This window comes from Coturnix japonica, chromosome 2 (assembly GCF_054131305.1).
Source record: "Coturnix japonica strain WE chromosome 2, WE-NBRP24, whole genome shotgun sequence".
Classification (NCBI taxonomy): domain Eukaryota; kingdom Metazoa; phylum Chordata; class Aves; order Galliformes; family Phasianidae; genus Coturnix; species Coturnix japonica.
In genome coordinates this window covers 40780415-40895621 of record NC_140664.1, presented here as the reverse complement: position 1 = coordinate 40895621, position 115207 = coordinate 40780415, and the positions used below count along the sequence as shown (strand labels likewise).

The 115207-nt window shown below is 39.4% G+C and overlaps 1 protein-coding gene across 5 annotated transcripts; it reads right to left on the bottom strand.

Moving 5' to 3' along the window:
- Positions 1 to 15365: 15365 nt before the first annotated feature.
- Positions 15366 to 98474, bottom strand: CHST9 (carbohydrate sulfotransferase 9). 5 transcript variants are annotated; one of them, XM_015855499.3, is made up of 5 exons: positions 98224 to 98474; positions 97317 to 97364; positions 91511 to 91717; positions 32438 to 32475; positions 15366 to 16894 (listed from the first exon to the last, which is right to left on the bottom strand). In XM_015855499.3, exons 3-5 carry the CDS (start codon positions 91608 to 91610, stop codon positions 15797 to 15799), a joined length of 1236 nt encoding a protein of 411 aa, XP_015710985.2. In that variant the 5' UTR covers positions 91611 to 91717; positions 97317 to 97364; positions 98224 to 98474; the 3' UTR covers positions 15366 to 15796. The 5 variants fall into 5 exon arrangements, with proteins under 5 accessions (XP_015710985.2, XP_015710984.2, XP_085393609.1 ...); XM_015855498.3 differs by lacking the exon at positions 98224 to 98474 and adding an exon at positions 98012 to 98155; XM_085537483.1 differs by lacking the exon at positions 32438 to 32475.
- Positions 98475 to 115207: the final 16733 nt, after the last annotated feature.

Sequence of the window (115207 nt, the reverse complement as noted above, 5' to 3'; positions counted from 1 at the left end):
GGCAGGGCTGTGCTCCATTCTTACATCCCCTAGCTTGCAATGACAGTAGGAGTTGTCAGGACCTATGTGCAAGACCTTGTACTTCTCATCCCGAGAGAAACCCAATGAATTTACAGCACAAAAATCTGACCAAAAAAAAAAAAAAAAAAAAAGAAAAAAAAAAAGAAAAAAGAAAAAAGAGCTCTTTAGGCAATAAGATCGAAAAAACAAAGTCACCAAAGTTCCCAGGCAGGGCAGGACTATAAGTAAAAACAACCATAATGTATAATACTATCAATTCAGGATGCTGTAAACAAATTTGCACACAAGACAATAAAGAAGTAATGCCTGTTAATTGCTTACTAATTGGAGTTTATGGTATGTACAAGGTGATCATAAAGTACAGATGTAGGTGTTCCTCTCACGTTTGCTTGCTTTTCTATTTAAATCATAGTCATATGGATACCAAAAGACATCCCAACATTACAATAGAAGACAAACAGCTGGCTGGATGCTCAGCATTCTTGTTTTCAGTCTTTGCTTCATTTGCTTATGTCTTGATCTCAGTCAGGAAGAGAGGGAATCACTGGTACACAACCCCACTCCTTCACTGGCTGCATTTAGTCTCTCAGCCTTTGCCCTTCACAACTCATTACTGTGATTCCAGAAACACTGGCTCCTAACACTGCCCTATGGGCACATAAGCCCATCATATACTTCATATACTCACAGACTAAGTTTTGACACAAGGGCTGTGGGAGGAGCTCCCCACAGTAAAAGGACATCAGTTGGGAAATTCCTCTGTGTGTTCTCTTTTCCACTCCCGTTCTCTTATCCTCTTCTTCCAGGCATTACTGTACAAGAAGCCACCTTCAGTGCTGTTTCACATACCTGCAGGTTCACTTGCTTGAATGAGCCATGTCTTTTCCCACCCGCATTTGATAAAGGCAGCCTGATCTGATGGGTGGCAGCTCTGCCCATGGCAGGAGCTTGCAACTGGGTGGGTATTGAGGTCTCCACTAACCCAAGCCATTCTGTGATTATTTCAGCCTTTTGCACCACAGCTGCTTCTGCCCAATACATCATTTTCTCTGTTACTTCAAAAAGTGCACACAGAGATCTCTATTTTCCCCCCAGTTTTGGAGCTGGCTGCCTCATGTCAGGACGGAGGCTGCTTTCACAGCTTTGCCCTGGCAACAAGTGTTCATTGGCACCTTGCAGTCTCGGCTCCCATTTGGTTAGTTGCAAACAACACTCTCTTAGTAAAACAAATAATTGCTTTTCCTTTCCTTGCAGATAGCACATATCTGCTCTTTGTGGTCTGCAAAGCAAATCAGTGCCACATGGTAAAGCAGGAACATGAACACCTTATGTCACTCCCACCATTCTCATTGCAACAGGGCTTCTGGGGGATCAGGAAAGGTTGCGGTCACAGAAACAGGCAAAGGCAATGCTTTGGGAGCAAAACTGGAGCAAATCGTTCTGTCCCAGCCCTGATTAAACAGCAGACTTTTCCACTGAGAACACAGGAGGCAATAAAGACATCCTTTGAGGTGGCACTGAAGCACAGAGGAAATAAAAACCAGTTTGAGGGTGAACTGGTTGTTTCTGGGATTTGGGAGCACATAGATTCTTTGCTATAAAACCCAACTTAACTCATTTTGGATCTCTGCTCGAGGATGAAATGTTCCTCCTGCTGCTGTGCTTCACACAGTTAAGGAAATACCTTAGAAAAGAACATACATGAAAAATTTAAAGGTGATGTTAATGCTCCATGCCTGTCTGAGGGGGTAAAATGTAGCACAATCTCACCATGCCTTTACTCCTCTTACACTTAACAGTGCAGCCAACTTTCTACAGTCGTTTTTAGGGCATCATGAATTAAAGATCTTCATAGCACAGCAAGCCATGGCGAGAAGATGCTGCAACACGTAAGGCACATCCACCTTCTGCACAAGGACTTCCAGACAACTGAAGCATGTTGGGTCTGGGGTTTTGGTTTGATCTGTTATGGAGGACAGGGCACTCTGCCAAAGTTGAATAGGAATGTACTAACAGCTAAATCCAGCTAACATAATGAGAGGGAGCGAGGCAGAAAATCTCCCAGGACTGAATTCTGTCACCTTGCTGAATCGCAGTGGGAAGAACTGCACCACTTTGCAGTGGTGCAGATGGCATAGAGAGGCATCAGGGCAATGCTGTCAGATCTGCCTTGTGGTCTGGTCAGTTTGGGCTGGGATGAAGAAAAGAAATACCAAAAAAAGAACAGATGATATAATTCAGAAGCATTGTGTGTTTTCTCAGTGGCCATAGTCTTTTTTCACTTGGACCCAGAAGATGAGGGCTGCTGTGTCTCCACACTTCTGCTATTAAGCTCCTCAGCTTGCCCTCTATTCTGTCAGTACCTCTTCAGGCTTTTAGTTTCCAAAATGAATGAGGTTTACTGACCGTACTCTATCTTCCTCCACCCTCTTTGAGTGTTTCTGCTCTTTCCAATGGGTTGCACAGCCCAGGCCTCCTTTGGCTACAGCTGGTAGAAGACTAGAGACTACTCAGGTTCATATCAGCCCTGCAACCGCAGTGGGCAGCAGGTAACTGCAGCAAAAGGTAACCAACCACAGCCAGTCTTAGGAGAGCCTCCAGAAGAATTTTCATAAGCACCCAAAAGTGATGGAGGCATTTGGCTTCTGTTTTAGTGATGGCATGGACTCCTGGGAGACCGAATTCCTTTGACCTTCTTTGGCTGCTGTCAACAAAAGACCATGAAAATAGGCTGCAAGCCTTTCAGAAACAATTGGCGCTGGCAGAAAAGGTCTGACTTTCTGTACTGCCTGGCAAAGCGTTTCATTCTGTTGCCAATAATGAACCATCCACCCCTCACCAGTGTATAGTTCATAATTTTTTACTAATCTTCGCCTACTAAAAGGATCTTAGATAAAACACCACTTACTGAAATGTGATCTTTGCACACTTCTGAAGTTTCAGTTTTCCTTCAGTGTAATCTTGTTACTTAGGTCATTCATTTTGTCACGCCCTGATATAAGTCTGGTCCAGATCTGGCTGTGGGGGCTGTGTTCTCCTGACATTTAGAGCAAGAATTCCCTGGGAAATCAGTCAAGAGATTTGACATTGCTTCTGGCCTGGCTCCAGAGGGTTTAGTTTTACTCTCCCTCTCTATTTATCGTGGAATCTGTGTGTCTACAGGCTGTACATTGAGTCCTGTCCTGGAGAAGGAGAACTGCAAGGGACAAAATGGCCATTCACTTGAGGGATCCATTCAGGCTGCTCATAATGGTTTTACAAGAATTCATGCACTTGGATGACTGCTGAGCTTCCTTAGTCCTGCTCCATTGCCTTCCTTATGAGACAATTTGGACCGACTACTTTTTCTTTGCTCTCCCCCCCAGCTCAAAAAACAGCAGTTATGTCTGGAAAAGCACAACTGTGATCCAGGTAGTATGGGAACTACCTGGAGGCTTCTCATCTTTAGAAATAGTTTAATTTCAGCATGGCATGGACAAGCCCCTTGCTGGGAATATGTGAAAATTAAAGCCTTTTTTTCTCCTCTCCTAACACAAACTGTTGCAAAAAGATGCATTGATGGCATATGTGGCCAGAGACTGACTGGAGAGGAGGGTCAGGAAGGAGCCCCAGGCACTGTATGAAGTCAGCAGTGGGGAAAGCATCCCAACAAGGAGAACTAAAGTGGGGGAGAAGGATTTGTCTAACTGCTAACTGTGTAACTGATCAGAGCTGCTCTTCTTAGCAGCTCCTCACCTCCAAATGCTCAGCTTCTTCCCTCAGCACCACTGAAAGTCCTTTGGTCCCCTTCAGAAATGAAGCCCATGTGACTGATCTGTCTGTCTTTCTCTGTGCACCTACTATCTTCAGTAATTTCTGATACTGTCATTAGTTGACTCATGACAGTGGTGATGTGCTTCATGTATTCAGCTCTTTTTCCACCTAGTGTTAAGAATGAAGAACATTACTTTAAAAACAAAAAGTTACACCTAACCAGAAGAACTATATGAAAAAGATTATATCATGAAGACCTGTATCACAAAGACATTTTATGACACTTAATTCCAATGTTTGTGCTGCAAGAAGTGCTCTCAAGCATGAACTTGGTTTCCAGGAGAGAAGTTTGCTCACCAACAGCAGAGGATGGCTTATCTGAATGTCCATTTTATCATGGTTCTTATATTATTTCCACCTTTACCTAATGATGCTGCAACTGAAAGGCTGTATTTGCGATGCTCAAAGAATCACAGAGTATAAAACCAGATTACAACATAAAATTTTCTAGTTAACTTACAGACTTTCCATGTCATTAGACACTTCATTGTTTCAATAATTTACGCTTGGTTAAGTATGATTTACAAAAAGCATCTTTGCTTAATTTGAAAACTCACAGGACAGAAAATCCACCCATTCCCTTGGTAGTTTATTCACCAGACTAATAATTTTTCATCACCAAAAATGGTCTTTCTCTCTAAAATGAGTCTGTATGAAGCTTGTTATGCTGTTCTCCCCCAGACTGAAAAGCCTCTTGTACTACTACTTTGTTCTCATGAGAATACTTACATAATGCAAGTAACTCATCTCTTCATCATCCTTTTGATAAGCTAAATATGCCAAGCTTTCAAAGTCTCTCACCCTAAAGAAATTCTTTTCAGCTCTTGTTTTTGCCTCTACCACTTTTCCAACATGCTTTTAAAAGTACCTTTTCAGTATTGAACTCCAGAAGGGATATCCTGAAGTGTGTCTTGCAGCACACCTAGGAATTATTCTAGTCAGTCTTACCACAGCACAGCATTGAGGAAGCATTCCTCCTTACCCCTCCTCAAGGCCCCTAAGTCCTTCTCAGGACATAGCCTCCATTCTGCAGATAAGGCTTGTTTCACTCGGAGAAATGAAACTTTGCATTTTCTGCTATCAGAAAATATCTTCTTGTGACAGGGATCACACCAGAGAACAATCCACCCTGCTTGCCCGTCCTTTTTTCAGCCTACTAATTATGGCATGTTCAAACTATATTGGCAATTATTCTATATTTACCTTCAGATTTACTTCCTGAGGAACCCCCAGAAGCACAAAAGGCCCTACAGCAAACCCTCAGATCCCCACCAACAGCTACCATTAATGGCCCATTAAGTACTTTCAGAGATCTGTTGCCCATGTGTTCACTCATTTAATGCTCCATGGCTAATGTTCCACAGTAATGTTTTAAACAAATGTCACTTAGTATTCTGGTAAAGCCTCTAGAAACACACAAACACACTGTTCAGTGCAGCAACCACTATCAACTGTTGTGTAATTTTAAAACCAAAGTCTGTCCTGTGTTGGCTTTTTTGGGAGGCAAGGCTGAGTCTCAGTGGCATTAGATAGTTGGCATGTGTCCCAGTGCTAGGAATTTGTTCTTTGTCCAAGCTACCTGCCATATGCAATGCAATGATAATATATAAAATATAAATTGAGCTTTGTAGTCCAGTACTTACATATATGTACTACACATACATACTACACATATATACATCTTCATACTCCAGTACTTGAAGGGAGAGTATAAGCAGGAGCGGGAACAGCTGTTTACAAGGTTGGATAGTGACAGGACAAGCAGGAATGGTCTTAAACTGAGACAGAGTAAGTTTAGGCTAGATATTAGCAGGATGTTTTTCACACAGAGGGTGGTGATGCACTGGAACAGGTTGCCCAAGGAGGCTGTGGATGCCCCATCCCTGGAGGCATTCAAGGCCAGGCTGGATGTGGCTCTGGGCAGCCTGGTCTGGTGGCTGGCGACCAGATGATCATTGTGGCCCTTTTAACTTAGGTCATTCTATGATTCCATGATATTCATGGGTTCTATACACACACTGGAATTACATGCCATGAATGGGTTTATGTAGCATATCCAGAAAAATATAATTTTGCCTTAGATTATTCAGGCTGTCTTTGTAGATTACAGTGGTAACTGTCTTCTTAATACTAAGTATTTTATATATTTTTTTCCTTCCCTCTCAACATTAATATCTTCTAAGAGCTACCCTTTGGGCCAAGTGAAGATGTTGATCTTTCCTCCATCCAAAGAACCCTTTTTCACTAAACAAAGTGAGAAGCAGGGTCAGACCATGAATATTTACAAGTTCAAGCTCTTCTGTCCATAAGCTTCTGAAGAAAATCTGACAGCATGTTCTTCTTGAAATCCTTTGTAGAACATAGTTTCATTTCTGACAGTTTTACACATTTACATCTCGAAAAAAAGGAGGTGAATTCTAATAACTTCTGACACAGATGCTGCATTTTGATCAGAGTAATAGAAAGGTTTTAAAACTCAGAAATAGCAACAAGAGTTATTCAGTCTCTTTTATGACTTAGCAGAGTGTTGTTAGAGTTAGGGTACAATGGTTAGGCTGCAGTTGGACTTGATGATCTTGGGGTCTTTTCCAACCTGAGTAATTCTATGATTCCATGATTCTATAAAGGAAGCAGTACTGCTTTTGAAGATCATTGTGTCTGGTTTGATTACCAACAAAGATATAGCTCAGCAAAATAAAAAAAAAACAACAACACAAATACTTCTTCCTGCTCCCTTAAGATTTACTGATATCAGTTTAGAGACTCTGACTGGATGGATAGTTGGATGGATGGATGGATAGATGGATGGCCAACATATGAAAATTGATGACTTAACAATATTCTGCCTTGAACTGCTGAATTGTAGTGAATGTGCTCTGGGAACACGTGCAGCTATAGGAAACTGTCTTTTAAGACCCACACCTCTACTCTCAGGGGGGTTGTGGGAGGAGAGTGGTGGATGCAGTCTACAAAAACTGGATTAAATCAAGCACAAGGAGGTGTTCCTTGCGTTTATTGGAAATAAATTCGTGTTTCTTTCTAAGCAACATTTTCCTGTGAAACCTTCACTACCACCTTCTGTGGGCACCTATAGAAGGACAAGCTTTTGCAAAGCCAGCTGAGGAATAAAAGCAGTGAATAGAAGAAGAAGAAGAGAATAGTTAAAAAAATATCATAATACATTTTTTTTTTCCAGTAGACTTTGTGGATAATAAATATTTTATTGACTTGTTTGGAGACATTGATACAGAGCAACTGGTCTGACACAGGTCCGCAAGGCTTACTTCTCTAGAATCATCAGCCTCCTCTTTTCTTGCATCCATACTTTAAGTAGCTTTTATAGCCCTGCTACAAACTGTTTACAGTGGACTTGGGTGAGTTTTGAGAAGACAATTGTTTTGGTGAAAGCATCTATTGTATTAAATCAGTGTTAAAAAAGGAGGCAGATAATGACTAACACACTTTTATAAGATTGAGTTCAGAGAAAGGGAAATTTCCCATTTATGGTTTCATTTTGTTTAAGCTTAACATCTCCAATACCCGTCGGATTTTCAGTTCCACCGTGCTTAACTGACCCAAGCAGATTGTTCTTCCAGCATCACAGTAGAATCAACACATCAGAGAGAGGGATTCTTTTCAGCTACACGCCTCATCAGCACTGGCATTGGTGAGACTCCTGTGCTGTACTTTCTAGGGGTGAAAAGGGGACAGACAGCTACTCATCCCATTCCTCAGTTCTGCAGGCTGGAGTTTGCAGAATGGCGTCTTGAATCATGGATTTAGACTTGTACACTGAACATAAAGACACAAAAGGCACTTCCAAGCACTCTCACCATGCAATTTTTGCTGTCCAGTTTCTGAAACTTGTAATTTATCCTTAAAAGGTTTGGCTCATCCTGATCCCAACTGCATTGTCTCAAAGTACTGATAGTGTCACTGTGAAATTGTAGATGACTCAGTTTCCAACATCATGAAGAGTTAGAAAATGCACATAGCCCGCAGCCAAGAAAGCTCTTTTATCTCTTATTCAAGTAAGGATGCTGAAATGGAAAATTACCAGGTCTTAGAAGGGAGAATAATCACTTGAGTTACACGTGAGTGTTATTAGTTGGAAAACACAAAGAACTTATACTGAAAACATACTGAAAGTAAGGCAATAAGGATCATAGTGTAACCCAAATATCAAGCAGGTAGATAGAAAATTCCATTAGAAAATATGTCAGAGATTTCTTCAGTGATAGAGAGCAAGGAATTTGTAGACAGGAGACCATTCTAAATAGATAATAAATAAAATACAGATATGCTCCCACTTTTCCTTTGTGTGTAGCAGATACAGAAAGTCCTCAGCCATATCAGAAGTTTGGGCACATCACTGGTTTCCTTGGGTTTTGTGATGAGGCCAGAAAGGAGGGGGAAAAAGAAGAAAAAAAGAAAAAAAAAAAGAAAAAAGAGCCTGGGAAACCCTCTAATTGTGCAGTCTCAGTGGTTTTGTTACTGCTCCAAAATAAGGGGTCAGGGCATAATAGCGCTAGAAAAGCCTGGTTACTGTAGATTTTACATAACAAGTTCCCAGCTTTTCTCACTTCTCCCATTCAGTGTGTGCCCAGTTTTGCAACCAAGACAGAACATAGAACAGATTTCAGCCATAAAGATGTCAGTGGGAGAGCTTGTTTTCCTTTGGTAAATTGCAATAAATTAAAGAAATGCCTTAGAACTTGCAGGAGGAGAAAAAAATAGGTGAAAAAAAAAAGGAAAGAAAAACTGAAAATGCTAAAAAGGATCTTTCAGAATGTCCTGAATTTTTCCCCTTCCTTTTCCAAGACTTACTTTGAAAGGTATGGCATTGGCAAACTGCCTCTACTGCTTCCTGGTAGCAACACCTTCATTAGAAGCCTCTGTGAGCACAGGTGGTGCAGGACCCTGGACTCACCATGGACACTTACCTGAAGGCAGTCACAAAGATTCAGGAAGAAACAGAAAAGCACCTGCTGGCAGCATAGCTGAGGCACAACAGTTTTGTCCAGCCTCAGTTCTGTGCTTGTGTTTCATGGTAGAAATGCCATCCTCCCTTGGAGCTCAGCTTTTGCTGTGCTGCAGTCTTAAAGTACTTTCATCAGAGATGCAGCAGTATGACAGCAATTCCTTATTGTGCACTGACACCTCCAGCCACAATTAACATCTCCCCTTATCATTAGAGGTTTTCCTTCTGTCCCTTTACTTTGCTTCTCTTTTTTTAAAACAATAGCAGAAGTCACAGAAAAGGTGACAGCTGCTGTCTGTTGCTTGGAGTGCATTATAGGTGGTAACTCCATAATGCTCCTGAAAGCAGAGATGCAGATACTACTGCCTAATTCCCCTCCTCCCAAGTCCCCTACCAAAGGACCTCCCCCCAAAATCTGACCCAGGATAAGAATCAGCTGCAGTTGCATTCACTATACCTACATAGCATCCAATACTGTTGCATATGCAGCGCTACCGTGTTCCTTTTCTGCTATAATCTTAGATGAGAATAGACTTAAGTTCTTAGGGACAGGGGCTAGTGGGCATGGTGGTGATGGGCTGACAATTGAACTGGATGTTCCTAGAGATTTTTTCCAACCTTAATGATTTCATGATTCTATAATTCTGACAGCACGTCTTGAGCCAATAGATGAGAACTCTTTCATTAGAGAGCCTATCTCTTAGCACAGGTCAAATGCAGGACTTAAACTAAGTAGCTCCCGCTACCATCAGTGAGCAGCATTTGACTAAATGTTCATGTACATATTTGAGCATTTATAAAAAGCACATATGCATTAATACATGTATGCATGCAAATTTGAAGGAAGGGCAGTTTTTAGTTACAGAACTCAGCTCTCTGAACACAGTGTTTCTCACATGAATGATAACTCATTCCCAAAGTTAAACAACTGTCTATGCATGTGTCTGCTTTCATCAAGAAAAATCTAATTCAATAGGCAGATGCCAGTCTGTAAACTCAGTTTTGCACCCAAGTAACTACTTGGGAAAATTAGACCTTCAACATTAATATACTACTGACATACATTTGGTTCTTCACTTAGAGGATGTTGGCACACTGAAACAGTTTGCCCAAGGAGGTTGTGGATGCCCCAACCCTGGAGGCATTCAAGGCCAGGCTGGATGTAGCTCTGGACAGCCTGGTCTAATGGTTGGTGACCCCACACATAGAAGGGGGTTGAAACTAGATGACCATTGTGGTTCCTTTCAACCCAGACCATTCCACGACTCCACAATTCTATGATTTACAGTCCACTGAGTGCTCTATGAGATGCATGGAAAAAAAAGTGCTCTGCTCCTTGAATGCAAATTATATGAGACACTTCAAATTTGGAAATCTTGGGAAATGAGTAGTATCAAGAGGTTCTGTAGAAACTTTGCTTCCTGGAAGGAATTTGAGAAAGTAGAAGGAATTTCTACATGAAAAGGCCAAGACAACTATGTGCGCACAGATGGTGACTGACAGTACCATACTCTAAGGCAGGCTGATTAGTGCAGCCTTGGTGCCATAATAACATAGATGTGCTGGGCTGGAGCTTGCTGACACTTGACAGCTGAGAGAGAATCAGCAATTGGTTGCACCCATTTGTGCTGACATACTTAAGAAGGCAGGAAATTGTGGGAAGGCAGATTAAAGGAAACGACAATGATATATACAAACATATATGTATGCATATATATATATAAGTAAGTGATGATAGTTATTTTTTTGTTTCTTTAGTAAGGAAAGAAGGCTGTTTCTTCTCCATCAGGTTTTTTAATCGCATCTCTATTTAAAGACAAATATACATACTCTGTATCTTATCAGTAGCCCCCATACAGCCATCAAGAAACAGTTAGTGGGAGCTACATCCTGAGAGCTGGGAAAGTGGAGATTATATCAAGGCTTGCCAGGATTTCAGAAGGAGCTGGACGAATGTGGACCTGGGCACCAGGTAATGCAGCTCTGCTGTCTCAGAGAAGGCAGAAGTTTGCCTTCATGAGTGGAATCCATTAATGTCACTTAGATCTCCTTCCTGATTCTGCAGAGTGTCCAAGTTGAGCATCACTTTATTTAGAGCTGTGGCACCAAAACTGGGCCTGGAATACAATGCAAAGGCAAGATTCTCAGCCTGTCTCTGTCTGCTCTCATCTGTACAAAGGAACCGGAGGGGCACTTTCCTCTGGTTAGACAACCTGGCACTGGTTTTATGCTGAGGCAATGCCTGGGCAGGCTTGACAGATGCACAGTGTTTTGAAACAGAGCTTGCATTCTTAAGGCTGCCAACTGCACAGAACAGAACTGAATGGAGCAGTTCTTGGCTGGAACAAAACTGGGAAGTCCCTGGCCTCTTCCATTCAATTGGAAAAAATATATGAAGAAAAGGCATGAACATCCTATGAGATAAGTTCCATACTAAGACCTTACTTCAAAACACAGCTATTTATGTGCAGAGTACAAAGCCTTTAGCAGAAAGCATGTGGTATAATTATCATCCATTTACAGGCCAATTTTGCCATTGGGGAAACTGAGGCAGAGAGCAGGGCATGTTGCTCAACAAGCATGTGAAGTTACAAAGCATAGAGGAGAATCCAGCTGTCTGAAGTCCACATCTGCTACTGCAGATATAAGCAGAGCTACACCTCAGCTATCTATGGAACTCCCTGCAATTAGCTATAGAGCAAAGAGCTTAGCCATTCTCTCCTCAATCAGATACGCTTATGAATGCCTAATTTCACTGAAAGCATTCTCAATAAACTAAATAGAATCATATGCTCATAGAATCATTAAGGTTGGAAAAGACCTCTAAGATCATCTAGTCCAACCACCAACCCATTCCCACCATGCCCACTAACCACGTCCCTCAATGCCACAATCACACAGTTTGTGAACACCTCCAGGTGTTCACAAACTCCACAGTGTTCACAGTGTTCACAGTGAACCACCACCTCCCTGAGCAGCCTGTTCCACTGCATCACCACCCTTTCTGAGAAGACATTGTTCATAATACCCAACATGAACCTCCTCCAGAGCAACTTCTATTGCTCATTCTGTTGCTGTTACCCGGAAGAAGAAGCCAACCCCCACCTCGCTACGACTTCCTTATAGGTAAGTGTAGAGAGCAACAAGGTCTCCCCTGAGCCTCCTGTTCCTCAGACTAACATTTCAGACAGCAGATCAGTTGCATGTATCTGGGGCTATGGGCAGCTTTCCTTTGCTGAGTCAGTTACATTTCCTATTACTTCATGTTCCTGCCCTTGCCTCTGGACTACAAATGAATTTCTAGATACAGGACAAGTACATCTGTATTTTTTATGAAGTGTAACAATTTATGGCTTGATTTCAGACATCAGTTTCCAAAGCCAGATTCATTTAGTTCTGAAAGCATCACAGCAGGTTACATGGCTGATAAACTGGTTTTAACATAACAGTTAAAAACACTTATCTGATGCATGGCTAGCCTGAAGGCATGTACAACAAAGACTTTTATATATAACCCACATAAGCAATACGGAGCTCTATTAAAATATTTTCCTCTCAGACTTCTGAAAAGTGTGATATTGTAATTTTCATTTAAATTTAAACTACATTTAAAATTAAAGTGATGATCTCCAGTGACCCATCACTGAGATAGACCAGCCTGAGGCAAGAGTAGCTCCAATAATTTCAGCCTTTTGGGAGATTTGCACCAGAGGACATTTCAGGGGGCTGTGCCCTATTTGATTGCACTGTGTCTGCACTCCTCTGACTGCCAGTGAGCAACAGCTTGGCTTTGAAAGAGGTAGGAATGATGGCTCTTGCAAGCCAAATCGTACATGGAGAGATGTGGTTACTTTATTTGGGGAAAAATAGCAAGAAAAGGAGAAGGTACATCTGTGAAATCTAGTTTATTTTTAAATCAATACTGGTTCAGTGATTCTGTGATTCTGTAAATGTTATCTTCCCCAGTTTTTTGCTTCAAAAGGGGAGCACAGTGGTGATGTTCAGAACAGACCAAACAGCCAACGTAGTGCTCTCTTCCCACTTGAGCCCTGTCACAGACTCTGATGGCTTTATGGGACACAGCTTATCCTTACAACTGATCTGCGTTACAGAAGACCTTCAAGATCTTCAAATGAAAAGATGCTTGTAACTAAAGAGCATTTACTATAATGGAGTCCCATAAAAGAGGGTTCTTTACTATATGTGCAATTGCACTGGATGTTGTGGAGTGCAATCTCATTCTTCTTCTGCATACGTTGTTTTTTTTCTGAACATCTGTGTGTAGTAGCGTAGATGGGATTTTACGTAGTTACAATGGATGACCTTCAGCTTTTGTTTTTTGCCTCGCGCTCTCACAAAATATAAGTTAAGCCACAATTCAGTCTCACACTTTGACCTTTTAAAATTTACTTTTAAAAACAGAGGTTATCTTTTATGCTGCAAATTATGCCTTCATCTCGTATAATCCCACAAGTCAGATATCGCAGTCCCACTTCAATTATGCTTAACACTTATGTTAATTTTAAATCATGTAACTCAATTCCTGGCAAAGCAGGCTGGTGATTTTCAAAATGTGGTTAATGAGGCAAAGTACAATCTAGATTCTGCTACTGAGATCATCCGAATCCCTTAGGTCACTGAAGATGACTGTGGAGAGGCTCTTCTTTGCAAAAGTCGGGATTAGATTTTCAAAAAATGAATTTTTAAGAGCAGTCAGGGGCTCTGAAATTTGAAGTTGAGCATACAAAGAAGTTGAATTACTTTCACCAGAGCCATAAGAACAACAGTGCAGCTAAAACAATTTCACTTCTGTGCCCATATGCACTTCAAAAGCCTTAAGTAGCGTCCTCCCTTTTTAAATCACAAATGCAAACCATACCAGATTTTCAAGATGACAGCCCAGGGACCTGGTGCCTATGTCCACAGATGCATGCAAATCAGTGTCATTTTCCGTCTCATCTGCAGAAATCAAACAATTGGTAATAACTTCTTTCACCCTCTCGACTCAAACAATGGCTTTATCTGAGAACAGCTAGTCGATGAAATCTTATGAGACTGTATAGCTTTTTCAATACAATTACATCCCACTCCACCCCCAAATCTCTTTCATTCTCTGGTCAGATAGGCTGAAAGCTTGTCACTGAAGCAAGCTCAACTTTAGGTCTCCAAAGAGCTTGAGCTTTGTAATATATTACTATGTATTTCTGTACATTAAAGAAATCAAAACATGCATTAATTCATCCCCACTCTTTATGAGCATGCTAAACTTTTCATTCACGTATGGTTTGGAGAACAAATTGGTATATAAGCCTTTCCTTTTTTGTCTGTAAATTAGTAATTAATTAATGAACACCTACATCAGGCAAGATAAAGCAAACATACAGAAATCAAAAGGTTGGTGTACATTCATTTATTATTCAGCTTCTCTCATGACCTGGAAGAAGTCACTTTATGGCAAGAGAGAAGCAACCAGAATTTGAGGCACTTACCTGAAGGAAGGCATCGTACAGTCCCATCCCAAACACTAGAGGTGTTAACACCCGTGGTCTATCTAGGCATGTTGATAACTCACAAAGTAGTAATGTGCTCACTTCCCTAAGGCATCCATGTACCTCCTTGTTGGTGCTAAACATCTGCACCCCTCCAAGACTCCTGCTGCTGATGGCTTGTAGGCTTTTTCTTTCCTGACTTTGTTCCACAGCCTTTGCCATGGGTGCCAGTAGCCATCTCTGCCTTTGGCTGACAAGTCTGCTCTTATCTCTTCTCAGAGCAGATCATCCTGCCTTAAGAAGAGATGGGAAGAGCCTTGTGGGCTATGCGCTAGCACCAGAGGCAGTAAATAAACTTTCTCCTCTTCTGAGGAGAAAAATAAGGGAAAAACAAGCAATGAGGGTATGTGAGGAAAATGGTCTCTTTCCCTGTGGGTCGCAGGAACCCACAATTACTCCTGTGGAAGGAAGGTCGTCATATATACGCACAAGATGAAGGAAAGGACAGCAACAGCTCTGGTCATGAACAGTTTTTGGGAACAAAGGAAAAGGACATTTCACTTGCTTGTCCCCTGATTTCCCTCTATCCATTTTGTAGAGATTTTTTCTCCTCCTGGGACATCCTGTGCCAACAAATCACTGCAATTGCAATGAAACTGCTTCTTGATATAGACGTTTCCATGTCCCATAGCCACCATTCTAAGACTTTACCTTATCGCTAAATATGAAGACTATCTTAAATACCGATACCACAGTATCCATCATTTGGTTGACTGCAGTATAAAATTAATATGTTAATTTTAATGCATGTGTCAGCTCTCTGAAAGGAGGGTCATGTGTCATCTACAGTACATCAGTCAAAATAGGGTAGTGGACTGTGACTTCAGGTTGCAGGCTTACCCAAACTTATTCTGCTAAACAGCTGAGTTGCTGCATCATTTGTAGTGTTAAGCATCTGTACTAATGACCATCCTCCAATGTAAAACGCTCAGGTCTAAAAGCAGCTGTAGTCTAATGGTAGTCAAACAACCAACTCATACAACTGAGAATCCGCAAACATCTTTAGAAAATTAGCCAATGTTTCTTTATTAATAAGAGACAGAAAGTAAAAAAATGCATTCAAAAATAGTTTCAAAACCAATTTATGAAGCAGACACATCAGAAAGAATCATGCTACTCTGAATGATTTTTTTCTTAAACCATTAAAAGAACTTTAGGTAAGCTAATGTAACATCTGGCTGTGCTACCTCTTCCACAATAACGGTAAAAGCAGCTTTTTCAGGCATTTTACTGCAATTTATGCTGTTTATGGGTCTTCCTTTTTTGGTGCAATTTCTTGTAACTTTATGTCACTTTAGTTTATAAAATCAGCACTAAGTCAACACAGCTCCACTTAGCAGCTACTTTGTTTCCTTTCAGGGGTAGTATCAAAGCAGTTGTTCTCAATCTCAACATGATAAATTTCTAATATAAGCCTGAAGCTATCCCGGTGCTATACAACTGGTGATGTATAATTGAACATTAAATAATCCAAGTAATAGAAGTCGTAGGTCAGCTGTCTCTCCTCCTTAGACAGTTCCTTTAAGTATTGCCTCACTACTTCTGCACTCGTTCTCTCATCAGAGGAATGTCTGTCTTTGAATCTAGGAAACTTTAGCTCAGCTGGAGCACCTACCAGCTGCAAAAAGTAATTGGCGTCTTCTTCCAGAGTTTCAAACTTTCCTATAAAATCATAGTTGATGAGGCAGGGATAGCAGAGCTTACTGACTTGCTCCCAGTGAATGTCCATTCCTACTGGACGATGGGAATCTAACAGATACTGGATAAACTCCTTGAACTTAACTCCTGATCCTGTTTCCAATGCCTCCTTATTTGCATTATGTCTATACTTCTTAATTATTGCCTTCCCAAACACTGGATGGTAATAGCTATTCGGATGTTCAAACTTATCCCTGAAGGCAGATACCAGTCTTTCCAAAGGATCACGTACAAATATAGTCTTGGTGTATGTGTTCAAACGTGTGTATATTCCTTTTAGGTCATAACTGTCCAGTTTCCTTAGGTGCTTTCCATAGTGCACATCATCATGGGAAATATTGCGTACCGAAGTGGCAAGTCCATTGAGGACCATAAGGACCCTTTTCCAGTTGGAGCAGCCTGCTTTTGGCACCTCGCAGTACAGGACCTTGTGCCTGTCCTCCACATAAATTCTTGACACTATGTGCACCAGGTGAGTTCTCAGCTTCTTCATACTGTTGTATTTCTTGCAGAACTCATATAGGAAGGACCTGCGCTTTTCCTGGATGCTATCGACATTCTTCCACTGGTCACCTGTCACCAAAGTCTTGTTCAAAGGGTGCAGCACAGGGGGTAAATACACCTCTTTGAACTGGCTGAAGGGCAACTTGCTGATCTTCTGGTGGTCAGACAGTCCAGGCACCAAGGAGACAGCTACTGCACCAAAAAGGTCAGCTTTACCCTGCCACTGCTGGCTGTCCATGATGGCCACCTCCTGCCTACCAAGTACAGGAGGAATATGCCCGCTCTGCGTCACTCTTCTCTGCGTCTCTGGAGGTGGGAGCATGAAATCCTGTAAACATGGAAAAAAGAAGACCTTAAAATGCAGCCACAGCACAGCTGAGCCCTATCACATTCCGACAGTGGCACAGACAGTGGTGTGCAAGCAAGGTGTCCTAAGTACTACAAACCCTATTTTGAACCAATTGATCAATACACCTAGTTTAGCAGCAGGCTGGGCTAATTACTGGAATTCATACATACCTGGCAGTGCACAGCAGGCCTTCCTGCAAAAGCAAATAGCTTATACCAAATTTTTTAAGACAGATGCAGATATTCCTAACAGGGGTGTTCAGCCTACTCAATGCCTATTACTTTTACACTCCATGAGAGCACTGGTTTAATTACACTGCTGCTAATAGCTTTCTAAACCGAGCCAACTGAGGACAGATGAACCAACTGCTGATGAACCTGCTTCTACCACTGTGAGCTGAAGTCCTTGCCCCCCAGTGGCTGCACAGCCAGTGCTGATATAGGGAACCAAATGAAGGCTACTGAGTAGGTGACATCAGTAGGTTTGAATAGGGTAGAGTGACAGCTGACCCCTCTCCAAAAAGTTTATCTTCCTGATCTCTATGGGTAGGTCACAGAAGCAGAAAGCATAGAACTGCATGCTGATAAAATGTTTGTCATACAGAACCTGAGCTAGCTGTGGTCACAGCCAATAGGGCAAAAATAAGTGTTTTCAAAGCTTATTCCATCTGACTTATTTAAACATCAACATTAATGTCGCCAACTAACTAAACATCAACTAGTGACCCTGCAAAGAATGTAAGAAGATGAGACTTTCCTCCCAAACATTTCTTCCAGCGCCGCCAGCTTCCATGAAATCCATGAGCTGCAGGAACAGCAAAGCTCAGGTCTGCGTTTTGCAGTCAATTTCTCCAAATTATCATGCAAAGACATTCTTGCATCTTAACTATTTCTGTTCTCTCATTCTTGAGTGGATTCTATTGTGTTTACAATAGCTTGCACATTTTTTACTCCTTCCAGCAGGCAAACCTGCAGCACTGGGACATCTGTAAAACTGCCTGTTTCTTTGCATTTCTGAAAGGAAGAATATTGGTCATATTGATGTTTTTAAATATCCCATGGCAAACACCAGATAGCCAGATGGACACCCATACACAGACCATCTGATTTCATACGTCTAACATTTTTGGAAACCCACACAGAAAGATTCTTCTGCCATAAAGTGATTAAACATTTACTGGAAAGTACTGGACTAGCAGACCCAAAGCGTGGCTTTCGGGGGATAGGAAAGTTCACAGACCAACTCAAATAGAGCTGTTAACAATTTAGAGGAACAATGTAAAAAATGGAAATGCATCGAACACAACTTAAATTCCAGTTTGATAAAAAGCCTACAGAAAAAACTGTCAGTTTGAAGGAAAGTTAGCCTATCATCTTGACATGTATTGATTTCCAATGAGACAAACTAATCTGGGGGGTAAGGCCATTGGGTACTGCCACAAGCCACTGACTTAGAAAACATTTGCTTTCATTGAATGGAATAAAATGATTTTTGTACTGGCGAAAGCAATAAAAGAAGAGAGCCATGAAGGACCTGCACACCTAAGAGACTATGTGTCAATGATTTCAGTCTTGCAGAAGGATAACAATTCTTTCAGTTTGGCCTGATCTGTTTTTCTCATATCATCTAATTTTAGTGATCTATTATTTCATGGTTGATGTGTAATAACAGAAGGTAGTGCTGGTACTGAGAGGGGATGACAACAGTGACTGTAGGTTACTGTAGAACCACAGACCTACAAACTATATGTTTTTTCTTTTTTTTTTTTTTTTTTTTTTTTTATTTTTAATCTTAAGAGTAACTTTAAAGGATGAAAATGAAAAATATGGGCTACAGAGCAATCAACACAATACCAGGCTCAGCAGAGACAGGAACAAAGCAATCAACGGTCCTAAATTCATCATTGCAGATCTGGGGTATTTTATAATACAGAAGACAGTCCCCCAAAACTGTGACTGGACTGGGGTACCCTAATGCTGAACAAATTCAGGAGAAGGTCAAGTACCTCATGAATTCCTATGCTACGTAACACTAGTTTAGCAGTCCATTTCTGAGCACACTTCAGTACAAAGACACTTAACCAGAATTTTAAACTAAAGCTGCTAAAATGAGCCCAACTCTTCAGAGGAAGAGTTCAGCTTCCTGAATGAAGCCTATCATCCAGAGCCATTGGAAGATGCTTTGGTTCCACTAGGCCAGAATGGAAGATGAAAGACTGAAAGGTAGGTGGTATGATTTTATCTCATTTCAAAGAGCCCACATGGGATGCAGGACCAACCTCAGAAAATAACCTGAGTTGATACCAGAAGAGCTGTTGATACCAGAAGGGCTGTAATTCAGCCTCAGAAACTGTGAATGCATCTGTATGAATCACTACTAAAGGATTTTTCAAAAGATTAGAAGACTTCGTAGAAAGACGGGCAGAACTATTCAGAGAAAATACAGGAAACACCCTAAAGGGACAACGTGCACAGTGGGAGTCACTTGAAAGGGGCTCCCTCTCAGCAAGACAAGGCAAAAGAAGAACTGGAGAAAAAAAAAAGTCTCCAAACAGAAGGAATAAAAAGACCTGGGGAAAAACAATGGAAGTTCTGAGGGGAAAAAAATATCTAAATAGGTAAAATGCTGCTATATGCTTCCCCTCTCCACTTTCCTTTCTCATTCAGATACACTTCCCAAAGTGAATGAAACAGTAGTGACTAATAAATGTTCTTATAAACTCCATGAGAGGTTGTGTGCTTTCAGTAAATGCCAACTCTAACTTGCTATATTTAAGGATGGGAACAGATAGCAGATAATGATAATTTTCAAAGGCACGTGTAGCTGTTCCACTGCCAACTGTTTCAACTGAAAAATAAAATTAAAAAAAACCCTGATTATACACTTGCCTAAGTATTTAGGCTAGTAGCCTGCAAGGGTAAGATGAACGAAGAGTTGGATCAGGCTTTGCATTTTATGAGAGACACTTAAATAGAAAGTTTTTTGGGAAACTACCTGTTCAGCTAGATGTCGAATAAGCACTGCGGTATTTCTTAAACAAAACTACTTAATTCTGGTATGTTTAACTATAACAACTCAAAATGCTGGGAAAGGATTTTAATGTTTTATAACACCAGGCTTACATGAAGTTAAGTGCTTTCTTTGTCTTTCTCATGGCACCAGTGGTTTTTCAGTGCTTATTTTCCAACACCTTAGAGAACTGAACTTCCACATGCTATGCTGACTTTATTTTGAAGAAGAAATATGAAAATAAGAAAATTAAAAACCAATAGCCATTAAAAAATAAAAATAAAAATAATAAAAAAAAAAAGTATGGTCATTACAATTATCTTCTTAACAGTGCAGCAGCTCACAAACTGATGGGCTTCATTACTTTAGAATACGCCTGAACCAACAGGAAACAAGCAGATAATTCTCTAGCAGTTACTAAATCTGGCTCCAGACCTTCCAATGCAAAGGGTCCTACCAAACTCTTCCAGACATGTGTCTAAGTGCAGGGATGGCCATTCATGGCTTTCTAAAGAAAAGTTAAGTTTGGGAACACAATGGCCACCTTGGATAGAAGCAAGTTTGACTTGAGACACTTGACAATCTGTGCAGCAGGCTGGGCATATTTCATCCAAGAATTAAAATCTGGTGCAGTGTTGCGCCCTCGCCAGTAATTATGTGGAGTGCCGCCACCTTCGTTTGCATTAACATGTTTGAAAGCAAGTTAAGAAATGGCCAGGAGCCTAATTTAGACGAGTGCACACATGACATCTGTATCGCTTTAGTTGGGCAGGAGCAGAAGATAGATTTAAGATTTGTATTCTTTTGAATACAAAGAAAAAAGGAATTTATAAAGAGTGTTAGTTTAATGCTTGACTACTGGAAGGCAATCTATTGAAGCTGCTGAAACATAAGGCTTTTTTATTTTTTTTAGGTCATTAATGGATTTCTTCTGTCATTTTTATTTCTGGAGATTCCTTTCTACTCCCTCATCCAAAAAATGATTTTCCTCACTGTAAAAATAAGTAGCCAATACCTTCTTTTACACACATTGAAATCGTCCTTTCCTTTAATACCTTCACAAGCCACTGGGGTAGAAAAGACTGACTATTGCCAAGAATGCTTAAGACTCATCCAATTACGCTTTGTGGTGGTTTTACAATGCACTTGTGGGATCTCATCTAGACAGTTTGCAATTAGAGCATCCTGCCATGCAAAAAAGATAATGATGTATTGAAAAGGATGATATTCCAGGGCTGATTTGCAAAGATTTAATGGCCTGCAGTGTAGACAGTGCAGTGTTTCCTAAATGTTTTAGTGCTGTTTCTTATTTTTACTAACAAGAGTAATAAAATGAAGTGATCCTAATAGAAAACATAGGACAGAGAACAAAGGAGGAAAGAAATACTCTATTCTATTGTGCTTCTATCTATGTACGAGTCAGATGCATGAAGAGTCTCTTCTGGGACATCTTCTCATTTTTTAAATGTACTCTGTGACTACCTGATAAGTGAGCACAGGGAGAACACCTTCTTGATCCAGGTCTTTAGACGCTGGCAGATTCAGTACCAAAGGACTTCAAAGAAATATCCTCTTACTTGGTTTGGAGATGGGTGTGAGTCTTTGAAAAGGTCATACATATTTTAAGTAAATTGGATTAAGGTTTAAACTAACAAATCTTCCACTGAATTGAACAGTTATGAAGGATTTTTCCAGAATTATAGTAGATGATTCAAATTCTAATTGAAATATGAGGAAAACACAAGGGTCTGTTCAGTATGGGGAAAAGAAGATTGAGAGGAGATCTGATAAATGTTTATAAATGTCTAAAGGGAGATGGGGGCCATCCCTTTAAATGGATGTAGCCAGGCTCTTCACAGTGTTGCACAGGTATAGGAGAAGGAGTAATGGCCTAAAACTTGAACTTAGGAATTTCAGTGCTAACATGTGGAAGACCTTTTTCACAGTAAGGATGACAGAGCACTGGAACAGGCTGCCCAGAGAGACTGTGGAGTCTCCTTCTATGGAGATATGCAAGACTCATTTGGACACCTACCTATGCAGCCTATTGTATGGTACCTCCTTTAGCAGGCAGGATGCCCTCAATGATTTCTTGAGGTCCCTTCTAACACCTGCAATTCTGTGATTCTGTGAAAATTTGTAATGACTCTATCTCCAGTATGCCAGTGAAGCCTGGAACAATTACTACTTTAAGTGTAAAAATGTGTCTAAGTATATATTTGCTATATCCATGTATGCCCACGTTTCCTTAAGCCTGCAAGAAGAATGGAACATCCTCAGCTTTTTTGTGTGTGTGTGCGTGTTAGGAAAGTGTTTGCAAAGCATAATTCAGAGCTATCAGAATCCTCAGCTGCAATGTTACCTCAGCTAATAAGTACATATGCCTACAACTTTCTCATATCACTGAAGCTGCATTGTTTAAAATGTGTAAAGGAAAATCCCCCAAGACCTCCCAATGAAGAGAGTGGCCACAAGTGACAGGCAATGCTGACGAGGTGCCTTGCCTTCTGTGCAATGCAGACAAACCCTAGGATTCATCACCTGTGTTTAAAACAGCTGCTCCAGAGACAGGCACCAGCAACTTCTGTCCTTGCAGTGGGGTAATGAAGTTTTTGCCCTACTTATTTCAGGCAGATCACCATTGCTATATTCCTCACAAGCCAGAGGTATTCCTTGTGACCAGTGCAAGTCCAGTGGAAGTACTTCTGTCAGAGATGTACAGTGTTGCCATGTGGTTTATATGCAATTCCATTATAGAATGAGACAACTGTACTTTGAATTTTTCACAGTTCTTTCTGCCCTGAAATTCTCAAAAGATTAAAAAATAGCAGCAGGCTTCATGTTTCCTCTGGATTAAGATCTAGGAATTTCTTACACAGGGCCACCAGTTGTAATCCCAACAGTTAATAACAATAGATAGAACATACTCCTATGAGATATATATTCCTAAACCTACTTGTACAAAACACCGGTAATATTACTAAATTAGCTTGGGGAAAAGTAAGCTAAATAAAATGAGTATATGAGGTGCTCAGAGTTTCCTACAGAGACTAATGAAGAGACAAACTTCGTATTTTGTAGTTGAAACACAATCAGGTCCAAGGGAGGTACCTGTGAACACAAAGACAGACACAAACAAAAAAAGCTTATAAAAGTAAGAAAAAAACAACACTGAAGATAAGTTTTCATTAACAGATACCAGACATTTTGAGTGCTGCTCTTCAGAACAGTTTTGTGAATCAGTGACTATTGCCCCTTGAATCTATCAGCAGAAAGCTAGGCATCTCACTGCAGCGTGACTGAGAGTTATGCCAAGGGCACAGACAAAGAAGCGTGTGATTCTTAAAAGGTAAGAGGGAAAAGAGGCCTTTTTTTTCTGTCTGTCTTAATTACTTTGTGTTTGGTTTTGTTTGTTTGTTTGTATTTTGTTACTGTTGTTTGTTTGTTTTGCTTTAGTTTTAAATGTAGTATGGCTCAATATCAGGAAATCACAGAATTGCTAAGGCTGGAAAAGACCTCTAAGATCATCTAGTTCATCCATCAGACAGTCACCACCATGACCAGTAACCATGTCTCTCAGTGTCACATCTATCCTGTTCTTGAACACCTCCAGCGACAGTAACTCCTTCTGCAGCCTGTTCCAATGCCTCACCACCCTTTCTGAGAAGAAATTTTTCCAAATATCCAACCGGAACCTCCCCTGGCACTATTTGAACTCACTCCCTCTCATCCTACTGCTGTTACATGGGAGAAGAGGCTGACCCTCATCACACTACAGCCTCATTTCAGGAAGCTGTAAAGAGTGATAAGGTCTCCCGAGTCTTCACTTCTCCAAACTGAACTATCCCAGTTCCTTCAGTTGCTCCTTATAAGACCTGTGCTGAGCTTCCTTGTCATTCTCTGGACACCATCCTGTGCCCTGACCATCTTTCTTATAGTGAGCTGGAGTGGAAAAAATGTGGAGAGCACCACTAGCCTAGAGCTAGTTTTGGAAAACAACCCAGATCCACGGGTCATTGGGAAAGAAGAGAGACCTAGAAAGACAAGATAAACCACAGTCCTGATAATCTTTCCCTTCTCAGTAAAGGGACAGGAAGAACTCATTTTTCTATGCCCAAGAAGTCTATGAGATACTGCTGGCTTGGCACTGGGCTCCCCTCCTCTCCCTGCCTCCAAAGCACAGTCACCCATGCTAATGAGGCAAGACAGTCTGCACCAGCCACTTCAACATGCTGATTCATATGGTCAGCAGCCTGGATGAAGGAAATTAATCTCTAATTTGACTTGTCAATTCTTGTTCAAATCTGGAATTAATTCCCCCCCAGTTTCCACCTTCACAGTCAAAACATGGTTTCTCCAAAACATGTTCAAAATGGGACAGATAATAAAGATCGAGGCACTGTTAATAGAAAAAGTCCCAGTTAAGATGCCATAGTTATCAGAAACTAACAGTTTGTGTGACAGATTAAAAATTCATCAGGACAGTTGCAAGGAAGTACTGAAAAAAAAACACAAATGCCCTCCCTTATTAATAACAAAGAAACCACTGTCAGGTTTGATCAATGGTAATGATAAATTGTTTTCTGGGTAGTGCAATGCCGATGCTACTCCAGAAGCTTTCTGACAATAGTTTAATGGGACTTGTCCTTCGCAGAGTAATTTACAGACTCGTAAATAAGTAGAGATGTTACAACCCAGACCGTCTGTGTTTAGACAGGTGCTGCACCCAGTTTACATGGAGTGCTTCTCTCTAGCTGCGTAGCTAAAATACACCACTGTGAAAGGACAAATTTCAGACTACAGACCATTTACATCACCATATTTAGCCTTACCACATTCCTATGCAGTCACATTCATTTTGGGAATAGGTTGTTCAGTATGTTCAACCAGTATTTAATTCTTAGCTCAGTCCTTCTCCTATGTGTCCACTTAATAAAACCTAAATCAGCCACTGCAGACAGTGACCAGAAAGAAAAATGTTGTGCTAAACCTGCTTAAATAACTTGAAATTCAGAACTGACTCAGACTAAAATGATACCTGTTCAATGAAGAAGAACATCATAAAATTATACTTCAGGGTTCCACTGACTGGTAGGTTTACTATAAGCATATAGAGAGTTTAAATTTGAAGACGACACTTTCAGGCAATCACAAAACATTATATATGGGTCTCTTATTTAAGTTCATTAAATAATGTTATGGTACCTAGTTTCTCATAATTTAAAGCACAGAAGCAAGTCAAGTAATCTAAATAGTATCCTGTGTTGACATGTAATTCTAAAATTCATTAATTCCAAGTGCAAGGTAATTCATATATACAGTCATTTTACAAAGAGGAAAATAAATAATGTCTCTTGCACATTCACAGCTCAAGCCAGATAGGCGTTTTTGAGTACATTTGATATTTTAAACATCTGTTGTTTAAAATAAAGGGGTTGTCACTGGAGGCAAGATACCAACATCTGTTCATCCAGAGGAATTAAGGTCCTTGTCCTGGCAGTTTATGACCAGCACCAACCCTGCATCAGGAAAACTGGATTTTCCTGGGCACTACCTCTATGAAGAGATTCACCGTGTATTTCTCTAGCAGGTGATCTTACTGCTGGCCAAAAGCTGTAGAGGTTTATTAGATCTACAAGATCAGACCAAAACATTGGCTCCAGGGAGTGCTGTAATCAGTGGGTAAACATCCCTCTATAGTTTAATTTTATCTACAGGAGAGATACAACATGGGTCTTAGAGGTAGAATTTCTGGGCTTTTAAAGAGAAGAAAGAGCACAGACTTCCTTATCTCCATCATCTCTGACTCAGTTTTCACAGATATCCCAACAGCATTTTAAGACCTCTCAATATACCCGTACCTCTTTCAGTCCAAACTGGCAGGTGCCAGTTTTCCCAACAAGTTGGTCATTTCTGGGTCCCCAACACACCAATATAAGTGAACAGGCTGGCTCAGTGCTGCTGACACTGGGGCACATCTGCACCCACAGAGCAACAATCCTATTGGGCTCAGCTAGCTCCACTGTAAGGTGATGAATGACCAGAGGTTACTGCAGACCTGGACTTCATGGTACAATTTCAGTACATCAGATTCCTTCCTAACCTGCCCACACAAGCTACAGTGAAGACAGCTACTTAAAGAGTTACTTAGATGTTTATTTTGAGTAGCCAAATGCAGAGTTTGGATGCCTGTTAAGATATCTGGAACAATAACGGGACAAAGATATACTGTGAAACAATGGATCATAAGCTCAAAAGGCTTTAAATAAACCAAATGGTTTCCACCAATTGCTTTAAGGTATTACTTTAGCTGCAGACATCAAGCTACATGCAAACTGTTCACCAAGCCGTTCTCACAAGCAGTGAGACAAGCGGTGGCATAGTTTTGCAGGGATTTCAGTCACATTTCCTTACCATCTCCCAGGTCAACATTTCCACTTTCTGCCTATACCTAACTGGTAGAAGTTGTCCATGTGAATGCAGTGGTTCACCAGCTGTATTCCCGCTTGCTGCCCAACCCCCTGCCCTCACCTGAAACGAGTAAGGGATACGATCTTCTGTCTTTCTTTCAGAAAGGACAATTTTTTCCCCTCTTCTTTTGCAACTGTGTCAAAGTTGGCTAAAATTGGCTTTGGTTTCAAGCCTTACTGCAGGAGGACTGACAAGGAGAGGGCCTGGCAGCGTGAGTGGAGAGGTCTCCTCATGGAACCAGGGCTGTTTACAAGCAGAGACATGTAAAAATGAAGATGAATAAACAAGTGAACTCCTTCCCCATAGAGAAAAAAAAAAAAAAAAAAAAAAAAAAAAAAAAGCCTGTAATTTAGTGCTGTGCTTCTGCATATATGGCAATATTTCTCTCATTAGTGGCTGTGTTAAGATCCACAGGGACTTTCTGCTGGTAAACAGAATCCATTTCCATCTTGTCTGCAGGTAAACACACTTATCTTCCAACATAAACAAGACATCGTGCTCTTTTAGAAACAGTAAGAAAGGTTTCAAATGAAACTAGGCTCAGTCAAAGAATATTAATGTATATTCAGGCATGAAGAATTCAATTTCCCCAAAATTGCTTTGGAAGAGGCGGTAAGATCTCCAGAGGTCTTAAAACACTTTCTATTCAATCACAATCAACATTATATTCAAATTAGATGACTTTATTGGTAAACAAAAAAAACAAAAAAACAAAAAAAAACAAATGTATACAGCCCTCTACGTTGACAGACACCTCAAATCTGTATTTGTCAACATTCATACACTTTTAAATAAATTCATGTGTTCAGTCTTACGAAAATAACCATTAATACTTGAGAATTGATTACAATAATAAATTACCGTGGAACAAAATAGGCTCTGAATTTACAAAGGGAATTATTTGCTGCATACTCCCTCTTGACACTAAATGGAAGGTAATATATCCTGTTTTCACAGGAGGGAACAAAGTCGCATTTATGACAGGTAAAAGAAAATACTCCTGTTTATTCTGTGGAAGTTTTTTGGTCTAGCTGTCCTCTTGGTATGCGTGTCAGTGGTGTTACAGATCATCAGTGCGCCACCCAAACACTAACTAGTTCAACCACTGTCCTTCTCTAAAGCAGAGGAATGATTAGAAAGGACTGTGCTGCAATTAAGGGCAGATGCATGGGCCAGAACCACAGTGTTTGGTGTGTAACTTGGAGAAAGTTTTTGACCTTCACACTTCATTTTTCAATGTCTGCAAAACAACAAAAGATAATAATTGCCTACCCCATGTGAATATTGTGATTTCCAATTTCTGATTAACACTGGTAAAAAAAAAACAAAAAAACAAAAACACACACACACAAAAAAAAACCAACCAAAAAAACAACATGACATTTTACAGAGTGAGAAGGGACTGCCAGAAAGCTGAGGGTCAGGACTGCAACCCAGCTTCTCAGCCATTCTGCCTTTCATTCCTCAAATCTCATGTCACCCCTTTCATCACCTATGCTCAGTGTTCAAACTTATTCTCAGCTTGTTGAATAGTCCAATTGTTGCTTTTACCACAAGAACAATTCTTAATAAAATATATTCTCATCTATGCACACTGAATATATATTCCTATTTATACAGTCCAAGAAACGGTTTAATAGAATCAAGAATGTCTTCCTCCAAAAGTATACTGAAAAGGTTCTCAAATAAAAGTGTCTGCTATTCCTTTTTGAGTAATATTCTTCCCTCATTTTTTTGAGATTCATCATCTCAGTACTATGCAATACTTCACAAGTGAATGAATATCATTTATCTAAACTTGTAGATACCAGTATTAGAATCAGATCCAGTCAGCATGGAAGACAAAAAAGCATTAAGTGCATAGCAAACCTGAACAAGTTTTCCTATTTATTTTTTGTATCTGATCACATATGAGATATCCCCAGAGTGTTGTGCTGTCATTCATGGAGACCTCCACATACTTGTGAAAGTGGTAAATAGAACCTCATGAAATTCAGCAGCAGGAAACACAAAGTGCACCTCCAGGGGAGAACAACCCCAGGGCTGTTAAGTCTAGGGAAGAGGAGGCTGAGGGGAGACCTCATTGCTCTCTTCAAATACCTGAAAGGTGATTACAGCGAGGGTGGAGCTGCTCTCTTCTCACTGGTGACAGGTGACAGGATGAGGGGAAATGGCCTCAAGTCGCAACAGGGTAAGTTTAGGTTGGATATCAGGAAAAACTTCCTTACTGAAAGGGTTGTTAAGCACTGGAATAGGCTCCCCAGGGAGGTAGTTGAGCTACCATCCTTGGATGTGTTTAAAAAACATTTGGATGTGGTGCTCAGGGACATGATTTAGAGGAGGGTTATTAGAGTTAAGATAGTATGGTTAGGTTGCGATTGGACTTGATGATCCTTAAAGGTCTTTTCCAACTGAGCAATTTTATGATTCTATGAACCCCATGCCCTCTTACAAGCTGGGGGCTGACTGTCTGGAAAAGGACCTGGGGGTTTTGGTCCTGATCATGAGCCAGCAGTGTGCCTTCATGGCAAAGGTATCTGGCAAAGCATTAGGCAGAGGCACTGGTGAGGAAGACACAAGGTGAACAGGAAACAAGTCAGTGGGCATTAATTATAACAGGAAATGTCACTTGCATATAAGAAAATGCTTTTCCTCTGCAAGGGTACTGAACACAGACAGATTCCTAAAGAGACTGTGGTGTCTCCATCCAGGAAGATACTCCAAAACCAGACATAGTCCTGGGCAACCTGCTCTTGCTGACTCTGCTTTGAATAAGGGGGAGTTGGACCAGATTACCTCCAGAGATACCATCCAGCCTCAACTATTATGGGACTCTATGAAGAATATGAAAGCATTCCCTTTGTTTAGTGGGATAAAATGCAGTAGCTCTTTTGATTGCTTTCAACATTCTAAGTTTGGGGGAACAAAGTAACACTGAAAAATATGACCTGAAAGCAAGAGAGACTGTACTTAAAAGCCACTATACACAGATTGAGCTTATCCTAGCTAGGTCATCTAACGGGATGAAAAGGAGAGGGGAGAGTACCACAGTAGACCTCAGCACTAATTAAGGAAAAGAAATTGGACTGGTCTGTTTTTTTCCATCTTGACATAAATTTATTATACCACACTGATACCTAATACCTGAAAAATGCATGAGTCACTCCCCAACATGGTCTGCACAATAATCTTACATTGACAGTTAAGAGGAGTTTGAGGTTTTTTTTTTTCACTTCTTTACTTTGGCAGATGTACAGTTACTCCTCATTCAAGCCTAGGTCTAAGAGGTATGTTGCTACATTACAGCACTTTCTGCGATATTGTACCTCCCCAACCCCATGTGCAGAATGGGAAATCCCCTGTGACAGAGACATTAAAAGAACGATACAACATTCAAGACAGTTCACCTTGAGGTAAGAACTCTAATGGGGCAAAAATGATAGGACATATTTTGAAGCACTTCCAACAGCCTCCTGACCCAACTAACAATTTCACCACAAAAGAGACAAACACCCGAAATTTTTACCCAGAAGTCTGACCACACAAACAACTTCAGCTTCAAAATGCAAGTATGGATAAAGATAGTGCCTCAGAGCTTCTAGGAAGCACTAGGCAAAACCACATGTAGAAGTATATATGAAGACCACGACGCAGACAGACCTGAGTGGCAAGGCTGAGCTGCCTTCAGACTCTGACTGGCAGTCTGCAATGTGTCTTATAGCTGATACGCTCACAGAGTTAAAAGCGCAATGTCTGTTTGTGCCTCCTTGCATTTCCTGTAGCAGTAGTTAACATTCTACAGCTAATCGCGCTGTAGATTGGTGCTAGGATTTACCCTGAAGTTGCAAAGGTAGTTACAAAGACTGGATGACCTGATGTTACACAAACATTTAACACTGAAACCACAAAAGGGTGCTTAAGGAAAACCAACAGATACCTTATGATGAAAGTGAACAAGAGACCATGAAAGTGATAACTGTGGACAGTGGGGTTGGGAAACAGATACTATCATCATCATATGTTTGTATAGTATTTTTCCAAATTTGTTTAGACTTTAGAAGGAGTTAAGAACCATGAAGAAAAATCAGTGGTGTTTAACATGTCTGAAGTCCCAAACTCCCATATTTATCCATTCGTCAACCCTACCCTGTTTCACTTGGTTCTCAACAAGACATCTCCTGCCACTTGCCCCTTTGCACTCCTGCTCCTGTTGAGTTTTCTGAGTACTGAGATTTCTGGCAGCCAGTTTAACTCAGTGCTGCTTCATTGGCATGAAAGACAACCACAAGACATTAAGCCACAAAAGTACCTCATCCTGCATATAAAATATCTGATTCAGTGCAGGGAAAAGAACCTTCTCAGGGGAGGTACTCCATTAAGATCAACTTTAATTTAAACCTTTTTACTGAAGTAGTATTGAATCATACATGCAGTGCCTCTGCAATAGCATTAGAAGTTAGATACTTGGAGATAAAATAATTTTCTAAAACTTTCTTCCATTTCCTGGAAGTCCAAAGGAAGTTAGTTTCGAATTGAGCATCACCAACTTCACTGGTATCCACTTTAAAATGACCATCCCCAAATCAACTTTTTATAGCTTTATCTGGGTGCAGTCTTCACATATGACAGTAATGGAATTTTACTGAAGAATTAGATGTTTGTTAGCTAACTGCATGGAGACAGAGCAGCTCAGCAGCTTGAGAAGTCAGTGGCATGCAGGAGAAGACTGAGATCAGGTACACAAAACATGGGACCCCGTCCACCTTTTGCAACTACAACAAACATCCTTTTTATCACAACCTACTCTTCCTCAGTGAAGGACAATGTCCTCTACTGAGCTGATTCTGTCACAGGGGAACAGTACAGAGTTATATCTCCAAAAAGCCATCCACAACCTTGTCAATGTCGTCTCAAGTTGTATTCCAAAAATACAACTGCCCCCCCTTCTGGCCAATAAGGACATCCCAAAATGTTTTGCCAGGCATTTCAAGCTAATTTTCAAATGCAATTTAGTTTATAAATGTTAATTAGTCTTCTTTTAGGATACAAACTCCCAATCAAAGCACAGAACTTCCATTAACTTTCAGAACATTTTAACATTTATTTAGGAAAAAACCCAAAGATTATTCTCTGCTTGATGGAATGATAAATTTAGGGGTAAATATGTTTACTCTTTAATTGTTTGAGATAACAGGGAGAACCCAACAGCTCTAATGGAACAAAGCTATGGTTATTAGTTGATTTCGCACAGGCGAAAGCTTCACACAGGCTTCCTGACTGGAAGGTCCCTACTTGGCAAGGAGATATGCCAGGTCAAGACACTGTATTTGAGTGACTTTTGTATAATGCTGTGCCATGGCAGAGGAAATGCTGTCAAAGCCAAGCTGTGCACAGCTACCTTGGGTGGTCAGTCACCTAATGGGCTAGTCCTCCACCTAGATCATCAGATAATGGCCAGGTATGATGCAGATGCCTCCACTTATGACTCAGAAGGAAGATTACTTAATGGAGGACTATTGCAGAAATATCAACATTTTAGCGATTGCTTCTTGAGCAACTTACAAATAAATCTCACAAACAGTACAAATACCCACTTATATAGCATTCAGGTAACAGCATTCAGTAAGAGAACGTGGACTTGTGAAACTCTAACACACCATTTCTTTACAAGTCAAGTCCTTTTAAGAGCATATTCTTTAGGAAAGCTATGTCTTTCCCCTTCTCAACATGGCTAAGGGAAATTTTACTTCAGTATAGTTTCTTGTATCCTTTTCATGATGCTAAGACACTAACAAAATGATACATAATGATGATCTTCAAAACAGTTACTCCCAGCTGATTCAGTAAGAAGGACAAGATAAAACCCACCTCCCCAATTACTTTCACAGTTTAGTGAGACCTCAGGAAAATTCACAGCAGAGATGAAACCCCAACATACCTATGTAGTTTGTATCAGCCTGTCCAGTAAAGTTCTCTTTGTAATTCCTACAATTCTTCTACACAAAAAGTTAAATAACAAAAAGTATGGAAGTGTCAAAATACCTGAATAGTTATCTGTTGCTGCAATTTTTCTCCAGACACTGAAAAACAAAGAAAATAATTAGTTTGACATATTTCAATGAATATGATAACATACACACACAAGAAACACCGCAGTCAGGAAAAACGAAGGAAAAAAGTTGAATGTTATAATTAAGAAACAGAGTTTAACATGTACAAACAACTTGTAACTTCTAAATGGAGATCCACATTAAGTAAAAGGAAAAAACAAGCTCCTCTTGATCAAAATGTCATAAAAATGAGACTGACACAGGTATTCAGTTTTGCTAATCCTGTACCCTACAAGGAATTACAACATACAAAGCGAAGACAATAAATTTCAAACACGTGCTTATGAAGTATCTTAATTAATGCTGTGAGATGCACTGCTGCACATACACATGCCTGAGAGACTGGCAGCATCCAGCTCAGGATTTGAGCATCTGAGGAGAAAAGCAGCTTCTGTTGTTACCTTAAGATAAAATGATGTGCCTGTGTCATGACTGGGGCTTGGCACCAGCTGGTTCAAGGTAAAAATTCTATTCTGATAATATCCACAAAGTGATGAGCTGAATTATGGTCTTGCTCCCTTATCCTGGCCTTCTGAAGCACTCTTCAGTGTGCTCCTAGAGATGTGAGCAAACTGAAGACAAAACATCGCTTTCCTACAGTCATCTGTGACCCCAGCAGCAATGATGTCTCAGACCTATTCTTTCAGATCAAAAGTGATTTTGCTTAATTTACTGTTTCCATGCACTAGTTGTCAAAAAGGCAGCTGGTATCAATTACTCTCTCTTTGGTACAGGAGACCATCCACACGTGTTGGGGAAATTCACAAATCTGGTAAAGTTACATGTACCCACCAGAGTGGTTTTTGGTTTTGTTTTATTTTTTAAGTAATAACGATAGAACACTATTTACAACATGTTAGTAACACAATTAACTGCCAGGGGAGCCTGTTTCTGCCTAACACAGATGGTTGCCTCCTTCAGCACAAGAAACGATGTTCCATTTCAACAGAATTTCTTTGTCCTGATGTGTGTGGCACAAGGCAGAAGCTTTGAAATGAAATGAAAATATTTAAAATAATAAAACACACTCACATCTAAAGGAAAATGTTCTTCCCTACTGGTTGCTGAGATTTCTCCTATTTTCAAGGAAAGCAATACAGATAACTCAGATAGAAACAATTACTTCAGGCTATGTTGTAAGATTGTCATGATAATTATTTCCTGCATGCTTCTGTTCTGCTTTTGTTTGCTAAATATAAAAACAATGCATTTTTTTCCCCCTCATCTAACAAAAAATACCACCCAAAAACCTACTGTTTTGGGAAGAATTCCCCAAATGTATTTCTTTATTCACTGACATCGTCTCTGGAAGTAACAGAATTGATTCCTGGAACTCATTTTTAACCAAATACATTGTTGGTAATAGAAGGAGTATTTGTTTTTAGCATTCTGTAATGATATACAAGTTGCTAGGAAAGCACAGTGCTTGAAATCTCTGGTTAGATCAACACTATTTTGCTCAAAGGTTTGTGGACTTTGAATACTGATGCTTTCCTGTTTCCCAGTACATTTGTTTTTAGGCTATTTTGATTCACTTTAAAGGAATTTTAATAACTTTCTATTGACAACATGGACAGCTGGTCTTGAGAATTAGTGAAAATTCACTTGCTGACTGAGGAAGGAAGTGACATCAATGAGTTTCTAAAGTCAGCCCAGAGGGAAAAGTGCACTCCGTGAAGAGTAGCCTTTCATGCCACTGCATTATTGCCAGTGATGTCTCAAGATGCAAATTGCATTTTCAATCAAACTTGTGACTTCTACCTCAAACAAATACAAAAATGAACAGGAAGACTGCGGAAGCCCTCTGTGGCCACTTTCAACACAGCTAAGCTAGAAGTGAAGAAGAATTTATGCAGTTCTTTATTCATCCTTAGTTCTCTTTTTCACCAATTTAAATACCACAGTAACAAGGAGAAGGAAGTTGCCAATATCGCTATATGATACAATAGCAATGATGACTTGGGATAAACAGGACAGAGATTGACTAGGCTGCTAAGGACAGCAGAGAGATCAAATTCAAGGTCACCGGCAAATTGAATATTGTGTTCCCCATTTATTCGTTAGATGATCCTTGTCATCATCATGGAACAACTATGTGAATTTGGCACAGTCAGCAGTTATGCTCAGAGGGGGCCAAGATTTGTAGTAACAGAGATGCTGCAAATGAGGGTGGAAATACATTGGCACCATTATTTCAGGAAGCTTGCAAAGTCTTGCTGTGTGCTGTACTTCTGTTTTAAGGAGAAAATCTAAAATAAAAAATAAAAAAACATGAATGCAATAAACACTATCTTCATTTTACTTAGCATGACTAGTCTCTTATATCCTTCTTAGCAAGAAGGATATAAGATATCAATCCTTCTTGATCACTGGTAACAGATGATCAGTAAGCTTAAGCCATATTCTTTAAAGACCAACAATTATTAAATAGAAAAGCCTGGCTTTTTTTTTTTTTTTTTTTTTTTTTAATAATTTTTTTGCAAAGCAAAAGAATGTCAGACCTACAGCTTTTAGCTGACAACTAACAGCATGACACGAGGAAGTTCTGCCATTGTGGTCACTTGGGGTGACAGCCATTATTCACCTGAATGACTCAACAAGTTCCATTAGGGAACAAGGTCCAAATTGAAAGGATGATGCAATGGGACACTGATAGAACTAGAACCATCAGAACATGCCAGTCAGTCCCAGAGGCAACACCTGCATTAGTGTTATGACATACATAAAATTCTTGAGATTTGCCAGACATTTCATTACCTGCAGGCTTTCAGATGCTAAGTTCAAAATTTACAACAACATTTCTACAGCCACTGAAAACATCAGCTAACTGGGGAGTTTACAGCTGTTTGGAAATTTATGCAAAAGCTATCCAGCAGACAGTCCACACAGTCCATACAGAAACACCTTCTGCAGCACGAGTTGGTCAACATTCCCTCATGTTTCTCCTGAAATATATATATATATGTGTGTGTGTGTATATATATATATATACATATATATATATATATATATATATATATAGTAAAGTGCTCAGTAGAGTTTTATGACCAGATATTATAATGTAACCCAGTCAAATGGCCTCCATCAAAGACAACTACACTCAACTGTTGCACTGAATCAAAAGAACTGTGTTCACCAGTATGAACTGCAATTCCTATTTACTGAGGTTCTGCTCTCCTGCCATACTAACTGAGAAGAAACTGGTGCAACTGAGACTGAACATTTGTTGAAATCTGGAAGTGGAGACACAAATCTCCCTCAATTCATTTATAGTGATTTTCTTTTGTCTTGCTAATCACAAAAAAGCATAAAACAGTACCTTTACATGGTTCGGGGTGATTGAGATAAATGGCTTTCTTGGGCTAACCTCAAGCTGTATCACTTCAGGAAAAGAAAAAAAAATTACAGCAAACATTCTTTAAAAGATTTCTGTGTATTTTCAACCACTAATTAGTACACTAATTCCTGTTTCCAGGGCAAGTTGGGTTTTTTTTTTTTTTTTTTTTGCTTATTTGTTCTTGAACAGAATACTACCTTACAGAAAGGACTAAGGTACATTTTGTAATGCAAGTGACCACTGCAAGACACAGGAACATGTCCTAACTGATGCTGCCATGAGTGAGGAACTGCAACATGGACTCCTCATCTTTACGTGCTCAACCTACACAGAGAACAACACAGCTATGCGCACTGTGCCCTGCTTACCTCCATACAAAGGAATGTGATATTTGTGCAGGTTTACAGATTAATCTGCTGTAATTCCTTTTAATGTTAAACTTCTTCCAGCTCAAATATAATTAACATCACCCAGGTACAAAAGATTGATTGGAAATATGAGTACGCTCCAACAGAACAAATAACAGCTTGATGCTATTTCTTATGTTCAAATAGTTGGATACATTAAGGATTTTGACAGCATGTTTGTTCCCTAAGTTTATAGCGAAGGGAAAAAAAAGTTTCATTTCAAAAGGCAAAAGAATACTACTGCATTTAATTAGTGTAAAATCCCTGAAATACACAGATCTGCCAATTTATGTGACATGACTGCTGCAAGTCCTGGCAACAAAGGATATAGTTTCTTTTATACCTCCCCCCCCCTAATCAAATCCTAATTTATTCCTTAAACAAGAGAGGACCCTCAGCCTTGCCCTAAAACAGACACATTCATAATCTAGAACAGCCATATCCACTTAGCTATGAGGGGAATGGCACTAAAGGAAATCAGTTTTTTGGTTTTTATTTTTATAGATCTAAATAAACACAGATGCAGTGTATTTGTTTATGATCCTCTCCACTTTCCTTACTGGTTTCTTAACCTGCTAGAGCAGTGAAAGGAAACCAAAACATGCACTTACAAAACTTTTGAAGGAATTTCCAATGGCACCAGAGCCTGAGGAAGAAACACCTACATTTATTTTTCAGACTTGTAACTGAGAAGACGTTACTGTAACAGATTAACTTCAGAACATACCTGTAACTTAACACACAAAGATTAAAATAATTAGGACAGAAACATGCATTTCATACACTTTAACTGTTGGTTCTCTAGGACATGCAAGCCACACAGGCATCACATTTTCCTCCCCATATAGAATTCAGAAATGCAAAACCGTTTGGTTACAGCACTTTCTTCAAAACATGGGTGAGATTAGTCTTGCACCTGTGATAATTATGCAACTGACTACGGTTACAGTGGCCTAAAATGTATTAATCGTATCTTCATGGTATTGCATAATCCCTTCTCAGCTGTCACAAAGCCAACTCATAAGTTGCCCTGGCAGTGAGAAATAGAAATTCAAGCTGATACTGATTGAAGCAAATGAAAGAAAGTTGGCCATCTCAAAACATGGAAATCCTCATAGCACTCCAAGGTCTCCCAAGGTAATTTTTCATGATCACTTTTGATATGAAAATAGACCTTTAATTGTCAGTCTCTAATAAGGATGCAGAACTGTTCTCTGGTAGGTTCAAAGGACCTCGGGAAACTAAACATTTACGAAAGCTCCAGCAGTCCAATGTCTCGTGCTGATTAACATTCACCATTCAGTTTCCACCTAACAAAGTCCTATCAAAAAGAAACCTCAAAGGGAAAAAAAATGTTCCTGGCCTGGCTAAGAAACATTAGCATTAACAGGACTGAGGGCCTTAATTCATTAGTTCTGTTGTGCATAAAAAAGAGGGGGAGGTGCAATTCAAATCCATTTTTTAGCCAAATACTGCATTAGCTAACATTGTATAACTATACTTACAGCAAGGAGACAGAGATGATAGAAGTTAATAAAAATATGAGTTTTACCTGCCCTCTATCTCATCAACACTGACAAAAACTTTCAAGTGATACAGAACTGCCAGCATGCTCACCAACGCAAGTAGTAGGCAGGCATATTTACCTGCTTTCTTCTAGCTGGTTATACTCTGTATTTCTAAGAAATGAGAAAACGAACATTTGACACTTTGTTCCTTTAAGGATGGAAGATTTGACATGATAGAAACATGCCAGACAGCACATTTGTTTTTAGTATAAACAAAATATTGATATCATGCTTTGGATGGTTTCCAAGTCAATGCTGTGTATATTTTCATTGCCTGTTTGGCATTCATCTTGTATCTAGCAATAAGAATAGCTGGTCTCAGTTTTGTTTCACAGCTTACTGTGCAAATGCTTTGAAATGTTTTGTCTTTTATCCAGCCATTTCACCAGTTACTCAGACTCCTGCTCTACTAAGGAACCAAATGGAGCAAATCATATATTCCTACTCATCTGCAATTATGCCAGCAAAGATCAGTAAATTATGGCTTAGTAGGCACATTTCTTCACTTGATCACAGCATGTTCCAGATCCTAAGGTAGAAACTTCCCCAGTTCTCATGCTGCAAGGGCTGATGGACTTCCATTTTGAATTGGATGGACCACCAGCCTTTACTTCCATGTTGCTAGCTACATGCAAAGCTTTATTATACAGTGATTATCTAAAGCATAGATCACAATGTGCTAAAATGTCTCCAACTATGCTACAGTGTTGAGCTTAACTGCTGCTGCAATTACCTTCCGCAAAGTAGGCTGCTGGACTTTGACAGAGAAGAAGCCATTTTCCTCCTGTCAGCCAATGCTCTGCAGTTTCCTACACTAAGGCTCTTTGTTTGTGTTAAATGAGGGATAGGAGTCTTCTTCCCACTGAAGGGAAACTATCTGATGTTCACAATGTGAGCAGGAAGCTAGGAGCTGTCACACACAAAAAAAAAAAAAAAAAAAAAGATCATAGAAAGCAACTAGTGTATGCATCTGTGTGCTCATGGCCCCCACAAAGAAATAAGAGCCATGGACATCATAGTCTCTAATACACCCTGTTACAAGGCTAGACAGCTGAAGCGCTACGTTGCACTGACAGCAGGGCTGAGACACTACAGTAGGCTGGATTTGGCTTTGAATCCTGCTTCATTTCTGTTCACATTAAGAACATATGGCAGTCCCCACCCAGACCAAAGCTGGAATTTGCAGTCAGTTTAACTACTCTGTGGCAAAGCCACAAGTCCTCATGATATCCATTGTGGTATACCCTAGAGAAGATCTGCTGCCTTCTCAGTTGTAGTAAAAATGAGTGGATATCCAGCTATGAAGCTCACAGTGCCCACCTAATCTTAATTAGAATGGCCTGGAAATGGCACATGAAGACGAGGGCACCAGTACCAAAGGTGAACAACACACAAGCTTCCATAGAATTATATACACAGTCTTTTTCCTTTTTTCAGTCCCTATTATTATTATTATTCTGACTCACCTTCTAAGATAACTGCACCATGAACAGAGCTACAAAGCTTCCCTGATCTGAAATTGGAAGCACTGGCAAGCAAGATGAGTATATAGCAAGCCCAAACAGCTGGAAAAATCCAGCTTCTTGACACTAATTACAAAGTAGAGTCCCAGTGCAAAGCCTCAATGGGAAGCCTTAGTCTACAGTTTCTGTATTTTAGGACTAAAAAAGAGATGAATTGTCTATACAACATAAGGCCAGGAAGTGACCGGTGGTGCTGAGAGCAAATATGGCTTCAATTTATAACCCATTCTGAGTTATGCCTACATAAATAAATTGTACTTGTTAGAATCTGCCATGTTTCTTTGTTTAAGGTCTAAATGTGCCACCACAAGGCATGCTCTTAGTACACTGGCCCCAAATAACTTCACTGAAATCATTCCATTTCAAAGTAAAGCATTCCCTGATGAGAATCTAACACTCACAGAAAGACAGTGCTCACATTCGCAAGAAGGATTACATGCATGAGAACTAGCAAGTAATTAATGAGTGATGAACTCAGAGGAAAAAGTGAAAGAGGAACCCCTTGAAACAGAACGTTAGCAACAGGAGAACAAAAAATTTCTTTACACGATATTTTAGAGTGAAAGAAAACTATAAGGAGAAAGGCAAAGAGAAACAAAGCTTGGATATAACCTTTCCAAATTCATGGCTCTGCATTAAGAGTGGTCAGATACAAAACAAAAACCTACAGCAATCAGTTGCTGCAGGGAATACAAATTTATCTATGTTTTGTACTACTAGAGAATGACCTTTTGCGATCAACTCTAGTGCCTGAATTTAGCTATAGTGACTGAAAGTCATTTGTTAAAGGTCACCCATGACTGAGCATATGATATGAATTAAGGATGCACACAGATTCAGGTTAGTGCTAGTCAGAAGAAGTTGGAGAGAGAGCAGGAGGGCAGAAAGCTCAACCACTGCTGCAGACTGGGTTCTCAGATGGATCTGGACAGCTTGAAAACGGTGTTTAATCAACGTAGTTGATATCTCATATGTGAATTATTAAAGAATTGCACAGGTTTAGCGCTTGCCACTCATAACTATGTTACAAGAGACATTACCAAATAAGGTTATATTAACAAATACTACTACTTATTGCTTAATGCAATTTGAGTCAACTGCTGATGGTGAGCACTGTTAAATCTCTTCTTCCCGTTTTCTCCATACTACAAAAAGATCAAGCTAATTCAATTTTTATTGTTAAGAAATAAGGTCCTCAGATAAAGACAGGGGTTCAGACCAAAGTAAAACAGCTATTTCTGTCCTTCTGCATAGACAGCTTTAATAATTTTGGATGGGTAATATTTTAAGGAGCTCCTGGAAGGAAGAGCCCATACCAATGTGCAGTCAATCCTCAATGAGAAGAGTTCTGCAGACATGTAAGAGCATTTCAGTCATACTCTCTGAACATGTTCTTGAAACATGCAATTTCAAAGTGTACCCCTCCACATTCAAAAGACAGTGGACTAAGAAATAAATAATAGTAATCCATGGGTAGAAGTAAAAAACAAACAAACAAACAAACTGTGAGAGAGACCTGACTGCAATTATTTAATCTTATGGATCTTAGGAGATGTCTGTCCTAAAAATCCCAAAAGAACTTTGAAGGTCAGACTGCAAAGGGTGCACTAGTGCTACATGAGACCACATTTAAGCTTTTGAACAAGTAAATAAATAAATAAATCCTCCATGCTTGCTGCCTTTAAAGACAAACCCGCAGCTCAAGGTTGTAATTCAATCCACCACTAACTTTTGCTAACTGAGAAGCAACTGAGTGTACATGGCATGTACTGAGGCTAATTGCAACCGCCTCTGTATCTGCAGGTGCAGCACCCTGATGCTCCAAGCCTCGTTTGGCAGGAGCCATTTTGCTTGCTTCAGAAATCCCTGCCGAACTCCCTCTGTGTGCCATTCCTTGCTCTGCCAACTCTGGTATTGGCAGCGCTCAGAAGCAGGAAGTGGCAGGGGTGATGAAGCAAGTTGGAGAAGTAATTATGTGAACTGATCTCATATATGTCACTGAAAACACGGGTAATTAAACAGACTAAAATAATGGTAGTAAGGTGGCATCCACCACCCTGAAAACTGCAAGTACCCTGATGGCAAAAGCCCAAATGATGCACTCTATCAACTCCATCACTCAGGAAGAGGCTAAGGAGGTGTTCTAAGGCAGAACCCAACTTCTTCACATGTAGAAGGTAAATCGTTAGGCAGGCTTTAAAACCACATCTGCAGGTTTTGCACAGACAAACATTTCTGCCCTCAGAATATATTACTGCTGCTTGCAAAGGACCATATGTACATGCCCAAAAGCTAGTACCTAGGTAAAATTCACATCAATAAAAGGCACAGGTGCAGTTTTATGGAGGCCTACAAGTAGAACATGACCATACAGCACACTGTTATTCATGCAGTCACTCCAGAAGTAGTGCCTCCTATTTATTTCCACAGACTACATCAGATACAAAGAGTACAATAATATCATTTGATAGAGGAAATTCTCATCTACAAAACACTGTTTTTCAACAGAGTGACAATGTATAGCCATGCATTTTCATCTGCAGTGACCAAAAGCTTGCATGCTGCACTTGAAAAAATCCTCATGGCCACCTAGAAATTAATTTGTCTTTCATGACTCTGCCACCAGTCCTGAAATGAAACACATTGTCTCACTGTGCTCACAACCACTGGCTGGTCTCCAGAAATGTACAGCAAACATCAGTCAATGTCAGTAGGTGTCATTTTCCCACATCTAGGAATTCAGTAATGCACCTTTGCTTCATACATGCTTCCATGTCAGATGCCATTTTGTCAGAATGCCCCGTGCTGCCATCTGTCCATGGCAACCACATGCAGTGGAATATTGGTGGGAAGGCTCAACCTCTACTGCCATACCACCGACATCCACCTCTGATGTCATGGGCCAACATGTCCTCAGAGAAAATGAACTATCAAGTCTTCCCGTTTGTCATGGTAGGATGCTACATTCCAGGCAAAGCCAAGAGAGGCAGAACAGAAATCACACTGGCTGACAGTTTACTCAGTCCTGGGTGTGCACTAATACAGATAGTGAAAATGATATCCCAAAACTGAGGGCAACATTAATTCTTCTGCAAGGGTGAGAAGGAATTACAAAACGAATTGCAAATAAGTTCTTTACACCAAGTAACTAAATAAAAATGAATTTTTATGAATGAAAAATTTCCCATGTCTGCTTTCCCCAAAGGACTCTATTCTTCTTAAGGCTTTATAAAACAATCCTTTGTGCCTGACACGAATCAATGTGTGAATTACTGACCGTGTAAGTAAGCTTCAGAAAGAACCAACTGACATATTTATAATATTATGCCATTATTCACATGTAAACTACTGATTTCTACTGAACTGAACACTCAGGATGAGACATTTCTCTCTCCTTCTGGCTCAAGAACAAAGCCAACATTGCATTTGATTATTAACAAAACCTAGTATGTTACTGGCTTATTGCTAACTGTGGGGGCAAGGTCTTGGTGTATTTTCACAGATGAGGAGAAAAAGGCATATTACTATTTAGTTTATTATAACTATGGGTCCCTATAAACTCAGGATATTCTATGATCCTATAATACCTAAATAAAAAATGTAAAAATAAAGGCAATGAGGAAAAATTCTCTTCATATTAGAAAATACACTGGACTGGAGCCACTCCAATCGTAATTTCTTAAATAATTAGTGAAGAGTAAAAAACTCAATTTGACAAGACTGAATTTTCTGCCTTCTGAGGGATCTAAAGATGAAAATGTGATAATTGAGCATCCATATACCCACCCACACAACTTTTGGGTATTGTGAACACATTAACCTTTTGCTATAATTGAAGTGATTTGTGTACTTTGGGTTGTTTACAATATTAAGACCAGGTTCAAGTACTGCAAGCATAATGAGGAACATATCTTCCAAAAAATTAATTCTGCATCCTCATGTTGCTGGCAGGGAGTGAAACCAGTGAACAGCATTTTTAAATAGATGGTTAATTAGATGTATAGCTGGAGATTCTGTAATAACAGAACTGCAGACAACTCAAGAGTTTCAGATTTCTTCTATGCATATAACATAACAGTAATGTCTTTGTTCCTATTAGTATTTTTAATCTCTTTTAATTACACATAAGTAGCAACAAGAGACACTGGGGGAAAAGAAAAAGAAAAAAGAAGAAGCAAAAAGAGAAAAGAGAAGGAAACACCTATGATTCCTACTGCACAGCATGAAATTAAGTTAAAAAATAAAAATAAAAATCATTTGAATATTGGAAGCTGGGCTTACTGATTGCAGGAAAATGCCACAAAGACACAAACAGAGCTAGTCATGAAGTAATCCCTCAAGTTTTTATTCTCATTTCTGAGAAAAGATCAATTTCATTAATGCACTATGGCCTCACTGCTGGAAAAAAAGAAAATCAAACAGCATCACACCACTACCTCTTCACACCCAACATTCATATGACCTTAGATAAAATTACCGCACCAGACAAGCTACAGACCCACAGCTTTGCTCAGGGTTTGGTTCCATGACTTGCATTAGCTGCTCAAAGTCTGGCAAGAATGGAGAGTGCCATATTCCACAGTTGCAGCAGTGTGCTTTTCCTCCTCCACTGTGACAGTACTAGTGCCTCACATCATGTGGTAAAGACATCACTGATCCAGTACTGCTAAAAACTCTCATCTTGCTTAATCGGTTGATTTTCCATCGTATCAGCTCAGATCAGCCCCATCAGCTGTATGGATGGAAACACGTGGTTAAGGATAACAGAAGGGGGTAAGGAGAAGTCCCCTGCTGAGGAAGCTTACACATGGATCAGCATAAATCCACTGTAAATCCACATCCTCAGAGCCCTCATCTGTTCAGCTGCTAGTGAATCATCCAGAATACTGATATTTGTCACAAATGACTGAACAGTTCAGATGAGCAACAATAACAAGTCTCTTGACTGCCTGCTATTTTCCTTCAGGCACTGCATTGTATGGGACTCCATATCTTTTTTCTCCTACTCAGACACACTGTCTATTTGGATTTCCAAAAGGTATTTGATAATCTCTCACATAAGATTTCTTACAGAAACCTAACAGGCACAGAACTAGAGAGAACATCTTTGTGCGGATTTAGAGAAGATAGGAAACAGAGCATGGACATTAATAATAATCTCACTGCAAAAGAAAGGCACCAACAGAGTCCTACAGGCAGCTAAGAAGGAACTAAAACTGTTCAGTGTGTTGCTAAAATCATCCGAGGAAAGGAGATGGCAATACTTGCTGATGATATTATTTACACCCCAAAATAAGGAGTAGAAACAATGGAGGCTAAAGAACTTGGAACAAATGTAAGCAGGTAGTCTGGTGTCATGTGAAGTAAAATTTCCGCAAAATGATGCTAAGTAGAAAAAAAACCAAAAATTTTTTACTTAAAAGTAGTGGGTGCTGAAATGAGTGTGGAACTTTGCTACTCAGGAACAAGATATTGGGGTGGTGAGACTCCTATATAAACATCAGACCCATGGATGTGGCCTGATCTAGGTGTTCCTGCTCCAGAAGGTGGACTGGACTAGATGATCTTTCAAGGTTCCTTCCAATCCCTGATATTCTGTGATTCTGTGATGCTCAAAAGTTAAAGAGCAAGTTCAAAGAATCATTAAGGTTGGAAAACTCAACTACAATCATCCAGCCAATCCCCTCTACGCCCACTGACCACATCCCTCAGTGCTACATCCACACAGCTCTGGAACACCATCAAGGACAGCAACTCCACCACCTCCCTGGACAGCCTGTTTCAATACATCACTACTCTTTCTTAGAAGAAATGTTTCCTAATATCCAACCTGAACATCTCCTGGTTCAACTTGAGGCCATTCCCATTGCTTGATTCTCATCCTATTGCTGTTACCTGGAGGAACAGGCAGACCTCCACCTTGCCACAACCTCCTTTCACAGAGTTGTAGAGAGCAGTTAAGGTTTCATCTGAACCTCCTCTTCTCCAGATTGAATAATTCCTGTTCCCAAATTGAAGACTACAGGAAAATCAAAAAAGGAAGTGTTGTGTTACAGTGTATATACACACCTGCAGATTAAGTAGTTTAAGAAATTCTGATCCTTCCACTCATGCGAAGAGGGTTACAACATAAATGGAGAAAAAAAAAAAGAAGGTAAGATGGTCAACTAAAAGGATAGTCTGGTTTGTAAGGAGTATTACCACAAAACCTGGGAAAGCAGCAATCCAGAGGAGATGGGATAGAGATATAAAATCATAAGAGATATCGAAGGGGTGAATCAGAGCTGACTACTTACTGCCTCTTCTAAACACAGGGCCAGGGGCACCCGATATAGCAGGCAGATGGCAGGTTCACAGCAAATATGAGGAAGCAGCTCTCCACTCAACTAGGAAAGGAAACTCAGGAACTCTTCATCAGAGGATGCCGCGGCTGCTGAAACTTAACATGGATTCAGGGGATGACTGAACTAGCTGAGAGATGAGAAATCCTTTGAGGGTTGATAAACAAACAGAAGCCACCTCTGGCACAGGAAGTCCCTGAAAAATAAACTGCCAGAGCTTGGCAGATTTCAATCTGCTGCAAGGTGGAGCTCAGGTCTGATCTAGTATTGCTGTATTTATGTGCCACAACAGAACATTTAAAAAAATAACAATAATTGTAAAGACCCCAGTTTCAAATACTTCAGAGTCTGAAGATCCCCAGTCTCCAAAACGTGGTGGGCAAGGCCCACCACATGCCCAGGTGGTGTCAGCACAGCAACGAGAGAGGGATATCATGTTCCTTATCTTACACAGCTCACATTGTGTTGGGTTTTGGGTATGTGATGCCTGCGTGCACCAGGGGTGGAGTCAGGGAGGTCACGAGTGTCTGCCAGGGGTGGTCACCTGTACCACTATATAGGGTTTGTTGCAAGGCATTAAACTTATACTTTCGGTGTTACAAACTGTTTGTGAGTCTGAGTCCCGTCTGTTCCCTGTGCACGGAGGCACGGTACTTTCACTAGGCAGCCTTGATTTGCCAGACAACCACTGAAATAATTACTGTGCTGTTTTCCACCAGTTAGCTTCTCTGTACTTGTACACATTGTCTTCTGGACACCAAAACTCTAGTAGCACTAAGCAATGAAGAAGCCTAGTAACAGCAAAACAGAAAAGAAGGCAGACTGAGTATTTTAAGTATTATGATCTGTGTGCAAAGCTTAGCGATACACAGTGATTTCCAAAACTACATAGAAAGTTACTGAGAGCAAGGGGTTGAACTGCAGTACCCACATGCATTCACCAGATCATTCTTCTAGGTCACATTCTAGAGATGTTGAGTGGAAGTATTACAGAAATATATACATCTACCGCTTGACAAATTGTTTTTTTTATCCTGATTTTGCTACCCTGCAACTGGACAAAAATAGAGAAAAATAAATGAGCCTTTTCGAGAACTGAGAGGTGTATTTCTTCTGTTCATAAAACAGACATGCATTTAAAGATTGCAAATAGCTCAACAGTCAGTGTAATAAACTCATAAACACTGTTTCTAATTACACAGCATCAATTAAATACAAATAAATTTTAATTAAGCACTCCCTACAGTAATGCTCAAATGGTTTTCCTCAGTTTAGAAATCTCTTTTTCCTGTAGAGTTTCATTTTCCTGGCAGATAAAGCCTCTCTCTTCATTTGTTTAAAAAAGTGAAAAGCACAATACACACAGAACACAAAATATCTCAGATGTTTTATGCAAAGTCAGCAACGTCAGCTCTAAACTTCGCCTGCATGGAAAATTTCCAAATCAATGCCTGTATTATTTATAAGCAGATTCTTAAGGAGGCCCACTTTTAGCAATTCAAGATGTTACAACTCCAACTGCTGAGTTGTGTTAATGGACTATGTGAGTGCTACCAGACTATCCTAATGTAAAGTACAGGTACCCTGCCTGCTATTGCAGCTGAAGACCAGCCATGGAATATGCCAAGAACCAGCACAATGGAGCAGCATCCTTAATGTTAGCACCTAGTGCCCTCTACCTGCTTCACTTAAAATGCATGAGAAGCAAAACCAGAAAACTTCACTTGTTAATTGTTCAAAATTCTTTCAGCCTCATAATTAAGCTGACCGTAGTCTATTTTGTCAACTACTAGAGTCAGAAATGCTATTCCCTTTTAGACTGCAAGCTACATGAGAGAATGCCATTCCAAATGGTGCTGATATATTTTTTTCCTTGAATACTTTTATCTTGTTTTTGTAAAACCTGATTTTGAGCTTTCCCTAATAACATTCAATCACTGTGACTGTGAATTCAGATGCCCACCTTATCTTTCCAGGAAATGTAGCCGAAGCCATACTGTAGTGAAGTTCATCATGACAGGCAGAGAAGAAAGAATTTCAGCTCATAAATCCTGGTCCTGTAATCTAATCCCTGCGCTGAAACACTTATATGGTCATCTGAGCACCTGGCATATACTACAGACGGGCAGATCTTGATGCCTGCACAGATAAGTCGGCACCATAAAAGACAACGTTTCAATGAGCAGACATCCAGCACCGTGAATGGATACTTGGGAAAAATTTATCTGGGTAGCCTTGACCTATCATTCAGCCAAAGCAGTGTTACCATAATTCACAGTTACCATGGCTGACTTGCCTCTTCAGTTCTAAACCATGATAATCATTTTAAATTCTCTAACTACAGAGAATCTATAGGAAATCTTTTACTTTTTACGTGCTAACCACTGGATTTTAATGCTGCTTTCCTCTGAGCTATGGAACAGAAGGTGCGAGTATGTTCATTGGTGAAGGGAGAAAGCCCACATGGAAAGACCTGATCTTGAGTCCATGTTTGCCAAAGGCAATGCACAAGATGCCCTTAATAGTAATCCTGAATCAGGATTAATGTCCCTTAATCAGAAGAAATGGTTCTAAAATAGACTGTCGTTCTTTCCTCCATTTTTTCTGTCTGTTAGAGTTTTAATATCCCACCTACAGGTCTCCTAAAATGTATCACAAGAGCATTCCCTCAAAGGAGATACAGGGAAATGGCCACACAGATATTTAGCAAACTACTTTTGATACTTTTGAAACCACCTACATTTCCATGTTTTATTGAAAGCATGTTTCCATGTTTCATTTGAGGCAGTTCAGTTTAAATTAAACAAAGTGAATAAATAAGTCTTGTTTCCAGCATGGTAGGTCCTTGCCATTGCTTCCTCCCCTTCCCAGAGCTATGTCACCAGTGGTCTGGCACTTCTGTCCCCTCTTGATTCCAGTCCCACTCAGGTTCCCATTTCTAATATGCACCTCTGGCTCCACCCTCTCACTGTAACAGATTAATTACATAACTAACTTATGAGATTGCCAACAGCAGCTAAAGCAAATATACGTAACACCTAACCGAGGCCTTCTATGGCCAGCTCTAGTCAGAAGTTGAGGATAACGTTGACAAACAAGCCCTACAGCACAGCAATAGGACTACATGCCATGCCTGCTGAAAGCATGTGTAAACTAATCCTTGCATTCTGCACGCCTCAGCATTGCAATGCCTGGCCAACACGGTCCCTGAGTTCTTCATTCTCCATGATTGGCAGTGACAGCCAGAAAAGTACAGCAAAGCCCATCAGCTTGGAACACCCCTTGGTGTACTTTCCAGCTCTCCGTGATTGTTCATCTAACAGAGGGGAATGGAGAAAGGCAGTTCCATGGCAAGCTCATGCAGACTGGTAGGTAAAACGAGTCATTTCTTGACACAAACCCAGTTATATGGGTTATATGGGTCCCCAGGCATATGGGGAGCCGCCAAAATGATCAAGTGTGGCTGGGCTGACAGCACGTATTGAGCATCCCATCAGCTGTTGGGGCAGGGTGAACCTGGGCGGTAGCATGAAGCACCAAGTACTGTAAACCCCTGTGCACTCCAGCTGGCAGCCCAGATGCTTCTGGATGGGTACGTGTAAATAAGAGCTCTGATTTTCTTTGTTTTAAACAAGAAGAAGTTTTGCATCTCAAAGCAGAAAGATTTCGGTGTTTGCAAGAAATGTAACTGCATTTGTGTTTATTTTCTCCCCTGCTGCTAAATATGGTTATTTGCTCCACTTTAGTTTTTAATAATTAAATTAATACTAATTGAACAGCCTTCTGGTGTATTTTTAGCCTGAGTGTATTATGCATGTGCTAAATCCTGCACATTGCAGCCACTCCTTAGCCTTACCCTTTACCCCCAACCCAGAGGAAATGTTTAACTGCAGATCCCTGCCCTGAAACTCAGCTGTGTTGGCAGCGGCAGATATCTGTATGTTCACGCTGTTGAATCAATACAAAAATCAACAGGTATTTTTAGAAGATACTGGGAAGAAAGAAACTTCTGCAAAACAGAACTGAAATCCCACAGCTAATTTTGTGACTAACTGCCCCCTAGTGACAAAGTCCAATCTCAAATAACTCACAGCCCCTTATAAGCCTTAGAGAGCCCTGATATTTAGTATTTCAAACTTCTTTATATTAAACAAGAAAATGAAGAAAATCAGCCCTGTCTCAAAAGTAAATAAAAATATTTTAGTCTGAAAACAGACTAATTTATTCAAAGCAATGCTCCAAATGCTTCAATCAGGCTTTTCCCTGCACAGGCAGCATCAAAGTCAATGTAAATATTCCTACAACTCAAAGTGATGAGTTTGGTTTCAATGTCCAATGAACTGTTATGCTCCTGTTGCTCCTAAGTGCTGTCCCACTGAGTGGTGAGGCTGCAAAAGAAAAAATGACCTCTGAGCCAGCGTTGCAAGCCTCGGCACTGGATACAAACCCTGCACCCAGGCACACCTCAGCCCAGAACAGCTGCCCATAGTGCATGCACACAAAGGGCTTTGCTCTGCACTGCTGCTCATGAAGGTGGAAGCTGAAGGTTCATTAAATGCTCTTAATGCAAAATTAAAATACATACATGCCCCCCCCACACATTTCAGACACATAGGTAACTTCATCTGGAGATGCTGCTTCAAGACTATTCATTGCTGTTCTCTACATAAAAGTTCTCCCACTTTTTTTTTCCCCAATGTTACCACTGTTGTTGTTTTAACGTGAAGACTCTCACAGTGATAATTACAGTTCAGTTTGCAAAACAGCTCTGGGCAATTTTTGAACTGATCACCAACACTAACAGCAGAGTAAGGGAAATGACTGTCCCCCTCCACTTTGCCCTCATGAGGTCCCATCTGAAGTACTGCATCCAGGCTTGCGGTCCCCCTCACAAGTGGCATGTGGGCTGTTGGAGTGGGTCCTTAGGAGGGTCAGAAAGATGATCAGAGGGCTGGAGCACCTCTCCAATGAAGACATACTGAAAGAGCTAAGCTTGTTCAGCCTGGAGAAAAGAAGGCTCTGGGGAGATCTCACTGTGGCCTTCCAGTAGGAAGGGAACTTATAAGAGGGAGATCAACATTTTACATGGTCTGATAATGACAGGACAAGGGGAAACAGGTTAAAACTAAGAGAAGGGAAATTCAGGTTAGATGTTAGGAGGAAATTTTTCACTCAGAGGGTGGTGAGGCGCTGGCACAACTGCCCATAGAAGCTGTGGTGCCCCACCCCTGGAGGTGCTCAAGGCCAGGTTGGATGGGGCCCTGGGCAGCTGAGCTTCTGGGGGGCAGCCCTGCCCATGGCACGGGGTGGGAATGGGTGAGCTCTCAGTCCTCTTCCAACCTAAGCCATGATATTATTCTGTGAACTGCCTTAAATAGTACTGTTTTACAGTATGCTTTCCTATCTTTTCTTCTTCTTTTTTTCTTTTAAGAGGATGTAACTGCAGTGAAAATATGTATTTTTTTTTCCTCCACGCTTAAAAAGCATGGAATACACTTTTCTCTTGTTCTAATGAAGTAATAACCTTCCCATATTAATTTGGTTTTCTGCACTCACTGTCTTTGCATTACTTTAATCCATGACATTAGCACAAAAAGCAGTTCTCCTGTGCATTTAGAAAAAAAAAAAAAACAACAAAAAGCACACAACTCCTACATTCTTCTAGAACATTAAATCGTAGCCCTAAAATACAGCTTTTCAGCAAGCCATTTCTTACAGAAAACAGCTCATAAAACATACATGGGGAAAAAAAAAGGACAAACTGTTCAAATGCAGACAACATAAAAATGCAGTGAATTAAGTTCAAAACTCCTAAAGAAATTGTGCCTAATTATAAACAACAGATACTAGCATGAAGATGCTGTAAAATACAATGCAAACTCTTAGATTGCCATCAAATAAGGTACGCTTTTATCATTAGTACCTATCACAAATTTTAGCAGAGTACTTACATTGCTATACATTCAGATTCAACACTGGCTAATATGGATAGTACAGACTGCAATACCATGGGCTGTAAATGCAGACTAACTGCCTAACCAGAGAAAGGAATAAATCGCCCTTTAGTATTCTCAATCATGCCAGAAAATCCAGTGCCTTCTTAAGGCTAATAAAAGCAGACAAGAAACACACTACTCTTACACTTTCATGAGACAAAGCTCTCTAATTCAGTGGCTGTGAAAACTTCTTCTGAACATATTAAAACGATCTTAGGGCTCTACAGAAACCCTGCTCATAAAACCTAGAGAAGAAAAAGCCGGGATAGTTAAAATTAATACATCATAAATAAAACATGCCTTTCAGTATATATTATGTGACAGGTCTCAGAAGCTCCACCACCATGCATGCACTCACAGAGCAGTGAGAACACACGCAATTCATTAAATCCACTCAAGTGTGCAGGTTCTTCCTGGTGTTATTCATAATTGAAACATTTCAGTTTTAGTTAACAGAAATAAACTAATTTCAAAGCAAAGGGAAAAAAAAAAGGAAATTAGTCCTGCGTTTCTGGATTACAATCCCACAGTGCCTCCTACTAGACATATTCAGTCTCAGTTTCATTAAAAAAAACCAAGTGTAGTTGCAGGGAGTTCTGGGTTTTAAATAGGCAGATAGTTTTGCAGACTAATTTCTAACTTTTTTTTTTTTTTTCCTACAAGTAAGCAAATAATAATAATAATAAAAGAGCCACAACTTGTATTTTAATCACATGCCTTAGTAATGTACTTCATTCCATTAAGTAGGCATAAGGAACTGATCCTATCCCCTAGCAGGTCCTCAGAGACAAATGCAATGCTTGCAGCAAGAAGCATGGTAAGCACAGCGTACCCTGCATGGCATACTTTGCAAGGGGGACAAGATGGGGGTGTCCTACTGTGCTTCCCCCTTCACGCTGGGCAAATGAAAGAACTTTCGTTATCCAAAAAACCTTTGCCACGTTCACTGACCCTTTACAGATCCCTGCCAGACCCTTCCACAGCCTTGACATGGTTCAGGCACCTCCCAGTCTCAGGACTTCCTACACAAAAGGTGACAGAGCACTCTGAATGACATGGATTATTTCATTATATCATAAAATAAAGGACTCATATTTAGATCTCTCATCACAGGCTCGAGGTTCACAAATAACAGGTACAATCACAAGTCCTGACCCAAGACCCCTTGTTATTCTACGCGTAGCATGAACTGGTTTTGTCTGCAGAAACAAGAGTAGGGAAAGCACAGGTTTCCTGGCCTGCTTTAGTGACTCACCCAACACAAATTCCACCTTTGAAATAACAGATCACAGCAATACATGCAAGACCCCACATGAAATGTGCACATCTTATGAGGCTAGGCGATGTCTTAGGAACCATGAGTTCCAACCCACAACATGGGCTGTGCTGCTGATCAGGGCACACATGAATCACAGACTCACTCAGGTTGGAAGAGACCTCTAAGATCATCTAGTCCAAACATTATTCCACCACCACTATGCCTACAGACCACGTCTCTCAGTGCCACATCCACACATCTACAGGGATGGTGCCTTTGCCCCTATACCCCCTTCCCCAGGCAGCCTGTGCCATTGCCTCATCACTCTAAGAAATTTCTCCTAATATCCAACCTGAACCACTCTTGGCACAACTTAAGGCCATTACCTGTCATCCTCCACATGCTCTGCACACAGAGCCACTCCTCATTTTTGCTCTCTAAAAAATGAAGATAAGACTACTATCTTTTTTTTTTTTTTTTTTTTTTTTAAATACTTTTTAAATCTTCCTACATCATTACCAAAATAAAGTCGAGAACTTGGAGATGGGACCATGGGACCATATGCTCCTCTTTAATTTCACTGTTGTTTCTCTGCCATCCACTTTTGGATGACTGCTGGAGACCAGACAACTGCACTCAGCAGATTTTCTGTCTGGCCTCATGCTGCTTGTTATTGCTGGGCAAATAAGCAACCAAATTATGCCTCACTTATATAAAATCATGTGAAAGCTATTCCAGCACAACACCAGATGAAGCAGTAGAACATTATTCTGAGTTGGTTGCGAGGAGTTTCTGGAACATAATTCTGCTTTATTTCTGTTACATGATTTCAAAGTATTAAAAAAGCCTCAACCCATAAACAAACATTAACTTTCTTCAGAAGATCCCATTTTCCCTAAAAACCTGGTCTAACTTCTGTAAATTCTATATCTCTATGTATCATTACACTGTAACATTTACATGGTTTGCACAATGAGGCAAAACAAATACACGGACTTTTATCATGACAAAGAATTGAGTTTATCTAAGACTGGGGTTTTAGGTGATGTGTATCAGCAAACTGGCTGCAGGAAAATGCTTCTACCCTGTTAAAAAAGTTACAACTCTTAACCCTTGGAAAACTAATTATTACTATTATTATCACCACCAAGACAGCAACACCAGGAAATATTTACCAACATTTCTACAAGCCTTTTTGACTTTTCATTCAGGAGAATATGTTTTTGTGAAAAATCAGCCAGTGAAAATAGTTGCCATGTCACTGTTTAAACAGTTTCAGCACCAAGAAAAACATACCGAGAAGTTTATACACACCGGAGGTCCATGCAAGCATCGATCAGAAAGACAGGTGGAAGTCAATCTCTTAATTTAATATTCACACGGTATAAGAAATGAGACAAAAACTTTGAAGTTTTGATTTTTGGATCCTTGAAATCACCCTCATCTATTCAAATAGCAGCTTACCGCTGGTAAGCCAGAAATAAGCGCCATTACTACAATGCACCAGCAAGGGGAGTAGTAACACTTCGAGAATTTCCTCATCAGCAAGAGCAAACTATTCATGAAAACAAAAATGTATAGAAAATTGATGCTGATCAGTAAAGGCAGTGGAAAGAACATTTGTTTTACTGAAAGACAGAAATTTAACAAATCAGAATCTTTAAAGGCTATTTGTTTTTGAAAAGAATGTGGAAGCACACATACACAAGCCATAAATCAGCCCTATTTAGCACCCAACAAAAAACACCTCTCAAATTTGAGATTGTTATTTCTATTATATATATACATATATATATACACACACATATACATATACATATACATACATACATATGATCTTTTTAAACAGCAACAATTGTTTAGGAAGAACTGAAATTTCCACGGGAAGACAAGATGCTTTACTAAGGAAGCATATGTGGCATGACCGGGGTTGGTAGGCAGGAGGGCTGGGAAGTTCTCAAAGCTGAATTGCAGCCACTGGACAGCAGAAGCTTCTAAAACCAGGCTTTCACTTCTAGATGCCATAGTTCAGGGCAGATAACTGACCTGGCACTGCCACAACACAATACTTTTTCTAAGCCCAGGCAGACTGGTCTTTTAAATTCTCCCACCCACCAGCACAGACCTTCCTATATCGTGATATGAAAGAAAGAGCCACAGCATCCCAGAGCACCTGTAGCAGAAGAATGAGCAATGACACAGCGCCATTGGTTCTCTGGTACACCACTGCAGTCAAGGTTTCCATGTTCACTGAATCATATAATCATTAAGATTGCAAAGACTACTAAGGTTACCAGCCCATCCCCACCATGCCCTCACATTACGTCCCTCAGTGCCACATCCATATGTTTCTTGAACACCTCCAGGGACAATGACCCCACCGCCTCCCTGCACTTTCTGAGAAGAAATTTTTCCTAATATCCAACTCGAACATCCCCTCATGTAACTTAAGGCCATTACCCCTTGTCCGGGTACCTTTCTTACTGCACTGTAAGACTGCGAGATATAATCTCTCTTCCCCTACATTGCTATAACTTCATAAAACCTGTGACCCAAGTAGGTAGTCAAGGTATTTAATCAACTCATAAATACCTAAGTACAAAGATGTCCTAGGTACTAATCATGAAATTACTATGCATGATGAAACTCAGAATAGTGTTTTGCTGTAATTGTGCATAATTTAACTCAAAAAAAGCAAGAGGAGTTATATTTAGGTACAGAAGAAAGAGGTCAAATTGATGAGGAAGAATGCTGTCATTTCTGCTAGACTGATACAGAAACTCTTCACCCAGGGCAAAAGTTTTAGGATGTCACTTCTTCAACAAGGTGCTAGGGGTAGCCCATCAAGAAGGGGACATCTGATGCATGATCTGGTATTCTAGAGCCATATTAAATATATTCAGCTTTGTTACTTAAAAATGTATCTACAGACTCGTGTGTTTTAGCCATTAGAGGCCCAGTGTTTTATAAGTCCACAGTACAACTATCAGAAAAAAACAATACAAAGTTAACCTTCCTTCTGGTAAGAAGGAATGAAGCTATTAAACAAGACCAACACCACTCAAAAGATAAAAAATAAAACTGAAACAAAACAGACAAACAAAAAAACTCAAGCAGATGGTCTCAGCAACTTCCTAACAGAGTTTTTAAAGTGAATATTGATAGGGTCAAGTCCAGGCCTGGCCTGAACAGTTTCTTGGTTTTGTCTAAGGGAAAAGATGTGTTATACAGGGTGGCATCTATCCTCAACACCCCGCAGCCAAGACAGGAGAGGCTGTGTGACCGGCTCAGAACCTCCTAGCAAGATTGGTTATCCAGACACTTGAGCCTGCTATGACTGAAGGGCTGTTCAGCTAAGCAACACTGCGTTTCAATTGCCAAGTCCAGATGAAGAGAAGTGTGGGCAAAGGAGTTTGAAAGTCTGTGCCCCACCATCAGGCTGGCCTGTGTCCTTCTGAACTCTGTTAACAAAGCAGCAGCCACAAAAGTCTTGGGCCTCCTCCAGCAACACTCAAATGCAGACTTCACCCTGTTTATTACTGCCGACCCAAAACACACATACATCCAATTCTTTACCTGGCAGAAAGCCAAGAGACAAAAAAAAAAAAAAAAAAAAAAAAAAAAAAGAGCCATCAACCACTCTCAGAGCTCATATGACAAGGAAGAAAACCTCAGCACGAAGAGCTCTCCACTGAGGAGAGCTTGCCCCAAATGGAATGGGGTTGAAAGCTTAGCTAATGTTCTCTGACACTACCCTGAGCATATAATTCCCTAGGACAGGATCAGAAATTTTATGTGTTAGTATCAGGAGTGAATGCCTTTTCCAAGTAACTGACCTCAAAAAGACTGCAAAGAGCAAAGAAACTACTGTAAGAAACTGCTTTGATACTAACGGTTTGTTTCATATCAACTCTAGCACTTGACTATCAAATGTCTAACTTTCCAAGAAAATACTCCTACTAAACCAAAAGCAAAAATTAAGAATTTCATTTGCTATTTCATATGAGTTGATGAGCAGAAAAATGCCTCCATCTTAAAGAGGCAGACTTCATGATAGTCTTCAATGCAGATGGATTACAAAAATATGAGGATGGCTTTAAAATCAGTTTCCAAACTTGCCTAGATTCTAGCTGGGTTGGCAGCACTTCTAGAAGTCAATTGAGTGTATTTTTCCATCAAAGTCATGCATTTTACCAGCTTCTGAAGACTAAAAATGTAATTAATTGATTTTGATGATGTCTGGAATAATAACCTATTTTGGCTTACCTAGAAAAGGTATATGGTACCTTATCTTTACCACAGTCCTGCCTAAGATCTCAACTGCAGCCTACATTGACTTGACTCATAATCCAGAAGAAATCACATAATATTCATGTAGACCCAAAAGGTTTCTTTTTGTTCTGAACAGATGTCAGCTTTAGGCATTGCACTAATTGATTTCGCCAACTCATCACTAGTTCCACCACAGACAATACAGCTCCTTCTGCAAATACCATTTGGGACCCCTATGGCGATGCTGAGTCAGACTAGCACAGGCAGTTCCAGAATCCTGGATGGGAAATACAGGACTCGACTCCAGATTCAAATGTGCTAATTGTTTTTGCCTGTTTCCATGTCCCAAAAATGTAGGCTTTCTATGACAAACACTCAGGGTGTGCCCACTTCCCTGTATTCTTCCTAACGTAAGTAAGCATAAAAGCATAATTTAATGTGCAAAAAGAAAACAAATACTCCAACTCATTAAGAAAACAAACAAATGAGATATTGGAGAGAAATGCTATGAGATGAAGCTGTATGATGAAAATGAGGACAGCCATAGCTGGCTTTTTGTCTTTCCAACATAGGAAGTAGAAACACCGCTGCCTTTCTGGCCATATAGTTTGCATACACATGCCTTAACTTTTCCTTCCTCCTAAAGGTAGCAGAAAATTTAGTCTCTAAATGCCTTCCCACCTGCTAGACAAAATTCAGATTGTCTTTGATTATTCAGAAAATGAAAGTATTATCAAGAATCTTCCTACTTTTCAGATGAATTGAGAGCTAAGTAGAAAATATTTCAGGTTTCTTAGAAAATATTAGGGGTTTTTCAAACTTTTTTGCTCCAAGTTACAAAGAAGAGATTAAGATTACAATAATTTTATAACAAGAAAGCACTTTTGAGCAGTTGAAATTCTCAAATAATTTCAAAACATTCTGGCATTTTTCATAGGCTTTGGACTTCGATGTATTCAGAATAAAAAGAATCCTTTTATTCCAAAGTTGTCAAAACAGTAATGTCAACGCAGTTCTCCAAAGAAATGAATTTCAATAGAAAATTCATTTAAAACTTCTTTTTCACACTCAGTTTTATGGTTGCATGTGCTCAGCATTTCTTTCCAAAGGAGAATACTCTGTCAGAAAGATCCCTGACTTGCTCTAGGGCTCTGTTTTTCTTGTATTTTAGCAACAGGAGAACTGAAGCCTGAAAAGATGTTTTTCTATCCCAAGTACCATAACCCTCCTCCTTGGGGTCCTGCTGCCTGTGATCCCAGGCCTAGTACTGAAAGTGCACAGCTGTGTTACCTTGGCTCAAACTTCTAAGAAAACTGCTAAACTGTGAGAAAAGGATGTGAGAAAGAGTGCAAGCTAGAGCTGCGCAAGATAAGAACAGCAAAACTGCAGACAGAGGGTGAGGTGTGGACGGCTGCCATCACAGGTTGCAACAGAAAAAACAGTGACATGAACAAGAAAGTAATCATCTGAGGGTTGGAAAAAAAATGCAGCATCTTAACCGATTCTTTATGTCCTTCAATTTCTTGGGAACTAATGAGTATTTAAAAAGACAACGCAGAAAATAGAGAAGATAATCGGCTGCAATGGAAGCTTAATTGTGTTCTAAAGTATTCATTCATTTGTATAATTTTAATTCCTTTTCCATTGCTAAAGCAGATAGACACTATATATGAAAAATAAAACAGTTCTTAGTATTATCCTCAAATAATTTTTCCTCTATGCTTTTAAGTATCAAGGGTCTAATCTTATCTGATTATTCTCATTTTACTGCATGATCCATCCTACATCCACATTTTATGGTTTGGAATGAATTATGCTAAATCTGTACATCTAGTGGCTTAATGATATACAGATTTTCTGTATTATTTTTAAGCTCTTTACAATACAATGTGGCTAAAAGCACTATGTGATGGATGCTATGGAATAGCCAAACATTTGAAGATTACTACACTAATTTGCTAAGTGTTATACATATCCTCATGGGCTTGCTAGTGACTGCGGCTCTGCCCAAATTGTTGGATGAGATTTCCAAGGCCAGTTAACTAGCAGAGAAGATGGAAAAGGACAAACAAACAGAAGGACAGATCATCACCATGCAATCCTGGTCCCAGAGATGATTAGATAGGAGAGTGCAGTTTTCAGAGCTGAGCTGTCAACGACGCCTCTAGTCAGGGGTCTGCAAGAAAGGAGCTACCTGGAGGATATTCAGGGAATAAAGAACTTTCCATTTGGTCAAGAGTTGATCAGAGGAAAGAAGAAAATGGGAGCCGTGGCATTTATTAGGATACTAGCCCCAGGCTAGGCTCAGCTCTGCATTAACAAAAAACCTTATTTCATCTGCTCGCATAGCATTAGTTCAAGAAGGGGAATTGCTCTTCTCCTGAATGTTCCAATCTCTCATTGAATATCCATGACCAAAATGAATACAAACCGTCCCTTTTACTTAAGAGTGAACTGGAAGGACTCTTTCCAAAGCACTTTCTAGGCAAGTTACTGACCACCAGCAGCTATATGTCAGAACTCCATTTAACCTTAAGTAGTGTCTCATTCAGAAACATTTCCAGACTTAGAGAAATTAAAAAAAAACAACAACAACAAAAAAACCAAGTCTATGCATTTATGTATACATCAGTTTCTTAAGAAGCTAGAAAATCATAACATTTTCTAAACTTCATCATAGACAACATACTGCAGTACCAAATTCATAAGACGTGGCAGTAATTTCCTCCAGAACTTAAAAGTATGCAAGAGTTGGATACTGAACTGGACCACATCAGTTAGACTACTGTTGATACAACAGTGGATGATAACTGGCTTAAATATCTGAAAAATAAAGGAAAATGTTCACACTGAGTTACTAGGTTAGTGTTGCAGAAAGGAACCAGGTCGAGACTCGAACTCATGGGTACTCCAGGGTTGATTTTATTAACAAGCTCAGTGCAACATGCATACAGAGCTTGGGTCACTCCTAGTGAATGACCTTCAAGCTTTACAAAGGTCCTATATTTATATGATCAGGAAAACATTACATCACTTATGTTATCCATTCTCGTGATTAATTAACATATCTTCAGTTCTCCTTTACCAAAACACTGTGTTTCATCTTAGGTCCAGACTTCATGCTTCACATGTTATTCCTCTTTTGAACTTGTCAAAAATTCATTATCTTCTTTCATCCGAGCTATCTGAGCTAGACTGGTTCGTTCCATCTGTCTTATGGTTAAACTATACATTTTAACTTATTAACTACTGAATAACAATGCCAGCACTATTATTGTCTAGCTCTGCTGTTTATAATCTCACAATAGTCTAACACCCCTACATGGGTCATGGTTCAGGGCTATACAGAGGATACATGAGTAGCATATTGGTTGAGAACTTTACCATTTTCCCTATCAGTTAGACACCATATCACTTGCCTTGTCCTTGAACAAATGCTTCTGTTGGTGCCAGTGGAGACTATCACAAACAAATTTTATGTTTCACTAGTGAAATTGTAGAAACATATGCTACTACTAGATGCACTTCAAACAGAAAAGAGCTGTCACTGTTTGGAAGTCTTTAAAACTAATTATTTTCCTTGTGGCATTAAAATGATGGGTAGTCTATAAGCAATTCCCATATTTTGTTTCTTCCTTTTTTTTCCTAAATTCAAGCTACACACAAAACTAAAACTATATTTTCATATCAGATTAACGTTATTTGTTTTAAATCTGCTACAGCTCAATCCAAAAGATGTGCAAGGAATGTGTGTTTTCTTTTGGCTTAGATTTAGATTTAAGAAGACAAGCGGCAGCAGCAGTGTGAGACATATATAATAGGGTTTAATTACATGTTATGCAGGCTTAATTACTTGAAGTGGCAGAAAGAACCTGCAACATTTCCTCAATGGAGAAAAATTATCAACCATGTTTGCCAAACTTTCAGTATAGAAATACTACTAATTGCTGACCGTCTGAATACAGGATGTGGTATTTTCTATTTAGGTTGATATGAACAAGGGCTGCCTGAAAGTAATGCCTTCTATTTTATGAAGTTGGCCTACAATTTCTGAAGTGGATTTTGGTAGTATGGCACTACATAGTGAACTTTTCCACCAATATTCCACTACATTTTGTTGACATGTGACAGATGGCAGCAGAGGGGAAGTTTGACAGAATGGCATCTGACATGGAAGTACATACCAAGGAAAGGTTTGTCACTGAATTCCTCCATGTGGAAAAAATGGCACCCACTGACATTCACTGACACTTGCTAAGCATGTCTGGAGACCAATCAGTGGATGTGAGTACAGTAAGGCAGTGGGTGGCTGTGCTTCAGCAGTGGAGACAGAATTATACAACCAAAACATATATTATTAAAAAAAAACAGTATTATGTTAATAACTGTATCATTGAGAGACTCGCACAGGCTTTTTTTCTAAGCCACTTGTATAACTGCAGTATGCATTCAACTCATGTTATGCACTATATGATTTATAAGAGAATTATGAGCATTTGACTTATAGTATTTTGAAGATACAAATTCCAGAAAAATTGAAATCATTATTTCAACACTAAGTGGCAATCTGTCAAAAAATCATTCTTCCAGGAGTTACAATTTTAACAAGAAAAGCAGTATTCACTGAAAATATCCTGACAAAAGACTTCTGAGCAAGCCTAATCCATCCCTGCCTGCTCTGATGGCATTTAGTATGGGAACATTCTGTAGATATTCTGCCTTATTATTCTTAGCATCTCTGAGTAACAGCTCTCCAGAACCAGTTATTCAGCCTAAGCTATTTTCTGGCCATTCTTCATAACACAGCTAAGCATTTTCACTGTGATGCAGAGAGTGTGCATAAAATGCTAAATACATGCTGACACTTCCCATTTCATTGCAGCTGTTCAAGAAAATAGGTATAGATGTATGGGGAAGACCACCAGACATCTGGCTCTGCTGCAGGGTGGCACACGTGGTAGCCCTGGAGCCGATGAGGACAGAACTGTTTTGGGGGTAGGAGCTTGGGTAGCACTTGGTATGTATGATGCTTCCAGCCAGCTGTTTGAGGGACAGACCTGTAGACAAACGCTTTAGAGAGTTGGAAGTTATTCAGATTATCTTCCTGCACTCAGCACATTTGATTGCTTTCTCCCAGTGCAGCATGGGATGTCTCAAGCAGCAAGACATTCTGTAACTTTCTTAAGGAGGGTGTTCAATAACTTGCTACACATCCCTGACAGAAAACTAAGCTCCCTTCAATTTTAGTACTCTGGCACCCAGCTGAACACTGCAGCTACTCCTTAGTCATCCAGTCATTTAAACCACTATCCACTACAGCTTTCCATGACTGTAAGCATTAGTAGCAATTTCAGTACTGCCTCTAAAAACAAGAAAAAAAAATCTTCTCACTTCTAAGGTCTGAGCATTTCTAACATATACTTGAATTTTTCTTCTGCCTAGGACTCATCCCAGTAGGTGCCAACATTTTACTTTTCTGCCTTGCTGGCATTTTTGACAAGGGTAGGGGTGAATCAACAGCATGCTGAAAGGATGCTGTAATAAAGATGTTAAGGAATAAAAACTTGGGCTTAAATCCTAACTCCTGCAGAGCCTCATTAGCACAATTCATCCTGACTCAATCCATCATTGCTCATTATTTACAGTCCTTCAACTTATCCAGAGTCCATATGCCCATGTTTATATCTCAGCTAACATGTATTAGTTATTCACGAGATGGTATCAAAAAGGTTCACTAAAATGCACATATTATATCACTTGCCTTTCATCTGCTTATTTTCTAATCTTATCAGAAAAGTAAAAAAGCAATCTGGCTAGATTTATCCCCTCTAAGCCTTTTTGTCTTTTTGCTTACGATTCCATTATTTAAAGCTAAGGAAAATAATCTTCTTTACTCAACCTCTCATTGTATTTATCATTTGCCTGCTTTTTATGGTTCCAATTTCACTAACTCTTCCAGACACTCCCAAAAATGGACCTTGCAATGGGAAATGTCTGCACCATGGGGATAAGGACTGTGGAAAGAAGCCCAGAAACATTAGACAAACAGCAAATTTTGTTCCTAAATCTGCCTCTTCTGACCTTAGTACATTGCATGTGCTAAAACTCAATTCTGCAGCAAGAAACACAAATCAACCAGCCAAAGCACTTCAGCATTCCTTTAACCACATGAAAAATCCCTCTGGACGTCAAGGTCTACTGAAGTGTCATGAACTAAGCACAAACTTTACAGAAGGAAAAAATCAACTACAGCAATTCACAAGCCTTATTTCTTAGCTCTGAGAGCCTACCTTCTTTAGAAAGATGAGGCAAGAACACCATTACCACTGAGCTCCTTGGTCTACACTTGGCTCTGCACCAGCCAGTTCTTCTTGTGCCTTTTTCTGTTATCCCTCCTGGTCAACGCTCATTTTCCTCATTCTCTTAATGATTTATTGCTGGGTTCCCAAGCTTTGTTGTTACCATTCCATGGGAGGACACCCTGTCATGGGATCTCTCTTTTATGCTCTGCCCTGACTACTAAATTGACCGGCATATAATCCACTGGGTGCACCTGCAAATGGCAGAAATTACTGAAGATGTTATATTCTACACTAGGTAGGAGTTCTTCACAAAACAAGATTAAAAGCAGAGGAACTGGGAGGGGCTCTGTCTGTTTTCAATAGGTATGTCAGATTTTCCCACAGCATCTTTACTCACTCAAGACTGAGAGCTGAGATCTGTTCTTCATCTGTCATTCTGAAAGTCCCACTACACTACTGAGTACAGTTTGCACATCCTTCCTTACATGTATTCTCCTTGAGTCAAATAACTCTCCCCAGCTCAAAAACAAGCCAACCATCCCCCAGAATCTTGCAGAAACCCTCATATACTGCCAGGAGTCTAGAACAACATAAATGCACTATTATCATACCCTGGTAATGTGATGCTGTTTCTCAAATGGCAAAGGAACAGTAAAAGATAATGAATCAATTTTTATCTGTTGATTCAGTTTCATGTGAAACTATTTAAATATCCTCTTCTATTGGCAGTGAAAGGATGATGTTGTCATATGCCAGTTACACTCTCCAGCAAATAAATAAATTGCCAGCACCAAGTGCAAATGACTGGAAGTGTTCAGTAAAAGAAACGTGTGAACACTGCTGAGAAGGGAAGAGGAGAAAGACTGAAGAGATGAAGAAGCCTGAAGAGATCTGATCCTCAATATTAAGACAATCAAAAAAACTGCAATATTAAAAATCATGATAGTGAGATTGATCTAGAGGAAAATTCACCCAAACAAAAGGGAGTACAGTGCAAGAAACAGCTGCAACAAAAGATGACTAAGCAGTAGCTGATGAACAAGCAGAGATAAAAGAGGAACAACAGCCTGAACTGGACACAAAAGCAATTTCAATCACTGTATTTGCTTTCTCTCTTTTTCTTTTTTTCCCCCTCTTTCTGGTATTAAATAAACCACTCCTGCTTAGTTCAAGAAAAAAGAAACATATTTAACATTTCAGACATCCATTAAACTGGAAATTCTGCAAGGCCATACACCAAGACTATGGGAATGCTGAACAAGATTCAATGAATAAAATGGATTTGCTCTGACTTCTGTGAATGTCACTGATCTCCACAAGAATGAAAGTATTAAGATTAATGATTGCATTGTAAGCACTACACCAAACAGATCTAACAGACCCTTGGATGGATATCAAGGAAGAAAGCTGTTCTCATTTTGCCTCCTGCCACTTAAGACATGTCGCATGGGAGTTATGCTACTCAGTTTAGAAATTGGATCACTTGGTTGATGTGGTGTCTTCTCAAGAAGATCAGACCCTAAGGGCATTCTGCAGCATGGTGGCCAAATCTACAACTGAAATTTGGTGACACCAGTTTCACTGATGGAAGCACAAAGCACATTGGTAATGGTAATAGTAATAGTAATAGTAATAGTAATAGTAATAGTAATAGTAATAGTAATAGTAATGGTAATGGTAATAGTAATAGTAATAGTCTCGTGCAGGTTGGAAGGGACCTCAGAGATCATCGAGTCCAACCCCTGGGATTCGAGCCTCTGTGCTGCAGAGCAGCACTTCTACCACTTGCGCCACAGGGGGGTTTGAACACCCGGGCCCCGGTGCTGAAAGTCAGAGATGCACACTAAAGTGTTTTGGCAGCTAAGGTAGAGGGCAGAAGGAGCAAAAGACAGACGTCCACTCTAAAATTGCCAGAAGTACTCATAATTCCATCTAAATTTCTCAGCCAAACCGATTTCCTCACCCCTTTGAATTCTGAAAGAAAAAAAAAAAAAAAAAAAAGACTCCAAACTATACTTGACACAGAAGCCTGAAATGATGCAGCATTATATACTTAACTCTTTTGCCTTGAATTCAGATTTACAGCACTTTCAAAAACAGGATGCTACAGGGTGTCTCAGTTTGGTTGCAAAAGATACTGAGGCATTCCAGGTCACAAATGACTTCTGAAAATTTAGACTGGATAACATGCAATAAACTTGCATAATTACTCTTTCATGAGCTCAGGGGACACAGAACTTTATTACTGTCTATTTCACTAAGAACTATTGCATCCACCTATTCAAATACACTGAGCTATGGGGAAGGATTTCATAGGAACGTTTTCATAGCCAACTGTAGTCACTAATACTGTGTCTCTTCTTTTATCCCCAACAGTAGCCATTTCTCCTTTTAGAATTGTTTTGCTTACACTATGCAACAGAATATTATGTATTTGCAGATTTGTATGCACAGCTGTTTTGTTACTTACTCTCCATCTTAAAACTGACCGGCTGGAAAATGAAGTCTGTCTGAAAGCAATCACTCTTTATCTCATCTCAGTTTACATATTCCATGTAAGAGGCTCTCCTCCATGATCTAGAAGTGTGATTCTCCAGCAAAATAAATGTTTTCTGGAAACTATAGCCCCAAAAGTGGGTTTGTAGTTACACTATCTTCTTATTTTGCGGTTTTCAACCAAAATCTAGAAACACAGTTAAGGACATAAGATCCAAGCAAAAACCGTTGACTAAAACTAGAAGTTCAATACAGCTGGTAAACAGCTCCATGGATAGTTTTCACTGACCAGGAGCTGTAACTCTTGGAGAATAAATAATGAGCTGAGATACAGGTTGAACTAGTTCTGTGAAAAGCCTTTGCTGAATGTTGTCTCAAAGAAGTACCAGAAGTTTTTTGCTAGGGTAGGTTACAAGCAGAGATCCAAAGAGATTTCATTCAACAGAACTCAAGAAAATAGGCCACCAGGTAACTCAAGTAAATTAGTCGCATGACTTACAGTAATTTCAAACAGAGCAGTCTCAGACTTCAAGATTAAGGATATTTGCTTCCTAATCAGTTAGGAACTGTTTGCTCCAATAATTCTAGAGAGACAAGCCAGCAAAATCCCTCAAAATGGCAGATTTGTGGTTTATTTAAAGGACAAAGCGAAACTCAATACTTGATCTCATGTTCGTGTCATCAGTGTACTGCCAGCCCTCATTCTTAATTATGCTATAGTGAGCATCAGGTAACAGAATGAATGCTTACTATGCAACAGGTAGCTGCAGGAGGGCATTTCAGCTAGCAAAGGGTAGAGCAATCCTGTGATGTACAAGGCTGCATGTGTGAAATACTACAACACAATTACACCTTGCATTGTAACTGAGGGTGGCAGATATTGCAGAAATAGACAACCACCTTCACTCAGGGAGTCTGAACTCTACTAAATAGACCTGCTTTCTAACTCAAAACAATTTCCATACTTTGATGAACAAAAAAGGAAATTCCTAATTAAACACTAGAACTCTTTTCCTTGTTTCAGTAACATAACCTAGGATCCCACTGGATAGTAAAGAATCAAGCTTTGATAAGTAAGTGAAAACTGAAATGATTGCTGGTGGTTGTCAGCCTATGAATAGCTGCAAGGAGTACTACCACCAGTTAACTTTACATAATATTTCCCATACAACTTCTGTAACAATGTGCCATTGCACAGAAAATACAAACACAGTCCATCTTACGAACAGGAAAAAAGCAGCTCTACTGATTTTACACAGAAGATAGTGAACAATTGGTATAATTAAGTAATTTGAAAATAGAAAATGCAGGTTATGCAGGTTCTGTAGCACAGGGCAGCAATTTGTGCTTCTGCATTGTAATAGGTTACTTCTCCTCTAAAGGCAAGTGTTTATGATTTCATGCCAGTCCATGGGATTGTCTCAAGATAACCAGATCTTCTACATTCAGCATATAAATAAGTGCATTACTCCATTTTATTCCTACACAAATACCAATTCCCCACTATTACAAGATGAGCTTTAAATGAATCCATATTCACTGTAATCCCACTGTGCCCTTTCTTTATACAGAATGAATACAAATTGGGAAAGAATTAGGTGTGCATGGCCAATTCAGATTCTAACACGTTTAGTGTACATGAAAAATATTTCCAGTTTTATATACTTGTCTATATACACATATGCATAAACACAAAAGGCATTTGAGCTTTTGCAAACAAAATAAGAAAAACTAAGTAATGCTGTGGACATTGTGTTAAATGTTAGTGCAACTACTCCTTCATTCCTGAGCTAGAAACCCCCCATTATAAGATTAAATAAATACACGAATCACTGGATACTGAATTATTATTATTAGTTTTTTTGTTATTTTTTTTTTCATAAGTACAGCACTGAGTACAAATAATCATTTCAGACCTAAAAGCGCTGGTATGTTACCACAGAGCCATTAACTGTATATTAAATTATACAACATTTCATTTATACTACATTTAATTTTAGCCATAATGGCCTAGTAATTACTGCTGATTGTTTCTGATCTCTCACATACCAAAAACATGGCTGGTAAATTAGTGATGATAACCAATAATGAGAAGCATGGGCATTTATTTTTTCTCTGGGTATGCCATTTAATTGTTAGGAAGAAAAAATAGAAAAGATATTTTGCTTTGTATTTTACTCCTCAAGGCAGGTCTGTCCCATTAAATATATCTTCTTTTTCTCTCTTATTTTGTTACTGAAGATCACAGGATATTATCCCATTTTACCTTTTCTCTCTCACTGCACTACCAGGCACTGACCAAGCAATTCTAAATTTGCTTTCACTTTCAGACATTTATCTGCATACACTTAGGTGAAAGGTATTATTAATCATATCCTGTTGCTAGGCTACCTGGAGATGTTCATTTAAGCTTAATGTTTCCCTTTGTTAAAAAGTGCCATGAGGAACACACAGATTTGAGACAAGAAAGGTAACTTGCAATAGCTGAATTAAAAAAATAATAATAATAAAAAATCAAGACTCTCATAACAGAATATGGATTAACAAGAAAAATAAGAACAGCACAGTCTACAGTTTGCATAGTACAGCTTCATTCAGAACATGTACCTTTTGGATAACAGATACACAATATGAATTAAAATCAAGGTGAAAGGTTCAGCCGCATAGCTACTGGAATGCTTCAAAGACACTAGAGTGTTAGAAATGGTTTACAATGATAGCGTTAGCTAATTTTCAGTGTAGTGAACTAAAACAACTAACATTTGAAAAAAAATACTGCATGTGCCTAAGTAAATTAGAATAGTTTATGTTTACTGATATAAGATTTGCACCTCTACGTAAAAGTCTATACTTACTCTACAGCTTCGCTTAGTCATATCAGAAGATATCCATTTCATGCATTTTATCATATAAAACAACTCACTCAATACTCAGCTGCTCACTTTGCAACCACTCATTGAAGGCGTAGCATGTAAACATAGTCATAGACATCTTACCGTTATACCTGTCACATCCAGGAAGAGTTACCAATGGCTTGGCAATTGTCCTAAGGTCTTTAATAGGACCTTCTGCCTCATCTGAAAAACTGCAAAAGGTCTCATTTTTGCTACATAAAATTAGCAGCAGTCCACATTCCTCTCTGCTTCAGTTTGTCTACATGGAATTAATAGCAAATTTAACTTCTGCTGTGAAGCTGATGAGCATAGCTGGAATACACCACTCCTACTGAGTAGACTGGCTTAAAGAAAATACCTACTTGAATAACTTTCTAGTAATTTTAGAGTTCTGATACTCACTGCAATTCAACTGGATGAGAATAGGTTCTATCCCTTTAGGACTTAATGACAGAACTGATTAGAGTGTATCAATATTTAGTACATATTTACACCTAGAAATTTGGATTGTAGTCTTCAAAATCAGGAAAGGAACCACAGAACACATGCAACATTACAAACTTACAGCATCCTAATTTGGCATTCTGCTGAAATGAGAAAATTCTGAATGTCAGAGCAGGCCTGCAAAACTCTTCTATTTCTAGGGGATATAAGCCTTTGTCTGTGAGTTCTGACCTGAAAGAGAGTATAGCACTTGGACAAAATAACAGTAACCAGTGCTACAGCATTTTTTTGTATAGACTCCTGAGTTAGAAACTAGCATTGACATTATCACAGGAAACACGCTTGCAAACAGTACCACCAAAATCGTAATGAGAGTAGTCTGCATTGTACAGAATAAAGAAACAAAAAATGACCATCAACGACACCATACCCTTTCTTACTCCTCCTGCTTATGGTTGGGTGCCCTCCAGAGAAAAGTGCAAGCTGTTCTTAGTTATTCATGCTAAAAAATGGATGCTGAATGCCTTCTGTAAGTATGGCATTACTGTATGGCATTCATCTCTCTTCAAAAAACAGCACAAAAATTTATGTAGTACAGAACATTAACTGTTTTTTTCAGAATTTTGATTTTGCAGTTTTTGTTTTTTAACACATTATTACCAAATAACTCTCATCTTGACCTTACCTTTACAGAGGTGGAGACGTTTGCATTCAGTGTTTTTGGAAATGCTAAGCACTGAATTGTTAAATGTCTTAGTGCAGGTTTTTAAAAAGCAGGTTCTATGTTGTTTTTGGATTCTGAACCATCCACCAGCTAGTTTGAAGCAAGCAGAGCCTGTTTTCATCACATTCAATTACATATTGAAGATCTGGGGAACTTCAGGCCCACCAGCCTGACCTCAGTATCAGGAAGGTCACAGAAGATAATACTGACTGCAAACGCAAGGCATGTGCAGGACAACCAAGGGATCAGGCCTAGCCAGCAAGGGCTCATAAAAGGCAGGTCCTTCTTGACCAACCTGACTTTCTCTGACCCACCTACTGGATGAGGGAATAGCTGCGGTTACAGACTACCTAGACTTCAGTAAAGCCTTTGACTGTCTCCCACAGCATTCTCACAGAGAAGCTGACAGTCTGTGGCTTGGACAAGTGCATTCTTCACTGGGTAAAAACTGGCGAGAGCGCTGGGCCTAGAGAGTGGTGGTGAATTACATTAAACTCAGCTGGCAATTGGTCATTAGTGGTATTCCCCAGGGGACAGTGATGCAGCCAGCCCTGTTTAATACTTTTACTGATGATCTGGACCAAGGGATTAAGTGCACTCTCAATGAGTGCAGATGACACCAAGATGGGAGGAAGTGCTGATCTAACCTGAGGGTAGGAAGGTCCTACAGAGGGATCTAGATTGGCTGGACTGATGGGATAAGGCTAGTTATATGTGCTTCAGCAAGACCAAGTGCTGAGACCTACATTTTGGTAACAAAAATTCCAGGCATCACAAAAGGCTTAGGGCTAGAAAGCTGCATGGAAGAAAAAAAGTCTGTAAAAAAGCCATCTGAACATGGCCAAGAAGGCCAACAGCATCCTGGCTTGTATCAGAAATACTGCAGCCAGTAGGACCAGGTTGGCAATCATCCCTCCATTTCTCAACCCTGGTACTGTGTTCACTTTCAGGCCCCTCACTAAAAGACAACGTTGAGGCTCTGGAAAGTGTCCAGAAAAGAGCAATGAAGCTGTGAGGCATCTGGAACACAAGTCTTAAGAGGAGTATATGAGGGAAATAGGGTTGTTTAGTCTGGAGAAGAGGAGGCTCAGGGGAAGACCTTTATGCTCTCTACAATTACTTGAAAGGCTACTGTGGCGAGGTGGGGACTAGCCACTTCTCCCAGGTAACAGGATGAGAGCAAATGACCTTAAATTGTGTCAGGGAATGTTCAGGTTCAATATTAGGAAACACTCTCCAAAAGAGTGATGATGTATTGAAACAGACTGTCCAGAAAGGTAGCAGAGTCATCATCCCTAGATATGTTCTAGAAATGAGGAGATGCAGCACTGAGGAACACGATTAAGGCACAGGGTTGATGATTGGACTAAGTGATCTTAGTGGTATCTTCCAACCTTTATGATTCTATTAAATTCTCCAATATAAATAGTATAGAAAACAAAAAGAAGTAGAATGATGACTTTGGATACTGACATTCAAATGCTGAATGACTACAAGCTATGACTGGCTGTCTGACACACACAGTAAGGATGTGTTTCCCTTCCAGGCTTCATACCTTCATGCTGCCCAGCAGGAAAAAAGCCCTGACAAAATAAAGGAGGAAGCCAGATATATAAATATAACCAGGTTATTTTATTTTTATTTTTTCGTTAACAAGGAGATAGAAATCTTTCAGTCTTTTAAAACTGCAAGAGAACTGAATGTTGTCTAACACATGATCAGGAAAGTCAGGCCTAGTCAAGAGCCCTAAATTATTAGTGAATAATAGTGCTGCAGAAAGATTTGCTACTTATCTAGTTTAGAGCTATCCTACATTATCTCCAATACAATCAATTCCCTATTTGTAAACACAACTTAAATCACAGTGTAGTTGCCAAGTATCTAGATCAAAACAATCCTTCATATGTATTCATATTTTTGGGAGGTGGAAAGTACTAAAGCATATACAAACTCATGTCACTTATCCCAAATAAAAGCTCTTTTATGTACTGTTAAAGTTTGTCACTAGTTAGAGTAAAAAAAATAAATCCTATTCAGTGTTTTTAAACCCAGAAATCGTTCACTTCAAAATACTTTAATAATCAAACATTTTTACATACATCATCGCTGACACTGTACAAAGAGTCATATTTTATGAAGAGCTGTACCTCAGGCATTGGTGGTTAGGGTAACTTGTTTATGAGACAGCTATTCTATCCACAAAGTGATGTTTGGTTTGAAGTCTTGCAAATGACTGGTACTGACAGTACAATATTTTATTAATATTTTCTAAGCCCATTCAGGGAAGAACAGGTTCAGTTTCGTTTTGAAGATCAAACATTTCTTCAGAGAGAAAAACACCTAGATCAAACCTGGCACTCCTTTAAGTTTACAAGAGAACACTTTCTGGTTTGGTAGCTCTGCTTTGATATTAATGTTTTGTAGTAGCACTACTCCACTCTGTAGCCCAAGTTACTTTTCTTTCTTACTTCAGATTCCAGGTGAGTGGGAGAGAAGAAAGAAACCACCATTCTTCAGATGAGATAAAGTCAGGCATGAGCTTTCATCTTTAACTTATGACAGTCAGTTGTAATACAGGAAAATTATATCAAAATATCCAACTTCTAAGAGTTAAAAAGAATAGCTGTGACTAAAGAAGCTAATTTTATTTTTGAAGCCAATAATAAATGCATTCTGGTAATCACACCTGTACGATCAACAGACTGGTGTGGTTAGGCTGATATTTTACAGATTGTATAGCAAGAAAAATTATCACGGTGGAAAGGGATAACTGAAAATAAAAGAAAATGCTCACACATATCCTAGGTTCCAGAAAGACTCCAAAGGGAGTATCTCCAGAAAGAGATACTTCCCCAGTGGCACTCAGCCATTAAATGGGGTCTAGGAGTGGTGCAGCCAGGCTTCACCCCTTCCAGTTACACAGCTGAACTGCCTTCACCTGTGCTCTCGCAGCTGACTCAGTGCATGCCTCAGGTGATCAATCAGAGGTTCAGGCCATGATTCAACAGTTCCCATACAACACATCACAAGGAGTAGGGGGAAAAAACCTCAACTCTTGCCTTGCCTGGTGGCCTAGCAGTCTCATCTGCAACCCTTATCACATGAAGCATACATGTTGCATCCACACATTCTGGTGCTATAGTCAAGAGCAAAAATGAATATAATGTTGCAGGATGACCAAAGAAGCATTAAGGTTCTAGCATATGAAAGACAGGCAATAATGCAGTAGCATACTAGTGTTGCCTGACATTATTCAGGAATAACAAAGGAAACTTTTAATGAGATTACTGCTATGAAATATGAGATCTGAGACACCATATCACATCTGCTGTAGTACCATTTAAAGAGGCAAGCACTGTATGCTTCTGCACAACATGAGAAAGCCTTACACAATAGAGAATGTTTCATTTCACCACCTCCTCCTCCATTTCCTTAGGTTACCTTGTCCTTAGAGAAGGCTATGTGATACCTCATCCCTCTTTTCACTGTGTCCTTCCTTTCCTGAGTTACTTCACCCATCAATCCCAACAGACTGTACTAGATAGGTCAAGTCTTGAAAAGCCAAATAACTCAAGAATACTTGCCAAAACAGTGGATAATTTACAGTGAGCTACAACTTTGTGAATTTTTCTAATGGAAGTTAGTGGCAAAACCTCACACTTCAGTAGCACCATGCTGAATGTGTACGAAAAGTTAAATACAGCTTTTATTGGGAAAGGCTGACTTGTTATAGAAAGGTACCCTAATGTCCTCCATACAGATCTTTAACTCATTCACTGAAATATGCTATAGCTGCTGGTAGCTGTCTCATCAATACCACATTAAAGTGGCTGAGACAGAGAAGACTTCAAAGAGATGTAATACCCAAACTGTTTTCCCAAGAAGCAACAGCTTTGTCACTTGGTAGGCAGCACTCTCGAATGAGGAAAGGCATCCAAGCAGATAACAAAGCTGGAGTCAATATGCTTGTGGATTTTGCAAATATTGCCTTTGGAAGAATTATTTCAGCTCTTTCCAGAATGCTCTCAGAATCCTGAAATTTAGAGCACTCTCCTCCAGCCTTACATCCTTAGACACTTTCTGTTACTTTAAATGAAGAATTCACACACACAGAATGATGCATGTTTTTGCTTCTGCATAACAGAACAGTAAGTTTCACAAAATAAAATACATTTCAAAATCAAGTTGGTTTTATTTAGAGACCTAATGTTGATTTAGAAATCTGTTTCAGTATTTCCTATTTTAATATACAAGTCTCAGTGTTTTTGCAGTACTAGAAGTCAACACTGTAGTTAACTCTGCCACAACAGAGATATTTTGTAAATATTAAGACCAGTTTTCAAATTACTAAACATCTCTACTAATACTCTGTTGTTCTGTAGTGATTCTTTTCTTTCTGCTCAGTCACTGAGCCTACCAATTTGCAAGGCTGTCTCAATACAGAATTCTTAACTATTTTCTACTACCTGTTCTATTATATTCAGCCAGTTCAGAGTAAATATACCTTGTTTAATCTCAGCTGGGAATTCTTCACAGGCATACAACTGAATACATTTATCCTGTTTCTGAAGGCCCCAACTACATTAAAAAAAAAAAAAAATAGAAAAAAGAAAAAAGATCCCAAACAATTGTCAGTAGGTTTTGTAGTTTGGGTACTTTTTTCCTATTTGGAACTGTGGTAGCAGTTTCAGGGTAACACTTTGTTGTAAGGAACCCTAACTGAAAGTATGCAGAATCAATACAGTAAAGGTTCAGTAAAGGATGCTTGCCACAGCCTCAGCAACCTCAAATACAACAGAAGAAAGATCTTTCCTCTCCAGCCACATAACTTTTTCACACATCAAACAAAATCTGTTTCCTGTAACAACTGATGCAGTGAAGTCATCTCCTTGTGTACATGCTTTGCCTACAAGATTCATGTTTATCCTATAATGGGCTTCTAATCCCATTTCACTTCACTAAGCATGACAACACAGTGAGCTAGATCAACCTGTACTAAAAACAAAAAAAGAAAAAAACAAGAAATAAAATATACCCCAAACATTTTGTGCTAAGCTCACAGATATCTGAAAAGAAAGATTCAAAGAAAAAGAAAAAAAAGAAAAGGAACAATAGAAGTGTTATCTGTATCTCATCCACTTACAACCAGTGCTTCAAGATCTTACTATGTTTACTGGCTCAAGGGACAACAAATAGTATACAAAAAAAATGGCATACACACATGTATACACATTTTCATGTAGCTGTGTTGACACCAAGAGCAAGAGCAGCAAAGCACAGCCCAGCTGTTTCAAACAGCTGATAGAATTCTTCTCTTCACCAAAATTAGCTGCTGTTTGCCCATTTTCTGAGTTAGGACAATTAGCTTCCCTTCTGCTTCAAGTGGTAGACTCAGTATGTGCAATACTTTTGAAAAGGCTGGAACTCATTCCATAGGGTCACTCAGTCTGAGAGATGCAAGGATTATGTGCAGAAAATGCAGAGATAAGGAGTTTTCCTATTCAAACAGAATTGCCACTGCAATAAGCATAGACTTTTTGACTACAGTACTTTGAAAGGGTAACAAAAGAAGGCACATACAAATAGCTGTTCTTTCTATTTTCCATATCTGCTTTTTCCCTAGTCTTATTATTGGTACAGACAGACTCCTTTTTCACTTTAGATTGTATGGTGAATATTTTCTTGTGAAGTATTTCTGGTAGAAAGCAATATCATAGTAGTAAAATATTACAACACTTATGTAAAAGCAAGACCCAGTTTGAGGCTCTTGGGTGAAGATAAGAACAGCAAAGGAAGTTAGAATGCACTTCAGTAAACTTGCTCTTCTTTATTTATTAATGTCTATGAGTTCTGAGTATTTTTCTTCTTCTACTTTAATATACTTTATTATATATAACTGCTGGAATGAAAATTATAAAAAATAAAAGACAAATCCACCATTCAGCCTGAGGGATTGAAAGAGGAATGGGAGAATGAAAAGAAGGAGGGAATCTGTCAAACGTAGATAAGATTATGGGTGATACTTTGGATATTGCATGAAGAATTTAGGAGTTTTGTCTTGAGAAGGTATATTCTTGGTAATAAGAAACAGTGTATATTTTTCACTATCTTTGCTCTGCTCTTTTTCCCTTTAGAACAATCCTTTATTCAAGTTACCAGTTTACATCTTATGCATGCAAAAGACATAAACAAACTCATACATTTTTCTATGTTAGGCTTTCAAATAATCAAAAATATATCTACTTTGCTTTTTAGGAACAAAAAAGGAAATGGAGAAGGACAAAAACATATTGTATGAAGAACTACTCATGCACCATTAGGACTTAATATTTAAGCAATTTGGATCAGGCTGATTAATAATACAGCACTCTCCCAAAACTTCTTTTAGAAGGACAGGATATGATATTGGAATACAGGACTATAACCTTTGCCTATGTTTCCAGTTTAAATGGATGGGAAAACAATCAATTGCATTTTTCTCCTTTTGGCCCTTAAATACATGGATACTCCGGTTATAAATAAGAGCCTTAAAGACACTGACATGCTATTTCTTGAAAGTCTGTTTGAGAATATACTAGACAAGTTTTTTTATGTTTAATAATTGAGTTATGCAAAATAACTCTGAGGTTTTTTTAATTTGCTTTGAATGAGTTAAACATGCAAGTACATATGTAGACAGGAAATTTGAGATAGTGAAAAGAATTGGCTTCTAAATGCAGTAAATTAAATACTCATACTGACATACCAGTGACTGGCAGTTCTTCAACTAGGATAAATAAGAAAAGGATACATAGAAGTCAGATTTACACACCACCTATCAACTTTCAACCCAACAACTACTTGTGAGTGATAATGACCACTGTGCAGAAGTCATTTTGTGCAACTAGACATTTTGATAAGATAAACAAATTGATTGTAAGAACCTTGTAAACAACAGAAAACAAAGCATAGTTTAAATCCTGATGAATCGTATCACAGAAGTTCATTCAAAATAACTTCAAAAATACGGAGTCACCAAGAAGAAATATAATAAACAGAATTTAATCTGTCTGTGAGGAAAGTCCTCCCTTTGTAAGCAAGGGTTGCCAAAAACACCAAACAGAAATTTCCACTCAGGACATACCTAAGAAGGTATGCCCCTTGTAGCACAGGATTCAAATACCATAAAAACCCCATAAAGTAGGACTCTGTATTAACCATAGGAGCGTAGACAAAAGATTGGGGCATAGAAGTTCCTTCTATTTTTTGAAGGTTTTCTGAAAGTAAGTCAGACAGAATGTGTTATCACCCACTTCATCTAGGACCTTGGTTAAGAAGTCGCCTTGTCTCCCACATGAAGGGGAGGCAAAAATAGTATGGTCGTAAATCTCTCAATTTGCTGTTTACCAGGTAAGCTCACCCCATTGGAGGAAAGTCACACTCCCTCATAAAACATGAAGAAGCTTCCTGAGTATATAGCAGCTGAAAGAAGATGAGGCATTCTATATATCCTTCCCCACAGCATTTGCATTGCAAACTTATTATGCATTATTTTTCCTCACTGTTCACAGAAGAGCATTTATACTTCTTTGACTCAGTACTTGAGCTGACATATGAAAATGATCTTAAAAAACATTAAACTACAGACCGCAGAAAGAGTTAAGTAAGCTGAGTAACCATGGAAGAACCTGGCAAACCTTCGCAGTTCAATATAACCTAGCAACATGAAACCTTCCTTCTATTCTTGGATAGATTTCCTTTGCACACCCTCTTTAAAATGTTTACATAGCAGGCAAACCGTAGTACCTCTGGGGGGTATTCACAAAGCTAATTTTAGGCAGCAGAAAACAGCCACTTTCCAGACTCTCTCACAAGCCATTGGAAAATCAGCAGCTGCAAATGAGATGGTCAGAAGAGGATAATTAAGCTGGATTTGTCACTGCAACCAGCAATCCAATGAGAGAAAAAAGCAGAACACCTATTTTGAAACTTTAAACCAACTGCCTGCTCTCAACTCATTTTCAGCCTGACTCAGACAGATGTTCTTGGTCCACACAGTCAATGCATGCTGCCAAGAACTACCAACTCCAGCCCAGACCAAGCCTAAACCATTATGCAACACTAACCTCACCAGCACTTCACTGCAGAAAAGCCCAAGACCTGAAATCATCTTGTAAGACAAAGAGAATTGTGCCCCTCTCCCCAGCCACAGCAGGTAGCAGGACAGTTCCAGACTATACGAACAACAAAAAAAACCCTCCTTATATATATATATATATATATATATATATATATACACACACACACACACATATATATATATATATATATATATATATATATGATTGGGCTTGCAAGAGTAACAGTACACATCAGAGCAGGTGCAGTCAAACAGAACCATCCATTACAGGACTACACCCAAAGGCCTTGGTTGTGTCTTAGTGACAACAGCCTTGTCATGCCTGGCATGGTGCTTAACATCTGTTACAGTGCTTTATCGCTCATATCCAAAATACCTCAAATTTATCTGACCACAAATGAGCTATGAAAGTGGTCTTATTTGCTTAAAGCATGAAAAGCGTAACACTGAAGTAAGCTGACATTACCCTCATTTCCATAAACCACTGCAACTACTGACTGACATTTTGCAATTTAAGGGGGAGAGGAGTCAAATTTATGCTGGCATTTCTACTGTCAGGCAAAAAAAGTACTAAACATACATAGGACTGCAGTCCCATCTACTGCTTGTCACTGTATCAATGAAAAGCAAGTTCTACATGTGACTTCTTCTTACCTATTTGCATTATGCATGAGTGTCTTCTGAAAAGCTATTTTGTATTCAATGGTGAGGTATTGTTTCACTATGAACCCAGGAGACAGTTTCTACCTGCTGATCTATTAGGTTAATATTGATCCACAAAACAAATGTGTATATGTGCTATGACAAAGGTTAGATCACTGTATAAAACCATGCACACACTTTTTTTTAAACGGATATATATAGACACATACTCAGAGATATTTACACTAAACAAACTTCTTGAGCTCCTTCAAGAAGGCATTCAGCAATCATATACACTCTCTTGCATCTCTTAATCATTTACTAAAAATAGACTTCAATAACTTCTTCCAAAAGAAAATTCTCAAAGAAGGATATATTTTGTTACAAGTAAAAGACTTCTTCAAATCAAAACTATACAAATGAAAAGAGGTTTTTCTAAAAGCTTCAGAAGACTTGATCAGTTTTGCTGATTATTTTTATCAGTGACTGAACGTTGCCTTTTTCTTACTTTCAGGAATTGAGTTTAAAAAAAAAATACTTCAGTCCCTATTTGACAGCTCAAATATACACAATACAGTTAGTATCAGAAAATGCAACTTTGTGGAAATAAATTAAAAACAAAGGAAAAAAAAAATAACTATTGACAAAAGAAGATCTGTAATATTAGTTTCCAGCTTATGCCTCAATAAACTCTACACATTTTAATCACAGATTTCTGAGGCATCTTCATCTTAAATGAAAACTGAATAGATAGCTGTTGCAAGGACTCCGTACAAGAAATCATATGAAAGAGGACAGACTGCAAAACACTTGCTAATAGTCTCTGAAATAGCTAATCAAAGTGCATTTGTCAAATAAGTTATGTGACACATTATCATTTGCTTTCTCACCCTTAAGTTCAAATGATAAAGATATATCAAAATAGGTTTCAGGGGTCTTCATTACAGCTAGTAAAATTTCAAGTACTCTTTAGAAGGAAACACTGACATGCAACTTTTTTTTCCATGTTAACAGGACTCAGAGTTCAGCTACGTATCACATCTTACTCAGAATCAAAAGGCTTCATAAAAAAAAAAGTAAACTTGGATTAAAAAAACCAAATTGTTATTTGTATTACAATTTTTCCTTGAAGTAACATGAGAAAATCTTATTTAATTTAATCCCTACTTTAATAAAATGGTCTTTTTCAGGAAAAATATCCTAATGAAAAGGAAAACCTGAACCCTAATAACACACTGAGCATTATTTGGGGAAGCAAAGAAAAACATATGCTTAAAAATTCTAAAAGTAGTATGTAATTTAAGTGCTTATACTTTGGGAAAAACAATAATCAGAAAAGTGAAAATGACTGCTGACGTTTTCCTTGTTGACTGTTGGATAAGTCAGGAAAACTCAGTTCTCAGTTGCTAAAGTTTAGGCAGCAGTTCCATTCTACAAACATTTTTGCTTTTGTGAGATGCTCAGTTTCTCCCTGACGAAGAAGTGAGTTGTCATACCTATACCCACTAATGACAGACAGCTCTTCAGAGATGAAGTGGCAGCAGGTCACTTTCTTGGAGCAGTGGAAACAGCGATTGCAGGAGGTTCACAAACACTGTTTAATCATTATTCTATTCCCAAAGGTGCTGCCACTGATTGATATGCTAAAAATTTCATTCTAGATGATAAATAAATAAATAAATAAAACCCACTATGCTACTACCAGGCCCAGTAAATGTTTTGCCTAATTTAGACTGTCAGCTTCATTTCTAATGAAGTATGAGTAACGTTAACCAGATATGGCATTCAGAATACTTGGTGTTTTATATTTAAAAAAATCCTCACATATTTATTTCCCTCTCAATCTTGCACATTAAATATGCATACTTTGTCAAAATCACGGAAAAATCCATCTAATCAAAAACTAATCATTATTTCAGTCCTGTTACTGATCCCATTGGCAGAGCAATTCTATTCTGCTAATCATATTTTAAAAATGCTAATCATCTTCCTACGGCGGAAGTGCTTAACACTCAACCCCCTCCCTGCCTAAATGTCCACCAGATCTGACCTTTTCTTATATAAAACTCTTTAACAGTTTATTGGCACTGGTAGGAACTCAATTCCAGAACAGCTGCGAGAACAACACAACACTGTACATTACTATTAATTCCTTGATGGGTAAAAATCCAACAAGAAACAAACAAACAAATGACTGCCCCAGTAATTAATAGGAATGTCTTACGTGGATAGTAAGCCTACACAGATTACCCCACTTTAAATACCAAGATAAACCTCTAGTGTTCCAGAAAGGCAAACATTTGCAGCATGACCTAGTGATTTTCATTTTTTTTCTTAAATTGACTTCCAACTATGATATAAACTAAGTTTTATTTGCAGCATATTAATGCCAGCCACACAGTACACAGCATTTGATAGCTGGAGAGACAAGGCTGACTCAACTTGCTTGGAGTACCTTGAACCAACCCATCAGTCACAGCATCTGGCAGCTTTATCTGTGCTATATTTATATATACATCAGTCCTAAACCTGATGCCAATGGAGCTTCATTATACTGCATGATCAATCATAACTTAAGAGGTAGCACACCTCAGCTATTTGCAGATTAATTCTACTAGAAAGGAATTTCTGCTCAGAGGTTAAATAAATCATGAAGTATTTATATTTCACTGAAACTACTTAAGCCTACATAAGCTCAGTCTCGTCTGCCTGTTCATCTTCAAAACAGACACACTGAAGTGCAAAATTAGGAGAGAAAAATAGGGCGAAATTAATTTTGCCATCTGCAAGAGCAAGGCAAATAAAAACAAGATACTGTCCATATCATTTTCACATTTCACATACACTTTGTGCCATCCCTTCCACCTCTGCAATGAAATTAACATGAAAGTCAGGGGCAAGAACAGTGTTTGAGACATGTATCATTTCATTCTTAAAACTGACAATGAGATCAAATAGAAAGAAAAAGGAAACAACAAAAATTCTTGTAACAAAACAAACTAAATGTTTTTTTACTTCATTGGATATAACTTAATTGGGGGCCAGCCAACTCTCACTCTAATGAATTTGCTCCTACAAGTGATTTCTTTAGTGATTAGGACTCTATTCATATCAAATGGGCTTGTATTATTACATCCATTATTCAGCAGTTCCCAAAGGAACAGTTAAAAAAAAAAAAAAAGCAAAGAATTAAATTCTGGTCTCTGCCAACCTGCCTGTCTTCTTCTCCTCCTCTCTTAGAGGACTGCTAATAGGCAGAAAAGGTTAGACATCTTGAAGATCTTACACTTCTAAAGGAAGTTCAGTTTTTAAGGAAAACTACTTCCTCTTGCTTTTGTTGATAACTGTTCCACAGAGCTACTCAGCTTGAGTGTGTCTAAGTGGCTTATAAATCAAGCATAAGTTCATGGAGAGTCTCAGTTCTCTGGCCCTACATCAAGAACAGAGGAGCAGCACTTCCTGGTAAACACATCATAATTCTTGACCACAATTACAGAATCATCTTAAAACAATGACATTTAATGAATTACGTGCAGGACATGGTTGAACTACCAGGCTGCATTTTTTACACACAATTCAAGTGTCACAACTAATGTCAACAGTTTGTAAGCCATTAGTTCTCAGTAGTGGACAGCACATACTGCGCTGTCAGTGAGTCTTTTAAGAACAACAAAGAGCCCGACGCAAGGATAAACAAAAATAGAGCTAATGTATCAATGGGTACTTTCTTCACATACCTTGCCATGCTTCATTTGAAAAGTATACAGTAGTTTTTTAATATATTGTATTGCTACCCATGAATTTTTCTACTTTCCACTTTTGCAACACAGGTTCCCTTGTACTGTTTGTCGTTAAGTGTGCCTTTTTTTTTTTACCCCTTTGCCCCCAGAAATAATAAAATCACTTTGTTTAGCAAGAAGAGTGAAATTTTATTGACTTCACTTTATTAAAGTTTCTCCAGTTGCTACCATAATGAGGCCAAGGTCAGGAAGAAATCTGGGAAGGAACAGGGCTCTAAAAGTCTTTACTTTCTTCCAACAAACAACCTTCCTTTAACTAAGAGCTCCAGCTTTTTCTACTCCACCGCTGTCCCCAAAGCCATCTGCAAGGCAAACTGCCTTTGCCAGTCCCCACCACCAATAACTCTACAGCACTGCAACATGTCTCTCTCTCAAGAACACGGACCTGATGTTGCACCCCTTCCTGTAGAGTAGCTGACCCTCCCACACTACTTGCATTACATGCAACACTCTATTTTCAGCCTTCCTGAAAGGCTGTCAAAAGAAGCTGGCTTCCCACATAGTTAAGGATAGTGGGAATCACACCACTACTTGCAGCTATGAAGAAAAACACCACTCATGCCTCAGCGAGCAGGTCCCTTAGCATGAAACCCAAGGTCTTCACCCTAACCCAACAAAGCCTTGTTCACGCTCAGGTTGCCAGCCCAGGCAGAAGTGCATCTGAAAATGGTCAGCAGCTGTGTGTGAGTAGCAATGACAAAATCTAAGGCTTTGGCATCAAAGTCTTCAGGAATAATTCTGCTTCTTCCTTGTGACCATCTGCTCCTCTTCCAAGTTTAAGAAAAAACAGCAAATACAAAAGTCAAAAGATAAAACTGCCTTTATACACAATATATACTATGTTTATTACTTCCTATTAAATGCATTTTCTTTTCCTAACCAAAGTATTTTATGGATCAATGGTGACCCACCAAGCACTGATATTTCCTTTTTTCTACCTAATACACATGAATGCTTCCAGCTGCAGCTAGCATAGCTGGTGCACCAGATCTCCCTGGCTAATCATCGTCAAAAGCAAGAGCTCCCAAGTCCTCCACTTCATTGTGAATTTACCGAGAGGTGATAAGCACATACCTAGGGCACAAAACTGCATGACTCCAGACAATCCCAGTTCATTTGAGCTGTTCCAAAGCACAAGCTGAGAAACTAAATTGAGACTGTAATTTCTGTGTAGTAGTAGGTATTATAAATCCTTAACTGCTTCTTCATGTATGCTCTTACACACGTACAGCTGTATGAGTTAACCTATTGCTAGATTCTAACTGGTACTGAAATGACCTGGTCCATTCCAGCCACATTAAGAATGAAATCAACTAACACCTCCTCTTCTTTCACTTGGTATTTTTTCATAGTAAAATTTAATATTGATTTTGATTATTGTTAACCTCAGGCTGCTATCTTTAGTTACATTACTGTATGTTTCTCAGTGTCCATGACATGCAGAAGCAGTCCCCCAAGGTGTGTGTCAAATTTTGTGGGTATTAGGCCAACATCCATTACATTCTAAAGCAATGAAAGTACTCGCCAAGAGACAAGTATTTCCCCTTGCTATCTCAATTTTTCAGGAAGAAACTCAGTTTTCCTAAACCTATGGATTCCCTGGACACCTACACATTTAAATGAAAGCAATAGGTAAGGCATCAGAAACCACATGCAAAAAGCTGAAGTATTCCAGTTGTGTTAGCACTCAAAGGAAAAACAAAATTGCTAGGAAAAACTTTAGAATCACCTTTGAGAGCCAAGCTCCAAGGCACAAAAAACAACAACAAAAAAAAACAACAACTGGGTAATGAGAGAAGTAAACAAATCACGGTATCCCTAGCACGATGAAGTGCCAGACCTGATGTGACAGACTGGTGTTTGACTACTCAGATTATAGGGAAAATGCAAACAGATGAAACAGTTGTATCTGGCCGACTAAAGCAAGTTTTGAAAGCAAAAAAGAAATAACAACGATGCAATATTTAACCCCAGAACCAAGAAAAGCCTGGAGAGCCCTCTGAATTTTTCTTAAACCATCATTTGCATCCAACTGGCCTACTGGAATTCAAAACAATCAACCTTGTTGGTTCTCCCATAGCTAGGCAAGATCTGGGCACAGAGCGACAATGCTCAGTTACAACAAGAAAAAATGAGGGTTAAGATCTTCCAGGAATTACAAATTTCACCTTGTGTGCCATTAGATGAAATATTACCAGCAAGTAAGGCACAGAGTCACAGCCATACATACAGGAAAGTGCATTTTTATTTCTTTATTTTTTTAAACAGGGACTTAAGGACGAGTTTTCTCCCTATCCCCACACTAACTTCTTCTATCCATCAGCAACGTTGATAACTGTCATGTCATATGTGGGCTCATCGGAAACCAGAGGATTAAGAGGCAACTATGCATACCCAGCCTGAATACACTCGAACTGCGAACTTCACTGCGAATTTCGGCTATTATGCTATGGAAAGCTGCATGGTCAATATCAACACAAATTCATCTGAAACAACAAAGCAGTGAGGGACAAGTTCTATTTGCTTCTAGGTAGCAGAGTCTTGCTAGAGATCAATGACACTCTTAGACTTTGTTATCGTGCGGAAGTATAGTAAAGGAAAATCATTTTTAGTTGATATGAGCTGTACTGGAATGAGTAAAAGTTCATAAACACTGACTGAAACAGATAATATTTTACAATCTGAAAGACACCATAGCTACTTGCTGCCAACTAAGGCCTTCCAGGAAGGTTGCTACTGTACATCTTCACTAAATCAGTCAAAATCCAAACTAAATGATGTGCCTGATATTCTACCCTCTACCAAGGAAAGCTGATGAGTGCCTGAGAATAATGTAATCTATATACAGAGTAATGCTTTAAATACAGCATATTCTGCAATCCTTAATTAATGAATATTTACTGTCTCAGAAATAGAGCCTTTAAGCTGATTTGCTCTCTGACACTGATTTTCTATAGAAAAGAATGCTTTGCTGAACCTCATTAGGTTTGCAAGGGCCTGCCTTTCAAGTTTATCAAGGGTCCCTCTGGATGGCATCCCTTCCTTCTGCTGTATCAACTGCAATGCTCAGCTTGGTGCCGAGGGTGCACTCAATCTCATCATATGTGTTGCTGATAAAGATGTTAGAGTACTGGTTCCAAGACAGACACCTGATGGGACACCACATGTCTTTATGTCCAGGTGGAGACTGGTGACACTGACTACAGCCCTCTGGCTGTGACCCTCTAACAATTCCTTATCCACCAAATTGTCTATCTTTCAAATCTATCTTTCCCCAACTGAGAGAGAAGGATATGGTGGAGAACCATGTCAAAGACTTTGCAGAAGTTCAAGTAGATGACATCAGTTGCCTTCCTTTTATCCACCGAAACTATCACAGAAAGCCAGACTGGTCAGGCATGACCTTCCCTTGGTGAAGCTATGCTGTCTTGGATAATCCACTCATCCTTCACATGCCTTAACATGTATTTCAAGAGAATCTATTCCTGGATCTTCCCAGGCACAAAGGTGAGGCTCATCAGCCTGTAGTTTCCAGGCCCTCCCTCCTCCTTTCTTATGAGAAACTTCAAGAACAATGAAATCATTCACCAAGCAGCATTTACTGATCCTAATCAATCATCTTTCTTTTGTGCTTCAAGCCAGTAATGAAGAAAATACATGGAAGACAGTATATTCTAATAAGAAGGGGAAATACCAAACCCACCCAGTATCACTGATTGCTATGTACCGTAAACAAAGAAGATTTGCTGTGTTATACTGATGGCATTCTCCAGTTGTTAATATGCCTCATGAAAACTACCCAAGGCTTCTACAACAAGTACTTAAAGGAATACTAAACCAACTAGATTGTCCATGATTAATACCAGTTATTGAGCATGGTCCTTTCTTATTTACAGTCAGACTCTCCAGCAAAACTTTGATTTTTCTGTAAACATTTGTCTCTATAAGTCATTACATACAAACTTTAAGCTGCAGCCTTGTTCCACTTGGATAAGGTTTAAAAAAAGATAAGAAAAAAAACTCACCCACACAGACTGTGGTACCATGTATTGCACAGATTCACACACACTCATCTGCTACTTAGTGTGTCAAGACAAGAAGTTTCATAGACTCAAAGTATCTCAAGTCACCAAAGGACCCAAGAAATCTCGAGTTACTGAGGCTAGGAAGCAAAGCAAGAAAAAAAAAGCTCACCTTCATACTGCGTAGCCCAGACACAGTCAGGATAGCTACCAAGAACATACTGAACTGACATAATTCACTCTGTTTTATGGGATGTCAAACTTTTTTTAAAAATGAGATTGTTACTGACATTTTGAGTGGAGCTTCTTCAGATTCTTCATAGAAATGAATGCTGCAGCCTAAGGAATGGGAAAGAACTCAGAGTGATGAGGCCTACTCAGCAGTTCAAAGGGCAAAATGTTCCTGTGTCAAAAAAGTCAGAAAGACTGCTGAAAGCTGCCTAGTTACTCATATGGTACTGCAAAAAATTGTAGGCAAATTCAAAAGAAAAGTAACTTATGCCCTGCAAAGGAAGAAGAAAGCATGCACAAGAAAGCCAGTACCTAAAGTGAAACGAAGCTGCTGTAAAAAAGAAGAGGCAGACTCTCCTACCCTGAGGAGCTAGATGTCTATGGGAGGATAAAGACAGTGCAGCATTTCTCTAGATGAGTTACCACTCATACTGCACCTCATGAAACACTGCAATAGTTCCAGATAAGCTTGGAAGTTAATAGGCACACTCCACAATAACAAATACCATTACATTTAGAAAGAAACCAAAGCACTTATCACACAGGTCTATTCACAAAAACAGACATGATAATTTTGTATTAGCCGATCACAGTAAATCATGTCAGTCTCCAAAAACATAAGCTTTCAAAGCACAGTATCAGAATCTCTAACTTAAAAGTATAATTCACACCTATAACATAGCCAGGTTAAAATGCAAGTGTCCTATGCATACTCACACATCCAATTAAAAGAAATTCATAGTACAAAACTCAACATCAGTTCTGGAAGACCCATTATTTGCTTCCCCTATATGAGATTATATTGGTGGAAATTATTAAGCATGTAATAAATAGCATTTAATGTTCCCAGTGAAGAGCCTAAGACAGTATGGAGAACTGTCCAGTAAAGCACCAGGACATACTTGTTTTCATACCAATTTCATTTCTATGAACATAAATATTTGCATTTATGTTGTAGGCAGAACACACAAGAACATTTTACACTATCAGTGTTGATGTCACAGTGATGTTAGCCTGGTAAAATATGTAGGTGTTGATATCCATGTCCCAAATTAACCTTGACATGTCTGTTACCTACTATGCAAGGAGGTGAACTGATGACATCCAGCAGAATGGGCTCTGACATCCAAGTATGGATTTATCATCCTGTTTCCACACACTCCACATGCAAAGACAAACCAAGATGCTTGTCTCTTATCCAGTTTGATAATGCCTCTCTAAAAAGCTATCAGAAAAGACCACCATGGAGCTAAGAGCTACTTTTCAGAATGAAATATTTTTATTAATTTTTATTTATTTTTTTTAAAGGGACAGAGATGAGAACCATGATTAGAATTAACTCAAGGAGCAGGAGCAGCACAAGAGGGAGCAGAAGACAGCATTCCTGTACGGAGTCAAACCTTAACTACTTTCTGCTTCAGCAACCAAATGCAAACATGATTGTTATCTGTCTTGAACAGGGCACCACAGAAGATTAAAACAGTTCCAACCACAACAAACATTTGTCTCTGCAGACTCATGGCATAGCAGCTGAGAAGCACAAGGAACATTTTCCATTTCTCAGTAGAACATCAAATCAAATACTTGCAGATTAAAACTCAAGCGATCTTACAGCTGTGCAACTAGTGACACAATTAAAAGACAATATAAAATCTTTATATAGATACTTGTCAATTTTGTGCTTCTCCAGACAGCTTATCCCCAAAAAATGCTACAGTGCACAAAACACGTCAATATGAAAAACAGTAGAAAAGAGTGGAAAGTGCTCATAAATCAAGGCATACTCTGAATACAGAAATGCATTTCACAGTAAATTTAAGCAGCATCAAGGAAAGGAGAAAAATCATCAGAAAACTGTGCTGTAGAATGTTTAGAGGAGGTACAGGTGTTTGAAATAAAACAGAATGCTCCCTACATTTTAAACTGGAAGAGGAACAGAAAGTGAAACAAAAGGGTACAGAATTGCAATCATATTTTAAGCTTGTGAACAATTGTGTTATTTTCTGATAGTTTCCACTTTATTATTGAAATACACACATATACCATTTCCATGTGAAAAAAAGGGAAAGCCTCTCCCACTATGAAAATAACGGCAATATAATCAAAGAGAAAACCCTCAAAAAAAGCATTTGGTTGCCCCAAAGAACATAGTATTTTCTAATTCCCCCTTTACTTTTTTCCTATTTCTTATTAACAGTCCATACATATAGAAAAAAGGAAAGTGTGACAATGTGGGAGGAGAACAGAAATGGTAATAGTGAGCACTGCACAGAAAGAAAGGTTAACTACAGGACAAAAGATGGAAGGAATGTAAAGAATGTCAGCAAGTAAATAAATCAATAATCTACAGACATCATCTACATTCCTGAACTACCTTGAAAGCAAAGATATCTGCCATTAACATTCTCAAGAACAGCACAAATTTCTCAAGGAAGACTTGCTCTGTAAGGTCTGCTTCTGTCAACACTTGATTACATAGGAAACGTTTCCAAAGGGATCCCACACTACTTCTCACTGTTTTGTTAAAATAAGCTTGTAAATAAAAGTGGGTTCCACAGAGTTCTTTTCTGGTGCCAGATCTCTTTAACAATTTCATCAATTACTTTGATGCAGGAATAGCAAACATACTAAGTAAGTTTGCAGACAATACTAAACCAGGAGATGTAGACTCTCTGTGGAGTAGTGAAGCCTTGCACTTGACAGATTTGGGGGCTGAAAAATGACCAACTGCATGAAGATCAATAAGAGCAAGTGCTGGATTTTACACCTGAAACATTGCAATCCTGGATTTATGTACAGACTGGGGGATGAGAGTTTGAAGATCAGCCCCATGGAAAGGGATCTGGGAGTTCTGGTTGATAGCAAGTTGAACCCAAGTCAGCAGTGTGCCCTGGTAGCCCAAAGCGTCAACCATACTGTGGAGTGCATTAGGCCCAACACTGTCAGTGGGTAAGGGGAAGTGTTGTCTTGAGGCCTCACCCCAAGTACTGGGTGCAGGTTAGCGTGCCACAGTACAAGGACATAAAATTATTAAAGAGCATCTGAAAGAAGAATACAAAGATGCTAAAGGGTCTGGAGAGCAAGACAAGAGAAGTCTGGTTTGTTCAGCCTGGAGAAGAGGAGGCTGAGGAGAGGCCACCTACTGCTCCCCACGAGGGGAATGGAGGGGCAGCTCTGCTCTCTGGTGACAGCAATTGTCCTAAGGGAATGGCATGGAGCTGTGCCAGGGGAGGGACAGGATGGGGATTAGAAAAAGGTCTTTCACCAACAGGGTGGTGAGCATGGAACAGGCTCCTGAGGGCAGTAGTCATAGTACCAAGCCTCTAGAGTTTAAGTGTTTGGACAGTACTCTCAGACAGAAGGTTTGAATTTTGGGTGGTCCTGCATGGACTCAATGATCTATGGGGATTGCCTCCAACTCCGGATATTTTATGTTTTTATTATCAGCCCAGAAACATTAAGAAGCTAACAAAATAGTGACCACTGCACTTAGTTGAAACGCTCAAAATAAGGATCAAGAAACTGCAGGAATAATGCACTAGAAATCCCCAGCTATCCTTCCCTGAACTAAACAATTACCTTACCAGAGCCTACCAGCTCATGTTGGATAAAAACACAGATCAATGAAACCAAAAGACTAATGTGGTTCTATGAACATATCTCTTCACAATATTATCAGTATATTTTAAAGAAAGATTTTTCTTTCTTTTTTTTTTTTTTTTTTTATTGAGGAAATAGAAATTAAGCAATAGAGCGAAGAGGACATAACAGGCAGTACTTCTTAACTAGCTAGGAACAGACCATATTTTTAGGGAGGTAAAAGAAAGGAAAACAAGTACATCATGGCACAGTGTGCTACAACAGAAGTGTATTGGCAAAGCAAAACAGTGGGTGATGAGGACGTTACAAATATCCACCCCATACACATTTCAAGGGTGGTTACTTCAGATTAACTGAGCTTGTACTGGGGGCTGAGGAGAATTGGCCATTCTAGCTTCATTCTGAAATGGATATAGATCATTCCTTTGGGCAAACCAAAGAATGGTAAATTGCCACAACAGAAAGTCAATTGAGTAACAACCCTCAGCCAGTACCATTACACATTTAGCTGAAGTTGCAACATGACTCTGATGTGACGTATGACAAAGACTCACAAACCCAGTATTTAACTATCTCTAGCAATAACAGCACTAGGATGTGATCATTCCTTATGAATGCTGTTACCATTTTTGTCTACGTTACAACAGTTCTTCAAAAACTGCTTTGCCACACAACATAAACGTATAAAAAGCACACATACACCATCAAATAAAACTATTTCAGAAGTGGACTTGCTTGGCTTCAAATAAACACAATATGCTTTCACAGCACTTATTTTTCCTAATGAAGATATGATTAGGTTCCTACAGGCCTCTTCTCATGTATATAAAATACAGTTACTAAAACAAATCTGTTGTATGTCATTTCACTGCCACACACGGGGACTTCTTTGAGTTGCCCACGCTTACTCAATGGACTTCCCAATCACCTTTTAAACCATGGATGCAATCACTTTATCAAACAAACAAGAAACAAACAAAATAGAAAAACACCACCACAAGAAACCCACAACCCAGAAGCCTACTGTACCTGTATTCTGTTCTTCAGTCCAGGCCTGCAGATACATGAAGAGGAGTAGACCAGCTACTCCAAACATCAGTAGCGACACAAAGACTTGTCGTACGTTCATGACCCTAACAGAGGGCTCCTTCTCAGCTTTCAGAAGGATGCATGGCTCATTTTTCTGAAGCACTCAGTGTGCCGGCATCTTCTTCAGTGTCTTTTCCATACTCTGACCTAGAATAATAGATGCAGATAGTTCTTAAGTTACTCTGTCATTTTCCACCAAGGACTCTGTAAACAGCATAATGCATACAAGCAGCAGCTCTTACAAGCTATTATTTCCAACACGTAGGTTTTTATTGATGTTCCTGACAATATTTCTATCTCATATGGGATTCAAACAGAATTCTCACTGTGCCTGCAGCCACGACACCTCCTCCACACTGCTGGCCATCATCAGTTGCTGTAATGGAGGGAGTTAGTACCCTGATGAGATGCCTGGGAAATTAATTTATTGGCTTTTCACCCAGCTATACTACGTGACATCAGAAAGACTCAAGTACCTGATTTCTGCCACTAACTTCATTGGAAACATGATCTTGCCAAGAGGTAATTTAGCTAGTCCTGTATGCCTGATACAAAAGGGCCATAAACTCAGTTCATAATAGAATATAGAAGACACTGCTGAATATCTTAGAGGCAAACTCATTAATCTGAATCAGAATCCATTTAGTAATGAAAGCAGGTTACTAGAAGCTCAAGAGCAGTTGTTAAAATTAGGCTGCAAAGTAAGAAAAATTAAATTGAAATTCAACACAATAGGACACTCTTGTAAGTATCTGACAGAAGTGTGCGGTAAACAACAAATAATGTAATGAAAAACCTTGAACTTCTAAATGAAAATGATACACTGAAAAAATACTGGAAGTAAACAGATATTAAAAGAACTGAACTGAAGTACGTGTACATTCAAACACAAAAATAACATATGGGCACCTAGTAGCTATTCTTACATTTCAGAATATGGCACATTCCATAAGAAAAGTTCTTATTTCTAACACTGCCACATCTATAGTGGCTGGGCCTCCCATTAAAAATGGCTGCTGAATAAAGAGAGTAACCATGTTTCCTTAGAGACAAAATTTCAGAAAGAGCAAAACAACATTCTTAACTTGACAGAATATTTCCTCCCCCTTCAGTTCTGCTGTTAAAATTACACAGTACTTGGTGAAGCAGAAACTTGCCTACAGAAAGTAAATCAAAGTTCCAAGTATCACTTTACGTGCAATTTTTCTGTAGAAGACAGATAGCCAGGCATTAAGAGAACATAAATGCTCTGTATGAAGTCTCTTTTTCCTGTGGTCAAAGTACTCTGTTTGAACGTGGGACATTGTAGGCAAGTTAATAGTTTGCTCTATTCCATACAGTTCTTTCCACCTTCCTTCTGCAGAGATGCAATTTCCTACACACAGTACACCTGTTTGCAACTACTACAACACATGATATTTGAAGGAAGCAGTGAAAACTGGGCAAAAGCAAGGAAAACTCTTTGGGGGATTATTTGTGAAATGCCTTTGGAAAAGGTGGTAGTAGTGGAGCCTCCTTCCAATCTACTCTACTTTAGCTGGTACCACGCTGATCTCTTCATACAGCACCCTCAGCATTCTCAGACTTGCAGTCATCCTCATTTAGGTTTACCCAAGTCCCCATTCCCAACCTTTGCACCTGGCATCAGTCCTGTAGCAACTACACTGCTTACGCACCTTCAGAAATCGTTCTGCTGATAAGGAAGTAGCTACCCAGCAATAAGCAATGCTTCAAGAAGCTTCAGTTAAAGCAGTAAGGAATACAAAACCCTTCTGTTTTTCTACAGACAAAAGCTGCGTTGTTCCTGTAACAGGACATTGACAGCATCTGGATTAGGAGGGGAAAAAAAAAAAAAAAAAAAAGAAAGTAGGACCTGTAGGTCTGAATGAGCATCTCTGAAAGAAAAACACTGCAGGTACCCAAAAGTGGAAATCCACTACCAACACAGCTGAACACAGCTGAACCTGTTAATCCTGCACTATTAACATCAGGATGCATAGTAAAATAAATAAATAAATAAATAATCGGGAGCAGTACTGAACAACTAATCTGTTAAAAACAGATGTTTTTCTTCCAGGGTAGTTTCTGTTCTGAAAGGGTAGAAATTTGTAAAACAAACACATTTTTATATGTATCTATCTCTACATGTTATGTATTATGTATGTATATGTGCATACACTACAAAGGAAAGTTAAGCAAAGAAAGAAGAAAAATAAACCACTTTGTAGACCGTTCACTCCACCATCAGTCATTACAATTATCCCTGTATTCAGTTTTCATCCTATTTGCAATTAGTTCAATTTATTCAATTTATATAAAACTGTAGTATTTCTTTATGCGTTGTCTAAGTTTCAAAACTACCCTTAAATAAGAACACTTATTTCAGCATTGCTCAGAATCTAAACATGCCAAATCCACACAGTTTAAAGCTACTCTGCTACCTTACAGTAATCTAAAGGCCTTTCAGCTTGAATAAGCAGTATATTTTATTTAATGCAGTGATTTGTAACTCATATATGAAAAAAATGATAGCAGCATTAAAGAAGCCTGTATCTAAAAGTCTACTAGAAGAACTTGAAAAATGGCCATACAACACTGACAAATTTGCTCCTTCAGCATTAAAAAGCCATGGTCATGGATAACACTCCCCAGAATCCTGGCAAAGAGTGAATACCTGCAAATATTCTTTCATCAAGATAAATGCCCCCCTGTGGCTGTGAGAGAAGAGCAAACAAGTAATTACTTTCAACCTAAGTATTTTCAAAAGAGATTAGTCCTATCCACATGAAGTTTCAGTATCCCAGTTAGGCTGTAGATCTTACTTCCTTCACTCCTAGTTGTGGCTGTATTGGATGACAGCTTGACCTGCTGGGTAGGATGCTAACTCCAGGGAAGTTAATATACTCTAAGATCCTGCTGGTGTCCCTTTCACCTATGCTAAGACCGACTCTTATTTTAGCTTAGCCACTTCCTACCTCTTTTGGAAGTATGGACCCCAGTGTACTATCTATTTGAACTTGAGCTTCTACAGGGTAGCATCTTAGGGGCGTTCTGACTGGTTGAGGTAACTTGGCACATACCGTTTTTAATCCCTGTACAGAGACAGGGAAAGCAGCAGAAATAAAAACAAACCCAACACTACACATCTGCAATGCAGAGCTTTTTGCATTTTTCCCTTTCATGTTTCAAGTCCAACTCGAAAGTACAAATTCCTGTATGTGACCAACACAAGCAAATGAAAGAGCACAAACACTCAAAAAAGAGGAAGAGCTCATTTCCTTGTTTTGGCACGATTCTTACATCATCCTCTTGGCTCCACCTGGTAAGCAAATACACCTGCAGATGAGGTGAGGCATCTCCAGCATTCAAGTAACTCTGCTATTCCAGATCAATGCCAATATCACTGGTCACAGTACACTTGGCTTAGTACTTCCTTGCCACTATTCTGCCTGCCATCACATCATTCTGAAATCAGAGACACAGAAATAAAAAAGATAAATCATTTGTGAGACAATCTAATAATTCTCCTCCATTTTTTCCCCCTTACCTGAAAAAGATCATCAAGATCAGTGGTTAGTTAACCAGCCAAAAGCTGGTAAATAGCCAGATGCTCCTTTTAATTGTCAAAGCATTAATACAACTGTGGGTTACCACAAATTCCCACCCTCTCAGCATCTCCTTAGGCACACCTGAATTAATAAAAGGAAAACAAGAAAGAGCACACAAAAGCATAACCCTTCACAGCCCACCCATATTCTCTTCTTCTCTCTTTCCTTTCTGCACCCAAGAAGCAACACATTTCCTGAGGCCTCCACAGGAAAATCATGACAGAAAAATTTTGCACCAAGGAACATCCGGCTGGACACCCACCCAGGCTGCTTTCAGCACAGTCTGCAAAAGGAGATGAAGGTATCTTCTCACTTCACTGCTTCCCCTCCCCCCTCACTTCTCATGTTAACTTGTGTGTATACTTCACACACGTCCTCCAGGATCACCTTTCCACTCCCCACACCCCATCCATCTGGCTTCACAACAAACAAGGCACAGCCTCAGTTCTTAACAATGCCTGCATAGTTCCTTGTATCAGGCAGTGCTACTCCTCACTCTGGTTTATCCCAGTGGCTACTAGGAATAAATATTCAACATTTGATCTTTTCTCTCTCCAAGAAGTTACATGGAGCATTATGGCTGGGTGAAACCAAAGTCCTTACAGAAACTTGGATTAATTGTGTAAATGGATCGAGACAATAAAGTCAGTGCTACTGGGCAAATGTGTAGGAATGAAAAAAACAAAACAACTGTAACATTGCCCTTTCAATCCATAGGAATCTGCTGGGAAACAGAAAAAGGTTAAATATCCAGCAGGCCTCATTACAGGGTCTAAGCAGAAGGGCAGCACAGCAATGAGTTTCTCTCTCACCTCATGGCAACCAGTGTTTCAGTAACTGGTGCTGCAGAGGGAGATGGTCTGCCTAAACCCACTGGTTCTACCAACACTTCAGCAACCCCTTAATTTCCAAAGCCACTTACAGGAAGGCTGTGTCTAAGTGTAACTGAAGGCACCATCTGGCCTGCATGACTTTACAACTAGCAATAACAGAAGATTACTAGCTACCAACCTCACAAATCAGGTTAACGTAATTTTGTTATAGAGTGCCACAAGAAAAAATAATGGAATCTGTCATATGAAATACACATCTAAAATGTACATAATGAAATCTTCTGCATAAAGATGCATAGGGACTTCTTATCAAAGATGAAAACTGCTTAAAGCATGCATCCTTCCCTCACCCACTGAAAATCCTGAAACAATAAAGCCCTTCTAAAAAGCAGAAGCAAATCCTTTTCAATGGAAGTTTCAAGAACAATCAGCAATTCCAAAAATCAGCATCTCCAGAGCAACTTCCCACCACTCAAGCCACACATACTTAAGATTTTCCTACTTCATTCTCCCTTGTTACATAGCAAACTTCAGTGCTGTTATAGTAATTACATTTTATTAATGCATTTTATAGAATACGATGTTATACAAAATGAGGAATGCGGCACAGTAAATAAGTTCTGCAATTGATTTGGCTGTTTTAACGTACTTAAACCAGTTTCTCATTAGCTCTTTAATATTTTCCCAAAGAAAAATCTCCTCGTAATGAAGCAATGCATGTAACACATCTCATTTTAACTACCTGAGCACGAATTGGTTTCTGATGCCATTAAATTGCTCCACAGTAATAACATCAGGTGAATGAAACCAGTCCATGGTACCCACACTACTTCTGAGATCACACAACAACAGTCCTACTCATCAACCATAAGTTTTCTTGAACTTCCTATCAGTTTAACCCACAAAATAACTATCCAAATAGCTTCTTTGCAGGTTATTTTACTGCAGATCTACTAATTTTCTTTATACAGGAAACAAACAAAAAGCTGTTTGTGTTAATAATAGATAAATGTATAACTGACCTACCTGTGCGCATATAAATTAACCTACTGGCTTCATGAAACATTTTGCTTCCTTAAAGAGAATAGAAAAGATACTCTAAGTAGCACCAATAACAATGGGTTTGAAAATCTACCAGTTTACCAAATATTCACTGTAAGTGGTTTCATTCTACAGACTAGGACACTTTCTCATTGCAGAACAGGGAAATGACAGAGCTTGGTTTTCTTTTTCCTGATAGCTCCCAGTCAAGACTGGGGAATACTACTATTCCTGAGCACACAAAGACAAGTTCAGCACACTTACCTCTTACTTATACATCCTGAAGTCAGTGCACAGACCCATGAAAGTCACCTGGAAAGTTAAACAGAATCAGGGCTTGTGAGGCAACAACTTGATGACTCCAGGGATTCTAGCAGGGCTCAAGATTCACTTTTTCCTCCCCCCTCTCAAGATGGGGGAGATAAAAATGATCTTGTTTCAACAATTCTTTTTTTCTTTCCTCTTTTTTTTCCCTTCCATCCCGTAATGAAATTATGAGATCTTATTTATTGACTGCAGTGAACCAAAGTGTTACCAGCGTGCCAAACAGTCTTGCAGCCTGTCTGTCCCAATCACTCAGTGCACTCCTTGAAAACATACAGGCGATACAAAGAACTTAGTTGTTGTTATTTTAATGTAACAGATACGCCCTGAATTCCCTATTTTTTGTTGTGCGACCACTACGAAGAGGAAGAGGAGTCAGCAGAAAAGTTGCTTCTTCTGCAGAGCCCTGTTGAAGACTAATAGGTTTCCGCTAAACTTCTAGGTACGCTCCAGAGCTTCGGGCTCCTACAGCGACCCACAACCCTCCCCCTCCCCGCAGGGAGACAGCCACGGCAGCTGGTCCCGAGAGACAGAGCCCCTCGCTTCGGAAATACAACGAGCCACGAAAAGCCCAGGAGCAAATGAAACAAGCTGTCTGCACCGGGCCACCGCAATCCCCCCGGGTGAAAACATACCGAGCTCCGTCCGCCGTACTCCTCCCACACCCGTCGGTGAAACGCCCAACGCCTCAAGAGCTGGACGGCGAGATAGAAGATACCGCTCGCTGGGGCTGGGAGTAAAACCCCCCAACAAGTCCACCCGCTCCGCCGCCCGGGGCCGGGGCCACCGCCGGTCCCGCCCCACCACTCCCCGGCCGGCCCCGCCCGCCCCCGCGGCAGCCCCTTACCTGCCCGCCTCGGCGGTGCCGCGGGATGGGAGTTCTTGGAGGTGTGTCTGCAACGAGGCGTAAAGTTTCACCGCCAAAGTTTGGGGCTGTGTGGGTTGTGGTCCTCGCCTAAAGGGGAACCTCAGAAGCGCTTTGCGGTTTGATCCGTGCGGGGGCAGGTAAATCTAGTATTCGCTCGTCCGCCTGCCCTGCTGCCAAGCCCGTGTCATTACGCGGAGAGCTTCTCGTCGTGCCTGCCTCAGAACGTGTATGAGATTAAACGCTTTGCTAACAGGTTTTGTTTGCTGTTACACATCCAGAGGTAGGCTCTCCTAGTGCCAGCAAATACACTGCCAGGCAGAGGCAAGTCATAGCTGGAATTAGCTACTGAAGCAGGTAGGATTCCGACATCCAAACTTTACTGTCATCTATGGGAACCAGGGAGACAGAGACAAATAACTGAGTTTACTAACACTTTGTGCTTTCCAAACATGATCAGCTTTTTGTTACAATAGTCCAGCCATGTAGATCAGTAATTTTGTGTCTTTAACAGATGCATTGCTTTCCTTAAATTTCTTTAAGGACATTCTCTAGTGCCTGCTAGCAATTGCGTAAGCACAGAGGAGCTTTGACTTTCCAGAGCTATTCTCAATCCTCTTTTATCCATCTCTCTCCCTTTCGGGCTTTTTGCTGTAGTGCTGTATAGAATTACTCCAGCATTTGCCTCTGGAACACTCCTTGAGTTACTGCCCCACCATTTTCTTATGGCATAATATCCCTTTCTTGGTTTAGCAGTCACATAACTTCACATTTTTACACATCACCTTTTATCCTAACAGATAGCAAACCATCTTGTAATTACTCTTCTAACCAGCCAAGCACAGCAACCTTTGGTGTGAAGCTGAACTTTACCAACCAGCTCAAGACAAGTGGTTCAGAGCAAACAGTAAAGAGCTACGTGCTGCTCTGATTTCCAGGGGGCACTTAACTAAGCAGACTGTAATTACCCCAAACCAGAGCTCAGACACTGGGGATAACACATGTTCATAGAAAAGTGCTCCAGGATCTGAAGCAGCCAAAGGCAGCCAAGACCTGTGCAGTGAGTTGTTCCTTATGGGTTTCAAATCCAGACAGTAAACCAGCCTGCTTCTGCTTAGTCTGGATGGTGTGATTACATATATAGCCTCACTTGAGATACTGTACACTTTTATTAAACTTAAGGATCTGCCCAGTCTGGGTTCATTGTAGAGGTTAGTAGCTCAGAGCAAACCCAGAGAGCAATGATGTTTCCTTCTTATTCTTTAAATCCAGCCATGAATCCAATATTAAAGTCGTGTTAAGACAGTCCCTTACACTGACACACCTGCAGCTTGCCTCTCTCCCTGGTACGGATAAACAGAAGAGAAGGAGGAATGGAAATCAATTTAATGGCATAAAATGCCCATTTCTTGCTAATTCCCATGAGTAGAGCACATTTCCCCTTTTAGACAGCCTGGCAGGAATGCAACACAACGACAAACACATGCCCTAACAAAAAAAATACAACCTTGGATTAAAATTCTACACCTGTTAGTCCCTTGTGGCCAGCAAGATTTTAGAGAAAAACAACATGCCTCCTGAATTTTAGTTTCATGAGGCAATACGCTCTGAAGGTTGCAATAAAGGTCACTGAAGCTTCTAATAAGGATATACAGATTAGTCTTCTGAGTGCTGTAGATTTAATTTCCCTCAATAAATACACACTGAAAGCATATTTCTTCAGATTGATCTACTCATCGGCTGTACCCATCAACTGATTAAAGTTATATATAACACTGAAAGTATCAGATGTCTTGGTGGTTGGGTTTTTATTTTATTTATTATTTATTTATTTTATGTTAAAGGAATAAATTAAATGCCTTGGGATAAATTCAGGTCTCATTTTACAACTCAGTTAAAACAAACAAAAGACAAAAACAGTACATTTAGTTTATATATGACTTGTTCCACTACAGGTTCTTCCAGTACAGTACATATTCCAACTGTGGATTTAAGCATCTTTACAAGATTAAAAATTCAACATGCAGGTGAAATTAGACACTGGATTAGGAAACTCATTAATTACATAAATGTAATCGGCACCTTCTGAAGCCTGACACATAGCAAAAAAGAAAGGAATCACAAAAGGGTGGCGGCTGTCTGTCTGAGTCAGTTGAGCTGGTACGGAGCCAGCACCTACCTCAGAAAACCTACTCTTGTCAGGCTTCTGCATGTTTCTTCTAGGCACATTTCCTGCAGACAGCAGCTCAGTGGTTAAAGTAGCAAAGTCATCTTCCGATAGCAGTGAGATGGTGGCAGGGTAGTGGTGCTTACTCACAGTAACATGAGTAGTCAGCGCAGTTACAGAAGAGAAATAACAGGTCCTGAACTGAAAATGAAACCTGCTGAAAAGTCATGTTGCTGAAATAAAAGCATCTTTACAGTAAGACCATTTTAGGCTCTTCAAGCATGGTTTTCATGTTTTCAGCTCAGCAGTGACAGCCGTGGAGAAAAGCTTGGTTTGGGGTCAGGTTACAGTAACGCATCTTCCCCACACTTCAATAGCTCCCCCAAATCCCTTATGGGTATTTGGGCCATATCCCACCGCCATATGGAACAGAAAACAGGTGTGCCACGGCTGTGAGCTGCTAGGAAAACCCTTACTCTAACTCAGCTTTCCATGAAGCCCAGGTTTCCAGTTGACGTTTTTCAAAGTTTATAGTGAAGCTAACTCAGCCCCTGCCCACATACACAAATTTCAAAGAGTCAGAAGTCACAGAATCTTATTTTATAAGAAAACTTCAATCTAAAATCCATTACTCAGGCAGCAGATGTGCCTGTTTGGTCTGGTCTTTTACCTAAGGGGAAGGATTAGACCTTCAGAGATTTCTAGATTAGACAAATTGGTTCCAAGTACCACCATCACTTCCCTCACGGAATTTCAGGATAGGCCACGTCAGCACTGTCTGTTTCAGTGGTGTGTGCTGTATATCAACATAGAACTGATTAGAGAAACGTTTGAAGATTAAAGGCATTTTATCATAATGAAGGTGTCTTTTGCTCTGGGGCACAAGCCAACCAGCAAGTCGTTCTATTTTAATTCTTTGAGCAGTTTTAATTTTCAACTAATTAGCTAGAAATTTACCACCTACAACATTCCCTGTTTCTTGGTTAGGAGGCTAAAATTTGCCACTGCAAAGCATTACTATGGGGCATTTACTTGATTCTTAAAAAAAAAAAAAAAAAAAAAAAAGCAAAACAAAATCTGCTAGCAGCTTGTTATAAAATTTATTTGCTCATAACTGCTATACTGGGGCAATTAATAAGGCCTTTCAAAGCAAGTTGTGCACTCATTCAAAAATATTAGATAATTCAAATTGCCTGTTCTTCAGCTATTAAAAAAGTTTGATTTTTATGAAGTCTCTGAAAAACAAAAACATCTCCACTTAAACACTTCAGTGAGTTACCAAAGAAGCTCTTTAAGTCTGATGGGTTCCTGCCTCAAAGGCCAAAAGAAAACAGTAGTTGCAATCTTTTTATTCAAGACTAGTCCATTACTTTACCCTAAGTCCAGAATGTTCTTCAAATGGCAGCTACTATCCTGTCAAGTGCTGCACAACTGTAAGATGTCTCGGGATGTCCTGAAAATTGATTTTATTTATTTTTTAAATAAAAAAGGAAATGTGTTCTGTATTTAAATACTACTGAGGGCTTCCAGTTACAGGCATGTCTAGGAAGGTTAAGATTAGCTCCTATTTTTTTACTCCCCTTGTGCTAGCACTGGTGAACAGGGTGCATATATGTTTTTCTGTTATATGATACTTCTACAATTTAGATCAAAGTATATCCAGTTTTTCAGGCTCCATTCTTGCAAGTTTTCAAGCCAAGACTAGATAAAGCCCTGAGCAGCCTGGCCTGACCACACAGAGGTTGAATTACAGATTTCCTGTGGCCCCATCCTACTTGAGCTGTTGTTGAATATCCCATCTGAAAATCAGGAGGTCAGATTTCAGTTGAAATTATTTCTCCCTACTAATGAACCACAGACTACAAATAAGGAATGAAGCCCTTAACCAAGCATCAGGTTTTCTGTTCAAATGAGGTTTGTAAAAGGAGGAAGTTCCTCTGAAAGCCTTCATCACTTTTATGAGAAGATTCCAAGAGACAGCTGTTTTTCCAGGCCTTCTGAATAGTGCATGTAAAAACTACATAACACTGTAATTTCTACTCTGATGAGTTCTAGAGAAAGGGGGTGGTTATCCTTGTTCTCTGAAATCATGCTTGATTTTGGTACTTCCTAGAGAAGAATAGCCTATTGTTAGAGTTCCTAACTGAGACAGTGTCTTTGGTGTTTCAGTCATTGGTATTGTGATGTTCACTTGTAATTAACTGGGAATTTTTAAACTGTTTGATTTAAGTGCCTTTGTAAAGATCTTAAAACATGTATTCTTCATGCTTTTCTTTAGATTTTGGCTGATGGAACATTAATAGTTAGTCTCCATCTTCACTGTGGAATCTATATTTCTTACCTACAAGTGGCTGTTCGTAGGCATTATGCAGATTAAAACAAACAAACAAACAAAGTCCTGTTAGGAATATTTTATTATCTTCTCCATAATTACTGAACATCGGGGAAGTAAAATCTAAATATTACGCTTTGGTCACTTGACATGCCCTAACTGTGAGACAAAGAAAATTCTCTTACTCCCAGCAGCATTCTTGGTAGTAGAAAGTTCTGCACTGATTCAACATCTGTTGACAAGCTGTCTACATAAATTGACAGAGAAGCAAACTGATACATGAAGCTAAGTACGTCTCCAAAATGATTCACAGACTGTTGAAACAGGACACCATGACATCAGACATGTAATTCCCATGTTATTGTTCCTTTTTTCATCCTAAACCTCCTAAAATACCTGGGATAATAAGCAGAAATACAGTGACACGACAGTCTGGCAGCTGAAGCACAGATAAAGGAATATTAAATTAAATAAAACACTGTATAATTTGCTTAACCATTGTTGGCATTGTATCACATGTTGAATGTTTGCATTGCTTATTAGGACCAATGGACAGATTCTGAACTCATTCTGACAGCCTGGATTCAAGCACTGCACAAACAATGACATTACACTATGCACAAGTCAGGAAAAAAAAAAAAAGACAACTGAGAAGTTCTGGGGAAAATGAGGTTGGAAAGTAGAACAAAGACTAGGTACAATGACAGCCAGACACTGTAGAGTAGGAGAGGGACAGAAAGAGAACTACAGGTTTTATATACATACTTATATTAAAAAATATATTTTTATATAATTATATGTATATAAATAAAATATGTATAATATATAGTTATTGAGAATGTTAGTTTGAAATGTTTGATCATTATACAATGAATCACTAGTGATCAAGTGTCAGTACTGTCCTATGCTTTTGCACCTCCTCAAAGCTATTTATGGAAAACTAGGGCAAATATACTGTACTAGAGTAGGATACATGCTAGCCTAAGACTTAGTAGCAACAAAATTACTTATCTCAGGCTTCCAAATTGGGATAAAGCATACAAACAAACAAAAACAAGGTTTTGAGAGGGTATAACCTAGAGGGCCCTATTGTTGTCTGAATTCTGCCAAAAATATTCTCACAGCTGGCTTTGCTAGATGGAGATATTACTCTGAGACAATAGTGATTGCTCTGGTGGGCCATCTTCTTACAGCTATAATCTTTTGGATTGATTACTATGCTAACGTTGCTCAGTCTGTTGGCAGTATTTGGTGGAGTTGACCACCATGTGGTGCTGAATAAAGCTGCATGTTTCATATTCTTATCCCTTCTCCTAGCTGAATCATTGTTTGGAATTACGTGTGCTCCTGGTTCTATGAATACACTCACATATTAAAACCTCTTAGTTAAGAGTAGGAGACTAGATGGATTAGAGCATCAGCAGCATGCATGGGCAATTAAACTCTGTAGCTTCATAGTAGTTTAATCAAACCTTCCATAACTTTATGCACTCTAAGGAAGAGAACCCAGAGAGAACTAAATATAACTCTAATGTTGCACTGATAGAAGTGGAAGAGATGTGGAAAAAGCTGTTTCATCTCAGATTGGGAACTGGGTTGGAGCTATTCTGGAAGCAGGGATGATGGCAGAAAGTTCTCCAACCTCAGGAGTTTCCCTTCTGCCATGTACACGCAGCCATATTTCCTGCCTCTGGGCTCCACTGCTGCAGAATGTTGTGAAAGAAAGCACAAGTGAGCACCACACTGATGCTCGAGGATCATAAAACCTTAGCAGATCTCACAGGTTTCCTGGTAATTTCCCTTGGCTCATTTAAGATCGGCTGTATATAAATAATGCTCTCCAGGTTGTACCTTATCTCTCTCTCCACTAATTAATTCTGTAAGGAAGGCATTTGTCTACTAATTAAGTTTTTGAGGGAGGCTTTTCCTAAAAAGGAAAATTTTCTTCGTGACTAACTTAATTTTCCCATCCTGATTTCATGCCCTTTTCTTCTCATTCCATCTCCAAAGGACACAGAAAAATCACCAGCTTCTTTGTAGTAACTTATTGCATGCTGAAATAGTGCTTCTTATGAAGGGAACCACTGCAAAGACCAGACTGTTTCTCTAACGGGAAGATCCTCTAGCCTGTTTGAGTTCTGCAATAGATTCATCTTATTTGTGAATGCTTTGTAAGCTGCTGTCTTTCTGGTTTTGTCTCATTGTCACCTACTGAACAAATGTGGTGTTGCCAAGGATGTTTTCAATCACCCATTCTCCTAGTCAAGTTTTTCTTCAGACTTGTGACTGAGCTTACCTTTTCCAGACATTATAGTAAGATTTAATTTCTAATGTCTTTGGAATATAATTTAAGAATACATGATAATTAACTTGAAACATCGTGACCTTCCACAGGAGCACTCATGCAATGTTTCCATTGCTACAGACTGTTGTGCCGCATCTGGAAAGGGGAACATGATTTACCATCCTATTCACAAGAGAAGCTAAAATAATTTCAGCATTCATCTTTATGAAGGAAAAATACCCATGTGCACAATTAAACATTTGATAACTATCAGTGGAACTGTAGCATGTTCTTGACTGACTTTGCTGGTACGAACCAAATCTGAAATGCAATGATTGGTTCTGTTTATTTTAGCTATTTTATTAAACATGCTTGGAAATTTCATTGAGTTCGGAAATGGAAAAACACAAGTACTTTTGTTAGTTTGTAATTTTCAGGATTATCATAATTACTGCGAGAAAACAGCTAAAGAACAAACAAAGCAGCCTGTTATTCTTTTGTTTGTTTTACAAACAAATGCTCTGCTTCATAATTATCCCTTTAAAGCTAGATGCTTAGGAACAAAACACATTGTTTAAGAAAGCTTTACATTCATAGTGGCAAATATTTGATAGTCTCTGTAGGACTAAACCAGATACAGTTGTTTATTGTATTGTTTATTAACTGCAACATTTCTGTTGAGTAGGGGCTGAAGATTTTTTGAGTGGTAGACAAGCGGAGAAACCCCAAGAAATGTGGGACCCACACAAACGTAGCATTTTTAACCAAATATCTGAGAGTTGGAACACAATTATCTTTAAGATCCCTTCCAGCCCAAGCCATTCTGTGATTTGTGGATTATCACTGTTCAGGTTTTCCAACTACACCTATCTGACACCTGTCTTTAATCGTATATGTTAAGATCAACATGTTTTCTACATGCATACATGATGTTGTATACACTTTCTACTTATCTGTATATGTCTGTGAATCTATTTTGAATTTGAAGGTCAACCAAAGAGAATTGAGATTACAGCAATTTGAACTGATAGGAGTGAATTAAAGTATCAGGATTTTTTGTTTATTTTCCCTACTATCTTTCACTGACTTGAGACTCATGTTAGTTATCTACTTGTTGCCCTGTCAATGTCATAAGACTGACTGCCAAGCTGTTAGTTCAAAACAAAACGAATGGAAATAATCAGGATTTTCACAATTGTGAAGATGGGTAAAAAGTCCCATTTGATGAGTAGCTCACAGGGAAAGCTTTATTGGGAAATCCCATTGGTACCTGGCTGTCAGAGGGTCCATCCATTTTAAATTTCAGAACCAAATACATTCTCTGTTTGCAGTTTGGATTTATTAACCTAAACGCCTAGAGCTCCACAGCATGAAACTTGTCTCCTGTTGTATCCACAGCCTGGGCCACTCTGGAGTTTGCACCTGTGATTGTTCCTTTTGCATCATAGGACTTCAAGAAAAATAACTGTTGTGCCCTTCTGTCCCAGTGGAGTAGCCAACCAGCTGCCAGCTGTGAGACAACAGATTTTAGAGCAAACTCTCTTAAAGTCATCAGCAGGGACTAACATGAGGGAACAATTCAGGCTCCCACTGAATCACCAGTCTTGCACCAACTGTCAGTTTATGTGGTGTGAGTTTGCATAGGGAAAAGAAGTTTTATTAAAGGAATTATTGATGGTTACCAAATGAATCAGAGTAGTTTAACTTCAGTTCATCTTTTCTTTCTGACTGCTTGCAAACATAATTTTAGCATATGGTTTTGAATATAGGGTAAGATATTCCCCACAAAAGACTGGAGCAAAAGACTTACCAGCATTTGCTCAGGTCACCTTTTCCCCAGCAAATGTATGCACATGCTCCAATACAATTCTGCGACTGCAGGCTATAGATTAGGTTTCCTTTCTGCCACCCTACCAGCAAAATGGGGCTTCTCATTTAGCTACATCAGATCATGTTTTGCAGAGGTGGGATCAACTTCAAAAATATGTATGAAATTCACCTTATGTCAGAAAAGTATCTTGTATTCAGCACTCGTATTCATTATCTTGCATTCTCTGGCAGCTGCCTGTAAAGATTACATTATATAGAAAAAGAGACCTTAAGCTGTCAAAGAGGACGGAATGCAGTCCTTTAAGGAGATGATGATAGTATGAAACCTGGTCATTTTCAGTAAGTGAATTACAACACCTTTCAGGTATTACACTTGTCCCTGAGCATCCTTTTTCATTCTGCATTGTTACAATCATGCTTTCTGCTTCAGGAAGCTCTTTTTTCTTTTACCTAGTCCTAGTATTAGTAAGCCAGAACTGCCACCATTACCTCTAGCATCAGCATCACCAGAAGATGGAATAATTTAATAGGAAAAGCTGCAATATCAACTACAGGCAATTTAATATCTCCAAGTATAGAGACAAAATTAGTTCTCCATCCATTTCATGTTCAGTAGCTCTGGGTATATATGGGCAACTTGAATATTCAGGCAGTATTGCTCTCTTCTTGTCAACAGGCCCATGAAGACCGGTGCTTCGGAACATGACATTTACCTCTAAATGAGATGAGAAATAACCTGTTTACCAGGAAAACCAATATGCACACTTGAATTTGAGATATTAATCTTATACTAATGTGGATCAACAAATGTCACAATTGTGATTTCCACTGTAAATCAAGTATTTACATACAGCTGTTGCTACTACTACAGAAGTAGTAGCAGTTTACTGGGAGAGTGAGAGATGAGATGGGTAATGATATGACAGTAATATCTGTTTTATTTGTTCTGGCATGTCCATGTTCCCCTGCATGAGTAACTCTCAGGTAATACTGCCAAAAACTTTGGATTGAGCGTAGTGGAGGCAATGATGGCTGCCGCTCATACTCATCACCCCAGCCAGCATCCTACTCCATATTCATAGAAGATGGGTCACATTGTTTTCACAGAGCATCCAACAGCCACTATTTTCTTCCCTTTGAGCACATCTAGGTCTTTATCTGTTTCCTCAAGGACTGTTTCTCAGGAGGAGTGTAAGTCCCGATGATGCTATGCTTATTTAGAAATACCCTTTGGCTGTTGTCAGTCCCTTGCTCAAACAGCAAAAACAAACAAACAAACAAACAAACACAGTTCCTCATGCTGTCTCTGAAGGAGCAGAAACTGTCCGGGAAGATGGTGTAAGGAATCTAGAGTTTTCCATTACACATATCAGACCTTGATCAAGTACTGCAGAAGAAAAGTATATTTTATTTGTAAGTAGCGAGAGAACCAACCCTACATCTGTATATCTCTGCCAGGTCTCTGATGAAGCTGATGGGGCAGCTCCAGGGTCAGCTTGTTTAGCACAGCCCCACCTAAGAGTCTGGTGTATGCTCAGGAGAGTAGTGATTCAATCCCTGAGGCCAAGGTACACAAAAGCATTGCAGGAGCTTGGGGAAGAAAATTAGTGTGTGAACATGAAAACCTGAGGAAGGAATGAAGAAATTAATTATCAGACCAAGGGAATAACAAAGGAGCAAGCAGAAAAACAATTAGTAGTTGAAAATGCTCTTGAGTCCAGTAACCTCGAGGAATGCATTGAGCTAGTAACTGTGGTTGCTTTCACTTAAGGCAATTATTGGATATCATATAAACTTTTTTTCAACCCAAGATAGAATTGTTTATGTGTAGGAAGCATATGTTGGAAGCAGCCATCAATAGTGAAATTAAATATCTGAATGAATGCAGGAACATGTTCTAATAAAACATAAAGGAAGCAATCAGGGAAGATGATCAGTCTTGTCAGCCTGATATTTAGCAGTGATAAAGAAAAGAACGTCTGGTGCCAACATATCTTCTCTTTTGCAAGCTGAGCCTATCTAGCATAATATTAAATGGCAGAGACTCATGAAGTGTTTAAGAGCTTCTCTGCAGAGTTGAAGATGTGTGTAAGACTGAGACAATAGATTATTAAGATGCTTTACTCTTAATGCCACGACAGAGCATCCTGGGATCAGCAATAACTTCCTGTGATTCCCCAGAGCAGTGCCTAGTCACCCAGTTGATCTGAATAGAATGATGAGGTGCAAAGAAGTGATGCCCAGTACTCTTGTTTAAAGAAAAGCAAGACTTGGGCTTTCAGGACTGAGAAATGGATATTTTCCTCTATCACCAAGACTGTGTGCAGATGAACTGAGGATCACTTTCAGATAACAGAAATAAAGTCTATTATTTAGTGGGTTGGTTTTTTATTTTTTTATTTTTATATTTTTTTTAGGTCAACATGCATCCTGTCCCTCTCTTTTCTCATCTCTTTTCTGCTTATTTTTTCCAGAAAGTTGTTTGCTTGTTTGTTGTTTTCTGTAATGCTCAAGGGCTGAATTTTAGAAGCTAAAATTGGTAGGCCTTGCTCAGAATACCTCCTCAAATTATTAACATTCCCCTTTGATGAAATGGCTTAAGATAGGTAGCACAAATTGTTTGCACATTATTTCATGTTTTCTTTAATACCTTCATTATAGTCGTTAATGCTCAACTTTGATGAGGTGGCTCAAGGCAGGCAGTACAATATATTTGCCCATATTCATATTTTTTCTTTGCTTTTAAGTAGGATTCTAACATTAAAAAAAAAAAAGAAAAAAAAAAAGAAAAAGAAAAGAAAAGGATTTTGTGACCAATACTTTACTCTGTCATATGGTTTTCAACACATTCTCCCTGAAATCTCAGATGGCCATTTGCAAGTTGCATACTTTGTGCTTAATTTTGAATGTCCTTCTTTCACCCTATTCCTACAGTGGGGTGGTAACCATTTTAGGTACTGTCTCTACACCACTATGCCAGTAATAGAACCTTCTGCAGTTCTATTATATACCAGGCTCCAAGTCCCTGAGACACCAATGGAATGATTTTTGTGAGATGACATCCTCAGACTAGGTCTTTATACTTACCTTAAAGGTTATCATAAGTACTAGAATACTGTGCCTGAATTTTCAGTTTTCAGGAATAAATTTGTCTCCATCTCTACCTCTTTGTTTTAAATTGACATTTTTCTCAAATTGATCAGAATGTAAAAATTGCATACATGAACCAAATTTTCATGGTCAACAGAAAAAATCCCTCAACACAACTATAGCTATGGGAGATCAGTATGTGGGTAGAGATGCAAAGATGGAATATAAGTGAAAGATGTAATTAATTGGTAATCTTGAAAGTATAAAACAAGTTGCCTTCTAATTTTACAGAATGTAACCATCACGATTTATGATTTCTGCTAAACTATATATTGATTTCTCTGTCTTAGGAATCAGCATCTCTCCCCACTGATTGAATTCTAATTACTTACTCCATAATTACATCGATTTTAACAGTCTTCTGGACAATTTTGTACCAGGTTGGTTTCAAATTACACTTAATGAATTCATCATGACCATCAATAGAAAAACTTCCATCCTACAGCATACTGAAATAGAAAGAAACTGTTTTTATTCCTACTGCACAGGCAGTGCTTGCCCTCAGCTCATATTGCACTCACCTAGAGCAGGCAGCTGGCCATGGACTCTGCTTCATGACAGCTCTTGGAGAACAGGAAGAAAAGGTCAGTTGGTTTAGTCTGTTTAAACTCAGTTGTGAGTTATCTGTAGCAAACTGTGATTAAATCTATTAGGGCCATAGAATCATAGAATATTCCAAGTTGGAAGAGACCCACTAGGATCATTGACTCCAATTCCTGTCACCACACAGGACCATATAAACAAACCCTGTGCCTGAGAACATTGTTCAAATTACAGAAGTTAGGATTTTCATGTGGAAATTCAATCATTTCTGTATATTACACCAAAGTCAATAAAATCTTGCGTATGCCCTCTTCAAAATATATGTAGTACATGCCAAGTCATATTGGTGCTGGTTATACTAGCAAGCAAAATGGGGCAGAATCCACCACATACCCAGTGATGCATCACATAGCAGTGCTACCCAGTGTGACAATGTCTTGGCTGTCACCAGGCCTTCCTGCCTGTTCCCAGGGTCGCTCTATTTGTCATCTTTCTGCCTCATACAGACATAGGCATTCGCACAAATCAATATCGCAGCACAACTGGTTTACAATTAGCTCTAAGGAACCCTATTTGGTCTCACAATTTTGTTTGCATTTCCTCTGAACAATGGCTTCCTTCTCTTTTGAGTTATTGCTATATAAAGGAGCATTCAATATCCAGTCAGGCTGAAAGCTGCTGATTACATTCATCAGCTTTAATAAGATATGTTATTAGATCTTATTTTCTTGAATTATCAATAGATCAAATATATGGTCAATGGTGACCTTTAAATATTCCCATGACAATATTTTCAGAGATCTTTTCATTCAAAAGAAGCTTTTACAACTGAAAACCCAAACTCTACTTGCAGACCTTCTTTAGGTTTCATTATCTTTCATCAAAAGTTCATTATTTTGGGTGCAGCAGTACTAGTGCTAAATTTGGTTGAAGTGTCAAGGTCTCAAGAGTTGCAGATCATATCTGTTGCTCTTATTATTGTGACTGTATCTAAATTTCTGGGCACAGTAGTCTCAGGCTGGTGTGAGGGTGAGACATGGACATGGTCCTGTCCTCTCCCACCACTCTTCTGTCATGAGAGGGAAACAGGATGTGCAGAGCCCAGCTGTGATGTGCTCTGTACTCACCCCAAGCTGCAAAAGTGCCTGGTTCCTACCCTGCATTTCTGGACTTTCACAACAAGCTTGTACCTTCTCTCTGGTGGAAGGAATGCAGCTTCAATATTTAATTTTCAGAGTAAATGGTACAGTGGTAGGTGTGCAAAAACCAAAAGAAATAAATTGAGAAAAAAAATGGACCACGATTTCCCTGCACATTTCTACTGTGCATTCAAAACCACCCGCTTAGCACAAATACCCATTCTGGAAGAGGCAAGTTTACTGCAACAACAGGTCATTTTCTTTTTTGATTGGGAAGTGAAAAATGAGTTATCCTCCATTTCTGGCAAAAGTGATAAAGGATAATAAAAAAGCCTTTTAAAAGTAGGTTAACACTAAAAGGAAGACTAGCGAGAATGTGGGCCCCCTACTGAGTGAGGGGTGTGTTCTGGTAATGGGGGATGCTGAGTAGGCAGAGATACTGAATGCCTTCTTTATTTCTGTCTTCAGTGAAAAAGCTCTCCCTCAGGAATCCCAGACCCTGGAGGCTAGTGAGAACGTCTGTGGAATGGAAGATTTTCCTTCAGTCAGGGAAGAGGCAGTCTGTGAGCCCCTAGGCAACAACAATGTTCATAAATCCATGGGGCCTGATGGGGTGCATCCACAGGTGCTGAGGGAGCTGGCAGAGGTGATAGCTGAATCACTCTCTCTCATCTTTGAGAGGTCCTGGAGAATGGGGAGGTGTCTGAAGACTGGAGAATAGCCAATGTCACTCTAGTCTTCAAAAAGGGCAAGAAGGAACATCCGGGTGATTACAGGCCAGTCAGACTCACCTCTGTCCCTGGAAAAGTGATGAAACAGTTTGTGCTGGATGCCATCTCCACACAACTGGAAGAAAAGGAGGTTATCAGGAGTAGTCAGCATGGGTTCACCAAGGGGAGGTCGTGCTCAACCAACCTGGTAGCCTTCTGTGATGTTGTCACTGGCTGAGTGGATGGGGGAAGAGCAGTAGATGTAGTCTACCTTGATTTCAGCAACGCATTTGATACTGTCTCACATGACATCCTTATAACAAAGCAGAGGAAATGTGGGATAGATGAGTAGACAGTGAGGTGGGTTGAGAACTGTCTGACTGACAGCACAGAGGGTCGTTGGTGGTGGTGCAGAGGCTGGTTGGAGGCCTGTATCTAGCAGTGTGCCCCAGGGGCCCGTGCTGGGTCAGGTCTTGTTCAACATCTTTATCAATGAACTTGATGAGGGGATAGTGGCCACCTCAGCAAGTCTGCTGATGAGATGAAGTTGGGAGGATTGGCTGATATGCCTGAAGGCTGTGCTGCCATTCAGTGAGACCTGGACAGGCTGGAGAACTGGGCAGTAAGAAACCAAATGAAGTTTAACAAAAGCAAGTGTAGAGTCTTGCACCTAGGGAGAAATAATTGCATGCACCAGTACAAGTTGGGGGATGACCTGCTGGAGAGGAGCTCTGCAGAGAGGGACCTGGGCGTCCTGGTGGACAACAGATTGGCCATGAGCCAGCAGCGTGCCCTTGTGGCCAAAAAGGCCAATGGCATACTGGGGTGCATTAAAAAGAGCATGGTCAGCTGGTCTAGGGACGTGATCCTCCCTCTCTACTCTGCCCTGGTAAGGCCTCATCTGGAGTACTGTGTCCAGTTCTGGGCTCTCCAGTGGAAAAAAGACAGGGATCTCTTGGAAAGAGTTCAATGGAGGCCACAAAGATGGTGAAGGGCCTGGAGCATCTCCCCTTTGAAGAAAGGCTGAGTGAACTGGGTCTGTTTAGCCTTGAGAACAGAAGACTGAGAGGGAACCTGATCCAGGTCTATAAATATCTGAGATGTGGGGGGCAACATGGTGAGGCCAGACTCTTTTCAGTAATGTGTGGAGACAGGACAAGGGGAAATGGCCAGAAACTGGAGCATAGGAAGTTCTGAATAAATGTGCGCAAGAACTTCTTTACGGTGAGGATGATGGAGCACTGGAACAGGCTGCCCAGGGGGATTGTGGAGTCTCCTCTGGAGATATTCAAGACCTGCCTGGACACCTACATGAGTGACCTGGTGTAGGGAACCTGCTTTGGTAGGGGGGTTGGACTTGATGATCTCTGGAGGTCCCTTCCAACCCGTACGATTATGTGATTCTGTGATTTTCTTTGCATTTGTAGAGAACACTTTCAATGGGCAAGAAAGGTGATTTTGTACATTATTTTCTAAATTATGAAGCTTTCCATGGAGATGAACTTCCTTATGGTTTCTGGCAAATTGTCAGATAAGAGTAGTAAGTTTACTGCTCTCTACCAAGAGTGGTAAATGATCTAAAGATGTGCACATCATCTCTTCAAAGAGAAAGCAAATTAAAAGAGTTATTGAAACCTGAAAGCTGAATGGTTTGTTCCCTTTTAAGATTAACTCAGTGAGTTTGGGTTTACTCTGGACAGCCTAAAAGAAAGCAATCTGCATAAACAGAAAAAGAAACAAACAGAATGTTTTTTAACTTTATTTTTTGTGGGAACTAAAAATAACAAAATTACTGGACTGTTTCTTTCCCCTTAAAATTTGTGGGTTTTTTTGTTTTTTTTTCCTTTCTTTTCTTTTCTTTTCTTTTCTTTTCTTTTCTTTTCTTTTCTTTTCTTTTCTTTTCTTTTCTTTTCTTTTCTTTTCTTTTCTTTTCTTTTCTTTTCTTTTCTTTTCTCTTCTCTTCTCTTCTCTTCTCTTCTCTTCTCTTCTCTTCTCTTCTCTTCTCTTCTCTTCTCTTCTCTTCTCTTCTCTTCTCTTCTTTTCTTTTCTTTTCTTTCCTTTTCTTTCCTTTTCTTTCCTTTTCTTTCCTTTTCTTTCCTTTTCTTTCCTTTTCTTTTCTTTTTTAAAGAAATGGTGAACAGATGATTTTTTCAGACTTCACTTGCGATGAATTCAAGACAAGATAATATCATCATCCATCTTCTTGATTAACCTCATCATCTTATCTTCTGTCTGAATCCAGGAGAAAAACTGAACAAGCTATGTATCTACACCTTTCTTCATTTAAAAATTACAGCTGAAGGTTAGAAAATGTTTAAGGTCAAACTTCTAAGCTGCCATCTGGAGCTCATTTAACAATTGCCAAGAACATCTGCTGCTAACACACGTGCTTAAGCCAGAACTTAGACAACATTAACTTTTCTTCTAAGGACAGAGACTTAGAGTCACGTGACCAACATGAGATGCTTTGCTGTTGGTCATCAGAACTCAGTGCAAATTTAGTGCAGTTTGACAACTAGAGAAAGTGTTATTAGATAAAAAGTTTGTAAAAAAAGAATTAACAGTGTTCACAGTCTTAAACCACCATTTCCAAAACAACAGTATCATTAACAACTTTGGAAGATGCATCAAAATTAAGGAAGAGGGTGAGGGGCTTTGGCATATGGTTTCTTCTGATGAGGAGGATTGGAATGCAGACTTCCATTAATGCTATTGCAGCTGCTCCTCTGCTGTAGCTGTAAAGAAGGCTTCAGCTCTCAGATAGCTGAAGGCAATGTTTTTCAAAAGTGCTGTAAGTGAAATATGAATATA

Bases quoted from the DNA above. Each gene is read 5' to 3' on its own strand.
- CHST9 (XM_015855499.3), bottom strand. From the start codon at position 91,610: ATGAACGTACGACAAGTCTTTGTGTCGCTACTGATGTTTGGAGTAGCT. The intron at 32,476-91,510 runs GTACAGTAGGCT...TTTGTTTTTCAG, and splicing joins GACTGAAGAACAGAATACAG to TGTCTGGAGAAAAATTGCAG. The intron at 16,895-32,437 runs GTATTTTGACAC...CCATGTTTACAG, and splicing joins AGCAACAGATAACTATTCAG to GATTTCATGCTCCCACCTCC.